The sequence below is a fragment of the Glycine soja genome, chromosome 9, assembly GCF_004193775.1.
Source record: "Glycine soja cultivar W05 chromosome 9, ASM419377v2, whole genome shotgun sequence".
Classification (NCBI taxonomy): Eukaryota; Viridiplantae; Streptophyta; class Magnoliopsida; order Fabales; family Fabaceae; genus Glycine; species Glycine soja.
In genome coordinates, this window is record NC_041010.1 from 32,153,980 (window position 1) to 32,298,158 (window position 144,179).

At 34.6% G+C, this 144,179-nt stretch overlaps 9 protein-coding genes across 19 annotated transcripts in view; 3 read left to right on the forward strand and 6 right to left on the reverse strand.

The window, feature by feature from the left end:
- Positions 1 to 7,786: 7,786 nt before the first annotated feature.
- LOC114366881 (kinesin-like protein KIN-10C) lies at positions 7,787 to 12,928 on the reverse strand. 2 transcript variants are annotated; one of them, XM_028323905.1, is made up of 16 exons: positions 12,629 to 12,928; positions 11,531 to 11,687; positions 11,184 to 11,384; positions 10,885 to 11,065; positions 10,581 to 10,786; positions 10,248 to 10,489; positions 10,114 to 10,159; positions 9,638 to 9,769; positions 9,405 to 9,521; positions 9,151 to 9,235; positions 8,769 to 9,061; positions 8,637 to 8,683; positions 8,492 to 8,513; positions 8,335 to 8,403; positions 8,170 to 8,208; positions 7,787 to 8,051 (listed from the first exon to the last, which is right to left on the reverse strand). In XM_028323905.1, exons 1-16 carry the CDS (start codon positions 12,808 to 12,810, stop codon positions 8,007 to 8,009), a joined length of 2,064 nt encoding a protein of 687 aa, XP_028179706.1. In that variant the 5' UTR covers positions 12,811 to 12,928; the 3' UTR covers positions 7,787 to 8,006. The 2 variants fall into 2 exon arrangements, with proteins under 2 accessions (XP_028179706.1, XP_028179708.1); XM_028323907.1 differs by having other exon boundaries at positions 7,817 to 8,051; positions 9,638 to 9,736.
- An 8,111-nt stretch (positions 12,929 to 21,039) lies between these two features.
- On the reverse strand, positions 21,040 to 25,065 carry LOC114367113 (probable prolyl 4-hydroxylase 12). Of its 2 annotated transcripts, none has more exons than XM_028324223.1 (7): positions 24,832 to 25,065; positions 23,736 to 23,849; positions 23,530 to 23,587; positions 23,355 to 23,429; positions 21,982 to 22,039; positions 21,711 to 21,886; positions 21,040 to 21,607 (listed from the first exon to the last, which is right to left on the reverse strand). In XM_028324223.1, the coding sequence occupies exons 1-7, from the start codon at positions 24,900 to 24,902 to the stop codon at positions 21,254 to 21,256; spliced, it is 906 nt and encodes a 301-aa protein (XP_028180024.1). In that variant the 5' UTR covers positions 24,903 to 25,065; the 3' UTR covers positions 21,040 to 21,253. The 2 variants fall into 2 exon arrangements, with proteins under 2 accessions (XP_028180024.1, XP_028180023.1); XM_028324222.1 differs by having other exon boundaries at positions 23,736 to 23,852.
- A 976-nt stretch (positions 25,066 to 26,041) lies between these two features.
- LOC114368753 lies at positions 26,042 to 31,527 on the reverse strand. Of its 2 annotated transcripts, none has more exons than XM_028326007.1 (5): positions 30,253 to 31,527; positions 28,169 to 28,251; positions 27,770 to 27,898; positions 27,418 to 27,553; positions 26,042 to 26,550 (listed from the first exon to the last, which is right to left on the reverse strand). In XM_028326007.1, exons 1-5 carry the CDS (start codon positions 30,955 to 30,957, stop codon positions 26,245 to 26,247), a joined length of 1,359 nt encoding a protein of 452 aa, XP_028181808.1. In that variant the 5' UTR covers positions 30,958 to 31,527; the 3' UTR covers positions 26,042 to 26,244. The 2 variants fall into 2 exon arrangements, with proteins under 2 accessions (XP_028181808.1, XP_028181809.1); XM_028326008.1 differs by having other exon boundaries at positions 28,169 to 28,227; positions 30,253 to 31,526.
- A 1,658-nt stretch (positions 31,528 to 33,185) lies between these two features.
- LOC114368053 lies at positions 33,186 to 40,026 on the reverse strand. 6 transcript variants are annotated; one of them, XM_028325400.1, is made up of 12 exons: positions 39,636 to 40,026; positions 38,399 to 38,485; positions 38,131 to 38,250; positions 37,682 to 37,764; positions 37,187 to 37,492; positions 36,329 to 36,417; positions 36,136 to 36,239; positions 35,948 to 36,047; positions 35,628 to 35,703; positions 35,409 to 35,523; positions 34,685 to 35,216; positions 33,203 to 34,172 (listed from the first exon to the last, which is right to left on the reverse strand). In XM_028325400.1, exons 1-12 carry the CDS (start codon positions 39,886 to 39,888, stop codon positions 33,668 to 33,670), a joined length of 2,370 nt encoding a protein of 789 aa, XP_028181201.1. In that variant the 5' UTR covers positions 39,889 to 40,026; the 3' UTR covers positions 33,203 to 33,667. The 6 variants fall into 6 exon arrangements, with proteins under 6 accessions (XP_028181196.1, XP_028181201.1, XP_028181198.1 ...); XM_028325397.1 differs by having other exon boundaries at positions 37,682 to 38,031; XM_028325398.1 differs by having other exon boundaries at positions 38,119 to 38,250.
- Positions 40,027 to 46,669: 6,643 nt separating this feature from the next.
- Positions 46,670 to 66,781, forward strand: LOC114368055 (cleavage and polyadenylation specificity factor subunit 2-like). 2 transcript variants are annotated; one of them, XM_028325401.1, is made up of 18 exons: positions 46,670 to 46,909; positions 47,366 to 47,534; positions 47,728 to 47,824; positions 49,128 to 49,254; positions 49,337 to 49,452; positions 49,680 to 49,774; positions 49,862 to 50,013; positions 50,334 to 50,391; positions 50,465 to 50,572; positions 51,704 to 51,953; positions 58,763 to 58,947; positions 62,796 to 62,888; positions 63,557 to 63,655; positions 65,118 to 65,249; positions 65,334 to 65,378; positions 65,518 to 65,685; positions 65,942 to 66,016; positions 66,138 to 66,781. In XM_028325401.1, exons 1-18 carry the CDS (start codon positions 46,761 to 46,763, stop codon positions 66,237 to 66,239), a joined length of 2,220 nt encoding a protein of 739 aa, XP_028181202.1. In that variant the 5' UTR covers positions 46,670 to 46,760; the 3' UTR covers positions 66,240 to 66,781. The 2 variants fall into 2 exon arrangements, with proteins under 2 accessions (XP_028181202.1, XP_028181203.1); XM_028325402.1 differs by lacking the exons at positions 47,366 to 47,534; positions 47,728 to 47,824 and having other exon boundaries at positions 46,678 to 46,909.
- A 586-nt stretch (positions 66,782 to 67,367) lies between these two features.
- On the reverse strand, positions 67,368 to 72,015 carry LOC114368056 (protein NLP6-like). Its single transcript, XM_028325403.1, has 5 exons — positions 71,571 to 72,015; positions 70,342 to 70,913; positions 70,051 to 70,098; positions 68,984 to 69,920; positions 67,368 to 68,704 (listed from the first exon to the last, which is right to left on the reverse strand). Exons 1-5 carry the CDS (start codon positions 71,812 to 71,814, stop codon positions 67,533 to 67,535), a joined length of 2,973 nt encoding a protein of 990 aa, XP_028181204.1. The 5' UTR covers positions 71,815 to 72,015; the 3' UTR covers positions 67,368 to 67,532.
- A 22,080-nt stretch (positions 72,016 to 94,095) lies between these two features.
- Positions 94,096 to 94,704, reverse strand: LOC114368356. Its single transcript, XM_028325661.1, has one exon. It carries the CDS (start codon positions 94,702 to 94,704, stop codon positions 94,096 to 94,098), a length of 609 nt encoding a protein of 202 aa, XP_028181462.1.
- Positions 94,705 to 108,150: 13,446 nt separating this feature from the next.
- Positions 108,151 to 112,955, forward strand: LOC114368357 (kinesin-like protein KIN-14I). Its single transcript, XM_028325663.1, has 7 exons — positions 108,151 to 108,420; positions 109,128 to 109,226; positions 109,314 to 109,496; positions 109,609 to 109,728; positions 109,978 to 110,184; positions 112,604 to 112,768; positions 112,839 to 112,955. Exons 1-7 carry the CDS (start codon positions 108,151 to 108,153, stop codon positions 112,953 to 112,955), a joined length of 1,161 nt encoding a protein of 386 aa, XP_028181464.1.
- A 28,436-nt stretch (positions 112,956 to 141,391) lies between these two features.
- The window catches only part of LOC114368059 (tripeptidyl-peptidase 2-like), a 22,273-nt gene continuing 19,485 nt past the window's right edge, over positions 141,392 to 144,179 (forward strand). The window contains exons 1-5 of one of the 2 annotated variants that reach the window (XM_028325408.1): positions 141,392 to 141,809; positions 142,823 to 142,901; positions 143,008 to 143,081; positions 143,883 to 143,992; positions 144,095 to 144,175. In XM_028325408.1, coding sequence (XP_028181209.1) covers positions 141,602 to 141,809; positions 142,823 to 142,901; positions 143,008 to 143,081; positions 143,883 to 143,992; positions 144,095 to 144,175 — 552 coding nt within the window. In that variant the 5' untranslated portion in view covers positions 141,392 to 141,601. The remainder of the gene's footprint in view (positions 141,810 to 142,822; positions 142,902 to 143,007; positions 143,082 to 143,882; positions 143,993 to 144,094; positions 144,176 to 144,179) is intronic. The other variant, XM_028325407.1, reaches the window with a different exon arrangement.

A 144,179-nucleotide genomic window follows, 5' to 3' on the forward strand; every position in this document is an offset into this window, starting at 1 on the left:
GGCATATGTGTAAGTGTAGGACCTCATCAGCACAACCTGGAGACCTACCTAGGTGTGGATCTATAGTGTCAGCACCTATTCTAAAATCTAATTAACTTACTCTTGGCCTTTTTCTATGTACTGTAATTATTACAGAATTACTATATTACATAGAAAATTACAATGCACCACCTAAGCTAAAATAATTAACCATGTGGGACTAAGATTCTTTCTGTCTATTTGCATTATAAAATTCTTAATACTGTTTGTTAGATTACTCTTAAATTGGGAAGTTAGTATAGGTTATATGTTGCAGTTAACAAGTATTTGGAATCAGTCCAAGAAGAGATTTAACTTGTTTATTTTAGAGAGTACGTTTGAGTAATTGAATATTATGGAGAAACTTGACACGCTAACAACATAACTGCAGCCATTTTAAACCATTGGCTCATTGTTTATCTCAGAAAAATAAAATAAATTTTGTTCTGTTTTGTTGCTGAGTGATCGATCTCCCCCCATTAAGCATCAAGCATGTTTAAAGCTAGTTTATAATTTAAATTTTTTGGTTTTACCTAATTTCAAATTAAGATACTTTCATGAAAGACAAAGTGTGTCATTTAGATTTCTCTTTCTTCTATTATGCCGATAAGTCAAAGACAAAAGATAATTTTAAAAAACAGCTAGAAGATATGGATCTATGATTATTTGATCTGCTAACAATCACTACTACCACAAACAATTTCTCGTTGAATAACAAGATTGGACAAGGTGGTTTTGGACCTGTATATAAGGTAATTCAATAACTGTGAACCTATTAAAAAAAGAAATGTGAACCTAACAGATAAATAACTAGAGTCCACAGTCAAATTAATGTTATAGAAAGCATCTGCTCAAATGAATGCAATTACGCAGGGAAAATTAGCAGATGGCAAAGAAATTGTTGTCAAGAGACTTTCAAGCAGTTCTGGACAAGGAATAACTGAGTTTATGACAGAAGTTAAAGTAATTGCGAAGCTTCAACATCGAAATCTTGTAAAGCTTCTTGGCTGTTGCATTAGAGGACAAGAAAAAATACTAGTATATGAATACATGGTTAATGGCAGCCTTTACTCCTTTGTTTTTGGTATGTAATGTGAAGAATGCTTTGATTAGATGCACTAGTGTTATTTTTTTTAACTTCAGTCACATTTAATTTACCAGCTTATTAATCTTGATTAACTTATTTGCTTTGACAATAAAAAACAGACCAAATAAAAGGTAAATTTCTATCCTACACATCTTTTTTTTTTTAATTTTCCAGCCCCACAACCTGGCATGGTTTCATTTTCCTGAGCACAACACAATAGTGCCCTCATTTCTCAGACAAACCAAAACAACATAAGGAGTTGGCTTTATTATTTTGAAGAAGAGACAATATAAGGAAAGGTTTCACAGAATCAACAGTGAACACCGAACAATTGAGAGACGAGGTTCAAGACAAAGCAGAAGATGACATAATAGGACAAAATAAATTAAGAGTAGTACTGTGTTGTGAAAGGAATAGGGCAAAAAAAGAAGAAAAATGCTTGGTGGTGAGAACAAACAAGTGAATGAAGCAGAAGCCAATTTGAGAAATTATTAAAACCCAATTTGGTTACAAAGAAAAAATAAATAAACCCACCAAAGCAATCAATACAAAAACAGTAGGAAAAGAGAGATAGAGAGAGAGAGCACACAACATATAACACAACTCAACACAGTGACAGAGAGTAAAAGACACCTATTTATTTTAAATAACTCATCCACATTGCTTAAAGTTTTTTACTTCTTTCTATCAAATCAAAATGTAATGGCAAGGAGGTTGTCACCAATTTTGATCCCAGCATCTATGATAGTGAGCTTAATTCTGGTAATTAGGGAATGAATTAACTTTTTTGTATTCACTAATGTTCTAATCAAAGTTTGCATTTTATTATTTCATTCACCACTCATAATTTCTTAAATGAATTATTGGATGGCAGAATCCTCAATTGGTGTAGCAGCAGATCACAATTTGGATTAAAATATTTTAAGGCTTCGACACGATAATTATTCCCATAATATTGAAAACGATGTGCCTAAATAAACAAGAAAAATAAATAGCTGTGCCCCGTGCTATCCATGAAAAGTTTCAAAAAGAAAAAGTAAAATAAAACAAAATTTAAGTCAAAAAAGCTTAGTATATCTACTTAGTTCCTATGTACATTGACATTATAATTTACAAGCAGTTAAATTCATCACAGATTAAGGTTATAATGCTCATTTAAACCAAGATGCATCATGTGACCAACACATAGCAACGAAGGAAAATCATATCCCTAGGAATAACTACTTCACAGTAGCACATACACATACACATAACAAATACATTTTAAAAAATAAGTTATACCATTCATGTATAAAAGGCTGAAATAATGGAAAAAACAAGTATGTACCTCTTATTGCCTTTGCAGTCCGAGTTTGGCAACTAACTTAGGGCGAATACGAACCAAAGTCTCCACCTTCAATCCCTAAAAGTAAGTTAGCACAAAATATGGCATATTAGAATAGAAATTCAATTTGTACCAAAAACATAAAAATAGAAAAGTAATCAACAAAAGAATAGGAAAGTTATATGTCTCTCTCTCTCTCTCTAATAGTAGTACTAATTAATTTAAAACCCTTCTATGCCGTTGGCGGAAAGGATTACCAAAGTCTCTCTCTCTCTCTCTCTCTCTCTCTCTCTCTCTTGGCTAAAACCAAAACAACAACTTTTCTACTAAGCCAAATGTGGTCCATACACAACAGAAAGTTCCATTCTGGACGTTTCACGTAGTAGTATATTCAAATTTACTTCACACTTTTGTTTTTATCTTCTTCTAGTAATATTTTAAACACAATTTAATTAAACTAATCACACCATGCATATAAACAACCAGACCAAGCAAACCACAAGTAATCTGAACAAAAATTATTTTCTACAAATTTGAAATTCATGTAGTTTATCCAGAGACCAAATGTTAGCTGAATCTCTGAAGGTTTGCTTGCTGGGCTAGCTCAATCTCTAACTTATCCAGCTGCTGCCATTGTACATTTTGCCAAATTCACAAATCTAACCTGCCAATGACATTAATTAATGGCTAGTCAAGCATCCAAACTAGCAAAAATAAAAATCTTTGTAAAATAGAATCTCAAAAATAAAAATGTTTGTAAAATAGAATCTAAGTTGTCAATGACATTAATTAATGGCTACTCACAAATCTTTGTTTCGAGTGTAATTTGGGTACCAATGGATTAACATCATTTCACATTCACAACTATTTTATAGAAGTAAGATATAAAATAGAATCTCAAATGTAGAGATATATCCAACATGCTTAACAAATAAAAATCCATCAACACTCACACACACTATCTCTAGTATACATAAATTAAAATATATACATCATTGATATTGGAGAAATGATCATCACCTGATACAAAAAAAGAGGTTGGCTTCTTATCAAACCCAACAAAACCAATGAGCACTATAGTATCTTCTTTGTCTTTACAAGATCCTCAATTGCTGCCTTCTTATCAAACCCAACAAAACCACCAACAAACAGAAGTGGAAATGAGATGCCAAACCATAACAAAAGAAGCGCAAACATTGTTTAAAATGGCACAGCTCCAGAAGACCTCTGGGTTAAATTAGAGCATTTAGCACAAACAATACAGCAAAGGCAGTGGCAGGAAATATAAAGGTTGTGCCAAATGATATTTTCTTACTATAACAACATAATCTTCACCACAAGACCTCTGAGTTTGAATGTCTCTTAAGAGCCATGAATAGATAATTAGAAGCCTAAAAACTTATAAATGAATCCTTTATTCAAAAATCTTAATGTCATATGTGATACCTCTGCTCAGTTGATTGACTATGAAATCTTAAGAGCCATGAATAGACAATATATGTCTGCTCACTTCTTGAGAAATGACTATTTTATTGATACTTTTAAGAGGTAATGTGATATGTTTTCTTGCAGGATTAACTTATAACCACACAAGTGTTATGTTCATAAATATACCAAGCATATCCAAGTTGCAATGGCATCCATTTACTGTTACTTCTAATAATAATTTGGAGCCAAAAAACCTAAGTGTTAAGTTGTTATTAAAGGTGAAGGAACTTGGAGCAAGAAGCTCTATCAACTTCTTTAAACTCCTTCCCCAATGCAAGCACAATGGCCGCCTTGATAGCATCCAAAATAACTTTCTCAAACATAAATATGTACGTATCCACAAATGTTTAAGAGAGATAAACATTACACAACATAGAGAAAATGATTCAAAACTTATAGAATATCACAAGTTTCCAATGGAATAATGAACTCACAAACCCACTCCAGGAGCTAAGACTGCGTCTAAAACCTATGAAACAACTAACTGACGAACACACCTGAACTATTAATACCAGTCAAGATACATTATTCAACATGCAAAACTTATTATTTACCTTAGGGTTGCACTGTGCCACGAACAATGACGATGATGGTGAACACCACGGTGAGCTGGTGAACACCAATGACGATGATGGCGGACACCACGGTGAGCTGGCGGACACCAATGATGACTATGGCAAACTTTAGTGGTTCGGGTTTTCGAAGAGAGCGTAGGGAAGACAAACTCACGAGAGGAGAAAGAGATTTCAACGAGCGCGGGGAGAAAACCAGGGGTTGTGTTTTTAATTTAACTCAAAATATAACATCGATTTTTCTAACAAAACCGATGTTAATATATAATTATTAACATCGATTTTATCAAAAAACCGATGTTAACCATATCTCGTTAACATCGGTTTTATAAAATCAATGTTAACTACGTCATGTTAACATCGGTTTTTTAAAAACCGATGTTAATAAATTGGTGTTTATTACAAAGTATGCAACCGCATTTGTGTTAACATCGATTTTTAAAAAAACTGATGTTAGCAGTTACATGTTAACATCGGTTTTTAAAAAAAACCGATGTTAATTAACTAATCTTAATTATAAGTATGTCACCGCCCTTCTGTTAACATCGATTTTTCCAAAAATCGATGCTAACACGACGATGTTAAATATATATTTTTTTGTAGTGCAAGAAAAAGAATAGATTGGTGCACAATTCATGCACTCGAGATGAACACCACGTCATCACCTTACATTACTATAAAATCTTTTTAACTATTTCATGTTTTTAAAAAAATAATTAGTTTAATTAATTACATTAAATATATTAATTATTTATATTATTATTTTAAAATTATTTTTTATGTCTCTATTCACATAAATTTCTCATTAGTGTTTGAATATATAATAATTTAATAAGAATATATAGAAAAAAATAATTAATACATCTAAAAATTAAAAAAAAAATTATAAAAAACAAATAAAATTGTAAAGAATCTTATAATTAAAGGGGAAAAGAGTATAAAATAACTCATTAGCCACCTTAAGTAAATATTTTAAGTACACATTGATACTGACTTGTTCAACCTCACGTATAAATGACTCATATCTATCCTAGCATAGAAGAACTAAGTATTTGGAGGTTGCACATTTTGGTAGTTATATATTTGGATGTCTATAAGTTATCTCATATATTGTGGCTTTTCATATGATCAGCATATTTGCAGTGCATTTGAAAACTTAGACCACAATATTGATCATAGTCATAAGACTTGATTGTTTCGTTTTTGTAGACACTTAGATGATTATATAAAGCGTTTTGAGAAGAAAAAGAAAATTCTCTATCACATCCCTCACATTAATTTCGACATCGCCGATAATACGCTAGCAAATAAAAAAAATTAAATAAAGTTTTTGATGGGAAGAAAAAAAATGTTTAGTGATACATGCTTTAGGGCTTGTTTGTTCTTTAAAAAAAGTAATTTTCAAAAAAACGATTTATTTTTAAAAGATTCTTATATTAATAGAAGCTAATTTGTGTTAGTTACTATTATTAAAAAAACACTTTTTTAGATAAAAGTGTTTTTTAATTTGTTTGCATATGACAATCTAAAAGTGTTTATTTTATGTACAAAATTACAATAAATCCCTCTAAAGTAACATGTTTGTTTACAAAATGCACTTTTTGTATATTAAAATTTTAAAATGGATCACAATAAAATATCCAATTATAATAAAACATTTTTATATTAAATAAATATATTTAAAAAAAAAACACTTCATAAACAACTAAACAAAATGCACAAGGAAACCTATGATATATTTTTTATCGGTAAGAATTAAATATGGTACCAAAAGATTTATAATATTTATACACTCTACTCAATCAATTGAGCTAGACCTCCTTAATAAAAACTTATTATATGCTTGCTATAAACATAAGAAATATGATAAAATACACTTAAACCTACTTGATGAAAATTAATGAAAATAGACTAAACTCATAATGGAAGTCTAACGAAAAAGGAAGGAGAAAACCGAGAATAGGAAGAAGAATGGATCAGGGTCACGTAACCCGCAAGGCAATTAAGGCAAGTGTCTTAGGCCTTCAATCTTTTTTTTTCGTGAATAGACATTGATTATGTTTATTCTTAAATAATTTTATGTCAACATATATAAAGACGTTTTGTATTATTTCAATTCAGACATCAATCAATATGCAACATGTTTATTAAAAATATCACGAATATCACTCATTAATTAATAAATAACTAAAAAAATGTGCAGTTTGTATTGGCCTATTAGTTTTTTTTTTTTAATTTATGGAAAGGCCTATTGATTGACCACATTAAATAATACAGTAATTAAAACTAATAATTGAATATGGTCTTTTAAAGATAAGTTTATCATTTTTTAAGATAATTTAATCAAAGCTAATAATAATTTTATTATTGGGATTTAATTTGAACAATTTTTACAATATGAAACTGTTTTTTTTATTTATTTTGCATCCAAAAAATCTAAAATTTTAGGTGAAGATAAATTGAAAAATATTGTGTTAATCTTAATTTACATGTAACAGTTATAACAGCCAGAAGAAAATCTTTAAAATTAGAATTACTAAAAATTTATTTAAAGTCAACAATCTTACAAAATAGATTAAATAAATTAGCAACTTATCTATTAATTATTATGAAATATTAGAATTAATTGATGATCACCTCAAATTTTTTTGTCTTAAGACCTTTTATTCTTTAGGCACGGCCCCGGAATGGATGAATGTGATGTGAGTATAACATAAGAAAGAAGGAAGGACATCGTCGTTCCAAGGTTTTTATAAGAATATTTTTGTCCAAATTTTTAGCCTGTGTTTTCCAATCTCATTTCTCTCCCCCACTGCATCTGATTATATTTTGACTAGTACTTCAATTTATTTATTTCTATTAGTAGCATCTGATAATATTTAAAGAAGTTCAAATAACTTTTATTGGGGTATTTTATCCAAACACCATTCTTTTATAAGTGATTTTTTTTCATAAGAAAATATTTTTCATGATACACTGCCCTTGTTTCCGTCAAATGCATATAATTACTAACTATTTTTCTTTTTTAATTTTATTCTATTCATTCGTATGATTCATGCAATCCCTCTTCATAACAAATTAGCAGCACTAAAGAAAAGCACAATGATTTTTTTTAACCCTAAATATCGCTCAACGGAAAATTAAAGATTAATTCTTCAAAATACTGAGACTCTTTCAAGAGTTTTACTTATAACTAAATTTTCATCCACAATATTTAAAATAGAGAACTTGTCTAAGGAGATAAAGTCTTATTCCCCTTAAAATGACAAGATGGTAAAATATCATCTGTTATAACAATATTATAACAATATTATAACAAAATATACGTTTTTTCCTTCTTCATATCATTTTCTACATCCAAATAAACATCTCATAAAATTACACAAGTCCAGGAACATCTCATAATATTACACAAGTCCAGGAACATCTCATAATATTACACATATCAAGGGCAACTTTGGGTTGCCAATACAGATTCTCCTTGGAAACTTGTATAAATCCAGCAATACATTTATAACTAACTGAAAAGCTCTCCGACTTCCTTCTTCATTATTCCTTTAATCTGTGTGAAAATTAAAACAATCATAGTTACATGTCAATGACTATTGATTTTTTTTACATTACTAATGGATAATCAAACAAAAATAAAATACTTAGAAAGAACGTGAGGAGAATGATACCTGCTTTGCTGAAAGCCCAATATCCTTCAAATCATCCAGCTGTTAATTAAAAGTTGGTTCACAATCACAAAATTTTCAGCAAATGTATAAACACATTTAACCGGTAAAAAATAATTGATAAAGGAAAAATTATAGTGTGAAAATTTACTAAGAATGGGGACATACACTCTTGAAAGGTTCTGGAGATTCTTCTCGGAGTTCAAGTATGAAGGTAGCTCTCTTCTCTCCAATTCCCTGTAGGAAAAAGTTCAATTAGTTATAATCCAAGGCACACTAGAAAAAAATATCATCTTAACATTTGAAAAGTAGAAGTATTCCTGACCTTCAATTTTTTTAATTCCTCCCTGTTCATATTTAGAACATAAAATAACAAAAGATAAACCGATGAGTTTCTCATAGTAGGCATAAAATGCTGACTCATTTAAAGGCAATAATATATTCTCTATGACAACCACATGTTTACTTACTTGTTAGCTGTATTTAAAAACCTGAGGTATTCTTGAACAAGAGAACTCTGCAGTTCAAATAAATTGCAAGTTAAAAACAATAAAGGACACACTAAAATATAATCATTTGGCAATATTTTGAATGGATCTTACCTTCATTCCAGAACCTCGCATGCTGAATGTCTCCCAGGGACTTTTGGCATTCATTGCATCCAATCTGTTAATGCTCATGTTTTGTTCAATTGTAGGAGTTTTTGGTTCAACAATATCAAGTGGAATGGGCTCCTTTTCTGGTATCTGCATGCATGATGGGGTTGAAGAATATAGCATTTTAAGACTATTAGAAAGATCCCGCAACTGAGAACTGATAGGTGGTGAACTAATAGTAGCCGATGAATGATCTCCAATTGCCCTTGAATTGTTGTTCTCCTTGTTCATGCTATGGTCTGTAAATGACAAAAAAGAAAAAATCAATGTAGTTGTGTATCATTCGATCAGTCAAGCAATCCCTCGAAAGTCATCACAATTAACGAACCTTCCTGAACTATTTTTGACAATGCTTCAGAGTAATTACTAGCATAAGGATCCTTTTGATGATCCTCTTCATCCACCAAAATGCCCTACATAAACAAACAAGCAGGTACATTATTAGGTGTCTTCTGTACTTAAGTCAAAACATTCTGGTATCGACCATGCTAACGTTTTTGTACCAAGAAGGTTTTGATAGGTTTTAAAAATGTCTAACTGAAAAAAGAAAAAAGGAAGATGTGATAGCATTGATAAAATTACTTCATCAGCAAGGGGATTAAGTTCCACTTCAATGTTAGCATTCAAAGATGAATCATCCTGTATAGAGTCATCCTGCATATGTTTCCCGTTCTCACTAGCTTTTGAAAATGAGTCATCCTGCATAAAACATTTGTCAATCTCCTATGAAACAAGATGTCTGGGGAAAAAATTGAAAACATTCTTTTTGTGAACGTTTTGTTAATGCTAGGGATTTAAGGTAAATTATTTATTACCTTTTCCATTCCAAAGTTGATTACAACATGATTTCCAGTGTTCTTTTCCACTCCAGAGTTGAGTATGACATCATTTCCAGTCTCTGACAATGAATTGTCCTGCGTTTGATACCAACTGATGCATTGAGCTTCCTAATTTGTTTGTCAACAACAGCACAAGAAAATAAAATATGAAAGATGTATCACCAATAAAGGCTTTGATGCTTGAGTAACATGAGCAATAGCAATTTCCAGCAAAAAAAACAAATCCATTAATGACACTTCACATAGTTACAAATGAATAGTTCTATACACTCCACACCTCAAAAATGTCCTAATTTATATCAATAAGAAATAAATTTCTAATCTACATACTTGTTCTTGCCAACCCCTCCTCCTTTGAGCCAAACAAAAAAAAAAATTGTTCCTTCTCATGTGTTTTAGAAAAAAATAAAAACAATATAAAATATTTAGAAAAGAAGAAAGTCTAATAATACCTTCTCAGCTTTAGTAGCAGAGTTGCTGGCTTCATCAAACAATTTCCTATAATAAGAAAAAGTCAATATCCACAATTTGATAAAAATACAAATAACAAAACCTAATAATATACGTACAGAATCCCAGTACAAACCTTCCTTTTATCGCAGACTTCTTTGCAACAACAACTTTTTTATCAAGTAATTTAGAAGAACCATATAATTTCTTTGCTGTTCCTGAAACACTTTTAGGTATCTGGTTCTTATGAGAATTCACCATTTGTTTTGCTGAACTTGCACTTATCTTGGTAGAATCTAAAGATGCCCGATGAATCCAATGACACGATCGTGATGCCAAGCTAACCATGTAAATAGTGTCTTGGCAAAATGATGGGTTCTAAATTCACAATACAGAAAAGACCAAAATCAAAGTTAAATTACTGACACACAATGAGGAAAGAAAACTTAAACTAACCAGTCATAATTACCAAGCATGAAATTAACAAAATTTTGCTAGTCCCCCTCAAGGAATCCTGCAGCATGCGTGTAATTTTGCTTTCCCGATAGGCAACACGACTTTCATTTGTACTCAAAGCATGACAAACATTCAATAAGGCATAAATTGACTTGTTAATTTTGTTAGTCTCAGCAAGGCAGGAGACATCACTACTTTTCTTTCTAGCATCTTCATAAGCTGAAAAAGTACAACACTGTTAGTCAAATTTTAAATGTCTACATGAGCCACAAAAATAAAGATTATTTAACATCTTTCACTTGAGCAAAGATTATTACATGCCAAGTCAACAAAATTCACTTTGCTGAGAAGACTTCCATTATGGGAAAAGACATGCACGATTAATCCCATGTGGCTTCTATGAACACGTTCACAGCCTCCTTTTTTGGGAGCTCCCTTCAGTGCAAAACATGCAGAGGAGTACAAATTCTGAAATTCCTCAATGGATTTCACAGGAACCTGCAGACAAAAGCACAATGCAAAGCCCCCATTTTACTTTTCTACTCTCCAACTTTGAAATCTCCATTTTCTCTAGTCTAAAAAACTGAGCAGCTGAAATAGTCAAAAGGATTTCTACCTGAGTTAGTCCTTTAAACTGAATTCTGCTACGATCTTCAAAAACCAAAATTGGTGGCTTCTCTGGATTTAATAAATCCATGGGTCGCTCCTGATGATCAACCTCATAGAAAGAAACAGCTATGGATTTCCCATTTTGCTCAGTCACTGAAAGAAACTCAGTGATAGCAAGCACTGCCAAACCTGGTCTCTCAGCAGAGCCCTTGAACAGCCAAGGAGTAATTGTTAGCATAAAAATACAATTTCACAGAAATCACCAATCAAAATTCTTCATAAACACTCCCCTGATCCCCAATCAAAAAAAAAAAGAAGAAAAGAAAACTAACATAATGACTAAGTGAGTCAAACCTGAATTATGTGCGTCTTTCCACTACCCCTAGCACCATGTGCAATAACAGTGCAGTTATGACCATCAAAAGCTGCAGACACAAGAGGCTTCACCTCCCTTGAATATATCAATTCATTATCTTCATCTTCCTTATAGCAATAGTCCACCAAATACCGACTACACAGCAAAGATCAAATCAAATGAGTGCCGATTCCACTTTCATCAAATCAAACCCACAAGAAAATTATTCATAATAATTTGAAAAGAAAGAAAGAAAATTCAACTTTCCAAACGTAAGAGACCTTAAAATTTCAAGATTATAAATGTAAATCCGTTTTTTATTTTTATTTTTTTTATATATTTCATCTAAAAAGATGTATTACTATTACTATTCATCTATATTCATGAAAACTCTAATTCTCCAAACATTACACTATTCAATAACCATAAACCTTTAGGGTATGCATTACTAATCAGCTATGGTTCACGAAAACTCTAATTCTCCAAACATTAGACAATTCAAGAACCACAAACCCTAAGATTTAGGGGATATGATATTATTCAGCTATGGCTCATGAAAACTAATTATGGAAAGTCCAAACCTTACACAATTCAAGAACCACAAACCCTCAAGATTCAGGGAAGTATCTATCCAGCTATGACTCATGAAAACTCTAATTCTCCAAACATTACACAATTCAAGAATCACAAACCCTCAAGATCTAGGGGTTGTATTACTAACTAGTAATGAAAACTCTAATTCTCCAAACCTTGGCTTACACAATTCAAGAACCACAAACCCTCAAGACTTATGGGAAGTATTACTATTCACTAGTCAGCTATGACTCGTGAAAACTCTATCCAAACCTTAAACAATTCAAGCACCACAAACCCTCAAAGACTTAGGGGAAGTACTCTATTTATCTAAACATCACACAATTCAAGAACCACAAACCCTCAAGATTTAGGGGGAACTATTACTATTCAGCTTACCCAAACATTACACTATTCAAAAACCGAAAACCCTCAAAACTCAGAATTCAATCAATTTATTTCCACTTTCAACAAAATTCACCAAGCCAAAACTGCAAAACTCAAAAGCACTACAATAACAATACCTGGAAGATTGATCTCCGAAGGAAATGGTGGCATCATCCAAATTTTCGCGGTTCACCGAAACCCACTCCACCGCTCTCGAAGCGGAAGGTTCGGAATTAGCCTCGGGACCCACCGAAAACCCGCGAATCCTGGCGACGACCCGAACCTTGCGACTCGCGCGATCGAATTGCTTTGAATCCATCGAAGAGAAAGTGAAAGAATCTAAAAATTGAGAGAGAGGAAATAAAGAGTGTTTTGATTTCGAAGAGTGAGGAGAGAACGCAGAGAAATGAAATAAAAAGAAGAAGTGGAAGCAGAATAGGAAGTAGCCGTTGGAAATTAGACAAATATTTCAAAATCTTATCTTTCTCTCTCTATATCTAACGCTCCACATATAAGGACTCTTTAGTCTTTTCCAATACTACAACATCTTCTCGGGCACGCTTTGTAGTAACTAAGCCATTAAGCTGTGCGTTTTGGTGTGGATATTAACTATGGTGTGTTTTTGTTTTGGATTTTTGTAAAAAATAAATATTTTGATTTTTATAAAATATATCATTTTCTTTGTAAGGAAGATTTTGTAACGATTAAAAGCTAAATATGCTAATGTCAGTAATGTGTATAATCCCAATGACTAGAATAACAGTTTAATTTTTTTTAACAAAGTTTATTTTTTTTATGTATTGTTAATATAAAGGTTTATCATTTGGCAACTAATAAAATTATCTCATATACAATTTATAAAATAATTATTATAAAAATTAATAAATTTATTATAGATTATAATTTTTATGATTGAATTAAATTGTTAGTGTAAAATAATTATCAACTAAGTAAAAACTATTATTAGAATGACTTTTTAAGATATGTATATATATGCTAAACTTGTATATATAATATTATCTAATTTTTTTAACTCTATCAATACGTTCTAATTAAATTCTTATAAAATTTGAGTGTTAGTTTTGCTTTTATCAAATCAAAGAATAATATATTTCAACATAGTAGTAAATATTTTTATTATCAGTTAATTAATATTTTTTATGAAATATATGTTTTCATATTAATCAATAATATCTTTATTTTTTTATAATTTATAATTTCCTGTGTTAAACGGGTTCGAGAATATCATTGAGTTATAATGTGTTTGGTATGACGACTTCTAGCATGCCACAGTTGAACAAGTCTTACACGGTGCCACAATTTTCCTGCACCATTGGATATAATACTAAAGTAATAAATGGTTAATGTTTTTTAATGGAATTTTGAAAAGCATATATTTTTTAAAAGGACTACATGTGGAAAAGAAAAATGCATTTTTTAACTTCCAAGTTCCAACCTTTTACTGCTCTAACTTTTAGATCATGTTCACAACCTCCCCAGTCCCCATTTTTTCATTTCACCGCTCAAATAGAACAAAGTGGCAACTTCATCCATGAAAATATGACACGACTACTAACGGCAACACATTAAAGCAACCTTAGCCAGATCCATAGACATAAAAACACTAGACATAATCTTTTTTAAAGGAAAACAATTACGGAGGCAAGCATTGGAGATTACCATACAACCTCGCGCAACCATTATTCTTTCCTCTTCGAGGAAATTATTGGATCAAGCCTTCTAACAAACTTTTGTTATTCTTTTGTAATTGTAATTCTGTTATTCTGTTTTCCTTTTATGTTTCTGTTCTCCTTTTATATACATGTGTAGCTGGTCATTACAAGCTAGACAGTTTTTGTAATTTTCTTGCAACTGATCAGTACATATTCTGAGATTTTTTCAGCATTTTTTTTTCTTTATTCATGTACTTTATTTTCAAGTTATTACAAGATTAATAACTTCAATATGGTATCAGATGAAAAAGAATATCTACGATCATATTCCTTATTGGGCCTGTGATCTTCCCCTTTTGTCTCTCTTCTCCTAATCACTCTCACATCAGCTTTTTGGTTTTGGATTCATGGCAGAACAAGTTAAAGATTCCAGTCAAGATCCCTCTCATCCACTGTTTCTACATCATTCGGATGGACTAGGACTCATCCTAACCTCCCAGCCTCTTGATCACAAGAACTACACCACATGGAGCCGCGCAATGATGGTAGCTCTTTCGGTGAAGAACAAGGTGGCCTTCATAGATGGTTCCCTCTCGATGCCAACCACAACCGATCCTACATATGCTGCATGGACTCGTGGTAACAATGTTGTCATTTCTTGGCTTTATAATTCTGTTTATAAAGATATCATTACTAGCATCTTGTTTGCAAAGACGGCTAAGGAAATTTGGGACGATTTGAAAACACGGTTTTCTAGAAAGAATGGTCCAAGAATTTTCCAATTGAGAAGATAGTTAATGTCATTACAACAAGCAAATGATGATGTTAGTACCTACTACACCAAATTAAAATCGGTTTGGGAAGAAATCTCAGGCTATAAACCAACCTTCTAATGCAAATGTGAAGGGTTACAAACTCTGCAAGATTAGATTACAATGAATCTGAATATGTCATGTCCTTTTTAATGGGCTTAAACAATTGTTTTGCTCAAATCCGGGGTCAGATTCTCCTCTCTGATCCTCTTCCCCCCATTGGTAATGTCTTTTCTCTTGTTATTCAAGAAGAAGCACAAAGAGAAATTGTTGTCAACCACATACCTTCTCTAAACTCTAACACTATGGCCTTTGCTGTCAATTCTACAACCAAGAACGCTACTAATGGTAAGAGTAGAAATCCCAAGAAAGAGAGACCTCAATGTGCTCATTGCAACTTGTTGGGTCATACAAAAGACAAGTGTTACAAACTTGTTGGCTATCCTCCAAATTACTTCAAGAACAAGCCTCAGCATACTGTAAATCAGGTAACTGATTATGATGAGTCCTCAAGTCAAGGTGTCACGAATAATCTGTCCATTGCTCAATGTCAATAGTTGATTAGCTTCTTGACAAATCAATTGAAAACTGAGAACAGTGTTGATACTCTTGCCACAAATGTTTCAGGTATATGCATGAATACTAGTTTTGATTTCAATGAATCTTATCATTATTGGATTATCGACTCAGGAGCAATCTCACATATATGTTGTTTGAAAGAATAATTTAATTCTTTTAAATGTTTACATGATTCTCATGTTTTATTACCTAATTCCACCAAGGTAAAGGTTGAAGGGATAGGAAGCATAAAACTAAACGATGACATCTTCCTGCACAATGTGTTGTTTATTTCAACATTTAGATTTAACTTGTTGTCCCTTGTGTCTTTGATAAATGACAATTTTTTCCAGTTTACTATGCAACCTAATAGTTTTGTTCTTCGTGACCTCTAGACATTGAGGAGGATTAGCACTGCTAGACAGCATCAAGGACTACTTCTTTTCGATTTCCCTAAGTCTTTTTTTCACAATACTAGTATACAATCATGCAATGCTGTTAAATATGAAACTTGGCAATTTGCAATAAAGTTCTTATATCCTTTATTGATTCCAAATTTCATTGTGAAGTCTGCCCCATTGCTAAACAAAATAGATTAGCTTTCACTAACCAAAACAATTTTAGTGCTGAATTGTTTGATTTAATACATGCTGACATCTGGGGACCTTTTAGGGAAGTTACCTTTGGTGGATTCAAATATTTTTTAACATTAGTAGATGATAAAAGTAGGTTCACCTGGATATACCTTCTCAAAAATAAATCTGATTGTCTCTTTATTATACCACAATTTGTATCATATGTGGAAACCAATTTAAAACCACTATCAAAAGGTTCAGATCTGACAATGCAAAAGAGCTTGCCTTTTCAAATTTCTTTTCAAAGAAAGGTGTCCTACACCAATTTTCCTGTGTAGAATGTCCACAACAAAACAGTGTTGTAGAAAGGAAACACCTTCATATTTTAAATATTGCTCATGCCTTGTTGTTTCAATCCTATGTACCATTAAAATTCTGGGGTGAATGTGTCAAAACTGCAGTTTTCTTGATGAACGGGACCCCTAGTCCTATTCTGAAAGTCAAGTCACCATTTGAGATTTTATATGCTAAACTTCCTAACTATGCTAATTTTAGGACTTTTGGAACATTATGTTATGCCTCCACTCTGATATCCAACAAACACAAATTCTCACCTAGAGCTATTGCAGTTGTGTTCCTTGGCTACTCTCAAGGATATAAAGGTTATGAGCTTCCCAACCTGTCCACTAAACAAATCTTTATATCCAGAGATGTGAAATTCTTTGAGAATATATTCCCTTTCAAAAACCAGCAATCCAACAACAGTGACAAAGAGTTGTTTGACCCCTATGTCACTCCTAATCTCATCACCTCCAATAACTCAGATGACACAGATATCACATCCATCACAAAAACACCACAACATACTCCTCAACCTGCTCAGTTAGATCTTGCTACCACTATTCAACCTGATATCCCTATTGAAGAACCCCTACGAAGGTCTACCAAGGTTTCAAACCCTCCAAGATATCTCACTGATTATCACTGCTACAATGTGTCCAGCACAAATAAAGTCACCTACCCTATACAAAATTACTTAGACTACTCAAAACTTTATGATTCCCATAAACACTACATTTGCCAAATCTCAAAAAACTATGGGTCTCAAACTTATAGCCAAGCCATCAAGCATAAACCATGGCAAGAAGCTATATCTATCGAGTTGATGGACATGGAGCTCAATAACACTTGGACCATTGTTCCTTTACCTCAAGGGAAGAAACCTATCAGTTGCAAGTGGATTTTCAAGCTGAAACTGAATTCAGATGGGACAGTGGCAAGACATAAAGCTCGGTTGGTTGCTAGAGGTTTTACACAACAATATGGGTTAGATTTTCAAGAAACTTTCTCTCCTGTGGCAAAAATAACTACCTTAAGGTTACTGATATCTCTGGTAGCATCAAATGGTTGGCATCTAGCTCGGCTAGATGTCAACAATGCCTTCCTTAATGGCACTCTTTTAGAAGAAATATTCATGAACGTTCCACAAGGCTACAAACATAGTGTCACCAAGGCACTCAATGCACCATTGGTTTGCAAGCTGAATAGATCAATATATGGACTGAAGCAGGCTTCAAGAACTTGGTTCAATGCTTTCAGCAATACTTTACTCAGAAATGGATTCAAATAATCTAAGTATGATTACTCATTGTTTACTAAAGGAGAAGAAGATAATTTTATAGCAATTTTAGTTTATGTTGATGACATTATCCTAGCTAGCCCAAGTCAAGAAATCATCTCCAAAACTAAGACTATTTTGAAAGAGCACTTCAAACTCAAAGATCTGGGAGATCTAAAATTTTTCCTAGGCCAAGAGCTATCTAGATCAAAAGAAGGCATTTTCATGTGTCAACGACATTACATGTTGTCTATCCTAGAAGATTGTGGAATGCTTGCCTGCAAACCATCTTCGATTCCTATGGAAGCAAATAACAAATTGACAGCTAACTCGGGAACTAAGCTTGTTGATCCAGGATCTTACAGACGACTCGTTGGAAGGCTTTTGTACTTAACTATATCTAGGTCAGATATATGTTATTGTGTGCACAAATTAAGTCAGTTTGTCTTCAACCCCTATACGAACCACATGCATGCTACTAACATGTTACTTCGGTACCTTAAGCACACTGTTATTCAAGGTATTCTTTTTAGGGCCAACTTAGACACAAAATTACATGCATATGTGGATGCAGATTAAGGATCATGTCCTGAAAGTAGAAGATCAACCACTGGCTTCTGTATCTTCTTAGGAAATTCCTTGGTTTCCTAGAAAGCCAAAAGACAAAAGACAGTAAGTAGGTCCTCAGCAGAAGCATAATACAGGTCCTTGGCTTTTGTTTCTAGTGAAATTACTTGGATTCGAAATTTACTTACTAATTTCAATATTAGAATTCCTTTTGCTACTATCTATTGTGATAACCAAGTAGCAATCCATATTGCTTCAAACCCCATTTTTCATGAGAGGACCAAGCACTTAGAGATTGATCTACATTTTGTCAGGGAAAAGGTTTCTCAAGGGATTTTGAAGCTCATACATGTCAGAAAGTACCACCAACTTGCAGATATTTTCACCAATGCCTTACCCCGAAATACCTTTCTTAGCATCATTTCCAAGCTAGGCAATGATAACATCTTCCTCCCATCTTGACAGGGGAGTATTGGATCAAGGCTTCTAACAAACTTTTGTTATTCTATTGTAATTCTGTTATTCTATTTTCCTTTTCTGTTTCTGCTATTTCTTTTTGTTTCTCCTTTTATATATATGTGTGTGTAGCTGGTAATTACAAGTTAGACAGTTTTTGTAATCTTCTTGCAACCGATCAATACAGATTCTGAGATTTTTTCAGCATCTTTTCTTTCTTTCTTCATGTACTTTCTTTTCAAGTTATTACAAGATTAATAACTTCAATAGAAATCGATGAATCATGCATGAGATAATGGTCATTTTATAACTACGAACCAATATTGCCAAACTAACAACAGAAAATTGGACTTTTATCATTGTTAACATTGCCATTTTTGAATTATCAAAAAATATCTTCAACAAAGTATTGAGAAATAATCTTTTAATAGATTATTTTTACTAAATGTTAAAATATAATATTTTGGTTAATTGTATGGTGATAGGAGAAATGAAAATTTAGAAAGTATTAAGACACTAGAAGATATCAATGGTGGAAATTGAAGATACAAGTTATTAAGGGTGAAGATAGAAGACCAAAGTCATCAATGGTGGAAATTGAAGATACAAATTATTAAGGGTGAAGATAGAAGACCAAAGTCATCAACGGTGAAAATCGAAGACAAAGCCATCAATGGTAGAGATCGAAGACCAAAGTCATCGACGGTGAATATTTAATGAAAGTTCGTAGCGATCAAGGATAATTATAATTTGTAATCTACAAATATATACAACTTGTATGTTGTAATAAGAGTTGGAACATGTAACACCCTCATATCATCTCAAGTTCACATGACGCTCATAAGTCCACGTGACTTAAGGATTGATGGGTTAGGACAATATTTTCAACCAACATTTCAATTTCAATTTTTATTTTTTTGAAATCCTTACTTTTTTCAATCTCCATTTCTTCTCAAAACTTTTACTATTTTAATCCCTACTTCTTATTATTATTGTATCAAAATTATTATCAAAATCTCAATTAGAATTATTATCAAAATATTATTAAAATAAATTGGAGTAAATATTATTGAAACTCATCATTCTTTTGTTTATAATTTGTTCCAATGATTAATCTTTGATATTGAAAAAGTTTAATACATAGACCCATAACGAAAGACTACCAGGAGAATAAAAGGTCCCTCAAATAAAGAATTGTCTCGAATATACCTATGAGATCATGTTTGTTAACGAAAACAAGGGTAAATTTCACATGTAACAACCATTTACCGGCAAATTCATCACCAACATCTATTTTGGTTCAATAATCGATGTTTCTTCTCTGGTGAAACCGCAAGACCAAGGATGAAGCAAAAGGGGAAAGGGGGATAAACAATGTGCAAGTGTGGATTCTAATTTTCCACATGTAATATACTTAATCAGATTACAAAGTTAAGAAATGCATTTTTCTTTTTCACGTGTAATTTTTTAAAATAACGTATGCTTTTCTAAAATTCCATAAAAAGCAGAAAGTCACAAAAAAATCACTGGTTGATCACTTTAGTATTACATCCAACGACAGAGGAAAACTATGACATGTTCGACTGTGGCACGCTAGAAGGCATATGTGTTTGGATAGCTAACAAAATCAATTTTCAGTTTTACCCCTAAAAGTATGATAAAAATTGAAAAAGTAGAAGCAACTAATACCTTTTGGAATTGATTATAGGAAAATGAAATCTAATTCATTTTGATAGCTTAGATTGTTGCAAGGGTGACAAAATATGTTTAACTTGACGGGTCAACCCGTCAACCCGCTTATTTTTTGTGGACTAGGTTAAGATTTTTAACTCTTCAACTTACTTTAACCCGCCAAGAAATAGATTGAGAGAAAAATGGGACAAACCAACCCCCCAACCCATTTTTGTTAAAAATAAATTAATTCAATATTTATTTTGATATTTTATACATATATTATTAATATCTATTTAATTTATTTTCATCTAAATAAATTATTATTCAAAATTTAATGTAATACATTCAATTTTTTAAGTATTTATTATTTAATATTTATAAAAGATAAAGTTATTGTCCTATATTTTTTAGATAATAAGTTATTAAAAATATTAACTATGTGTCAATAATATTTATCAGCTAGCTTAGCTTATTAGTTAATCTTATCAAGCATTTTCACTTAAATCAAGTAACTTATAAACTTATAATTTTTTCAACTCTTAGATTATAACTTATAAGCTTTCAAATAGTTTTACCAAACATAATTTAAATCATCATGTGTCAACACTCAATACATCTCTAAAGGATATTCAAAAAAATTACATCAAATATTGAAATCTATATCGTGTCAAGTCCTAATTTCCTATACACTATTTTCAGCACCTTTTGATGTGCAGCTCAAAAGAACTTGAGGAAATTTTTAAGAAAAGCAATTGATAATTCCACATGTATTTCTCTAGGGAGAATATTTATATAAACAGAAAGTGTTAAAAGTAAAATCAATTTGTGATCAGCATGCATTACAACTTTTCCTACATGTACCATAATAATCAGGAGATCCAATCATGAACACAGGGTTTCTTTGACATTCTCCCATGGCTGCCCAAGCGGGACAATTGTCATCCTCATCAGTGCATTCACCACCATCTGAAATGGCTGAGACTTCGCCACTACTAATTGGTTTTGCATAGAAGTATTTAATTGCAGACCACATATTACCCTCAAGGACAGGGCATCTAGCATGGAAGCTATTCTTGTCAGGAGAAGCACTCGGGTGAAGAGAGAAAAACAGAATTGCATTCCCTTTTACTGGTTGGAGAATGTTGCTGCTATTACTACAACTTGACCAGCTGCTACTCCTGGGCTGAGAATATATATTTGACAAGATTAATAAATAGTGAAGACAGATCCAGAATGAGTTGAAAAGTAAACAACAGCATACAGAAGAAAAACTCAAATGGCCTTACAACTGATTCAGGAAAGAGAATTTGACCCCCTTGAGTAGCAGCATTTGAGAGATATAGAACAATTGTTGCCATTAAAGGTCCACTTAATTCTAATTGGGTTTTGTTTGTAAAATAATCTAAGTTCCGACCATTCGGCTCAGGCCCATAATGCATGACCTGCAAAGGCTTGCTGTACTCTAGTGGAAAAAAATTATCAACAAACAAGACAATTATATGTTAGGACTGTGTGACATAAGCTGACCATATTGGCCTGAGCTGACCAAATAGATACCTTTAGGAAGGAAAGCCCAAAGTGAAAGTCTTTCTTCAATTCTTGCAAGAATATCATCCTAACACAATGTAGAACATCATCATAACAATGTCCACAATACCGTGTCAATAATAGTAATAGACTGTTCAGGTCAAGTAGCAAGCTTAAAACAACAAGCAATTGCAGTGCATTCATTCATTAATGGAAAAAAACAAGATTAAAAATGACTTCAAGCTTTCGGTTTCAGTATAATAGAAACATTGATATGTAAAAGATCATAATTCTTTTATACCAATAAGGATATTTCTATACACTATTAACCTTATAGTTACAAACAGTGAAACAGCAGAACTGTGAGCAGTTAGAACCTTGAAGTATATATGGGACATGTTTTATTTTTCTGCAATTTCAGAATAAACTCTTATAAAAGAGGGTACAGGATTTTACCCAAAGCCCATGCTGAAGCCTGGCAGTTTACTACAAAGAAAGTAAACTGATATTATTATTTTTTTTGATAAAAAAGTAAAATTGATATAGGTTATAAGTTATGATTGATTGAGTTTTGAAGGTTAAAAATTATTAAAGAAAAAATGACAAAATGTTCAAGAACAAGTAGCATGATAAATATCAGACTTGCGAACACTTGATCAACAATCTTTTGGTATTCAACTAAACAAAACTAATTTAGAAAAAAATTTAAAAAGTGAATGACTTTATTGTCTGAGGGATAGTAGTAGTAACAATAGTTAGAAACATAAAATGAGGCGCTAAAACAAAAAAAAATGCTGTCATTTTAATTTTCTGTCACTAATAGAATTAATAATTGAATTCGTCCTAAAAGATACAGAGATGGTTATATTAGTCCTCCAATGATGGAAATTAGGCTTAGTTCCCTGCATTTTTTGGGTCAAATTCCCCACATCATGTATTTCGGGGATTATTAGGTTGACTGACAAACAAATCAACCTAGAACTAAATCAACTAAAGAGTTATGCTATTAATTGCTGCAGGCTTAGGAATATATACATAAATTACAAAGGAGAAGCTAAAGCTGTTAGGTGAAAAAACCAAGAACATTTTATATCTCTAGCGAAGTGAAAAGAAACATTTATCATTCACAAACCCTTCACATTGGTCTAGTATTAACTATCCTACTATCCTGCATAAGGAATATCCAGTAAGCAGGATTTTCACAATTCCAAAAAGCCGCACATAACATTTCACCATTAGTATAACTTTGGAAACAACAAACAACATGAGAATCAACCGAAACAAAATCCTTTATACGCAAACATCTCTCAAAGCATAGTCCAAACTATAAAGCAACTATGGACAGAACCTAATTTGCTAAATTCTAGTGTGTCCAAGCAGGTACAGAAAAAGTTCAAACTCACTTCGATATCCAAGAAAGTTTCAACCCCCTCTGAAAAGCCACCATTCCCTGAGGATTTTTCTTTCACAGCATATGCCTAGGCCAAAAGATGGGGGTTAAATTAGAAAAAAAACTAGCCCAAATACTAGAAAGTAGAAACCAACTTAAAAACCATTGCAAACAGAAACACATCTTACCAAAGAAACAAGGTAGTCACACTCCTTGTCCGACAAAAACCCTTTGTACAGAAAAACCCTACAGCAAGAGGGGTAACAATAAATCAGAGTTAGAACCGGCTGGTAAATAAGCAAACAAATTAAAAGATTATAATAGAAGACTTGCATATCTTCATCAGTACCACAATAACTAATGATATATGGGAAAATTCTAGAAAGTACCTGACCTTGGTTGCCAGGAGATTTGGACAACACGTGATGGATTAATTCTGTTGGAATAATGAATTGAGTGCTCTAACATTTGTAATGCAGTTTCCTGCTTGCTCCTTAATTCCTTCCTACTGCTAATGCAAATTAACAATGAGAACAACAATATAAACAATCTGATTAGTAACTAGTAAAAAATCAAATACACAACATCAGTCATGATTCATGAATGATGGGAATTAAATCCACCCCCTTGGTTCTTTAGTTTTCAAAAACTTAGTCCTCGAGATCTAATACGTGAGAACTGAGAACTAATGTGAACAAAAACATAAAGGTCAGATCTTATGAGAAAATTTTTCTTTCATTTTCAATTTTTACAATGTGACTTAATTTTTACTGTGTTTCTTATTTAAACTACCTTTTGGGTGAAGTTGGGCAGAGACTAATCACTCAAGATAGCGAGATCAATTCAAGGAACTAATTTCTCTCAAAAGATGTTCTTCCATATACACAAACTTTTGGAATCAAATCTCTGACCACATGCTAAAGGGCATGGTTATTTTTCAACCATCCATCATCATCATCATCATTTTGGTTGATTTAAACTATTTGTATAGTGAACCTTAAACCTGAACAGTCATACTAAGGATGAATTCTGGTTGTTTGACACATAACATTGACAGTCCATAGAAATTAAACTATAAACTATTAAGATTAAAAATAGGAAACAAACAAAAACAAGACCACATTTTCTTAATTATTCACAAAAACAAAACAAAAAATGTTGCTCAAACCAGTAGTCCCTCTTGCACAAGTTTCAGCAACCGTGGGCATAATTTGTACAGTTAATTAGCCCCTACCATTCTGTCACTAACTGTTATTAATATCAGGACAAATTACACTCACATAAGATTTAATCAAATTTCACTTGGTGTCCCTCCTTTTATCAGCTTTTTCAAACTTTTTTCTTTATTTTATAACATATCAATTTAACATCGAAAAGCCTTTTTCTTTTCGTCAACCCAAATCTCTGAATTCTTATTCACATTAAACCTCAAAGCGTGCAAATTGTGACAAAAATGATGAAGAGAGAGCGAGGGCATTTCAGCAATTTACCTTTCCGTAAGAGAAGTGGCAATTAGGAAGAAGAACACGAACAGGGCGTGAAGAAGGGAGATAGAAGTCATTGAGATTGTTGAGAATACGAAGAATCGTTGGAAAACGGAATCGGAGATCAATGCAACAAAAGTTGTGTGTAATCGGAATTTTCGAATTGGCAGTGACGTGAATGTGATGTGACGCGGTTCATCATTTTGCTTCTCTTCCCTTTTCTGTTATTCGTCACCTAATTTAATTTATATCATTTCCGTTCCATTAGTCTTTTTAACTGTTCCGACTATTTCAACTGATTCAAATTCCTAACAAAAATAATTAGTCATATTAAATTTGTTAATAATTTATATTATTTTTTAAAATTATTTTTCATTTCTCTTTTTACTTAATTATTTTTTACTTAATTAATTAATGTGACTTCTTCTATTCTTCAATCCTAATTACAAAAAATGTGTACTTAATTAAGAATATTATAATAAAATTAATACACCAAATAATTAAAAAGTAGTCTTATAAACAAGACACAAACAATAAAATAAAAATGGTCTTATATAAGGATGGTAGCAGTATTTATTAGTAATAATAATTATTGCATGATTAGTTAGTAGTTTAAGGTTTTTTTCCTTCTTTAAAACAATTGTTGTTTAAAGTAGGAAGAAATAATACATCAGAGTTAGAAAAATTAAAAGCAAAGAAACAAGGCGGTCACATTTCTTGTCCTGTTCTTTTATTAATCTCCTTTTTTTACGTTTAATAAATATTTTTGTTGTTCATGGCATAGTAATAACTTTTAAAAGTGAAAGAAGAAAAACTTGTTACATTTAAAGCAAACCAACCCATGTGCAGATTGTTTTGCCAATTTGGATTGTGCATATGGAAGGTCATATTGAGTTTCATGAGGAGTCCCGCTCAACTAACGATTAGTTTGTTTAAATTTATTTTTTAAAATAAGTGATTTTTTAAAAAATAAAATTAACAATTTTATGAATTTCTGATTTAAACTGTTTTTGCTTAAAATAAATAATCTAATTCTTAAAAAAATATTTATTTAAACTGTTTTTTCTGATGTAGTTACTAATAACTTATAACTTATGTATTCGGAGTCTCATTGTTAGGTGAGAATTGTTAAGTGGAAATTCCCCCATCAACTCAATATAACCATGCTATTATATGCAACTATGATTGTCTGTTTAATACTATTAAGTAAAGTCTATAAACCCTCCATGAATTTATGTAAACTCTCAACTTTCACTATCTTAATTTTTTACATGTTTGAGTATTTATTTCATTATACACATGAATCCAGATCCCCATTAACATCTAACAAATTTATCATTCCCCAATTCAAGTTCCATCTGGGTTTACAATTAGAGACACAACAAGAATGAACGAATTCTGCAAAAACGACTTATTCTATCATTCTTTCTTCAGCACAGTGTGGCCATGTTCATCCTTATCGAAATGACGCTCAATCAACGCATCCCAGCTTTCGTCCACTGAACTTTTATTAGAAGACTCGCCTTGAGATCTTGTTGAGTTCTCCTCTCCCTCATCATTGAAAGTGCCATACTCTGATGGCGGTGTATAAGCATGTGGAACATCTAATGTTTTGGCCCTTTGTAATGCTGCTTTATATTCGTCATTGTGTCTGGTTAGGGTTTCCTGACGCTCCATCTTTTGCTTGGCAGGGGCTTCAATGGTTTCATCTTTCTCCAGCATCAACTGCAGTTGATGTAAAACATAAGAGAAAGGTTAAATTTAGTTCATTAAAAACCATGCCAAATTAGTGGAATCTATGCTTCTCTCACATCAAAGAGTGTCACTAACACACTCTTTTCAACATACTCTCTCTCCTATGAGTTGAAATCCACAAGAATATGTCGAGAAGAGAGTACTAGAGAGTGTGTTGTTAGCATTTCTTATTAGGGAGTGTGTTGTTAGCATTTCTCAAGGAGGAAAAACAATAAAAAGATGTTTGCTTAATTCTTTCTATTCCATGAGAGGGAGATATACTAGAGGTGTAGAAATTGTTATTAGTATCAAATTACAGATCCATCACAATTCATAAGCATGTCTTCCAATCATTTTCTTAAAATTTGGGCTTAGGCTTCAATCCCATAAAATTGACTTGTAAGATGAGGACTGCTGAAGCCTATAATGGACTACATAAGTCATATCTCTAGTAAATGTTAGATCTCAACATCCCCCCTCATGCTTGGGACTAGACATCTGGAGTGTAAACCAATGTGGGTGGCCCAATAACAACATCCCCTTTCACCTAGGAATAGACATCTAGAGCATAAACAAATATGGGTGACCCAATAACAGATCTAAGATAGGCTTTGATGCTCTCTTAGAATTTGAGCTTAGGGCCTAACTCAACCTCAACCAACTTATAAGGTAAGGATCGCCCTACATTGGTCATATCTCTTGTCAATGTGGAATCTCAACACATTTCAAATTTGAAGGGCATTGGATAAACAGGAACTGTAAAAGAGCACGATATTGCATTCACAACCACAGATAATTATGGAAATCACAAAAAAGAGAAACAGACTAAAACTTATCCCAATAAACAATTACACTTACATCCAGAGCCCTTTGGGCTTCTTTCTCTATCCAAATGATGGCATGATCAGATGTGGCATTACAAGAAAGGACTATATGCTCAAACCTTCCATCTACTGGCACTGCTGTCCTCACTACTGGGGGGAACCTTCCCATTCTGCATATAAGACGTTTAGAAGTTCAGGCATGGCCTAAAGAAAAGGCTGTATAAACATCCTTTTAACCTCAACCATGTTAACATATTTTATTGTGCAAGAAACAAGAGAATAAACACAGTCAGACAATTAAGAAGAAAGCAAAGAAATAATGAAACTTCCAAAACCACCGTTAGAATTCAGCATAAGGCAAGACTGTTTTGTTTTCTTAACCATACCTAAAAGGCTTCCTCTCAACAATGTGATAAAGGCGACCAGGTGCATAGAGTCTCCTTGGATCTTTCAGCATCTTCTCCTCTGGAATACATGTATCCCTCATGCACCTCAAGCACAATAGGCATGGCAAACTGCCAGCCACAGAAAAAAAGTATAAGTACAAATTATGAACACATTAAAATAACACAAATAATGGTTTCACTAATCGTTGGTATCACCTTTTTATAGCATGCCAGTTAATGATGAAGTCTTTTCCAAGCATAGAGTTTTTTCTAAAGCAGGAAGGGGGGAGAGGCGGGGGTGGGTGTAAATGATGTAAATAGACTTTAGCATGCCAAAACATCTTCCATCCTTTTATTGATAGTAAGAATACCATAATTACACAAGTCCTTAAGACATACCAGAAAAGAGACTTGAATATATCTTCCAATGGAGTGGCTGTCCTTGGTAAGAAGTCATCCTGATCAAGGTAAAGAGCGGTCAACTTCAAAATAAAAGATTCAGTGGCATCAGGTATAATGAAGCATGAAGAAAGACAAGTTTTCTAATGCAGCTTATGCTCAAAGCAACTAGGCTAAAATTCTATATTGTCAAACGCATAGAGTAAGTTTAAGCAATATACTACTTATAAGAATAAATCATCTACTAATTCATTATGTTCCATATGAAACAGTCTTTATCCAAATATTTGACCTCTATTGAGCAGACTAATACTCATGCAAGATCTCAAATTATTTCTTTCTTAACATTTAAATGTGTTCATTCATCTCTCTGACTGAAAGTTGTTACTATGGATATAATGGTTTTCAATATATAGAGACACCAACAAGCACATAACCTTCTCACATCGTCACATGTGAAGTTAGCTGAATGGTTGTTAAACTATTAAACCTGAAGGTGAGTTATCATTCAGAAAACCAGATTATTTTATGTACAGAAATCTGTAGCTCTGACTCTTGAGATAAACTGGCAAAAAAAATTTCCAAAAGAGAAAAATTAGTGCAAGTTATGGACTGTAATTAGAGGTTATTGGATTGGATTGAGACACTATGTATTCCTAGTACCCCTGGTACTCAATTAATACACTATATTATTTTTGCTGAGCAAAAAAAACAATTCTTGAATTTCTTACAACTATTTGCTGAATCTTTTTTCTATACAATTTCACTACTCTTTACTGAATCTTTTCTTTCTATAAACAAGGCAAAAACTTCATATAAACATACATCAAAAGAAGGTAAGTTAAAGCAAACTTGTTAGTCAGTTAGTTAGTATATTAGTAATTAGTTAGTTGGGATAATAAGTCCAAGAAATACAAGGGGTTATGTTAATGGGACTGCAAATAGTTACGCTCATAGGATGAGGGTTACCCTCCACTTAAATACTCTATGTTGGCATTATCTCTACCCAATGTGAGACTTGGGTTTTTCCAAATAATCTTCAAGATTCCAAACCCGGAGAGCAAGAAAACGAATGCAGAGAATAAGTTCAAGAGGAGAGCCAAGAAACAATGGAGCATGGAGTAGAAGCTGATGAATGATTATGAAAGGCAGCTAGAAAACATAACAGGATTTGAAGCTTTAGAGAGAACAGAACTAGCAGCTCAAGGGCAAGAAATGAATACAAAGATACAAAAATTGGAAGAAACCAAACAAAAGCAACTCAACAACATTATGGACAGAGAATCAGATAACAGAAGCAAAAATGAAGTTCTTGAGATCAAGAATCATAGTGGCAGAAATGATACAGATGGATCTATTTTTGGGTTGTAAAGAGAAGGCAAGCCCTACGTTTGACACAAAGGGAGAGCCAAGGACTGAACTGATGGCAACAAAGAAGGCTTGGGGTTTGGGTAATACCATCAACTCAACATAGAAGCACTGGTCTGCATGGCCACACAACTTGGTATCTCAAGTTGTCCAATCAAGAGACCGCCACCAAAACCACCAAATTCATATTCTTCCATAGAGTGCGATGGGATGATGGGTCATCATCAAAGATAGAGCTCTGGCTGTTGTGGGCTGTCGTGGCCCCCACTATTCACCCGCTAGACCAAGTTTTTTTTGCAAGGAAGACAATGGGTATCAAGGGAATAGTTGTCATATCACAACCCATGATCTGCAATCAGGTGCAGCAATACAGTTCACAAGGGAGCTAGGGGCTCTCATTACAAATATAAAAGCGGTGATGCTTTGTTCATGGCAAAAAATGCCTCAGAAAATAAAGCAATAGAGAAGAATAGATGTATTCACATATTTGTGTTTGCCTGTGGGGCTGCCACTGAATGGAGTTTGGTTTATAGACTGGATAGGATACTTGCATTGTAATCTAAAAGCTTGATAATTTGTTATTAGTAACTCGTTCCCAGTTATTTTATACATGCTTTAGGTGTTCAAGATTTGTTAAGGAATTAAATCAAGGATTTGCACAGGATTCTAAACTCATCAACAACCAAATAAATAGGAAAAAAAAAACGATAACTTGCCTGCAGCACAACGGAGTTGATGACATCTGCATATCTGACAGCCAAATTCAGCGACATGCACCTAGCAGGTGCAATGGCGTAACACCTGACCCTCTTCCTATCAATATTTCCCAATCTATCTCGATTCTGCACCACCACCATTGTCAGCATAGCTGCTACACCCGCTCCAAGGGAATGTCCAACAAAAGTCAGAGTGTAATTTGGATGCTTCGCCACCAACTCCCTCAAAACTTCACATTCCGCATCCAAAACCCATCCCGCAGCTTTCAACAACCCATTGTGAACATACCCCCCATCATACTTTTTCTTCCCCAATTTATTGTCCAACAAAACCGCATAATCACTCTCCTTTGCCAAATTAAGACCCCTGATGGCAAGAACTATGTCTTCATGCTCATGATCAAGATACAGTACATAGGGTGGCGCCCTACCACGGGTATCTTCGTACGTCTTTTTGAGAAGTAACAAATCAGGGCTAATTCCATAGCCACCAGGAGGTGCCCAAAGGGGGTGGCGAAGATCATCCTCGTACACAGCTAAAATGTAGCGACAAAGGCGAGGTATAGGCTCAAATTCTTCTGCCGTGGCAAAGCCCCAATTCTCACTGTCATGGCCTGCAGTATGAAGACATCTTTTCCAAGCCCAACGCGCACAAGCCAGACAGTACACGCATTCCACAAGAGGAAGGCCACAAAGGATTGACATTGTGCCTACAGACTATGCATGCTATAAGCTGTATAGACTGCAAAGTGCAAACCAATATATGGGTTTTGCACAAATTTCCTCTCAAGGGCAATTATGAACACAAAAAGTGGAAAATTGGCGCTTAAACTTAAAAAAGGGGTTCAATCTTTTCCTTGTACAATAAGCAGAATATCAATATACACGGTGACCAACAAAGAACCTAGTGGCAATAAACAAAAAAAACTGTAACTTCCAAGCTAGAACAGTTGAATCTTCTAGAAAAACGGAGGCATATCAAAAGGGGATAGTGGAAATTGTTACACAAAATGGAGAATCCAGTGAACTCACGAAAAATTACATGCACTGGGACTCATAAATAAATAAACATCAAAATTGTGACTGAAAGGTGATCATTGATCAAGATCACAAATTTCGCATTGGTCAAAGGACCCAGATGGAACAATGAAGGAAAAGGGGGAATGGAAAGACAGCCAGTAGCGAAAATTTGATGGGGATTAACTGATTAAGGATTAATGAAGCCTAAACTCAGAAGAAGACATTTTGATTAATGGAACAGGGTCATAGTGTGAAAATGAGACCTTCTGAGGTTTATTATTGGGTCGCCAGCTGTAATATTCTGATGGCTTAAATATGTTTTTCTTTCCGCTAAGTTATAGCATTTTTTCACTTTTGGTTGTTTAAGTTTATTTTAACTTTGTGTTTGAAATTTGTATTTTTTTAATTTTGATTTTTGTAAAAATATTTTATTTATTTTTAGTTTTTTAAGTTTATGTTTTTTAATTTTGATTCATGTAAGTCTCCATTTATGGGAATTATAAATAAAAATATAAAATCTTACAAAAATCAACATCGGAGAAATACAAACTTAGGTACATTAAAATTGCAAAATGTAAAGCTTTATGAATTAAAATTAAAAAAAATAAAAATAATAAATTAATGTGACAAAAACATATTTAAGCTTATTGTTATTGCAGAATTTTGGTTGTCGCTGTTTCGAAGCAAAGGGAAAAAAGGGGTTGCCAAAGCTGCAAGTCATTTGGAGATGGGTGATGGACTGCCATTTTCTTTTTTTAGAGTTTAACAACTTGTACGTTTTTTATCTGAAAATCTTACTTTAAATTTATTAAGTATATCATATCATCAAGGGATAAAATGATTTTTTTTTTACATATCAAAGTTGTAAAAAAAATATTATTTTATAAAAAAAAAGTTGTAATAAAATTTGGCAGTTTTTATACATAAATTAGAAAAGCTATTTTAACTAAGAGCATTTTTAAAAGTTGTTGTTTAAGGAAAATATTTTTAAATATCTTTATTTTGACAATAGTATTTTTGGAAAGTATTCTTAATATTTTATTTTTTTTATTTATCATTTCCATCTTTATTTTTAAATTATTTTTTAGTATAAAAATTTTTGGTATTTTTAAATTGAATTTTAATATTTTTAAAATATTAATAGTTAAAAAATATGATACCATAATATAAATTATTTATTATAAATTTTAATTATAATATAATTGATGTATTCAAAAGTATTTATTCATTATAAATTTAATTACATAAATAAATATTTATCTTGTATAATGCATAAGCCCAAATGCTAATAAAGCCTATAGGATAAAATAGTTAAACTTTCCATATTAATAAAAGGGAATTTGACTATTGCAATAATAATTCCATTTTCTCTCTTGAAAAAAAAGTCAAAGTTTATTACAAGCATTATTTTATTTTTTCTTATTTTATAGAAATAACACCTTTTCTTTGAATTTCTTGAAAATATTTCTAAAAATTAAGTAATTAATAAGACTAAATAAAATTTCAAGTTTATTTCCAAATCACAATCCAATATTAATATTTATATACTTGTTTATTTGTTAGTTAAACTCCATATTTTTTTACTTCATTTTGCAATACATAATTAATTTTTATATTGTTTTAAAATTTCACCTACCTTAAAATATTACTGATACATTATATAATATGAAAAATATTTAATTATTTTCAATTTAATAATAGTTAATTTTTTAAGTTGTCATAATATTGATATGAAATATCCAACGTCTTATCATCCATTAATTTATGTAAAAGAACTTAGCTAACCACCTTTCCACCTTTGATGTGTTCTCTCTAAATTATTATTTTTATTTACAAAGCTCAATTTTGAGAGTTTGACCTTGCTTAAGTAATAGAGTCCAATTCCACTCAACATTTGGATAATTCAACCACAATTTAACAATGATAATAATGAACCACAAACCAATATCTTTATCCAGGTTTTAGAAAGAAAAGAAATTAAAAAATCACTTATTATACTAACACCCTTACTGAAAATGCTCCTTATTAAGGAGGGTCTGAGAGAGTAATGATCATGACAACTTATAGTCAGCATGCTTCAAATGTAAAAAATCCATGCTGCTTATCTTTACTCTAGATGTGCTGCAGACATGGCAACATGTTGAATTACGACTGGTTATTCCTCAACTACAATTCTTACTGGTATCAATTATACAAACATTTGAAACATGGCTTCACATGAATATGTTTTGATCTTCGAAAGGCAGTTATTAGAAGTTAGTAACTGCCAATGTCCCTGGCGGTGTCTGGTGCACGTCTCTATTGAAGCACCGCAAAAAGAAAATCAAAGCAAACTACATCTCTGGCCACTCAACAGCCAATAAGCTTGAAAAAAAATGTTTGAGGGTAGAAAACATCAGGTCTTGAACTTCTGTGTGAATTTTTGGGTGATTTTCTCAACCCCTTCTCTACAATCACCAGCAACTCGCTTAGCACCTTCTTTGATTCCAGATCCAACTTCAAGGGCACTTAGCTGCAACTCACTGGCTGACTTGCCTACCTTTGAGATGGCAGCTTCTCCAAATTCTTCAGCCTGTTTTCCTGTTTTGCATGCCCATTCCCTCAATTTTGATATTAATTGGGAAACCATGTGAATGATTTTATCAAGGGTATCTCTAGACTTTCCTCTGATATCTGCAGCCATTTGTTTGAGCTTGTCCAATAAGCTCTCGGCCCTGTCAACTGTTCCTTGAACCGAGACCTGCTCTGAGGCATTAAGCCATGTCACTCCAGCCGAGGCCTCCTTGCGGAGGTCATCATCAACTACCACTTTGATTCCATGCCTCTCCCAACGATCTCTAGCCTCCTCTAAGGCTATTGCTTGCTCTCTCACTCGTTTGGCCTCATCCTCTGCCCAAGCCCTGTCCAAGAATCAGCATAACCATTTATTAAGGATGTAATAGGGTAAGAGCTATTATTTTTTGACTGGACAATATATGTGTCAAAAATGACTTTCTCTAAACTGTTTCATTTAACTAAGATAAGCAACAACCGTCAATAAGGCATTAGTCTCACAGAAGGACTAGCTATCTCAGTAGTGCTGACCACATCAGTGTCAAAAATTCAAGTAGATCTAGACACAATATGTAGTAGCACAAATACAATTGGAAGCAGTTAATACAGAAAATAACTGTTGCAAAATAAAGGAATGCAACGGCAGAAAGTAACAAATGTATGGTGATCATTTGTCTAATTAACATATCAGTGATAGGAAGTTATGTAATTAGTTTTATTTGGACTAAAATAGGACAGGAAAATATATTTGACAATGCTTCTGACCCCACATCACATCTACTTTTGCCAATTCTATGAAACCAAAATTGAAAACTGATCAAACATAATTTTGTTGCCTCTAAAAGTTTCATGATTTTACCTGGCCATGGACAGGGCTTTTCTTTCAACCTCTAGCTCATATTGTAAACGGCAAATCTCCTTGTTTTCAACTTCTGCTTGTTCCCGAAGCTTGCTAATCCTCTCTTTTTCATGTGCTATTTCTACCCTGTCATTCATTAGGCTTTGTAATTGATCCTCAACCTCATGCCTTAACTTTGAAAAAACCTCCATTTCTGAATCAATAGCAGCTCGCTCCTTAGTCAATGCAAGGTTATCTTCTTCTCTCTCAGCTCTTAACCTTTCCAACTCAAGTCTTGCCTCCTCAGCCATTCTTTCAACAGCACTGATCTTTTCCCTCTCTATGAAAAGCTCCTGCTCAAAACTTGCATTGATATCCTTCTCTACTTGAGCTACTAAAGCACTATGCGCAGCAACAGCATTTTCAGCAACAGATTCTGCTTCAATGCGTGCAAGCTCTTCACTAACTATTTCAGAAGCATCTCCAGTAGCTAGAGCCATAGCTGCTTGGGCTTTTGTTACTGGTTTATCTGGCTGGAACAATCTTGTATAACCTTGAATATCCCAATCCCACGCCCAACCCCAAAATTATAAGCATAAGTGAAAACTGAAAACCAAAATCAGATTAGAAATAGCTAGGAGAAAAGAAACAACAAAGAAATTATTATGAATACAAATGAAAATTCACTAGCAAGCACATGATTGATTAAATATTTTTTTAGAATTACAAAGAGAATATGACTTACCAAATGCAAGAGCTATTATTCCCTGCTCCCCAGAAGACAGATCGGCTACTAAGGCGGGGCATGCATTAGGATGTATCTTATCAGTGTCTATAAAACCAGAAACTTGGTACAGCACCTGCTCATCAGTCATTGGATTTGACAAACACATTCATCAGTTCAACGTGGTTGGAATAAAGAAGATAGCTTAAACATATCAGACAAAGAAATAAGTCGAGCAACCTTTCTGTTAGCTTCCGGAAGCTGTCTTTTCTCCAGGGCCATTTTCCAGCTGACAAGATCTTGACGTGATAAAGGACTGCAGAAATGAATATAGGAGAGAAGGGAGGTCACAATTGTAGCCTACACCATACAAAGTTAAAAGCACATCTCAAACAGAAGGTAGTGCAACTGTGCACTAAGTAAGAAAAAATGAGATGAAATATTAACTCTTTTATTTTAAAAAAAAGGAGAATTGCAATAATTTTAAATGATGACTGCACAGCTGTAGAGGGTAAAAAATGCAACCACAAGTTAGATATCCAAATTCAGAAAGAACATACCTTTCAGGGGAGAAGTAAAATGGGCTATCATCTTCTTCAGCAGACAACTGTATATCACGCCTTGAAAGCCTGCTTTCGATAAGTCCAGCTTCTGCCAAGCCTGAAAATCAATATTTGATATTATTTAGACAGAATGAGTAGAGGAACAAGTTGTATTGTTAAAAAAAATTATGATGTCCTGTACTGACCTTGAATGGAAGAAAAATCAGGGTCCTCGGGGATGACATCATCAAATGCAAGCTCAGTAACATTGTCTATGTACATGGCAGGATACACTTTTGAAACTGTGCTCCTAACAAGTTACCAGAAAGTCACATGTAATGCCAAATATTACATATGTAACACATTTTGTTATTCACATATGTAGAAATAAATTACTACCTTGAAAGAGCACTGCTAGCAGACACCAACCAGCGAGCATATTCACGGCGTGTACATAAATCACTAGGTTGAACATCAGGCTCAATGACCTAAGGATGTAACAATTTCCAAGTGAACAATAGCAACCTTTTCTTATGATCAGAATAAATAAATTAACAAATATCCACACTAAATCAGAGACAATGTTTATGAAGAATATGTTTTCATGTGTATCTGTCAGTAGTTCTTTAATTACATACATGTTGCTTTGCAAATAACACTTGACCTGGGAACAAACATAAAGATAGCAGAAATTATCGATTTCAGTTGCTTTCTAGTTTCTTCAACAGTAAGATAGATTGTTCCTTCTTACAAATCTCTGGAGATAAGTTAGGAGTATGGCTTAGTAACACATCACAGTGAATCAACACGGCGGAAGTTTAAGCTAGTATGCCCACTGAAAATTCAAGGATTTCAAATTTGGGTATATCTTGGTTCTTAATTATGTTTTATTAAACAAAAATAGGGATTTTGATTATATGTTGTGTAAGTATTTTTTTTTGGGGGGGGGGGGGGGGGGGGGTCTTGGTGCAACAATAGCATTGCTATCTTGTGACCTAGCTGTCATGGGTTCAAATCCTGGAAATAGACTCTCCTTTGTAGGGCTAAGATTATCTGCATCTACCCTTCCCAGATCCCATTAGGTGGGGAGCCTTGTATGCTGGGTCATCCTTTTTTTATTATGTGTAATTAAATTATTCTCAATAGATTTAAGAAACAACCAGTGTAAAAAATATATATAAAAAAAACTAGAACTAAACTATAAATATACAGAGCATTATGTCACCTTGATACATGAGAATAAGAACAAATAATTACCTTTAAAACTTGCAGTGCTGCTAGTGCTTGGCCCTGAACTTGATCAACAGCTGCAGGAACCAAAACCTTTCCAGGAAGCACTTGTACAGATGCAGAAACTACTGATGGGGCGGGAATGCCGGGAACAGAGAAAAAGGATCCAGAATTTGGAGATTTAGATTTAACTTCATCAACCTCATAATTATCATTTGTAACCTGCTCATCTACCAAAGTATTGACTGATGATGAAATAGATGATTCTTCAAACAGGTCATTTCCAGGAACGCTCCGCTCTTCAAAGGATGGCTCATTTCCCTCAGCAGAGACCTGTGGAATTTTGTTCAGGTCAAGGTTTTCATTCTTTGAAGCTGACAGAATATTCTCTTGGCCAGCTTCATTGAAAAACTTAGGATCTGAAATCATGTTATTTGACTCAGGATTGACCAAAACACTAACAATACCAGTCTCATTATCAGAACCCGAACTAGAATAGGTTTCAGAAAAACCAAAACTTACACTTCCACTTGAACTGGTTATTTCATCATGCTGCTCAGTATTAAGGTGTAGTGGCTTAGCATCATCATAGTTAGGCGCGTCTCCTGGATCAACATTGAATAGGTTTTCTTTAAGATTCGCAGTAGATTCTGCTGTATCTACATTAGGGTTGCTATCAAAATCTCTAAATCCATAAGCATTAAAAGAATCGATAGTATTTTCAGATTCAAGTGGCACTGGGCTTTCACTGGCAAAAACTAACTTGTTACCAAAAGCTAACTCATCCTGTAAATCTTCTTGAACAGATATATGTTTAGTAGCATCATCAACACCATCGGAGGGGTTTTTACTATCATATATCAACTGGGATCCTATATCAGAATCATCAACAATACTATTGTCACTGTAAAAATTACTAGACTCAGCAGAAGAATAATCCCCAGATATATCTATCTGACCTTCCATTTTACCATTTCCTTGTTCCACCATGCTGTCAACATTCCCTTGTTCAGTTATTTCATCATTATGGTCATCAGAAGACAAAAGTTCCTCCTGCTGTGTAGTCAAGGTCTTCATGTGTTGCTCAGGTCCTGAATTCAGTGACACATTACAATTTTCAATACAGAAAATTTTGAAGTTAAACAATACAGAAGACAAATCAATTCACACAAATGCAGGAAATCCGTTACATCCAACTTGATGATCAACACATGAGACAAGAAAACGAAGATTACTTACTGGAACCAGTTTGTTTGCCAAGAGATAAGGCAGCAAAAGTAAGCCCTGAAAGTAGAAGTACTCCAGCCACTCCTACTCCCACAACTCCTGAAAGCAAGCTACTTCAAAAGTGTTATTAAGTAATGCGGAATTGCTAAAACTTCACAAAGCACGACATTTTCAGTAATTCACATCCCATTATCTCAATTTCCCAACCATGTTTATCAGTACTAACATGCAATCCAAATCCAATAAGTCAATAACCCAATCAAAATCAAGTTCAATCATCAAAGAAAAAGCCAATCAAGTTTAATATGTAGCAAAAACCAGATCTAGTTTCAAAGTTTCCGCACCAACAACTTTGATTGACAGTTTAATTTCTATACACTATCAATGTAACAAAAAACGTACACGGTCAATCAATCAGAAATCATTCTTAATATGACTTATATGATAATTATTATAAAAAAAAGTCAACAAATTTACCATTCATGGTGGTCTCTCTGTGATTAAATTTTTAATTGGGTGACAATATCAAAATCCATAAAAACCTTTTATATTGTCAGTGCATACACTATCTACTCTAGTAATAACAGCTTCAACCTTTGGATACCATACAAAAGTTTAATATTGATAAACTACACGGCCAACCAAATAGAAATCATCCTAGATATGCCATAGTAATTATTACAAAATTCAATAATCTTATCATATACATGACAATTCATGACAGAAATGACACTGTACAAAACTTTTACGGCATCAGTGTATTCAAATTAAATTATATATTTATAAATATTTATAAACTATTCATATTTTATTTATTTTTACATCATTTCTTTAATTTCCTTAATATAGCAACTGTTTATATTAGTTTGCCATCATCATCATCATCGAGTTATCACTTCCACTCGTCTTTAATGTCTTGAAAAAATTATTAAGCATAATAGTAGTCAAATTCGAATACAAATGTTATATTCAAGTTATGTTAAGTTGTTAACCATCCCTTCATTATTCAAAAAGAAAAAAAAAAACTTAGATTAAGAGATTCTAACACAAAGCCGTCAAGCCATGCATATCGGTATTTGAAACATCCATGCATCACGAGCTTCAAAACAATGCATTTGACAGTACTTAAGCTATTTCACAATTTTCCTTTTTTTAATTTTGCAAAATCTAATGAAACAGAAAAATTAATTGATTTGTGAGCAATTATAATAACTAACTAGTAATTAGAATTTTGGAGAACCGCACTCACCTCCATACGAGTCCTTCTTTGGGGCGTTGTTGGGCCGCTGCTCGGCGTCGGTGTCGGACCAGCCCGAGAAGCCATCAAGTTTGGGCCCGGGCCCGGCCCACTCGGAGCTGACGCCGTCTTGCGCGGCGCGCAGAGGGCGAAGTCGGTTGAGCTTGAAGTTGCGCATTCGCACGTGCGGGGGGTGCGGGAATTTGGGGGCGGCGAAGGCCAATCGGAGCTGGAGGGAGGTGGGGGTGCACGTGAGGGACGCCATTTCGTTGCGGCGAGGGAAGAGAGAGAGAAGTGAAGGAGATAAATGGAGGAGGGTGTGGTGATTGTTGTGTAGTGTAGGGTGTAAGGGGTGAAACAGAATAAAACCCGGTGCCACTTTTGGATTCTCATCCTCTTGTTGTGTTGTTATGTCTCTTACTAGTAGTGAATGTGATGGAATTTTTTATTTCTTTAATTAATTAATTAATTTTGAGTTTTTTTTTTAATCTAGATCCATATATATTCTGATGATAATTTTGTTCGAATAACTTATTACACGACAACAAAATACTCCTTCCAGATTCAATTATAAGCCTAGAAACAATTTCAGGTCAAATAATTATCATGGTTGATGAAATTCATTTTGAGTTTGAAAAGTAATAATAACAGCTTTGAAAAAGTAAATAAATGAATTTTTTTAATGAGGGGTTTCGAGTGGCCAGTGGATCTGGCCCTAAGTAAGTGTGGTGAGACATCAAGGGGGAAAAATAAAATAGGTTAAATTTGTTTTTTAAAAAAAGTTTTATGATAAAATCATAACAGTGGAAAAAATATTGTATACTTTAATTTAGATCTTCTACAAAATGCTATTTAAAATTAAATTGGGTAAAATTAGGCATAATTACATGATTGGTCCATAAATTATATTTTAAGGTTCAATTTAGTTTATCAGTTCTTTAAAATGAAACAATTATATTCTTTCTATTAGATTTATAAATTATTTGACGAAAATCACTACTTTTTACTTGAATTACAACACAACTAATATAAAACATATTTTTAAATTGGTTACTTGAAAACCAATGTAAAAAAATGTCATCAAGCTTCCAAAGTTTTACTCAAATTGAACCTTTTACATCAATTGTCAAGCACTCAATTTAAAAAAAAATAGAACGTTTTGCATTAGTTGTGTTAATAATTGATAAAAAAAATATCAATTTCGTCAAATAATTAATGAATATGAGAATATGACTAAATGAGTATAATTTTTTCATTTCAAACAATTCAAGGACCAAATTAAACCTTCAATATGATTAAGCCACCACTTATATAGTTAAATAGTATAATTATTGTAATTTATTTTTTGCATTTAATACAGTTAAATCTATATTAAAGAATAGTTCATCGAAAAGTCTTAAATAGATATCCTATATTGTTGACACGTTACTTAAACATGGGTAATTTGGACTTTTCACCAATGCATTCCATCTTCTCCTTTCTTTTTCTTTTTTCTCTTATCTTTCTCTTTCTTCCTAAATCCTAAACTCCCCTGCCATGGCACGTGTATCCCGCTCCTTCACCCTCCGCATCCTCTACTCCCTTTGTGTTTTGTGTTGTGTGTTTTTATTCCTTTAAAAAAATCTTCTTTCTGCTCTCAATAATCTTCCTCTTCCTTTTTTTCATTTTTCTCTTTCTTCACGTGAATACCCTTTGCTTTATGTTCTATGATTAGGTTGTTGTGGCGTAAGGCTGAGAGGTAGAAGTGGAACGACGAAGATTAGTTTTGTCTTTGAAAGAGTTTCTAGTGGTGTTTGTTTGGGAGAAAGTGTGGTTTTTTTTTTTGTGGTTTTGAATGGTTGTTTTTCTCTGAGAGAAAGCTTAGTTTTTATTTCTAGATATGTTACAACGTGTTGTTTTCTTGAGGTTTGTCGTTTGTGCAATTAAACGACCAAAAAGATTTGTCGTTTGTCTCTCCTTCTTTCTTAATATTAACTTAATTATTACTCAAGTTAAGAAATGTATAAATTATGAAGAGTTAATTTTACATGAAAAGGGATATAATATATACTGAAGATTATTTTTTTTTTGTTGAGAAGCAAAGTATGAATTGAATATTCAACTGGGTTGGGAGAAGACAAAATATATACTGAAGATTTTTTTTTTTTTGTTGAGAAGCAAAGTATGAATTGAATATTCATTTCACTTTTTAGTTGGACATTTTCTCGAATAGTTTTCATTCAAGTTTTAATAAGTGTAAAATATGTTTTTTTTTGTTATAATTGAGACCAAAGGAGTACCATTTATGTCAATCATATCATTTTAATGGCAAGTTTACATTGTGTACTAAATTATTTATAGAAATATAAAGTTTTTGAGATGTGGTTAACTTCCACTTTGATTTTGATGTTTTTTTTTCTTTCTATGAATGTTCAGATGACTCATCATTTGGGGGTTCTTGGCTTTGGTTGGTTTTGCTTCATCTTTGGGGCAAGTAAGTTGATTCTGTTTAGCACAATGCATTGGTTTTTCTTTTCTTTTTTTTAAACATATTTCAATGCCTTCTTTATTGGTTTTCAATTTTTTATTACCCTTTTTTACCAAGGCCAGAAGTCGTTCCCTTAGTATATTGTTTGTTCTATGTCGTATTTGTTCCTCTCCGTTGGATATATTAATGGCATTACTATCTCCTAGTAAATGATGATATCTCAAATTTTGTATTTCAAGTTTTTTGTGGAACTATGAAACTAGAGAAATGCTAGCAAGTAGCAATGAAATCTTTAACATTCTTTTTTAAATACACTCATCATTGGTTGAAATTTATTAGAAATAGTAAATTTTGTGTGGCTCTCGCTACTCTTGCTCATGATTTGTGTTTTCTAATCAATTTTAACTTTGTTAAAGAATGTGTTAGAGAGTGAATTGCTAACACTCCTCATGAAACTGTTCTATGTTTTATGAATTTAAGTAGTGCTTCAATTCCTTGACTAATTAAAGTCATTGGAATAATGTTCTCATTATCATAAGGATATAGGTATTAGTTCCATGTGTTGTTGTAGTAGAAATCTGTGTAATGAAAACTAGGTGGTAAAGTGATTTGTTCATGCATTTTCAGGACTTTTGCCATTATGCCAATACAATCTTCTTGGTTTACCTCCTTTGTTACCCAAGCAATGAAAAGGTTTTCCTGGTTTGCTTTTCATTTGTTGAGGTAAGCATGTTATCCTTGATAATTTGATGTCTTGGTAGAAGAATGATTCATTAGCATGGCCTTTGATTGTTTGGTGATGTAGCTTATTTTTTAGTTCGGTTGACAAAATTATCAGTGTTCTTATCCATCCTTTGTCTGGTATGTTATACCTTTATTTTTCAGTAGTCCTCTTCTTTTTTACAAAATAATAAATTTTTGGAAAATCTTACTCTTCTATGATCACTATAGACTTATGCTTTTCATTATCAAATATTAGAAATATCTGTCAAATATATATATATATATATATATATATATATATATATATATATATATAGATAAATAGATAAATATACTAGGCATGTGTCTAAAATTGTTTCAATCCTTATTTTGATTTTTTTTTCTCATAGGGATTTTGCTTCTTAAATTTGAGTGGAAAATTATGGATCTTTTTGGTTGCTAGAATCTAATATAGATGGGTTCATTCTTGTGTATTAGATAGCTTATTTTAGAAACTTATTTTATAAAATAGGAATTGATGCTTAGCTTATGAACATTGTGCTCCAAATTTCATTTTCAACCTTTTTCTCTTTGTTTTTTTTTTTCACATAATAATTATTCAAGGAATACTCCAACCCAACAATAATTGCCTTTTTTTTGTCTTTTTTCAAACTCTAGTGCTTGAGGTATGAGGTTGCTTTGCTTCTTTAGAATCTCTTTCTCTTTATAGACAATGATAATGCAATAAAAAAACACATATAGGTACAAAGTTTTTAACCTAGTTTTTCTTTTTCTTTTTGTTGACAAACACAGGTAGAATAAAAATCTCAAGTTTTTTTGAAAGATAGAAGAGATAGGAGATTAATAAAAAAAAATATTTCACTATGATTGGGATGATCCTGTCCATTGAGATGTTGTGGAATGAAAGACACTAGAATTGATATGGGATTTTGGAGGAAGGAAGAAAAGAAGAATTTGATAGATTACAACATAAAAAAGTAAAATTTGATTGGTAAGTGAATAAGCCAAATATGGCAACACCAACAATGTAGGCAGTAAACACCCTAAGGAAAAAAATGACAAAACAATTGACAAGAAAAAATGGATGATACACCTTTGCATTATGTAGCAAGAGAAGGGAAGTTGGTACTGTTGAAAGACACCATTTTGGAAACGGATGAAACTGAATTGCTTTAGTTATTTGCTGAGCAGAATCAAGATGGGAAAACGTCCCTTTATATTGTTGTTGAATATGGTTAGGTTGATGCAATTGAGTAGATGATTCAATATTATGATAATATTATATTATTATCACGGGTAATTCAGCTCAATAATTTGGTTACAACTGAACTAATTCAGTTGCAACAATATTCCCTACATTGTTTCTTGTATCTTTAGAGGTACAATCATATGACATGGTTAATTCATTTAGTTTTAGAAAAAAAAGTAGACCATTTTCAAATTCTTTCTCTCAACTTTCTCTTTCTTTCCTTTTCTATTATTTTCCAGTTTTATTCATTTATTTATTTTTGCTTTTATGTGTTTCAACTATTTTTTAAAAAATATAGTTTTATTCATTTATTTAAACCAAAAATTCATTGTTTACTTATTGGTTTTCATTAATGGGATATCTTCTTCGATAAGAATGATATAAAATCCAAGCAATTAATATTTTATGAATATATGTAAAACATATTTTAATAGTAAACAAATTACTTAAGGATTGATGTGAAAGATTTAGAATTCTTTCCTTAATAAATTCATTTTCATTCCACGGCCCATACGTATGCACGGGTCTCAATTCAACTTGATCCATATAAATCATACGGATCAAGTTAATCCATATGACTCATACGGATCAAGTTCATCCGTACAAACCATACGGATCAACTTGATCCGTATGTTTAAATTATACTTATGGATTACATGATTCATATATTTTATACGGATCATGTAATCCGTAAATTTAATTTAACATACGAATCAACCACAAACTCGAGTACCTTCAGCGCAGGGTAATTTTGGAATTAACAAAAAATGTTGGGTGCACAAGCAATAAAGCTGTTGCACCTAGCAACACCCATTATTAAACCATCAGCAAGTTTGCAAGCTTAACTCTTTCTTTTTTTTTGGTTGGAGCGTGACTATTGGATCATGGTATAGAAAATGCATCTCTCGTAAAGGTAATTGTTTCTTGTACTCCACAATAAGATTAAAGGACAAAACTATCCAGTCATCTGCATCTCCTAACCTCACCTAGATGACCCTAGCTGACCTCCAACACCACCATCATAATGGATGAGCTTGGTTATAAAATAAGATCAAAGCAATCATAAAACCCTACCTCATTGAATTAAAGCTGGAGTAACTGGGAACAACCACCACGAAGAAAACTAATTCAATCGTGTGGCTAGCTTGCTTAAAGGTCCACTATATTTCTTAGCCCATATCATAACACCCACCACCTAACACAGTGAACCACCATGCACCACCCAATAGAGAGACCTACTTACGAAAGCATGATGTTTTGCACTTGGAGAGAGAAAAGAAACAATAGCACAACAAGAGAGTGAGAACAGAAAGGTAGAGACGAACAATGTTGGGTGAGAGAGAAAGGTCTCTGGGAGTAAGGGGTGACGATAATGGCAATAAGGTTCGTGAGAGACACATCGCAAACGCATAGGTTATGGAGATCAACCTCAAAGCATTAAAGGAAAATAACCAAACATACCCCCACCAAATCATATTGAATAATTATTCCAGAATATGAAATTCATGTTCCAAGATAGATTATTCAAGATTACTTATACATTTTCATCATAACTATTGTAAAATATGATTTTTCTATCCCAAAATAGGAATAAAATAATTCTATTTTTTTTTGGAATAACTATTCCTAAGATCATATGATAATAAAGGAAGGGTATATATTGGAATTTTTGAAACATGGGGGGGGGGGAGTAAAAGGTTTCTAAAATTTATTATAGTCCAAACAAATGATTTTTAATAATTTTTTTAACTTTGTAATTATTCCATATCAAAATGATTGTCGAGAAATATATGTGTAAAATAATTTATATTAAAATTCAACAAGGTGAATTAAGATTTAAAATTTAATTAAGTAAGAATTTTTTTTTACAGATAATTGAATATTAAAATGACTGACGATGAAAATTTTTATGTCACTATTTAAATAGAATTTTGTTTTGCCTTTGTTTTTTTTCCCTAAATGAATGTTTTTTTATTAAATCTACTAAATGAAAGTTTCATCAAATTAATAAATGAGATTAAAAATAATGTTAGAAAAAAAAGAATGAGAAATATAATAAGAATAAACTATAAGAATAATCATTATAAATCTAAAAAATTAGTTGAATAATATGTATTGAACTAAATACAACAATAGGATTCAAGGCGCAGAGCTGGAGTAACCCTAGTTGTTTATTAATTGTGTTAGTAAGGATAGCAACTAGAACATAATTGATAGAATCTTTATTTTTAATATTATTGATTAATAAAAATTATAATTTTAAACCTATTATTTAAACGAAAATAAAATTAGTTATTAATATTGAAGATTGAAAATTGAAATATATATATATATTTAAAATTAAATAAAATAAATAAAAACATATGTAAAATCAAGGATTATACTAAAATTAACAATTTTTTAATATATAAAAACTAAAATCACAGATAAAAAATAAACAAACCAAAATCACAGACTGAAAATAAACAGAGGAGTGAAATTATAAATTTATAATTTAGGTTATTAATTGCAATAAAATTGTTATTTTACTTGTGTTTAATTTTTATTTATTTTTATTTTTCTGTCAAACAAAAAATAAAAATTTACCCTTATTTGTCAGAAATCCATTTACATTTTCCTTTTCCCCTCCTCCCTCTTTCTCTCCATAAACCCCACTGGTTTGACGAAGAACAATTTGATTTGTGGCAGCAAAATCAAAATGGGAACATCAGTGCAAGTAACGCCACTGTGTGGAGTGTACAATGAGAACCCTCTCTCGTATTTGGTCTCCATTGATGGCTTCAACTTCCTCGTCGACTGTGGCTGGAACGACCACTTCGACCCTTCCCACCTTCAACCCCTCGCCAGGTCTCTCTCTCTCTCTCTCTCTCTCTCTTGCATTTTATGACCTACCCTTCTTAAGGGAGCAAAAAAAATTGATTTTTTTTATGTGGGTATCTTTGTTTGAAACCCCTCCCCGTTTGAGGCATTGAAACTAGAAAGAAGAAGAACAATGTTTTTTTTTTTTAGTGGGGTGGAGTTATAATTGTGAAAGACAATGGAATTGATGTTCTAGGAATGTTTCTGGTGAACTTTTTTATGTGGGTATCTTTGCTTCATAACAAAATGTGATTTTCAGCTCGAATATTGATTTCTATGAGGTCTTTTCCTTCATTCCCTGTTTGTTGTTGAGGCAGTAGAACTAGAAAGAAGAAGAAAATTATAAATTTCTTTTTGTGGAATGAAGCTTGTGTTTTAGCCTGTTAGGAATGTTTTGTTTTGTAACCTTTGATTTCATATTGAGGTTGTGTGGTTGGCATGTAGGGTAGCATCAACCATAGATGCTGTTTTGCTTTCACATGCGGATACACTTCACCTTGGTGCCCTTCCATATGCCATGAAGCGGCTTGGACTTTCTGCCCCGGTTTATTCAACGGAGCCTGTCTACAGATTGGGCCTTCTCACTATGTATGACCAGTACCTCTCAAGAAAGGTGAAATTCCATGCTGGTTTGTTTGATTTTTTGTTGTTAGGAGGAAGATTTTTTGTGCTTGTTGGTTTGTAGGATGTTGAATATCTCATCCTCTTCTGTGTGTGTGATTGCCTTTTTAATGACTAGATAGAATTTGGAAAATGTGTGTTATATAACTGGATGGTTAGGCTGAGGTATCTTGTTCTTTTTGTAGCAAGTGTCGGAGTTCGATCTGTTCACGCTCGATGATATTGATTCTGCTTTCCAGAGTGTAACGAGGCTAACATATTCTCAGAATCATCATTTCTCAGGTAGGAATTTGAACAATTGTTGTAATGTGATGCATTGAAGTGGTAGTATGCATTTTGTTTAACTCCACCCTTTCACCTCCGTATTCTCTCTTCTTTTGCCCCACTGTTATCTTTTTAGTTTTTATATAATATAGGCTAGTTTCTGAACCATAATCTCATTCAACCCTTTATTTGTTGAAATGAAATTAAAGGCCATTAGGAAATCCAAAGTTCCCTGCAAACTGAAACCCTTTAACTGAGCAGCCGCTCTCTTTGAAGCTAAGGGTATTTCTCATAGGGGAGCCAAAAATGATCAACTTTGAAGCTGTTGTTAGCCTAATTTTTTTATGTTTACCATGCTATATAGTGAAAATATGTTCTTTTGTCACCTTTCATGGTTATTTGGTAAAATAGAAAGTGCCCTGAATAATAACAACTTCACATATTTTCAGTGTCTAGTGTCTAGTGTCTAGAATTATTTGCATGAATAGAAGATTTTTGTTAATGACCAGAGAAAATTGATTCGAAAGTTTAGTTTATTTGTGAATGCACCTCAATTTCAAATATTTTGGAGCTTTGAATTGAAATAAATCTAGTATTCATGTGAATCCACTTCATAGTATCCTGTTTAAAATTTTATTTTCAGAAAATTAGTACTCATTTTTGTGGTAAAAAGTTTACTGATTTACACTATGTGAAGTATTCATCCATGTTGCAGAAGTTAGAATGATATAAATGCATACAGTGATTGATGATACGAAATTAAAGCATGCATTATCAATTCATAAAATTAAAGCTTTTGATGTGAGACAAAAAGATTTCGACACTTCTATAAAATAGGGTATTGTCACCCCAACCTCTCATGTAATCTTCTCGATCAATGCTATTTAATCTTTTAGAGTACCTCTTTGATTCTGATATGCCTTCATGTTTCACTACTGTTAGATTTCAGCTTAAAACCAATTGGATCTAAGTAAAGTTGCCCAATAGATATATAAGCTGCACCCTCTCTATCTAAGGCCAGGTAGCTTTGAGTGTGAGGGGGGATGTTGGAAAAAGCCACCTAAATTGTGGTCAACCCTAGATATAGGGTGTGTGTTGAAAGTCCCATATGACAGATAGCCGTGGGTAAAAGGGGACATGTTGAAGTCCCACATTGACTAAAGATAGTACTGAGATAACTATATAAGTGAGGCAATCCTCACATTATACATCGGTTTTGTAGGGCTGAGTTAGGCTCATAACCCATGTTCTGACAACTAATTAATATCCCCTCATTTTGGTTGTTATCTTTATTGACATTTTAATTTTTAACCACTTTTAGGCAAGGGAGAAGGGATAGTGATTGCACCTCATGTTGCTGGACATCTTCTGGGAGGTACTATTTGGAAAATTACAAAGGATGGTGAGGATGTCATATATGCTGTTGATTTTAATCATAGGAAAGAAAGGTAAATTACCCATGGTTAAGTTTTATCTTATATATCTTTAGAGAGAAAAAAGGAAGCTACTTATCAATCTAATTTTTATTAGGCATTTGAATGGAACTGTTCTAGGTTCTTTTGTGCGTCCAGCTGTTCTAATAACTGATGCTTACAATGCTTTGAACAATCAGCCTTACAGACGTCAAAATGACAAAGAATTTGGAGGTAACCATCTTTTTAATCTTGTATTGCAGCACTGTGATATGACTAAGATGGATTTTCTCAGTTTTTGCTTTCTCGAAAGCTGTTAAGAGAAAACTAAAATGTTTTATGTTTAGTACATTCACTGATGAGGCAAGCATATACTTTAATCTTAATCAAGAAATGAAAAAAAACTGTTTAGGATTTATGTGCTTTGGTTATTCTGATCATATATTTTGTTTATTATTTAGATATCTTAAAGAAGACTCTAAGGGCAGGTGGCAATGTATTACTACCTGTTGACACAGTTGGACGAGTGTTGGAACTTATTCTGATGTTGGAATTGGTCAGTATAAGACACATGCTTATACTCTCTTTCTCCCTTTTTCCCCTACAGTATATGTGACTTAATATCAGATTTTGTTTTTTGCAGTATTGGGCAGATGAAAACTTGAACTACCCTATATATTTTCTTACATATGTTGCATCCAGCACAATTGATTATGTGAAGAGTTTCCTTGAGTGGATGAGTGATACCATAGCAAAGTCTTTTGAAAAAACTCGTGAAAATATATTTCTTTTGAAGTAAGTGGTCTCATCCTTAACTTACAGTTGGAGTAAGATATTCATGTCAATTGTTTATTTATATGTTGTTTTTTGGTTCTCAGGAATGCTATTAACACCTACTTACTGTTGACATGTTAAACCTATGATTACTTTGAGTTTCTTGAGATATCTATAGTAAAGGTTTTGTCCAATAAGGAGTGAAAATTGAAAAATGGCCTTTCAAAACCTATTTGTTGTCACAGTTTAAGTTATCAAACAAATCAATAATATCTTGTTATGATTATGATTGCTAATGCTATCTTGTGTCTAAAACTAGACTGCTATGCTTGTACCTGTAGGTATGTCACCCTTCTGATTAACAAGACTGAGCTTGACAATGCTCCAGATGGCCCAAAGGTTGATTATTTTGTATGCTTATCTTTCATCAGACCAACTTCCTTACCGACTCTTTCACATGTACCTTTCATAGGTTGTTCTAGCATCCATGGCAAGTTTGGAAGCAGGCTTTTCTCATGATATATTTGTTGAGTGGGCCAACGATGTAAAAAATCTTGTCCTTTTTACCGAAAGAGGCCAGGTATATTCTTTAGAAAAATTTCTTTTTCCTTTATGTCTTTCAGTATTCATGTGAATCACTATAAATTATTGCATGTTTCTCTACGTTTATCTGCTAATTTATTAATGGCTTCTCCTTAAGTGTTGATGTCAGTTGCATTTGCATTTTGAATTTCAATATGAACATTGTTTTAGCTTTTCCTGAGGCATCAAAGATTAAATAAGTGAGGGAAAGGATGTGCTTAAGTTTGCAGTTGCTAGTTACTGCAGTGCTCTATAAAATATTCTCCTTTGCATTTACTGATAACCTACTTTGATACTGGTCCTTGTGAATATAACGTAATGTTGTTTCTAAAGTAATGTGGCATGGGCATTGATTTTTCTGTTGTGAAAATATTAGATAATTCAAACTTTTGGAATTGAGCTTCTTCTGTTGGTTATTGGATAGTGATCGAGTTTAATTCATAGCCTTACCTACTTGTAAATTATAATATACCTTGGCTTGCTCTCTCTCTCTCTCTCTCTCTCTCTTGTCTTTGCTAATATAATGCCTGTGACCAAAACATCCCTTTCTTTGTATCCATTTGGACATATCTTTTCATTGTAGCATTTGAGGTGATACAATCCTGGTTTCCTCCCTTACAATCTTCCCACCCAATAATTGTCTTGTCTTTATCTTACACAATTTTCAACCACACATAAACAGATACAAATGCTGCTAATTTTCCATCTTTTGTCTTTTGTTATTGTTGTGTTTTTTAAATTGTATCTTAGCAGGCTGTATCTTCTCTTCTATTAGCCTTACAGAATATTATTTCAAATTTATTTTCATAAAAATATGCTCTATGCTTGTGCTAATAATGTTTGATTTCTTTTCTTCATTTTTGAGCAATGAGAATGGAGAAAAGATCATTGGTCATGTAGTATTTTTTATCTGTGATGTATTTTCTTTAACAGCTTAAATTTGATGTTTGCTATTCTTAGAATGAGAGCTTGGGCCTAACTCCAAAACCCCAAAAACTAGCTCATGGAGTGAGGGTTGCACCTTAATTATATACTCTATCTTGGTCTTATCTCTAGCCAATGTGGGACTTCGGTTTTTTCCAATAGCTATCATTTGTTTCAACTGATCCTCATGTGTTTGGATACGTAGTTTGCCACACTAGCTCGTATGCTTCAAGCTGATCCACCTCCAAAAGCTGTCAAAGTCGTTGTGTCCAAGCGTGTGCCTTTGGTTGGGGAAGAGCTAATCGCCTATGAAGAAGAACAAAATCGAATTAAAAAAGAGGCTTTAAAAGCCAGTCTTATGAAAGAGGAAGAATTGAAAACATCTCATGGGGCTGATAATGATATTAGTGATCCAATGGTCATTGATTCTGGCAATAATCATGTACCACCTGAAGGTATGAGTTGTTGTATAAATTTAGTACTGTTCTGTTAAATGTAAAATGTAATTAGGTAATCAGAATTATCCATTTCAGATTCATGTAATAATTACATTTTCTCCTTAACTGTCTGATTTTGAGTTGTGTCGTGTATATTTGAAAATTTCTATGATTATAGAACTGGACTTTTTGTCTTCAACTGGTTTTGTGTCTTGATAAGTACTGGGCATTCTGAATTTTAAAATAAAAGACTACCATTTCAACCACATCAAACAACATTGAATTGTCTTTGGAATATTATTCATCTTTTTATGAACTTTCTAATGTGATATTACTATAATATAAATCATGTCATATTTACCTTAAAACATGAACTTTTTTTCTTTCAAGATATGCATATTCACAGACAAATACATACTCCTGATCTGTGAGTTTTAAAATGAAAGACTACCATTTCAACCACATCAAACAACATTGAATTGTCTTTGGAACATTATTCATCTTTTTATGAACTTTCTAATGTGACATTACTATTTAATTTTTTTTAATATAAATCATGATTTAAAACCACAACTAAGTAATAACACAAGAGAGAGAGAGATGGGCAATAGAGAGAGAAACAAGGAGAGAGAGAGAAACAGGGGGAGAGAGAGAAACAGGGGGAGAGCAAGAGAGGAAAACACAGAGAGAGAGAGAAACACGGTGGAGAGAGAGAGAGTGAGACAAACAGCTAGTTGTGTCAAGTTGAGAGAGGACAGAAATCGATCTAGAGAGAAGGAGTTAGAATCCAAGTACGGAAGAGTAGATGTAAGATGGATTCCAGAACAGCTTCACTCGGCAAATGACGATGATCACGGTGGAGTATGGCACGAAGTAAGGAGCAAGCGGAAATGGAGACCGGCAGAAAACAGGGATAGAGTGCACACGAACAGCTTCAAGCGTCAGGACAGAGCGGGGACATGGCGAAACAAACTCGACGTCACGACTTTCTACTTTTCTAGATTCCCAGCAGGAATCAAGGAGGAAGACCTCTGGAAGATTTTTCAGAAGTGGGGTAAAGTTTGGGAAGTCTTTATTCCCAAGTATAAGAACAAGGAAGGCCAGAGGTTCGGATTCGTTAGATTTAAAGACGTACAAGATGAACGGAAACTGGAGTTACAGCTTGATGCTAACATATACATCGGAAGCATGAAACTTTTTGTCAATAGGCCGAGATATGACAGGGGGAGGGTGAGTCGGAATAACAGGAATGTCAATTACCCACAGAGGGGGGAGATAGTGGGGAAGGAGATGAAGCCTTTATATTCCGTGGATAGGAAGAGATCCTATGCGGAGGTAGTCAGAGAGGAGATGGAGGATGTAGGAGGCCCTTACTGTAAAGGAGAATCTTCTCTAGGCAAGGCACGGTCAAAGCAGAGGACGGTGGTCTTGAGCTCCCATAAGGAGACCAACGAATGGCTCCAGAAAGCTTGGATTGGAAGGCTAAAAAACAGAGGTATGTTTGAGAGGCTGGAAGAAGAGCTTCAATGGATTCTAGATGGAGAGGTGAACCCATGCTACTGGGCCGACGACTGGATTTTCCTTCCCTACCTGGATGATTCCAAGGCGGAGAGAATCATTCACGAGGAGAAGATCTCGGGGTCATCTCCAGTCACCGAGCTTCAGAAATGGAGCCCGGATATTAGACCAGAACACAGGCTGACATGGGTCCTGATATGGGGTCTTCCGCCGACGGTGTGGGCGCCGGAAATCATGCAGAAGGTGGTGGAAGATATTGGGGAGATGGTAGAGGTGGACGGGTCGGTGGAGGATCGTAGGAGGATGGACGTCGCTCGAATCCTTATTCGTACGGACAAAAGGCCGCGTCTTCAAGAGGTGGTGCTGGCCACCATTGACGGTGAAACCTACCACCTGGACGTCTTGGAGGAGATGCCTGGTTATTGCGCGCCGAGGAAACAGCAATGGAGCGTAGCAGATTTCCCGCCGTCCCCGTTCTCGACACCACCAAATACTCCGATATTGGCAGGCGACAGCCCCCCAGCTACTCCAGACGGTGGTTCCGACCACCGAGATGGTGAGTCGCCCAGTCAATGGGGCAATCACCAGATGCTTTCCAGTAGCTTTGTCCAATGGATAAAGCCCAAAGGTCAGAACCAACCTGGTCGGTCCGTCATTGTCAACGCCGACGTGGACCAATCACATGAGTACCGTCACCAGAAAAGAGTAGAAGCAGACATTGGTGCAGTGAACGAACCCAATAACGTTCACTTTACCCAACAAGGCAAAGATTTAAATGTCTCTGTTGAAAGAAAAAAGAAGAATAGCATGCAAAAGGAAAAAGGGAAAGCCAAAGTCAAACAACATGGTTTAGACCAACACAGAGACCTTTCTGTGTTAATCAATGGAACCAGAGCTTTTTGCAAAGAAACGGGAAAATTGGAGGATTTTATGTCTGAGGATATGTCTTCCTGCAGAAGAGAAGATCTCGTGAAGGAGACACCTTTAGTTAACACACACAACGAGCCTTTAGAATCCAACGAGCCCGAAGTTGATTTGGGCCCCAAGGTTATGGGCCCATCTGAATCTGTAACAAAGGTTTATGTTAGAAGAAAAGTGGTGATGGCTAGTAGGGGACAGGCCCAATTTCATAAAAGTCCAACCATGAACCCAGCAACGGGCTTACAACCTGATGATATACCTTCAGATCCAGAAGAAGAAGTGGAGAAGCAACTTGCCTTGTTAAAAGACCTGGGTGTGACCCATGGGAGTGATGTTTCGAAGGTCCAACAGTTATTGGAGGACATGGACACCAGAGTTAACAGAAAGGCAGCCGAGATGGGCATTAAAAATCAGCAGTTATGATCATCCTTTCTTATAATTCAAGAGGCTTGGGGAGAGGAGTCAAGTGGACAGCCATTAGAAGGACCATTATAAAGTATAAAGTGGACATAGCTTGCTTTCAAGAAACCAAAAAAGAAAGTTTGATAAAGGGACTTGTCAGGCAATTTGGGGGGATTCATCTTCGTCCTGGGAGTATGTTCCCTCTATTCAGGCCTCGGGGGGACTGCTCTGCCTGTGGAACAATTCTGTTTTTGAGGTGGATACTAGAATAAAAGGTAGTAATTATCTATTGCTGGAAGGGAGGTGTGTGGATATCAATCAAAGGATGGTTGTGGTAAACATCTATGCCCCTTGTGATCTTGCTGGGAAGAGGCTCATGTGGGATGATCTGAAACAGATGAGGGCTTCCAAACCTCCTGGTATTTGGTGCTTCATGGGGGATTTCAATAGTATTAGAAACCAAGATGAGAGATTCAGCTTATCACAAAGTCGTGCTGATCCCCTAAGTATTTCAGAATTCAACTCTTGGATAGCTGAAATGGAATTGCAGGAAATTAAGTGTGTTGGCAGTACTTATACCTGGATAAGATCGAATGCAAGGGTCAAGAGCAGACTTGACCGTTTTTTGGTTTCAGATCAGTGGCTTCTTTCTTGGCCTGATAGCACTCATTATACCCTTCCAAGGGACTTCTCCGATCATTGCCCTATAATCTTGCAAACTAAGAAAGTGGACTGGGGCCCTAAGCCGTTTCGGGTAGCAGACTGGTGGCTCCATCAAAAAGGATACCAAAGAGTGGTTAGAGAGGCATGGAGAGCTGATCAACAACCTGGATGGGGGGGATTTCTGCTTAAAAACAAACTGAGAATGCTAAAATTGTCAATCAAACAGTGGAGTAAGGAGTTTGGTAATATCAGCTCTAAGGAGATCCACAGAATTCAGCAAAAGTTAAACGCTGTGGAAGATATAGCAGCTACCAGGCCTCTGTCAGAGGAAGAGATCAAGAATAGACATTCCCTCCAGCAGCAGTTGTGGGAAGTTTCCACTGCTTATGAATCTCTATTGCGACAAAAATCAAGATCAAGATGGCTTCAAGAGGGGGACAATAACACAGCATATTTCCATAAAGTTATAAATTCCAGGAGAAATTATAATTCTATTCAAGGAATTCTCATAGAAGGAAGGTGGGTTCAACAACCAGAAGAAGTAAAAGCTGAAGCTGTGAAATTTTTCCTGATGAGATTTTCTGAACAAAACTGTTATAGACCAACCCTTGATGGAGTACAATTTCCATCTCTTTCTCATAGTCAGAGACAGGATTTAATCCTTCCTTTCACAGATGAGGAATTAAAGGAAGCTGTGTGGAGCTGCGGTGGAGACAAATGCCCTGGGCCCGACGGTTTTAATTTTAACTTTATTAAACACTTCTGGGGAGTGATGAAACCCGAGTTTAGAAGATTTGTGGATGAGTTTCATGTTCATGGATGCTTCCCTAGAGGCAGCAATGCCTCTTTCCTAGCCTTAATCCCTAAAATAAATCACCCACAGTCCTTCAATGATTATAGACCAATCTCTTTGATTGGATGCATGTACAAGGTGATTGCTAAGCTACTAGCAAACAGGTTGAGGACTGTCCTACCTACCTTAATTGATGAAAGACAAACAGCTTTCATTAAAGATAGGCATATACTTCATGGCATCTTGGTTCTTAATGAGGTGATGGAGGAAGCTGTTAGGAGCAAAAAGCCAGCCATGATCTTCAAGGTGGATTTTGAAAAGGCTTATGACACAGTTTCATGGTCTTTCTTGGATTATATGCTACATAGAATGGGTTTTTGTCTCAAATGGAGGAATTGGATCTCAGCTTGTCTCCACTCAGCAACCATATCTATTTTGATTAATGGCAGCCCTACAAAGGAATTTTGTCCATCTAGAGGGCTGAGACAAGGGGATCCTCTAGCCCCTTTGCTTTTTAATATAGTTGGGGAAGGTATGACTGGCCTTATGCGGGAAGCAGTTCGGAAACAGCTGTACAAAAGCTACAGGATGGGGAAGCAAAAAGAACCCACAAACATTCTGCAGTATGCAGATGACACTGTTTTTGTGGGTGAAGCTAATTGGGATAATGTTGTGGTTTTGAAGGCTTTGTTGAGAGGTTTCGAAATGGTATCAGGCTTGAGGATTAATTATACCAAGAGCCAGGTTGGAGTTATAGGGGGAGATGTTAATTGGATCAATGCAGCAGCTCAAACCTTGAACTGCAGTCTTTTAGAAACCCCTTTCAGCTACTTGGGTATTCCGATAGGGGTTAAATCATCAAGCAGTATAGTCTGGGAGCCTTTAATTAAAAAATGTGAGGCTAAGCTATCTAAATGGGCCCAGAAAAACATATCCATGGGAGGGAAAATCACTCTAATCAATTCAGTTCTTAATGCGCTGCCTATATACCTCCTGTCATTCTTCAAGATCCCTCAAAAGGTAATAAACAGATTGGTGAAGCTGCAGAGGAATTTTCTGTGGGGAGGAGACCAAGATAATAAAAAAATCCCTTGGGTGAAATGGGACATTGTCTGTCTTCCCAAGTGTGAGGGGGGCCTAGGGATAAAAGACATAGCAAAATTTAATACGGCTCTGTTGGGCAAATGGATTTGGGCCCTAGCTTCTGATCACCAACAGCTTTGGGTTAGGATTATCAACTCTAAGTATGGAGGTTGGGAGGCCTTGCAGTCTACTCGGGTCTATGGAAGACAATCTGGTTGGTGGAGGGATCTAAGAAAGTTGTATCATCATGAGGGGCAGAACATTTTTCAGCAATGCATGAGATGGAAGGTGGGATGTGGGGATAAAGCTTACTTCTGGAAAGACAAGTGGACAGGGGAGGATTATACCCTCCAACAGAAATACAACCAGATGTTTCTCATCAATGAACAACAAGCTGATCTCATTTCTAAGATGGGGTCTTTTGACCAAGACAGGTGGAGTTGGAATTTCAAGTGGAGGAGGAATCTGTTTGATTATGAGAGTGTTCAAGCTGTGAATTTTATGGAGGAGGTCAATTCCATGCACATTCAGAGATCTGTCAAAGATGTTATGGTTTGGAAAGCTGATCCTAGTGGGGTGTATACCACTAAGTCTGCCTATAATCTACTGATAACTCCCTCTTCACCAGCCTTGGATAGGAGAACATCACAGCTACTTTGGAATATGAAAATTCCTCCAAAACATGCAGTTTTCACTTGGAAGCTTTTAAGAGGAAGACTTCCCACGAGAGCTAATCTCTCAAGGAGAGGGGTGAATATTCAGGATACTACTTGTCCTTTATGTGGTGATGTGCAAGAGGAGGTGGGGCATTTATTTTTCAACTGCGAGAAGATAGTAGGGCTTTGGTGGGAGTCCATGAGCTGGATTCAGGCTAAGGGACCTCTAGCAGTCTCTCCGGTGGACCATTTTCTTCAGTTTTGTGATGGTTTTGGAGCTGTGAGAAATCACAGTACTTGCTGTGGATAGTGGGTTGCATTGACAAGTACTATATGGAAGCATAGGAACTTCCTCATTTTCCAGAACAAACCTTTCGAGCCGCAGAAGGTCATGGAAGATGCTATGTTCTCAATATGGTCTTGGTTAAAGGCTAGACAAAAAGGTTACAACATCAGTTTTAACCATTGGTCTTCCAACATCTCGGATTCCTTTGGTTAAACCTGTATGGGGTAACTTTTTTAGGTGGGGTAGCTTGTGCTTTTTGGAGGGCAGCACCAATGGTGCCTTGTATTTCCTATATCCAGTACCACTTGTACTGTTTTTGCATATATTAATATATATCTAATTTTGCCTTCCAAAAAAAAAATAAAAATAAATAAATCATGATTTACCTTAAACAGATCAAGAGTATGGATTTGTCTGTGAATATGCATATCTTGATTTTTTTTCATGTTTTATTAGTTCTTACAATTTTGATAAAGTTCCTTCACTATTTGATTTGCACTTGCAGTGACTGGTCCACGAGGCGGAGGTTACCGGGACATATTTATTGATGGATTTGTTCCCCCTTCGACGAGTGTTGCTCCAATATTTCCCTGTTATGAGAATACCTCAGAGTGGGATGATTTTGGTGAGGTCATAAATCCAGATGATTATGTAATTAAGGATGAAGACATGGACCAGACAGCAATGCATGTAAGTTTCTTTTTTGAAACATCTACCTTTCTTTTTTCAAAAAATCTACGGTAGTGTTTATATCATGTTTGTATTCTGAATTAGAACTTGCAAGTTTCAATGGATGGAATATAATTAATTTACTTATTCGAAAGTATGTTCAGACTTGCCAAACATAAAGTCAATTACATTAATGGATCATAAAGCAGAAGGAAACTTTATAAAGGAAAAGCATATGATACAATAAAAGAGTGGGCAGTAGACACTCTAATTCAGAAGCTAATCTTATAGCCGAATTCAATGAGTGGCTGGCTGATATGGAGATTGATGATATCCCCTGTGTGGGGAAGCCTTTCACTTGGGTTAGGCCTAATGGCTCTTGCAAGAGTAAGCTAGATAGAGTGTTAGTTTCTGATGCGTGGCTTTCTAAGTGGCCTGATAGTTCCCAACTCAATCTTGAAAGGAACTATTCAGATCACTGCCCCATCTTATTGACCTCGAAATGCTCTGATTGGGGCCCTAAGCCTTTTAGGGTCTTCGATGCTTGGCTGTCTAACAAGGACTACAGTAAGGTGGTTAGGGATTGTTGGTCTGAAAACCAGCCTTTGGGTTGGGGAGGGTATGCTCTAAAATGCAAACTTCAGAACCTAAAACATAGACTAAAATCCTGGAGTAGAGATATCTGTAGAGATCTAGGCAGCAAGGTGAAGCAAACTCAGAAAAAGTTGAATGATCTGGAGGACTCTCTCACAGCTCACCCCTCTGAACAGGACATTCAACTAAAAAAACTCAGTCTGACCTTTGGGAACAGTCTCTCCTTCATGAATCAATCATGAGACAGAAATCTAGAAGTAAGTGGATCAAAGAGGGTGATGGCAACACCTCTTACTTCCACAGAATAATTAATTTTAGCAGAAGAAGGAATACCTTGAGGGGGCTTCATATTGATGGCAATTGGGTAGATCAACCTGCTGCGGTCAAGGCTGCAATTCTTCAGCACTTCCAATCTAGATTTGCTGAACCTTCTTTGAGCAGACCAAACCTGGATGGGGTTTTCTTTAATGTTCTGTCCAATAATCAGAGAGAAATGATGGTGGAACCTTTTAAAGAGGAGGAGATTTATAGTGCTGTGTGGTCTTGCGGGAGTGACAAAAGTCCAGGGCCCGATGGCTTCAATTTCAGGTTCCTAAAGCATTTTTGGAATGATTTGAAGCCTGAATTCCTAAGGTTTTTCTCGGAATTCTATGCAAATGCAGTTTTCCCTAAGGGCCTTAATTCATCTTTCATTTCCCTTATCCCTAAGATCAAGGATCCCCAACTTATTAGTGATTTCAGACCTATATCCCTTATTGGTTGTGTTTACAAAATTGTTGCTAAAGTCCTATCAAATAGGCTAAGCAAGGTCATGCATCACTTAATAGATGAAAGGCAACTAGCCTTTGTTAAGGGCAGACAATTGCTTCACGGGGTTTTGATTGCCAATGAGGTTGTAGAGGAGGCTAAGAGATCTAAGAAGCCTTGCCTGGTTTTTAAAGTGGATTTCGAAAAAGCATATGACTCGGTGTCTTGGCAATTCCTCTTCTACATGATGAGAAGAATGGGGTTTCATGAGAGGTGGCTTGGATGGGTAAAGGGCTGCCTTACATCAGCATCCATATCTGTTTTAGTAAATGGAAGTCCAACAGAAGAATTTAAACCCCAAAGTGGCTTGAGACAAGGAGATCCTTTGGCTCCTTTTTTGTTTGACCTGGTTGCTGAAGGTTTGACAGGTTTGATGAGGGAAGCTGTGTCCAAAAATTGCTACAACAGTTTCATGGTAGGCAAGAATAGAGTTCCAATCAACATCCTCCAATTTGCTGATGATACTATCTTCTTTGGGGAACCATCCATGGACAATGTCACAGCTATTAAAGCTATTCTTAGAAGCTTTGAGTTGGTATCTGGCCTTAGAATTAATTTTGCTAAGAGCCAATTCGGTGTGGTAGGCAAATCTCAGGATTGGTGTAGTCGTGCTGCTGATTACTTGCACTGTAGCCCTCTGCAGTTTCCTTTCTTGTACCTAGGGATGCCTATAGGTGTTAATCCTAGGAGGAAGGTGGTGTGGGAGCCTATAATCAGAAAATTTGAAGCCAAATTGAACAAGTGGAACCACAGAAGCATCTCTATGGCTGGCAGAACTACTTTAATCAATGCTGTCTTGACAACTTTGCCCTTATTTTATGTCTTTTTTCAGGATCCCTTCAGCAGTCATCAAGAGACTCACTGCTATCCAAAGACAGTTTCTTTGGGGTGGCAATTCAGAAGGGAAAAAGATAGCTTGGATCTCTTGGCAGCAAGTGTGTGCTCCTAAAGAAAAGGGAGGGCTGGGAATTAAAGATATCAAGGTGTTTAATAGAGCTCTCCTCATCAAGTGGAAATGGTTGATGTTCCAGCAACCGGATCATCTTTGGAGCAGAATTCTATATTCAAAATACAGGGGTTGGAGAGGCTTGGAAGAGGGTCCTTATAAACAGAATTTCTCCTCTTGGTGGTCTGATTTAAGATCAACTATCCAGCACAGCAGTATGACTGCTGTCAATAAGCACTTTCTTTGGAAATTGGGCAGTGGAGATCAAATCTTATTTTGGGAAGACTCTTGAGTGGGTGATGGCTCTGTTCTTAGAGAAAAATACCCAGATTTATATCAAGTATCTTCTCAAAAATTTCAGACAGTGGCAAGCATGGGGATTTTTGGAGAAAATGGCTGGGAGTGGAAATTTTCTTGGAGAAGACATCTTTTTGATAGTGAATTGGGGGAAGCCACAGCTTTTATCGACCAGACCTCAGCTATAAGTCCTATTGCAGACTTGAAGGATGCTTGGGTGTGGGGAGCTCAACCAATGGGAATCTTCTCTACAAATTCTGCTTACAACTGTCTCAGATCTGAGCAGCCTCTCCATCAGCCAATCAGTGGCTTTAGACAGCTTTGGGAAATCAAAATCCCCCCTGCAGCTTTATCCTTTGCCTGGAGATTACTCTGGGATAGGCTTCCTTCTAAGGATAATTTAATCAGTAGGCAGATTGTCCTCCAAAATGACCTTTGCCCTTTCTGCCAAAGCCAAGTGGAATCTGCTTCTCACCTTTTCTTCACTTGTTATAAAGTTATGCCATTATGGTGGGAATTCAATTCATGGGTGAAGGAAGATAGAGTTTTGCACAGCAAGCCCATGGACAATTTTCTTCAGCATTGTTCTCTGGCTGGATCGAGGACTTCTAACAGAAGGAGGAAGATTTGGTGGATTGCAGCTACCAGATCCATTTGGAGTCTTAGAAACGACATGGTTTTCAACAACCAGTCTTTTGACATATCTAAATTGATGGACAGAACTATTTTTCTCACTTGGTCTTGGTTGAGGGGTTGGGAAAAGGATTTTACTGCTCCTTTTCACCAATGGTCCTCTTATATGTCTTTGTCATTCATCTAATGTGTCATTTATAGGGATGGGTTTTGTTGATTTTTGGTGGCTGTTGGTTATTTTTCTGTGTTTTAGGGGATGTTACCCCTTGTATTTTCTGTAGTACCTCTGGTACTATGCTTCTTATATATATAATATTATCTTTGGCCGTTCAAAAAAAAAACAAAAAAAAACAATAATATTAAGCTCAGTAACTTGTTATGGTTTATTTTGCATTTGGCTTCTATGTTTTTAACTGTTCTTTCATTGACATTTGAATGACATGTAACAGATCCTGCTTCTAACTGAAATATTTTCTCACATGTCATTTAAGAGTTCTGATTTAGAGGAATGGAGAGTTTTGCTGGCATCTATACTTCAACCCTATGTTTTTAATAACAATCCTTGATTATCGTTTTTCCTATTTTCTATCAGGGTGGAAGTGATATAAATGGAAAACTAGATGAAGGTGCTGCAAGTTTGATACTTGATACAAAGCCATCAAAAGTCGTATCTGATGAAAGGACTGTAAGTAACAGTATTTATTTATTATATTTTAATGTTTCTGCTTCTTATGAATAGTAAATTTATATAATTGTGTTTGGAATTGAGACATGTTACTGTTGTATTTCAGAAATTGATTAGAGGAACCAAGGTTAATCTTTTTTATTTTTCCTTTTCCATTTTTGCACTTTGAATGTCATTAAATTTCATGATTTTCTCAAAGATTTTAAATCTATCTGTTCTTGAGATTTTACAAAAGATGATATTATGTCTGTTTTTCCTGCAGTCATAGTAATCCTGCTACTGAATTGTTCCTCAAACCTATTATTTATTCCTTAGATACTTGTATGTGTCTTTGTTCTAAGTTTGTCTCACAGGCATCTTATGTTTTTTCTGTATAATAAATCAAGCAAAATATAGATGTAATTGGTTAGAGTTGGAACCACTTTGTTATGTGCATTTTGAATTTTATCATGCTGTTCATCATTTTTGATTCACCCCTCTTAATTTGGCTGCAAAACACATCAGATAGGGAGCGTTATTGTGGGACATGGAATCTTCTTTTAATTATTGATGTACAGATGCATTTCTTGCGTTTCTAATATCTAGTGTTTATCAGTCTACTTCTATAAATCTTAAATCTGCCGAATTTACAAATGATAGTGTAAGGTGTTGACATTATTTTTGTCCAGGTGCAAGTCAGGTGTTCATTGGTTTACATGGATTTTGAAGGACGTTCAGATGGAAGATCCATTAAAAATATTCTCTCTCATGTGGCTCCCTTGAAGCTGGTATGGATCTCTTTGGTGTTTTTCAGTTAACTGAAGCACACCATTAAATCTTCTGTAAATTATATTTGGATGTTCATGATTTTTTAAATGGAACAGCTTCAATTAGGTAGTTTATCTTGCCACCTTTAAATACCATGGTATCTTGAGCAAAGCAATTCTTTGACCAGGGCTGCAATTCAATTGAGTGGTGCAAGGAGTTAGGACATTAGCTGGTTAGTGTTATGATGGATAGATAAAGGAGCTGGAAAATATATGTAAATTGTGGGCTTACTTGATGGGTTTTTGTGGGTTGGAAAGCTGAATAAACTCAAGGCTGTTGTAATGTTTGGAAGGGTAGCTATCAAAGGCAATTTCATGGTTTGAGGCGGAACAGTTTCGAGACAAGTGTGAAGAACAATAAAATTGGTGTTTATTTCCAACATAGCCCAGGTTCCATGATTGCCTTCTAAAAACCTTGAATTTGAGTCTCCCTTTTGGCCATAGATGAGTCATCCAACTCCCCTTGTTACACTTAACCTTCAGAACTTCAATCCATAGCTTTCCCCCCCTTAGATGAAATTTACCGTTAATATTATTAGTATAAATGTTAAAACTTAAAACCACTTCTTAAAATGCTTTGCGTGTTGGTGGTGTCATTTCAGACTTTCCTGTTTCTTTTTCTTTTATATAAAAACAGGGGTAAAACAGAGAAAACATAGTATATTAGGGGTTCACTTGGCTGTGTTAAACTTCAATCACTATATGGCGGTGTACTGATTAAACAGAAGAGGCATCTCCTTAAGGCATGATTGTATATTATCATCCCTTGATCATGGGAAACTCGCAGCTGTGTGAGAAAATTACATAGCTGCCTTATTTGGGAAACCCAAGTTCCACATCGGCTAGAGATAGTGCCAAGATAGAGTATATAAGTGGGGGACAACCTTCACCCTATGAACTAGCTTTTAGGTTGAGTTAGACTCAAACCCACATTCTAAGATGATATCAGAGCCTAGCCTAGATCCATTAATGGGTTACCCACCATATTATCCACGCATCAAGCTCAAAAGTGTTGGACGTGAGAGGGTGTATTGGGAAAAACCCAAGTCCCACATTGGCTAAAGATAGTGTCAAGATAGAGTAATGGGGAGCAACCCTTGTCCTATGAGCTAGCTTTTGGAATTGAGTTAGGCTCAAACCCATATTCTAAGATGCCAGAGGTTTGCCACATGACCATCTGAATGCCACAGAAGAAAACCTCACAGACAGCTGCGTGATTTTTGTGGCAGCATCATAACTTTTATGATTGCATTTTGCTAATGCCTTCACATTATTTAGCATTATAACTTTTATGGGCCAGCTGACTCTGATAAATGATACTGGTTTAAGGAACAAACTTATAAGCTATATTATTATTATATTTCATTTGCCTTTTTGTTTCTGTATCATGCATGATGATGAATACATAATGATTTTTCGAAAGGTTTTGGTGCATGGATCAGCTGAAGCTACAGAGCATCTGAAACAGCACTGCCTGAAGCATGTCTGTCCACATGTTTATGCTCCCCAAATTGAAGAGACAATTGATGTTACCTCTGATTTATGTGCTTATAAGGTACAATGATTTCAATTTTCATACATTTCTGAAACAGCTTTGCAAGATGTCAAAATTAATCATGGTATGCTTTTCTGAGTATAGGTTCAACTGTCCGAGAAGCTCATGAGTAATGTACTCTTCAAAAAGGTAAAAAATATGTCTGAATGAACTGTTCCTTTTTATACTTGCATGTTATTTATCATGTTGAATAGCAACAACAACCTAACTTATCCCACTAGGGTGGGGAATTCATAATTTTGAATAATGAATATAAATTCAACTGCAGCTGGGAGATTATGAAATAGCTTGGGTTGATGCTGTAGTAGGGAAGACAGAAAATGATCCGCTTTCGCTGCTCCCTGTTTCTGGAGCAGCTCCTCCGCATAAATCTGTTCTTGTTGGTGATTTGAAATTGGCAGATATCAAACAGTTTCTCTCCAGCAAGGGTGTTCAGGTACTTGTTCAGTTATAGTCACCGTTCTTCCTTGCTCTGATCGTCTGTTAGTACTGAAGTTTTTTCCATTTCATTTCCTAAGTAGACATGCTGATCGTTGTACTCCTTAAGGAAACTGATAATGTTGAAGCTGATGAAATTTTTTGAAAATGCTGTTGTACCTGTGTTCTTTACTCGAAACTTGAGTGGAAAAATTAGTGGAACGCTGAATTTCTACTTTATGAGAATATGTTTCATAATGTAATTAACTTTATAGGTGGAATTTGCTGGTGGGGCTTTGCGTTGTGGTGAATATGTAACTCTTCGGAAAGTTGGGGATGCAAGTCAGAAGGCAAGTGCTTCTTCTGAACATTTGTTAATTTTGCACATGAAATTGATTTTTTAATATAGCAAGACCGACCAGTTTTTGGATCAGCATTCTGATCTATTAAGATGATCTCTTTTTCTAATAGGGTGGTGGTTCTGGTGCTCAGCAAATAGTTATTGAGGGTCCTCTGTGTGAAGATTACTATAAAATTCGTGATTATCTCTATTCACAGTTTTATTTGCTTTAGATTTGGTTGGACTCGTGCAATGGCAAATCATGAACTTCTTTCCTTCTCTGCCCTGTTTTCTCTGGACCTGTTTTTCTGATAAGGTAGAGAATGCAAAATTGCTCTGGTAAATACATGGCTTTCAAGACTAAATAGGTCTGAGTAGCAGTGCTCGGGCAATTGCAAACTGGGTTAATTTGGTAGCCATTTGAACAAGATTCACAGGGTCTCACTTTGATGTTTTCGATGAAGAAATCACGTATCATCATTTTTGTCCCTCTGATTTACATCAACCACCATAGCTTCTGGTGGATGTGATCTTCAAGTGTGTTTAATCTTTGTAGAATTATAGAAAAGGAAATGTAATTTATTCCTGTGTAGGCTCCAGATTTTGAAAGGGTATTCATGTGTCTGTTGTCCTCTATCGCCACATGCAGTTTCCACACTAAAGTGAAATCAGACTGACATAAAATTAATCTGTGTAAGGATTATCCTTATTAATCTGGCTAAATATAATTGAACAGAACAATCTAGTTTAATCAAAACTGTTCTATTATTTTTAATGCCTCTACTTTTCTCCTGAACTTTGGTTTATTTGTTCAACGCCATGCTGTGTGACAAGAAAAATATACTTGTACAATGTCTAGTAGCACTATCTGAAAACATTTTTGCTCCTTTGAATTAGTTTGTAGAAATGATTTACTTACTCTAAATTTAAATAACAATCATGATGGCATTCAGCTAACTGCAAATTTGTTATGTATGATAATTTTATCTAATTGGAATTTTGTTATCGAATCTGGAATTATGTATGATAATTTTGTTAAATTTTATAATATTTATCTTGAAAGTGAATATTTTTTATGAACTTATGATATTTTTATTGGCAAACTATAAAAAAATTTCATGAATACAAACTACACTCTTTTAAAAAAGAACGGTAACGCAATGTTAAAGTAGTCCAAATGAGTTGACTTGCAAATCTCATATTGTTGTCGAAAAAATTTCACGGTTAGAAACATTCTGTTCTCAATTTGTTAAAAATTGATGCTAAATTATACATTTTGGCGGCAAAATAATATTCCTTCAACACCATCTCTACTTTTTTAAACGTCATAAACAATATAGTATAATGTTGGATGATAGTAATTATAAAACTTGGACTTTAAATCCAATAATATGTGTCTTGCAATTTGCGCATGTAAGAAACTTTTTTTCTTCTCTTTTTTTGATAAAAAGCTATTATTTTATCACAAAAAAAAAGCTATTACTTATAACTACAAGAATCTCAATAATTGAATAATACAAGCCAAACTATATACAACCTTTCCAATCTCCTGAGCTCTCACAAGAGCTTCCGAGAATGGGCAGTATATCATGCACCACAAGCCTGATTACGTTGCTGCCTGATGATCTTGAGATGTCCATGCACTCCTGCAGGTCTGCATCACAGGCTATCAAAACCCATTCATGATCATCATCCAGATACTTGATATCAAATGTTCCCGCCTCTAGTTTCAATCTTTTGGCAATTTCCTCTTTCAGTTCCACAATACCACAGTCCATAGAGACCTTAAACCTTATGATATCTTCTTTATATGTTGCCTTAATAGTCACACTCTTCACCTCTTTCCTAACTGCAAAAGGTGTCAGAGTGTTATTAAGGTTATCCATGTGTTGCATTTGAGGCAAGTCAGAACATTGAGGATTCATCTTGTAAGCTTCTGGAACCTGATCCTCCAAAACAGCATCTGCTGAAGGGCATAGATTTCTCAAGTCTTTAGAACTACCAGCACGCTCAAGTAGCTGTCCTCCAAATAGTTCTTGAGGTTCTGTCGTTTCTACAATGTGAGGCATAGGGTATGCAGTTGTGCAGTTCGGTGTACTAGTTGAGTGCAGTGTTGTTGACCCCAGTGATCCTCTTAACACAAGACATTTCTCACTGTGGCCTGTTACAAATATATCTTTAGGAGGTGAGATTTCATTTGGGGGACTACCATGGCATGAACCATGAGGAGTAGGATTTCCACTGCTTTCACTTGAGCCACTTCCAGTTCTAAACTTGTTTGTGCCTTTAGTGCCAATCTCCTGAGTGGCCACTCCTCTATCATTAATCACTTTCTCAGGACTTTGTGCCCTTGCTTCAAGTCCAAGGAATTGATCTTCCATTGCAGCCTGCCTTTTTGTTTCTGATGCTCCAGACGCATCAAAATCCTTTTCATTGATCTTAGGTTCCGATGGCCTAATGGTCAATGATGTTTGGCGGTTGAACTTGTTTGAAGTGGATGGCTCAGAAAAGGAACCGGCAGCAATGGGAAGTGAAACGGTACTTAGAGAATTCAAACCAAATGCTCGTTCAGCACCATGGACTGATTCAATAACACACTTGAGCTTGGACAGGGAACGGTTAACCTTTTTTATCTTTCGAGATGGCCAGCGTGATATCCCATGCTGCCTACAGATGCGCTTCATTGTAGTAGGGCAAACTGTATAGCAAGAATATTATGTATGAGCTGCTACTAATAAAAATGAAAGCTACTAGTAATAGACAATGGCCAATTTTGTGTTTTTTTATTGATTGATATATTCTTTGATAACTATAAGTTTCTAAGAAGTAGCAAACTTAGATATGATAATGGCAGAATTGTTGGTAGTTACTATATTTCATGAACACTTTACTGTTGTAGATCAAACTAGCACCTTGGTAGAGATAACAAAAAACATTTATTTTTAACTGTTAAATCAGAGAATGAAACATAACATACCACCAAGGCTCTTTGCAGCATCCTTAAGGCTTCCTGTGAAGTAATGTTGCAAAACATCAAGACTAATTGATTTCTCAGCTTTTCCACGTTTTCTCTCTGAGGGTTTCTTTTTGGTTTTGATCTTTAAGGAAGTGTTCTGATCAATGTGTCCACCTGCATTATCACCAAGACTCCCTCCATCATTTATACCATCAAAGTATGCCATTATTTTCTGTTCTGATGGCTCCAGTGGCAGCCCCTCCCCCACATTTGGCGAGGCATGTCTAGGTGGTGACTTAGAAGATTGAGTAATTGGAATGGACTCAAACCTCAAATTAACTCTTTCATTTCTTGCTTCTATGATTTCAATTGAAGCATTTTCCTCAAGTTCAATGCCAGAAGCAATCTTAAGACTCTGAAAATGTGGCTTCATTGTTGCCAATATGGATCCCAACAATCTTTTTTGTTCATTAAAGTCTGTGATCCCAGGAGGCAGAAAAAACTCTAGCACATAATCATCATTTCCGGTATGAGAGCTTTGTAAGCATACTGCAAAACAGCTGGTTAAACCAAACATGAGTGCATAATGTACTAAGGGATATTCAGTTTTGCAGAATTGGGCGATGTTTCCACAGAAGCACATGTTGTGGGACAAAAATGCCCTCCCAGCAACTCCTTGACCTTGTTGTAAGTGATGCTCAACACAGGCCTCATGAAAACCCCATGTATGAGCATCTATTACATAGAATGCTACCTCAGTTATAGACATGCAAACTTGCCCCATGCAACATCCATCAAAACTTGAGCAACTTTTCTTATGACCACCGCCATGTGCTAAGACACTCCGATGCTTACATGGAACCCATGTTTGTGCCAGAGGCAAACTATGAGTTTCACACACAACTGTCAGTATCTCCAAAATCTCGGCTAATGCATACTGGCGGTCTTCGTTACATATCTGGTTTAAAAGAATTGCCAGGTTATATCTGTGACAATAGAGGAGTACGATAGAAGTCACAGAACTACATATATATCTAATATTTTTGAGAAAATAAACAAGATAGGGATGCATGATAGTAGAAAACGACCTGAATGTATTGATGCTCCAAAATTTCTGAACTCCTCAACTTAACCGCCTGCATGGAAACTGACAGAAGGTAACTCAGGAATGTAAAAAATGTTTGTAATCAGATACATTTTCCAACATGTTAGTAACAAGAGTCAAATAATCTCATGGCAGTTACCTTTGTGAAGATCAATCTTTAAGGGTATATTAATATTAATAATAATACATATGATATAACCATCACATCGAACTCACCAAATATGAGCAAAGCATGCAGCTTATATTAAATAGTACAGTTCAAAAGAAATCCAACCTCAAGGGCTTTGCAGATTTTATCAACCTCAGGAGCATAGTTAATCTTCTGTGAAGTCATTATCAACTCCACTACAGCCACACATGACTGTCCTGCAAGCTCAAACACAGGCAGGGCCAAGGTTCCGCGGACATTGTAATGTTGCGCGTGATTTAGGCGCTGATACTCTTTACTAGAATAAAACTGAACATTGGGAGTCCATTCTGGAATTTTTTGCTGAAAAACTCGGCCGGGAAGTCCCATGATCTCATCATTCTCCCCATCCACAGAGAACATATACATCAGGGAAACTGTTCTATACTGATGGAGTCCATTACTATGTGGATCAAGAACAAATGGTTGGCCTGAAGTTGTAAGTGCATACCGATTTCCATTCCTCATAGGTGCCCAAACCTGAGCTAGAACATTTTGTTCAGTCAACTCTTTGAAGTGGCGAAGCGCTTGTGTCATTCTTTCCTTGATTAGACAATAAGCATCTGGATTTTCTGAAGTTGGGATGGCTACAAGGGGTGGCACAGTTTTTTTGTTGTCATAATTTTCAACTAGATTTTCAGTTGTTGTATTTGTATTACCTGAAAGCAGTAACTTCAGTCATCAAAAAATATAAAGCTCATGTTTAGCATCAGATGTCATTGGAATAAACTATGAATTATTTGTACAGTTATGTTTCAGCTCAATATCATATTATATCTAACACTTCTAAGTTTATAAACAACTACAAATGCCAAAATACATCTTATGCAGGCAATAGTCAACATCCCAAGAAAGTAGGAATTATTGACAAAGCTATTATGGCCTCTAAATATGAGATAGCTTGAAAGAAAATGAAAGGTATAAAGAAATTATTACACAAAAATGAAGCCTTATAGTTTAACTATTTAATTTATAAGATGGAGATAAAAAGAAAATTCATCTTTAATCCAAGGTGGCAGATACATGCCGCAAAGTTGATGCATTTTCATTTGCCTTATAATCAATATTCTCAACAAATTAGAGCCTCAAGAACAGTGATGGAAATAATAATAAAAAAAGGTTAAAATTCCTTCAATTTTCATAAACCTTGTTAAATTTCACAATCAACAGTGGTTACTATTCAAGTTATAGTCAACTTGAAATCAAGCAAGTCCTAAAAAGTTGAAGAAAACTCCAATATCCAATTCAACATCCAAACTGAAACAAACCAAGACATACAACAAAATAGAAAACTGTGGCAATTAACAAAGAGATACCTGCTGAAGCTGCAATCCTGATTAGCCTCTCATCTTCGGCATCAGAAAAAGCCCAGACAGGAGAACAAGGTTGGTCAGAGATAGTGGAAAAGAGAAAAGGAGACATGGGGTTAGAGACCAAAGATATATGATCCGAGGGCCATAGACTTTCCAGGCTAATGTCAAAATCCATGGCAAAACCATGTTCCTCCTGTGGCTTTGACTTGGGAGGAAGGTCAGGATTTTCATCCTTGGACTCTGACATTTTTTCACTATGATGCTTTTTCCTTGAAAATTGGTGTGTACAGAGTGATTAAGTTTGGAACTTTGTAATGATGATGGGAGTTGAGAAATGAGAACTACACAATAGAAAATAATCTGGTTGAGCAAAATTGCAGAAGGTGGAGAATATCAGAATATGCAACAAAATAAAATGTTTACTATGCATATTATGCCACTTGTTTGTTGAGACAAAAGGTGATTGAATGGTTGGATAAATAATAATAATGTTATAAAAGAAAGACAACAAATTTTCATTGATGGGAGGGACCAAATGCCAGTTGCAAAAAAAAAAAAAAGATGACCACTAGGTACTTGTCTTTTTCTTTGATATTGTTTTCAACATTTTTTACTAATGCATACGGAATGAGGGAAAACATGTTGGGGTTAAGAAAATAAAAATGATGGTATATTGTATCAGAGCTAGATATTTATCCATGTGAGGTTAGTTGAAGGTTACATGTGCCAAATTTATTATTATTTTTTGTCATGGTACAATATAATTATGTAATAGAGAAAATAACAAAAGAAAATTTATGCAAGATTATCAAAGAAGATACTGACATAAAAAAAAGTTAAGATAATCATTGAATGTTAACTTTTTATATCGACAAATATTAATTATTAATTTTTGTTAATAGAAGAGATTGAATTTAAGATCTTTTCTTTTTTTTTCTTCTTAACCGATCAATCAATCTAATATTTCCTTATCATCCTGTGTTGAGTAAGTATGTAACTGGTAATTTTTTGTCTTGTAGTTGTACTATTGTGGATGAAATAAAATACCTTTCCATCAAAATCTTCCCCTTTTTATTTTTTTTTTATGAAAAATTAAAGGAAAGTGAGATTATGCATATCCCAAATCACCATATTCTAATTCTACTAGTCCTAACAATGACTTATTGTAGTATTTATAAATGACATTTCAAGAACTACCAGGCCAAAATCAAATCAAATTTAAAACATTTGAATAAAAGAAGGGCTTTGATCTTGTCAAAGCCGAAATTGACACCTTTTTTTTCAGCTATATTGTTTCTCAGCTTTTTTTTTCTTTCAACCATGCATTATTTATTATGTGAATGCAAATTACATAGTAATATCTATAGGGTATCTTGAATCAAATTTTATTCACCCAAAAAGAAATTAAAGTCTAAATTAAATAATAAAATAAAGAGTAAGAAACTTTCTTTAGGAATCTCATTCTCCAAGGAGTGAACTTCACCTTGTTTAACTGTTGGACTAAAGATATGGAAATTAATAGTTCGACAAGATATGGATATTAAGGTGGTGATTGATGAATCAAATGTAACTATGCAGATAAAATTGACTGGGATCTTTCTTCAGCAAGAAAGGAATCCTGGTCCACAATATATAAACAGTGATACATCCTCCATTGCTTTTCTGTATGGTGGAGTGGATAACTAACTGTTCCTCTATCATTTGACAGGACATAGCTGAGTGTATGAGATTCAAAGATTGTTGCAAGTCAAAGATTAGATTCTGGTTCATGATCAATCATTTATTGGTTGGCCTATATTATAGTTTTTTTAATCGCCGTAATTAGGTTCTAGCTATATAGTGAGATCCCTACGTATTATTTTCAAGCTCACGAGATTAATTGATTATTGATTCAATACTTAATTATACTTAAAATTTCTCAACCTCGTTAAAAATGTATTTTATAAAATCTAACATAAATTTTTTCAGTGTATTATCTATTGATTTACATCTAATGTATAAAAGTTATATCATCTTTACTCATTGACATTGTTCCTCAATGTGTGCTCATTGTGTTGTGTCAAAATTAAACATAAAAAGATGCGTTTCTTTTTTTTGGAAAAGGAAAAACACAAGTTGGAACCTATTTTCTCTTATTATTCTCCACTTCAGTTTACTTTAAAAGTGTTAATCAAATATCACCGTTCAATTCTTGCAGGAAGTCGCGGATCCAGACATTTTTTCGGTCAAAACAAAAAATAGTTTAATATTTTCTCAAACAAAAAATTATATAAGTTTTACTAAAAATGGTAATAAAAAATTAAAAATAATAAAATTTAAAAAGATAAGATGAGTAAAATTAATATCAATTTATTTTTTCTTTTATTTTTTTTACCTCTATTTATATTTATTTTATTAAAAAATTATCTTGTAAGAATAAGATTTATTTTTTTATTGGGACAAAAAATATTTATTCAATATATTCAAATAAAAATATTTAATTTTTTGGAACAATGGCCCCATTAAACATGTAACTCCGCCGGTGCTTGTAGTCGTAGGTGACAGCACACAAAGAACCCATTACAAAGTTTGAATAGTTAGCATGAGTCTTTTAAGTTGAAATTTCATTGCTATTAATTATTCTACACACACAAAAATACTCCCAAAGTTAACTTTACCAATTCACTAAGACAAATTTTTATCCCTTTTTATTAATTCATATGTTTTCACTATTTTATGAACTTATATCTCAAATCAAATAAATATTTTTTAATCAAACATCCAATGAAACAAATTAATTATTTAACTATTTTAATCGATACCTTCATTTTTTCTATCAATATTGAATATAATGAAATATTTATAATTCATCATCAAAAAAGTATTTCAGTAGTTAAAATAATTTTTACGATAATTCAAAATTAACAATTTCAAACATGTTTTTTTATTATAATTTGTTTTTTTATTATTAGCAAAATATTTTTTCTTGAATATTTTAACTGGCATTTTAAAATTTTTATAGTTACTAGTAAAATATAAGTCTGATATTTTTGCCTCATAACCGTGAGTGAAATTTTGAGATGTGTTTTTTTATGCAAATTAAACCTATCACAAAATTTACTTTTAAGAATAAAAAAAATTCAGTTTATTCAATGAAATAGAAAGTCAATAAAATGCAATATATGAAGGTCATGTGATACTGAATCACACAATGCATCCAAATAATCAGAAGTTTTTGCTTAATGACGGACAATGGCTTCTTACGATGCAACCAAAGGATTATTTTATGGTTTTCACATTCAAAAGGTGAAAAGAAGAATAAAAAAAATTGATTCAGATATGGAAATGTTTGTTTGATTATCAACGTCAAAATACATTTTTTATGGTTTAATGGGTTATTAGTGACATTAGTAATTTGTTTATTCGAAAATAAGTTGCTTAATTACTTAATTTGAAATAAGCAATTACCCTCGTCACCAAATCTGTCAGAAAATATAATTTAATTAATTGACTAATTTGTTTATTAAAAAAACTGATGTCATTGCCTGTTTCAACGTCCCTCCACCACGTAAAGAAAAAATAGAGTTATCTCATATTGCATCACATCACTCAGTCCCCATTGAGGCCCCAGAAATGCAACCTTTAGCTGCACGTGTGAACATAAAGGGTAGCTGCGCTGCACTTGAGGCACAAGGATTTCCTAAACAGCCTTATGATGTTGATGTGGATCTAATGGGGTTGTTCTTAGTTGAAGATGAAAGTACTTTGCTAGTGGCCTTGGGAAAAGTGTACAACAATTCATCCACCATACACAATGTTCGTTATGCAGATGACGTTGTTAGGGTGAAGGTTGTCCAATATCACCACTCGGACGTGAGGTCCCTTATCCTACATCAGAGGTTCGATAGCTCAATCAGTTCGTTGGCACATTCATCGCATGGCCCAGACATCTTGTTAGAAAAGTAACTGATGAGGTTGTTTTTATCCCTTATGAATCCCTTGTATTTTTTGTCATGCATAATTACATGTACACTAATTGGTATTATGATAGGTGGTGTTGGTACCCAATAAGCCTCCACCGAATTCTGTTGAACAGCTTGACTAGGCCAATGTTGTGGCCATAGCTGATCCTCTCGGAGAGTTGGTTAGGAAGTTGTATGTCGTTTACCAAAAGCCAATGGAGTTGTCATGGGACAGGGCGAAATTTGGGATACCTAATTCCACAAATGGTTTTTTCATCACATATGCAGATGTAACTAAAATCATTTTAGATGACAAATGTTTAAACATATCTATACTACAACTGTGGATGATGTAAGTAAATTATATATGTTATTGTAATTCATTTTTGTCATTGTCCACTCTATATTTGGCTAACAATATTGTTTACCGTCTTTAAAAAAGGTTTATTAATGATTGGAGTACAAGCTTAGGTTTTGCTCCAGTTTATGGTTTCCTTGAGCCCTAGTCTATACGTTGCACAAAGGACACGCATCAAGAATGTGAACAGTACATAGAAACGTGGGTCAAGGAATCACATCGAGAAGTCTACTTAGGACCTTACTTGAGTCAGTAAGTCAATTGATGTGGCTGTTATCAATGTGTTTGCATTTATTTGATGGTCAATTTGATTTTGTTGACTTCAGGGCACATTGGCAACTTCTGGTGTTGTGTCCACGAGAGAATATTGTAATATGGTTTTGTTCTGTATAGAGAAAGCCTGATGTTCACATTAAGGCTACAGTTAATAGGTAGTTGGCAAGCTTATAAAATTTAGCATTGGTCATCAGTTGTAGTTTAGCAGTCATAACATCACATGTTATATAGGATTTTTGTTATTTTCAAACTTAGTGCAATGAAGAAAATATCCACTACTTTGCAAGGCAAGGAGAATGAACCTCCACCTCAATGGATTGAACCAAAGGTATGTCGTAATCCCTGTATTTATGGAAATTTGAAATCAGTATCATGTGTAACAAAGAATGACCAAGCTTAATTGGGTATTTTCATATTGCATATAAAGTCATGTACAAGCCGGAGCCTATGAGTGTGAATATTATGTGATGCATTGGATGTGGTGACGGTTTGAAGAATGAATGGATCAAGGTATGCATATGTTCGAACTCAAGGACAGTCCCGAACTTTATCGGAAAGTGTACTGAGTCGTTAAAGTAATAATAAAACGGTAAGAAACCGAGTATCGAACTCAGGGAACTTGTTTCATTTGGTGAAGTTTCATTCAACGAGCAGACATTGATATAAAGCCATGTAAACATAATTAAATCAAAGATGTATGTGTTGTAAATCTAAAAGAACTACAAATACGGTTGTCAAAACGGGAGAGAAAATAGATGATTAAAATGTTGGGTTCTTCTACTGAATGTTTGATGTAATTAAAATATTTTTCTCTATTTAATCTTATTTATGTGTTCTATGCTGAGGACTAAAATACCAAGCACCGATTCCTCGCGTGAATGGATTGATTCTAATTAAACCTCGTTCGCAGATGTCTCATTGAACTTAGCCTAATCGAACAACATTACAATCACAACATATCAAAAACTAAAACCCTGCACTCTATGTCTAGCAATGCAGTTATCTAGCCCTGCTCTATCTAGTTCTAAGGATTAATACATTTTCCAATGCTAAAAATCCTAACTTTACACACCAATGGGTGATCATACCAAAAGCATGCAATAATTAAGTGCAGATAAAAGCAATGAACACATAAAACAACTTTAAATAGATAGTTAAGAATTTACATCAAGTTCCATCAGAATTTCCCAACAAAGATACTTAGCCTTCCATCACAAGGCAACACCTTTCAGTTACAAGATGAGGGTTTAAGAAGAGAATAACAAATTACACAGTAGTGGGGATGTCTCCTCCACCTCTAGGAACCTAGAAATTACTCATAAACCTAAGATCCTCTTGAAAGCTAAGGTTTTTGGATTCCTTGCTCTGTTTTGCGCCTCTGTTATGCTCTCTACGTTCCAATCCACGCTCTATCAAACCAATCCTTGATTTTTCCAACTTCAGCCTTAAAAAGGGCTTTCTGTCCTCGAAGGCTTGCTTAGCGCCATTTTTGTGCTTAGCGCGAGTTAGTGAATATTCGTTGAGCGAGCTAGGCGCGCTTAGCGCAGGAAGAGACAAATGTCTCGCTGAGCGATGGTGATGATGCGCTGAGCGCGCAGATGCTTCTCAGATTCTCCTCCAGATTCTCCCAACTCGCTAAGCGGGTTGAGTGCCTCGCTTAGCGCATGATTCTCGCTAAGCGCACAAGCCTCGCTTAGCGAGACACCAATTGCTAGCCTTCACAAATTTCATCCTTTTTACCTAAAATTGAAGTTGAAACACATTAAATTCACAATGTTGGGCATTTCTACTGAACAAAATTAAACTAAACCTAAAAATATGTACAAACCTACAAAAAGAACCATAAATTGGGGGAGAAGACAAACATTTTATAAAACTTTTCTATACAAAAGTTAGTCGTAAATGACGACTAACAAACTTCCCCAAATTTACAGTTTTGTTTGTCCTCAAGCAAAGAAAGAACAATTCACTTGTCCTCAAGTGACAAAATCATAGTGGTTATTCAAAATTGTGTTTGTTTCCAAGCATTCAATAACATGACACAAGTGGCATACAATGCTTCAATCAACAGCTTTTCACAAGATATGCAGCTTTTCAAAGATATGAACATGATAATTAGGCACACAATTGAAATAAGCTAGCAAGCAAGACAAATATCAAGGAAGATTCAACAAGCCAATGCCTCACGGTCACTGTTTCTCTCAAGCACAAGTGTTTAAGGCTATTTCTCAATCAACAACCAACACAACTCTCAATCTTTGCAATTCATCTCATGCCATACAGTCAGAAACACACAAATTGAATCTAAAAGACTTTTCTTGGCTTGTAATGAGGCTGGGCTATAAACAAAATATGGTTTTTCTAGGATGCAAAAATCTTAAGTTCTAGGAGAGCATTCATCCTTAAATCAACCTTTTCTCTTTTATTCCAGTTCTATTACTTTCCTTTCAATATTTACAGCACTTAGCTTTGATAACAGCACACACTTAGCTTTTATTTTTGGAATTTCTTTCTTCTTCTTTTTTTTTTTCTTGTTTTGTTTTAGCAGCTTTTACTTGCTGCTTATTGATTTTGCTGTGTGTGCTGTCATCTTACCACAATTGTTGTCACCCAATAAACTCCCCCAAATTTAGGACAAATTTTCCTTGAACTAAGATGCTCTCCTACAACCTAAGACAAGGTAGATAGAGATTACAATTTATAGGCTCAGGGTTCAAGTCAATCAATCAAACTTTTAGCTCAACATGGGTGCAAGGGATTATTCATTCATGCACAAGGTAAGCTTTTTGGCCAAGTAGCTGTTTCAGTCAATCATGGCCTTCATTATCTTGAAACTCATGCATTCATTCAGTAATCAGAGATTCATGCAAAAATCAATACCCAATGTTAGTCGTTCTCTCACATTTAAAGATCACACACTCACCGGGTTGTGGCTAGTAATTACCTTCACAATCAATCTGTCAAACCAACTAAAATTTTCAACCATGTATCTAATCCATGTTCTTTCTTTTCTAATTACTGAATACTTATTCAAAGCATATGATCTATCCATTACAATTCACTCAATTCATGCCATTGATCAATCCAATTCATTCAACAAACATAAGATTTTCAAATCAAATCAAACCACTGCAATAATAATCAAAATGCAAACTGTTTAACAAGCTTTCGAAATTTTCTAACTAAATAACTAAACATAAAAACTGTACTAAAAACATAAACTGAAAATAAAATGTATCTAAAGCAGAAAAATAAATGAAAATCCTATTAACAATCATCTTGAACAACAGTGGGCTTGTCCTGAGCTGGTGCAGGCTCGCCATGAGGTGAAGAAGGAGTATCCTGGGCTGGCTGAGGTGTCTCCTGTGCTGTTGTAGGCCAGGGATCCCAGGTACTCTGCGCCGCCTGTAGATCTGCTGCATAGTCAGTGTCCTCGACGCCTTCTTCACCCTCAGAGACCTCCACAACAGCTGAAATAGCATGTGAAACCTGTGGAGTCGCCTCTAGAGTGGCCTTATGAGCAACCTCTGGCTTTGGCTGAGGCTCCTAGGCTACGGAAACCTCACCTCCCCCTAAAGGAGAAGGCTGGACTCTTGGCCAGGCCACCTGTGCCATGAACTCCTCCATGCTGATAAAAGGCCGATGCTGAGCTGAGTCATGCATATTCTGCATCACCAGGCATAAGCCATGGTGGATGCTCTGCAATATAGGAATGGTGACCTTAGAGCATCGGCATTGGCATGATGATGATGGAGTAGAGGGAGCTGGTAAATGAGAATGAGCAGGAGGAAGTGGTGGTGTTGAAGTAGAAGGGGATGGAGCTGGAGAAGGAGTAGGTGCAGAGGAAGCAGGAGCTGCTGAAGATTGACCCTCAGATCCTCGAGCTCGTGCCTTGTGGGTCCCTAGAAATTCGATTGTGGGATCCTCCAGGTTCCAGTAGTTCTTCTTTATGAATGCCAAATTAATGGTAGGGCTGAGGGACTTGAAGGTCAGAGAATCTGAGACTACTCCTTGGGCCACGCAAAGTGCGGAGATGAAAGCTAGAAAGCCGAGCCTCAAGGAGTTGGACTGGGCCATTTGAGAAATCTGATGTGAAATGAGGAAGCCCACGTCCATGTCTATCTTCATCACAAGTCCATAAACTAACCTCTCCTGATCCATGTTCATATCAGAGGTATGAGAAGTGGGGGTGAGGTTAGGACGCTTCAGGTCTAGGCCAGCATTGTCAGATCCTTCCTTAGGAGCTTTTAGGGCGCTCCATCAGCATTAAGAACAAATTCGTGCCCTGGAATACAAAGCTTGGAGGCAAGCTCCTGAGGATCCATGCGCGACTTGCAAAAAATAGAGTATGAGGGGTACTGTTCCCCTGGCTGGATCACTGGTGGCGTCTCCAGGAAGGCATTCAGTGATGCCGCATTAAATTTAATCAGCTGCCCTTTGACTCAAACTTGTTTTGGTGATTTGTCTTCAGGGTCATACAAGTTCAAGTAAAACTCCTTGACCAGGGCCATATCAATGTGCCTGTCCATGAACTGGGTCAAGGCCTTGTGCCAGTTCCGCCTGATCAGCTCCTGGCAGAATTCGTCGTACTTAGTGACAAAGAGATTAACATTCCTCTCCGGAAGGATGTTCCGGGAGTGAATATTATGTGAATAACGTTCCCAGGCCCCCTCAAAAGTGAATCTAGTGGTATCATAGGGTTCCTAGGGCCGGGATGCTGTGGCTTTCCTCTTCTTGGAGGCCATCTGCATAAAAAATGAGCATAAGAATCAAGTTAGATAGGTTTTTATTTCAACTGAAAACAAAAAAATAAAATTGAAAAACAGTCTAGGCACTTAGCGAGATTGACTCGCTGAGCGTGACAACACAAAAACAAAGACTCTAGCTAAGTGAGACACACTCGCTTAGCTGAAACTACATAGTGGCTAAGCAAGCAAGGCTCGTTAAGCCTTATTCTCTAACAGAGAGCTAATTGCACTTAGCGAGATAGGCTCGCTTAGCGCGACGCACTAAACAGGCTTAGCGCTTGCAGGCGCTTAGCCCAAACACGCCTCTAGAACATAATTAGCTCAATTCCAAAATAAAATAAAACAAAGAAGAAATGACGCTTGGCAAGCAGGGCTCGCTTAGTGCATGAACAAAATTACCAAAAAACACAAATGCCTTGGGCTTAGCGAGATTGACTCGCTTAGCCCAGGCTTATTCAGCCAATAGTGGCTGAGTGGCTTAGCGAGAGGACTCGCTTAGCCAACAACAGAAGACAAAAAGACTTTAAGAGTCTGTCCTAACAAACTATCTCGCTAAGCGCGACATGCCGGCTAAGCAAGTTCATACCAACTGAAAATAAAAAACTGGAAATTTAAATACTTGCTAAGCCTAAGTGCAGTGGCTTAGCGAGTTCATACAAACATTCAAATATATGTACAAAAATGATGAACACGCTTAATGGGACAGGGCTGGCTTAGCGAGTTCATCCAAAAACCTAGAAAACCAATAGAAATTGATGAACTCGCTTAGCGAGATCATCAAAAAATCCAGAAAAACTTGGGGCTTTAAAGCCCCTCAACATAGGGCCCTATTAGGCCTCAGAACCTAATCAAAACACAATAAAATTACATACATTGTGCACGAAACAAAACCCCTAACATCATGCTTCTAAAGACTAACCTAACAGTAAGATTGCAAAGAACAAAATCAAAGCTTTAAACTAGCTACAGTAGTCTTTTATCCTAAGGTTCAAAGCAAAAATAAAAGTGAAGAGTTGAGAACACTTACTTGGATTGCAGAGAAGATTGGGCACGAGGAAGCGCAGAGAATAGAAGATGAGCACAGTGCAAATGATGCAAAAATGCCAAAAATGCTGAGAGTGAGGTGTTTTAATTTGTACAAAAGAAAACTGCCTAAGGCAGTTAAGCCTTATTTTTGGCAGTTTCGACTGCCTCGCTTAGCGCAGGTCACTCGCTAAGCGAGCACTCAATGACTTTTGAGTTTTCAGAATTCAAACTCACGTGCTTAGCGGGCAAACTCGCTCAACCCAATTCAAAAATATGACATTCCAGAGAAGAAATTGGGCTTAGCGCGAAAAATCGCGCTTAGCGAGTTCTGCAGCTCTGATTGGTCTACAACTCTGGCTTAGAGGGCCATGGGCCGGTTTAGCAAATAAAATGCTTCCTAATGCAGTAGTGGGCTCATGGGCCACTTTGGGATAGACAAAACCCTTGTCTTACTCAAAGAAAAGTTTTATTGGCCCCATATGAAGAAAGATGTCCATAAGCATTGCACTAGGTGTGTGGCTTGTTTACCAGCCAAGTCTAGGGTGATGCCTCACGGGCTATACACACCCTTACCCATCCCATTTGCACCTTGGGTAGACATTAGTATGGACTTTGTCTTTGGGCTTCCTAGAACCCAAAGAGGTGTAGACTCTATCTTTGTGGTGGTGGATAGGTTTAGCAAGAGGGCACACTTTATACCATGCCACAAGGTGGATGATGCTTCCCACATCTCAAAACTTTTTTTCAGGGAAGTTGTGCGACTCCATGGTTTGCCTAGGACCATTGTGTCAGATAGAGATGCTAAGTTCCTTAGCCACTTATGGAAAACCTTATGAGCTAAGCTAGGAACCAAACTTCTTTTCTCTACCACTTGTCATCCATAAACTGATGAGCAAACAGAGGTAGTGAATAGGTCTTTATCCACCCTTTTAAGGGCTTTTCTGAAAGACAACCATAAGTCTTGGGATGAGTATCTTCCTCATGTAGAATTTGCCTACAATAGGGGGGTTCATAAAACCACCAAGCAATCCCCTTTTGAGGTTGTTTATAGGTTCAATCCCCTAACACCCTTAGACCTCATTCCCCTCCCACTTGACAGTTCTTTTATACATAAAGAAGGGAAATCTAGGTCAGAGTTTGTAAAGAAGTTGCATGAGAGGGTTAAGAACCAAATAGAGAACCAAAAAAAGGTGTATTCAACTAAAGGAAATAGAGGAAGAAATGAGCTAGTTCTTAATGAGGGTGATTGAGTTTGGCTCCATCTTAGGAAGGATAGATTCCCTACTAAAAGGAAATCCAAGCTTAGCCCTAGAGGGGATGGACCTTTTCAGGTCTTAGAGAGGATCAATAATAATGCCTATAGGTTGGACCTCCCAGAAGAGTATGGAGTTAGTACCACTTTTAATATTTCTGATTTAATTCCTTTTGTAGGCGGAGCTGATATTGAGGAGAAGGAACCGACAGATTTGAGGTCAAATCCTCTTCAAGGGGGAGGGGATGATGCAATCCTCCCTAGGAAGGGACCACTTACCAGGGCCATGAGCAAGAGGCTCCAAGAGGATTGGAATAGAGCTGTTGAAGAAGGCCCGAGAGTTCTCATGAACCTCAGGGTAGATTTTTGAGCCCATGGGCTAAGGTTAGGTCCACTTATCTTTGTACATATTAGATCAGGATTTCATTATTTTTTTCTTTGTATTTAGGGCTTCATAATGTAGGTAGGGTATCCTAGAAATATAGGATTTTTCAACCCTTGTATTTTAGGGCACCTAGACTAGTTTTTGTATTAGGGGTAGTTTTGTAATTTCACATGTACTAAGTGAATATTTGATGTGTGTGTTGGGAAATAAATTTAATTGAATTGGTAGAAGCCCCATCCAATTAAATTTTAGAGGGGGGGGGGGTGAGCATTTGCTTACTACACCCTGTTGCCACATCATATAGTCACACTTTGTACATGTCCTTCATGCTTTACATGTCTCATAACACCTAAGCACACTTAGTGGAGAATCTTGGAATTGATCTTGGATTAGTGGGATGAACCATAACTGAAATTCACTAATTATAATTAGTGAAATTTTAGCTCCAAAATTTGGCCCCACAAATTCAATTTCAAATTCAAGTGAAATTTGAATTGAAATTCAAATTTCTCTCCAATTTTGCGTGACACTTAAGCTATAAATAGAGGTCATGCGTGTACATTTTTTCAACTTTGATCATTTGAAAATTAAATTTCAAAGTTCAGACTTCTTTAGAGGCACTAAATTTCATCCTCTTCTCTTTCTCTCCCTTCATTCATCTTCTTCTATCTTCAAGCTCTTATCCATGACTTCCTATGGTGGTGAGCATCTTCTAGACTCATCTTCTACTTGAAGTGGCATCTCCATTCATCTTTCTTCTTCTCCATTCCTCTACAATCAAACCTCAAGAAGCAAAGGAATCCATTGATGAAGAAGATCCAAGGCCAACAAGCTCCATATGGAGCTACATGATGTGGTATCAGAGCATCTTCATCTAGGTGATGTTCTTTTTCTTCCTTTACCTTTTTGTTCGGTCAATTCACTTTAATTCCTTGGTATTCATCTTATTCTCCATGTATATCCTCCATTGTCTTGTGGTTTGGTGCTGTTTAGAGTAGATTCAAAAAAAAAATCGATTAAATCATAGATCTACACTTGTTCTTGCATTTCTATGGTTTAAATTTTATAGATCTACTCTTGAATCATGTTTTTGTGTTGATTTTTGGTTCTATCATTTTTCAGTCATAATCTTCTTGTGATGAACCCTTAGATCTAAATTTTCTTCCAAAATATTGATTAGAAAAAAAACACAAAAATCTAAGTGTAAATCACTTAATCCTTATTGTCTTAGAGTCATGTTTAGTCATAATAATTGTCACATTATGTTCTAAGTTTGTGTTGAATTTTTACTTTGTTGATTGAATTCTAGATACATTTGTTCATGTATTCTTATCATTCTTAGCCTATCTTTTGAATTTTGAGTCTAATTCATGCATGTTATTTAGTTCATAACATGTTCTAAATTAATTCCTAGAAGTAGTCTTGTTGTTGAACCTTTTTTTTTATTTTTTTATTTTTTGAGTTTCCTACATGATGCCTATGATGAAGTTGAGTTGTGGTGCTGAGTTGTGGCTGGATTTGTGAATCAAAATAAGTCTTAAGCTCTCTTTAATTGTGTTATTCAAGATAATTGAGCATAAGCAAACACAAATTGTAACTATCCAAGCCTTAAGCAACATAAACATTACTCTTGATTTCTAGGTTGAAATCGCTGGTGCTGACAGCTTGAACATACGAACTTGTATAAATTTATGGGAATTGGTCACTACGAGTTTTGAGCTGAAAGTTTACTAAATTTTCTAGACATCTGGACCAAAATAATAATAAAATAATCAAGCTATTTGGATAAAAGGAAAAAATAAGAAAAATCACACAAGGTGGTAGAAAAATCAGTGTCCAGGAAAAAAAAGTGAAAGGGAAGTGTGCTTGTTATTTTGGCTCCAAATTTGTTCTATAATTGGTGCCTATTTTATACCAATCTTAGTTCTGAAATTTGAATTGAAAATTACTGTGAAAACAAGTTCCAAAATTAGAGGTTTCTTGAGTCTTTGTTTTTAGTTTATTTACTCTACTCTAGAGCCATTCTAAGTTTCTCTTTGAGTCCTAGTTTGCTTTTATGTGCTTTTCATTGCTTTAATTGTTGAATAATCCGTGAAATTTTGTCTTGTTAAAACTCTATTGGTTTAGCTTTCATTTCATTTTTTTGGTCTTTGGTTATTGCTTTTCTCTTTGTTTCCTTGTTTGTGAGTTGCCATATATGGAATTAGAAAGGAGGATTGGTGTCATCCCTTGAAAGAATTTGAGTCAAGAAGCAAGGGGAAAACCACCTTAAGAGCTATTTGACTACGAAACACTCCAAATTAAGTGAATCACCAAAGAGAGAACAACCACCAAAATTGAGAACCTTGTTGTAATTTTGTAATTGACAATTTACTTACTTTCATTGCTTTCAAATTTTGTAAGAAAAAGGCCTTTCATTGGAAGTAAGTTGGGAGCCTCCAATAGGTCACCCTACTTCCATTTGTGTGTAATAATTTTAGGCAATTTTCCCTTAGGATTGTGAGTGTTTTGTTGGGAACCTTAAATGTGGTCATCCAAACACTTTTAGGATTCACCTAGTTTACATTTCTTGCTTACTTTCATATCTTATTTCCTTTACCGTCCATTGTCAAGCCACCTAAATAGTTTGCCTTTTACCAATTAGTTTTTACCTTATCTTTCACACCTCTTTTAGTGTTTATTTTGGCTAGTTTCAACCATAGTTTCTTTTACCTTTTGTTTTCAAACCCCCAACAAGAAAGAACCATAACTTAGGAACCAACATGAGTCTTCATTCTTCATCTAGTGTTAATGGTGAGGGTTCTACTCCTAAGGACTCCTTGTATAAGATAAAAGATGAGTTGAGATCCCTTAAGTTGTGGAAAGAAAAACAAGAGAGAAAAGAATAAGGTAAAAAAAGAATGGAAGAAATAAGTCAAGATGAAAGAGAGAAAATAAGAGAGGAAGAAAGAAGAAAAATTATGAAAGAAATGAAAAGAGAAAAACATGCCTCCTATAGTAGTCATGACTCTTGCAAGAGTTTAAGTGAAGAACTTAACGACTATTATAGAGGGCGCCATAGTTCACATACTAAACATCACTCCCAAAGAAGAGAAAATGATAATGTTGAGTATGTTCACATACTACTATAGAAGGCCCCAAAAGGTTAACATTAGCCTCCCATATTTCCATGGAAAAGATAATGTTGAGGCCTACTTAGATTGGAAAATGAAGGTTGAGCAACTCTTTGCTTGCCATCATATCAGCGAAGAGAGAAAAGTTCCATTGTCTACCCTTAGCTTTCAAGGGTGTGCCCTCTATTGGTGGACTTCCCTTGGGAATCCTCCAGTAGAGTATTGGATTGATCTTAAGAGTGCCCTTAGGAAGAGGCACATTCCCTCCTACTATGGAAGGGAGCTTATGGACAAGCTCCAAAGGCTTAGACAAGGGAGTATGAGTATTGAAGAATATAGACAACAAATGGAACTACTCTTTTTAAGAGCTGGACTTAGGGAGGAGGAAAGAACAAGCATAGCTAGGTTCCTTAGTTGGCTTAATATGGAAGTGAGGGACAAGGTTGAACTCCTTCCATATAGGGAGCTAGATGAGCTAGTCCAACTTTGTATAAGAGTGGAGCAACAACTTAAAAGAAAGTCTTCTTCAAAATCTTATGGCTCTCACTCTTTTCCAAGGAAGGACCAAGCCCATGGAATTTTGGGGGCTGCACCTTCAAAACCCAAGGAAGATAAGGCTAAGACCATAGAGAAATACACCCCTAAGACTAATTCCCAAGAAAGGACTAGCAACATTAAATGCTTCAAATGTCTTGGGAGAGGTCACATTGCCTCTTAATGCCCCACAAAGAAAACTATGATCATGAGGGGTCAAGATATTTATAGTAGTCAAGAGGAGACTACTTCTTGCCTTTCCTCTAGTGGAAGTGAAGATAAAGTAATGGGTGAAGAGTCTAGTGAGGAAGTCTAGCCCCATGAAGAAGGTGACCTCTTAATGGTTAGAAGGCTCCTTGGAGGTCAATCTTGTGATCTATCTCAATCCCAAAGAGAGAACATCTTTCATACAAGATGCAAAATTTTAGATAAAACTTGTTCTCTCATTGTGGATAGTGGATCTTGTTGCAATTGTTGTAGCACAAGATTAGTTTCCAAATTGAACCTCACTATCATTCCCCACCCAAAACCTTATAAACTTAAATGGCTCAATAAGCAAGGGGAAATGATAGTTAACCAACAAGTGAAGGTACCTTTCTCCATTGGGACATATAAGGATGGAGTTAATTGTGATATAGTTCCCATGGAGGCAGGACATATTCTTTTAGGAAGGCCGTGGAAATTTGATAGGAAGATCATTTACAATGACCTAACTAATGAGATTACCCTCACCCATCTTGGCACTAAATTTGTGTTGCATCCTCAAACACCTTCACAGGTGGCCAACGGTCAACTAACTATGAAAGATAAGAGGGATGAGGAAGAAAAACTAGAAAAACAAAAGAAAAAGAAGGATAGTAAGGTCTTGTCTTCAAAGGCCAAGGGGAAGGAAAAAGAGGAAAAGGATTCCTCCAAGAATATTGTTAAGAAGGAAAATCATTTTGCAACAAAAGGTGATATTAAAATAGCACTCCTTCTTAAACAATTTTTCTACCTTCTCCTATCAAGGGAAGCATCCCTTAGCACTGCCATAATTCCTACATTTGAGACCTTACCCTGAATGGTCCAAGAACTCTTACATGAATTTGGTGATATATTTCCCAAAGAGATACCCCTTGAGCTACCTCCTTTAAGGGGAATAGAACACCAAATAGATTTACCCCAATTGAAATTACTTGTGAAAGAGAGCCATGAAGGTGGGCTCATGGACCACTTTGGGATAGACAAGACCCTTGTCTTACTCAAAGAAAAGTTTTATTGGCACCATATGAAGAAAGATGTCCAAGTGGACCCTGAGAAAATCAAGGCCATCCAAGAATGGCCCACCCCAAAAAGTGTGGGAGATATTAGGAGCTTCCATGGGTTAGCAGGCTTCTATAGAAGGTTCGTTCATAATTTCTCTACAATTGCATCACCTCTCAATGAGCTGGTGAAGAAGAATGTGGCATTTACCTGGGGTGAAAAACAAGAGCAAGCCTTTGCTTTTCTCAAAGAAAAGCTTACTAAGGCACCCGCTTTAGCTCTTCCTGACTTTTCTAAAACTTTTGAGCTAGAATGTGATGCTTCTGGAGTGGGAGTTGGAGCTGTATTGTTTCAAGGTGGGCACCTTATTGCTTATTTTAGTGAAAAACTTCATAGTGCCACCCTCAACTACCCCACCTATGATAAAGAGCTTTATACCTTAATAAAAGCCCTCTAAACTTGGGAACATTACCTAGTTTCCAAGGAATTTGTCATTCATAGTGATCATCAATCACTTAAGTACATTAGAGGGCAAAGCAAGTTAAACAAAAGGCATGCAAAATGGGTAGAGTACCAAGAGCAATTTCCATATGTTATCAAATACAAAAAGGTAAAAACAAATGTGGTAGCTGATGCTCTCTCTAGGAGACACACATTGTTTTTCTCTCTAGGAGCTCAAATTTTAGGATTTGATAACATTAGGGACTTGTATGCTTTAGATGAATATTTCTCTTCCATTTACGAGAGTTGTGGGAAAAAGGCCCAAGATGGATTCTATTTGGCTGAGGGGTATTTGTTCAAAGAGGGAAAACTTTGCATACCCCAAGGATCCATTAGGAAATTACTTGTGAAAGAGAGCCATGGAGGTGGGCTCATGGGCCACTTTGGGATAGACAAGACCCTTGTCTTACTCAAAGAAAAGTTTTATTGGCCCCATATGAAGAAAGATGTCCATAAGCATTGCACTAGGTGTGTGGCTTATTTACAAGCCAAGTCTAGGGTGATGCCTCATGGGCTATACACACCCTTACCCAACCCATCTACACCTTGGGAAGACATTAGTATGGACTTTGCCCTTGGGCTTCATAGAACCCAAAGAGGTGTAGACTCTATCTTTGTGGTGGTGGATAGGTTTAGCAAGATGGCACACTTTATACCATGCCACAAGGTGGATGATGCTTCCCACATCTCAAAACTTTTTTTCAAGGAAGTTGTGCGACTCCATGGTTTGCCTAGGACTATTGTGTCAAATAGAGATGCTAAGTTCCTTAGCCACTTCTGGAAAACCTTATGGGCTAAGCTAGGAACCAAACTTCTTTTCTCTACCACTTGTCATCCACAAATTGATGGACAAACAGAGGTAGTGAATAGGTCTCTATCCACCCTTTTAAGGGCTCTTGTGAAAGACAACCATAAGTCTTGGGATGAGTATCTTCCTTATGTAGAATTTGCCTACAATAGGGGGGTTCATAAAACCACCAAGCAATCCCCTTTTGAGGTTGTCTATGGGTTCAATCCCCTAACACCCTTAGACCTCATTCCCCTCCCACTTGACAGTTCTTTTATACATAAAGAAGGGGAATCTAGGTCAGAGTTTGTAAAGAAGTTGCATGAGAGGGTTAAGAACCAAATAGAGAACCAAACAAAGGTGTATTCAACTAAAGGAAATAGAGGAAGAAATGAGCTAGTTCTTAATGAGGGGGATTGGGTATGGTTCCATCTTTGGAAGGATAGATTCCCTACTAAAAGGAAATCCAAACTTAGCCCTTTAGGGGATGGACCTTTTGATGTCTTGGAGAGGATCAATAACAACGCCTATAGGTTGGACCTCCGAGAAGAGTATGAAGTTAGTACCACTTTTAATATTTCTGATTTAATTCCTTTTGCAGGTGGAGCTGATATTGAGGAGAAGGAACCGACAGATTTGAGGTCAAATCCTCTTCAAGGGGGAGGGGATGATGCAATCCTCCCTAGGAAGGGACCACTTACCAGGGCCATGAGCAACATGATTGTGCTAGAGCTGTTGAAGAAGGCCCAAGGGTTCTCATGAACCTCAGGGTAGATTTTTGAGCCCATGGGCTAAGGTTGGGTCCACTTATCTTTATACATATTAGATTAGGATTTCATTATTTTTTTGTCTTTGTATTTAGGGCTCCATAATGTAGGTAGGGTACCCTAGAAATATAGGATTTTTCAGCCCTTACATTTTATGGCACCTAGACTAGTTTTTGTATTAGGGGTAGTTTTGTAATTTCACATGCACTAAGTGAATATTTGATGTGTGTGTTGGGGAATAAATTTAATTTAATTGGTAGAAGCCCAATCCAATTAAATTTTTGAGGGGGAGGTGAACATTGGCTTACTATACCCCGTTACCACATCATGTAGTCACACTTTGTGCATGTCCTTCATGCTTTACATGCCTCATGACACCTAAGCACACTTAGTGGAGAATCTTGTAATTGATCTTGGATTAGTGGGCTGAACCATAATTGAAATTCACTAATCATAATTAGTGAAATTTTGGCTCCACAAATTCAACTTCAAATTCAAGTGAAATTTGAATTAAAATTCAAATTTCCCTCCAATTTTGTGTGACACTTAGGCTATAAATAGAGGTCATGTATGTGCATTTTTTCAACTTTGATCATTTGAGAATTAAAGTTCAAAGTTCAAACTTCTTTAGAGGCACTAAATTTCGTGCTCTTCTCTTTCTCTCCCTTTATTCATCTTCTTCTACGTTCAAGCTCTTATCCATGGCTTCCTATGGTGGTGAGCTTCTTCTAGACTCATCTTCTACTTGAAGTGGCGTCTCCATTCATCTTTCTCCTTCTCCATTCCTCTACAATCAGACCTCAAGAAGCAAAGGAATCCATTGATGAAGAAGATCTAAGGCCTACAATCTCCACATGGAGCTACTTCAGGGTTGCCTCCCAGCAAGCGCTCGTTTAACGTCATTAGCTTGAGGCAACTTACTTTATGAATTCTGCAAGTGTAGAACTGTGGTTGACCTTTCGATGTCTCCACCACGGTACCGCTTTAACCTCTGACCATTACCCAGGTTCTGTCTGGAGTCTTTGATTGAGGATCACACAACTCTACTACTCCATATGGTCTGACTTCCTTGATGGTAAATGGTCCATACCATTTAGATTTGAGCTTACCAGGAAATAGTTTTAGTCATGAATTAAATAGCAACACCTGTTGTCCTGGTTGGAAGTCCTTCTTTAGCAGCATTTTATTAGATAAGCTTTGACTTTCTCTTTATACAGCCTTGAAGATTCATATGCAGTCAGTCTCATTTCATCCAACTCTAAGAGTTTTAGCTTCCTTTGCTCCCTTGATGCAACTTCATCAAAGTTTAGGAATTTTAAGGCCCAATATGCCTTATGCTCCATTTCCATTGGTAAGTGACAAGATTTGCTGTAAACCAATTGGAATGGGGATAGGCCTATAGGAGTCTTAAATGTCGTTCTGTATGCCCACAATGCATAATCCAGCTCGAGTGACCAATCCTTCCGAGTTGAAGCCACAGTCTTTTATAAGATTTTCTTCAATTCCCTATTAGACACTTCCGCTTGGCCATTAGTTTGAGGATGGTAAGGTGATGCTACTTTATGTGTTACATTGTAATGCCTTAACACCTTCTGTAGTTGATTATTGCAAAAATGAGTGTCTTCATCACTGATTAAGATCCTAGGCACCCTAAATCGAGCAAAGATGATTTTTGTTAAGAACTTTACTACAGTCTTAGCATCATTCTTTGGGGCAGCCACTGCTTCAACCCATTTAGACACATAATCCACAACTACTAAGATGTATTCATTGCCAAAGGATGAAGGAAAAGGACCTACAAAGTCAATTCCCCAACAATTAAAGACTTCAACCTCCATAATATTCTGCAGAGGCATTTCATATCTTCTAGAAATCCCTCCCATCCTCTGACATTGATCACATTGCAAAACGTGCTAGTGAGCATCCTTGAAAAGTGTCGGCCAAAAGAACCCAGATTGTAGGACCTTAGCTGCTGTTTTGTCTCCACCATAATGGCCCCCATATGGTGAATTGTGACAATGCCATAGTATATTCTTGGCCTCCTCTTTTGTTACACATCTTCTGAGAAGATTATCAACCCCTATCTTGAACAAGTGTGGATCATCCCATATGTAAAATCGAGCATCATGGAGGAATTTCTTCCTTTACTGCCAAGTCAGGTCCTTAGGAATGATTCCAGCTGCTTTAAAGTTGGCCAAGTCAGCAAACCAAGGTTTTTCATTAATCATAAACAAGGATTCATCAGGGAATTCATCTCTTATTTCTGCTTCCTTTGAAGTGACTTCCTCATTAACTAGTCTTGATAAGTGATCTGCTACAACATTTTCAGACCTTTTTTTTATCCCAAATAACTATATCGAATTCTTGAAGCAACATAATCCATCTCATCAGTCGAGGTTTAGAATCAACCTTGTTGAGCAAGTATTTGATTGCTGCATGATTAGTGTAAATTATGACTTTTGATCCCACCAAGTAAGATCTGAACTTCTTAAGTGCATAAATAATTGGCAACATTTCTTTCTCAATGGTAGCATAATTAATTTATGCATCATTCAAGATTTTGCTGGCATAATAGATAGCATGGAAAATTTTGCCTTTTCTCTACCCAAGCACAACACCTACAACATAATAACTAGCATCACACATTAATTTAAACTCTTGCCCCCAATTTGGTGCTATGATGACAGGGGCTGACACTAGCCTGGTCTTGAGAACATTTAATTCTTCCAAGAAGTCTTCATTAAATGCAAACACAACATCCTTGTTCAGCAAGTTGTTGAGTGGTTTGGTAATTTTTGAAAAGTCTTTTATGAATCTCCTGTAAAACCCAGCATGTCTTAGAAAGCTTCTTACTCCATTGACATTCATCGAAGGGGGAAGTTTTTCAATGACATCAATTTTTGCTTTATCTACTTCAATCCGCCTCACAAATATTTTATGACCCATCACAATGCCTTCTTGTACCATAAAATGACATTTCTCCCAGTTAAGCACCAAATTGGACTCTTCACACCTTTTCAACACTCTCTCCAAATTCGATAGACAATAATCAAAAGAGGAGCAAAAGACAGAGAAATCATCCATAAAAGCTTCAATACACTTCTCCACCATATCAGCAAAAATCGCCATCATACACCTCTGAAAAGCAGGAGCATTGCATAGACCAAAAGGTATATGCCTATAGGCAAACACGCCAAATGGGCAAGTGAAAGTTGTCTTCTCTTGATCTTTAGGATCCACTGCAATCTGATTATAGCCAAAATATCCATCTAAAAAGCAATAAAATGATTGCCCTGCGAGTCTTTCAAGCATTTGATCCATGAAGGGAAGTGGGTAATGGTCTTTTCTAGTGGTATCATTCAGTTTCCTGTAATCTATGCACATCCTCCAAGAATACATACTTTAAATGTGCAGGCAGGGTCTTCAACTCTATTTTGGGTTTTTCTATTGGCCTATTGTTCTTCAATTCTTTAAATACCACATGACCAATAGATTTCTCTTCTACACCATCTGATTCTTCAATACAAGCCTGCACTTCTTTTTCCTCTTCCTTGGTCAGACACTCTACATTGTTATTCATGGTCTTTTCCAAAGGAGACTACAGTACCATGGCTGTGGCTACTAAGTCTATCTCATGTTCCACCTTTTCTATATCGAAACATGCCTTATGATCATTTGAGTGCTTCATTGCTTCAAATAAGTCAAATGAAATTTTTTGATCCTCCACACTCAATTCCAGTTTACCTTTCCCCATATCCACTACACAACTAGCGGTTGACATGAAGGGACGTCCCAAGATTAAGGGAATTTTAGCATCCTCTTCTATATCCATAAGAATAAAATCTGCAGGAAAAGTAATATGCTTAACTCTTACCAAAGCATCCTCAACAGCTCCATACGGCTTGGTAACAAAATGATCTGGTAATTGAAGTATCATCTTGGTTGGCATAATTTCCAACTCTCCTAACCTCCTGCACATAGAGATTGACATTAAATTTATACTAGCTCCCAAGTCAATGAGAGCTTTGCCAACAGACACAACACCAATAGAGCATGGTATAGTGACACTTCTAGGATCTTTGTGCTTTGGTGGAAGGATCCATTGAATCACTGCACTACAATTTCCCTCCATAACAATGGTATCACTATGTATGTACTTGCTCTTTTTGGTTAGCAAATCTTTCAGGAACTTTGAGTAGAGTGGCATCTACTGTAGGGCCTCTCCAAAGGGCATGGTAATCTCCAATTTCTTGAAGATATCAAGGAATTGAGCTAGGTGCCACTCCTTGTCTTTCTTTGAGGGTACCAAGGGGTATGGTACCACTTTCCCTTCAGTTGGAGCTGCCTCCTTTTTCTTTTCACGAGCCAACTCACTCCTAGTTTTTCTCCTTTCCTCTTTCTCTTTCTCTTTTTCATTTTTTCTTTTTCTTTTTCTTTTTCTTTTTCTTTTTGTTTTTCTTTTCCCTCTTTTTCTTCTATATTTATTTTTTTCTCATTCACAATTATTGGTGTCTCTCCCAGCTGGTCATCTTTTTCTTCTTCCTCTTCCTCTCCAAGTTCACACACTGGTTCCTGGTTCTCCTTAACTGTTCTCTCCTCATCCTCAATCATGGTGGCCATCCTACCTCTAGTCATCATAGCCTTTCACTCTTCTTTTGGATTATGCTCAGTGTTCGCTCCAAAAGTACTAGAAGATTTTTCTGCAATCGGTTTGGCCAGCTGCCCCACCTGGATTTCAAGGTTTTTGATGGCTGACTTTGTGCTCTTGTGGTTGGACATTGAAACTTTCATAAACTGAGCAAGGGTATCCTCCAGCTTTTTGGTTCTCTCATATAGGCTAGGCCCCTGTTGTTGAGGCCTATTAGATGGTCCACCTTGCTCTTTGCTGAATGGATTGCCAGGGTGGGCTCTCCATTGCCCTTGCTGCTGATTAAAATTTGAACCATGCTGAAAACCTGAATATCCGCCTGCATTATAACCTTGCCTGGACTGATTCCCTCCTATGTAGTTCACTTCTTGTGCAGAATCATCAATGGGAATGCAACGGCTAAAGTCGTGAGCTCCACCACAAATGCTGCAACCTTCTACCTGCAAAATAGCAGAATAGGAAGGTTGATTAACATTAAATTGGTTTGGCAACTTACTTAAGGTTTCGGTCAATGTCTCAAGCTGCTTGGACATCAACTTGTTCTGTGCCAAAAGTGCATCCTGGGATGAAAGCTCTAGCAGAATTTTTTTGGTAGGGATATGAGTCCTATCATGCAGTATTGCGTGATCACTTGCAGCCATATTCTCAATTAATTCCATGGCTTCTTCAGGGGTCGTCAATTTTATTTTGCTCCCTACAGAAGTGTCTAATAGCTGCTTCGATTGTGTCTAAGAGCTATCATGCAGTATTGCGTGATCACTTGCAGCCATATTCTCAATTAATTCCATGCCTTCTTCAGGGGTCGTCAATTTTATTTTGCTTCCTACAGAAGTGTCTAAGAGCTGCTTCGATTGTGGCCTCAACCCATCAATGAATATGTTGAACTGTATCGGTTCTGAAAATCCGTGAGTAGGGGTCTTCCGCAGCAAGCTACAGAATCTTTCCAAGGCCTCACTTAAGGATTCATCTAGAAACTGGTGGAAGGAAGAGATGACAGCCTTTCCTTCTGCAGTCTTGGACTTCGGGAAATATTTCTTCAAGAATTTTTCAACCACTTCGTCCCAAGTCTTTAGACTGTTGCCTTTAAATGAATGAAGCCATCTTTTCGCCTCTCCAGACAATGAAAATGAAAACAAGCTCAACCTAACAGCACCTTCCGGCACACCAGCAATTCTGACTATATTACAAAATTTCAATGTAAGTGGCTAGATGTGCTTACGAGTCTTCATTGGGCAAACCATGGAATAGGTTGCCCTGTATCAGCTGGATTAATGAATAAGGATAGGTAATATTCTGCGCTTGAACCTCTGGCCATGCAATGCTAGTGAAAAACTGCGGCACAATAGAACTTGAGTAGTCTTCAAGGGTTACTCTTCTCGGTTTCTCTTCATCCATTATGTCAACTTCAGGTACTGCAGTTTCGGATTCCCTTGTTTCTGGAAAACTGGAAGATGACTCAGAAGATCGAGGTTCCTCTACAACTGGTACTGCCCTTTCTTGCAAAAAATTTCTCCACCTTTTTGCGTTGTTTCTTCTGCAATTAGCTTCAATCTCCAAGTCCAAATCAGCCAAATCACCTACAAAAGATCTACGGCGCATACAAAGCACTAGCAAGAAGAGTGGTTAACCAATTCAAAAGAAAAAAACAAATTTCCAAACTAACTAAATATTCACAAAAACACATAATTAAAGAATAAATAATTAATTCCTACAACAGAACTAGACTTCCCAATTGGAAAGAAGTTCCTCGACAACAGCGCCAAAAACTTTGTTCGAACTCTAGGACGTCCCGAACTTTATCAAAAAGTGTACCGAGTCGTTAAAGTAATAATAAAACAGTAAGAAACCGAGTATCGAACTCAGGTAACTTGTTTCATTTGGTGAGCTTTCATTCAACGAGCAAACATTGATATAAAGCCATGCAAACAGACTTAAATCAAAGATGTATATTGTTATACAAGCGGCCTCAGATATCTTAAGAAGGGGGGGGGTTGAATTAAGATATTCCAAACTACTTGCCCTAATTAAAAAACTATTTCACTTTTTATTCAAGTTATGAATTCCCTTAATGACAATCTTCTTAAATATTAATTCAAATAACACAATTTGAATATGAATATAAAGCAATAATAAATAAAGGAGATTAAGGGAAGAGAAAATGCAAACTCAGTTTTATACTGGTTCGGCCACACCCTTGTGCCTACGTCCAGTCCCCAAGCAACCCGCTTGAGAGTTCCACTATCTTGTAAATTCCTTTTACAAGTTCTAAACACACAAGGACAATCCTTCCTTTGTGTTTAGAATTCCTTTACAACAAGAGACCCACAGTCTCTTAATTCCTTAGAGAATGAGTAGAAGAAGAAGAATGAATCTCTCTAGAAAGAGATAGATTTTTACAGATTGAGCGCTCAAATAATTCCTTAATGAATTGCAATTGAATTGGCCAAGGAATTCTTAAGAGGATAAAATGAATTTGTTCTCTGAGAGGATAAACACTTTTTGTTCTGAAAAACTCTATCAAAATCGTGTCTCAAGTCACACATATATAGGCCTATGAAAGCCATTCAATAACCACATGAAAGGATGTGACTGATGAGAATATTTTCTGAAAAACTCCTCTGGTAATCGATTACAATAAGTGTGTAATCGATTACACTCTTTAAAATTTGAATTAAAACGTTCAGAAACTGCTGGTAATTGATTACCATATATGTGTAATCGATTACACAGTGCAAATTTTGAATTCAAATTTTAATAGCTGTTGTAAATCAGTTTTGGCCACTGGTAATCGATTACATCATCTGGTAATCGATTACCAGAGAGTAAATTTGTTGAAAAACACTTTTTAGCTTAAAATTCTTGGCCAAACCTTTTGCTAATCCAATTGGAATTCCCTTCCATTTTAATATCCTTTCTAAGACTCTATAGACTGTCTTGATCATCCATCTTGATTAACTCTAATTGCTTTGTCTTGAGTAAATCTTTGAGAAGCATATGATTCATGTAATCCTTTGGCATCATCAAAACTTTCAGCTTGATCCTTTGTCTACAATCTCCCCCTTTTTGATGATGACAACACCTGAAATCAAGACAAGCTATATACAAGATGATAGCACGTTCACACAACCCTTACTCCCCCTATCTTTTGGCATGTATGCCTAACTTTTCTTAACGATAAATTTCTAAATTTCTAATTGATTTCTAACCCATGTTCTCTCCCAAGTTCTCTCCCCCTTTGGCAACATCAAAAAGAACTAGAGCAAGGCAATCAATAGCCAAACATTAACACAATAAATATCCAAACAAAGCCAACCATTAAACCAAAATAAAACCATACATTTGCATAATCAACAAAGGCAATGTCTAGAAATATAATTATAGTGCAAGACTACGATAACTAGAGCAATAAAAAGCCAAATACACGGCGTTAAAACGGAGTACTAATAATACTTAACCACTAATAATACTTAGTCTTAATAATAATAACATATAAGCTAAGAGGATGATGGAGGCGGTGGTGGTGGATCAAAGCAAGTACGGATGAAGGAGACATCTTCTTCAACTTTGGTGATCCTTGATTCCATGGCATCAAACCGCATGTCGACTTGCAATTCCATATTATCAAACTTGTCACCAACAAAAGTTTGAAGACCATCGAACTTTTCCAAAAGCTTTCGAAGAAGAGAGGAATTATCTTCAACTGGTTGGTTGCCTTCATCATCAGCGGGTGGAACACCCTTTTTGACCCAAGAGCCATCATGCTCTTTGCGGTAACCAAAAGAAGCAATCACAGAAGCACCAATTAAAAAAGGATCTCTTGATTGGAACGTAAGGTTCAGAATCAAGAGGAATTTGAAAATGGCGGAAAAAGAGAGTGACAAGCTGTGGATATGGTAATGGAGCATTTCATCGCAATGCCTTATGCATGCGATATCTGACTAAGTGCGCCCAGTCAAGTTGACGCCCTGTATGAAAGGCCCACATGGTAATTAGATCTTCCTCAGAAACCTGGGCAAGGTTGGAAGACCGTGGAAGCAAAATACGCACAATTAAATAGTGAAGGATGCGGCTTTCAAAAGCCAATGACCCGGCAAGAAGACGTCCGGTCATATCCGCATTGTTGGTGCAAACCAACTGGCGGGCATCATGGGCAGAGAAATCAAATTTCCAGTCGTCATTCAGTGTACCTTCAAATGGTACACCGTCACTGGGTAATTTGGTTAAGTCATGGAAAAGGGACTGGTCAATGACCATTTTTATCCCAAAAATTTCAGAAGTCAGAGTGCTGTCCTGAATTTCAAGATTACAATAAAAAGCTTTAACCAATTCAGGATAAATAGTAAATTGTAATGACATAAAAGGTAGAAGACCTAAGTTCTGAAAGGCTTGAATGCAATCAAAGGTTTCAGCAGAAAAGAATTCCATATCAATAAACTTAGGGTCGATAATGGAACGAGATGAGAAAAGATTGGAGTATCGTTTCTACTGTTCGTCGGAAGAAAACACTGGGGAAGAGGACAATGATGGTGGAATTGGTGTTGTGGATGCGCTAGTGGCTTCGGAACGATGAGCTCTTGAAGTCGAAGCGGAGGCGGAAGAACCCTTTCGTTTCTTTGATGATTCTGCCATTTGAAGGAGTTTTTTTGTAGATTTTAATCGGTGAAATCAAAAGAGAAATGAAAAAGAAGAAGATCGCAATTTACGGGAGTTGATTTGATGGAGAAACGTCGTGAGAGAAAAGGGGCTGCACAGGGATTTCTGGAAAATGTGATATTTATAGAGCAGGACGCGTGGTAATCGATTACAAGTAATGGTAATCGATTACAGGAGGAGGCAGCCTACTGGTAATTGATTACATGAATACTGTAATCGATTACAGGCTATCTGTTCTAGTGTAATCGATTACAGTATTCATGTAATTGATTACCAGAACAAAGAATAGCCTTTTTCTAAAAGAAAAACTTATTTCTAAGTCTAAAAACTTATACTATCTTAATAATTAATTATACTAACAAAAAGTAAATTAAATTAAACAACACAAGCGTTATACTCAATCAAAACACAATCAATCATTCATAAAAACAAGAATTCAAACAAGATCAAACAAACAAAATAATCTATAAACAATAAATAAGAGTAAATAAACCAATCAATCAATCAATCATCCAATCAATTCCTATTTTTCTAAATCTCTTACGTCTAAGAGACCTAACTCTCTTCTAATAGAGAAGAACACTTCCTTGGGGAGAGGTTTTGTGAAAATATCAGCAAGTTGATTCTTAGTATCAACAAACTCTAATACACAATCTCCCTTTAGGACATGATCTCGAAGAAAGTGGTGTCTAATCTCTATATGTTTAGTTCTAGAGTGTTGAACTGGGTTTTTGGATAGATTTATGGCACTAGTATTATCACACTTAATAGGTATACGATCAATAATGATGCCATAGTCAGATAATTGTTGCTTCATCCATAAAATCTGTGCACAACAACTACCGGCAGAGATATACTCCGCTTCAGCGGTAGATAAAGCAACACTGTTTTGTTTCTTACTATGCCATAAGACAAGAGCCGATCCAATGAATTGACAAGTTCCACTTGTACTTTTTCTATCAGTTTTAGATCCAGCAAAATCAGAATCAGAATATCCTATTAAGTTACATGTTGAATTCTTAGGATACCATAATCCTAAATTGATTGTTCCTAATAGATATCTCATGATTCTCTTTACTGCACTTAAATGTGATTGTTTGGGGTTGGATTGAAACCTAGCGCACATACATACACTAAACATAATATCAGGTCTACTAGCAGATAAATAAAGAAGAGATCCGATCATACCTCGATATTGTTTTATGTCTATAGACTGACCAGATTCATCTTTATCTAAGTAACAGTTAGTGCTCATCGGTGTAGACATGTGTTTTGCACTATCCATCCCAAATCTTTTGATCAATTCCTTGCAGTACTTGGATTGATTGATGAATATACCTTCTTGAGTTTGCTTGATTTGTAATCCCAGAAAGTACTTTAGTTCTCCCATCATTGACATTTCAAATTCACTTTGCATATCAAGGGAAAACTCCTTGCACAATGAGTCGTTAGTGGATCCAAAAATTATATCATCAACATATATTTGAACCAATAAAATATCATTATGCTTTCTCTTTATGAACAATGTGGTATCCACTTTACCTCTGGAGAAATCTTTTTCTAGAAGAAAATTGCTTAAGCGTTCATACCATGCCCTAGGGGCTTGTTTCAAACCATAAAGAGCCTTTTGTAATTTATAAACATGGTTTGGTTTATCAGGAATTTCAAAACCAGGGGGTTGTTCAACATATACCTCTTCTTGAATTAAGCCATTTAGAAAGGCACTCTTAACATCCATTTGATAAAGTTTAAAATCCATTATGGATGCATACGCCAATAGCATTCTAATGGCTTCTAATCTTGCAACAGGAGCATATGTTTCTTCATAGTCTATTCCTTCTTCTTGATTATATCCTTTTGCTACTAACCTGGCTTTATTTCTAATAATTATACCATGTTCATCTAATTTATTTCTAAAAACCCATTTTGTTCCTATGATAGGATAATTTTCAGGTTTTTCTACTAATTTCCACACATTATTTCTTTCAAATTGGTTTAGTTCTTCTTGCATGGCAATGATCCAGTTATCATCTACTATGGCTTCTTTTATATTTTTAGGTTCAATCATAGATACAAAAGCCATATTATTGCATAAATCTTTAAGAGAATGTCTAGTTGTTACCCCTTTTGAGATATCACCAATAATGTTGTCGAGGGGATGATCTCTTGAAGCTTTCCATTCTCTTGGGAGTTCATCATTGGATTTGACTTCTTCTGGAGGATCTTCATTGTTTCCTTTGTCATTTCCTTTGGAATCTTGTTCATGAATGTTCATATGTTCTAAAGAATCTGCAATTTCATCTAGCATATTCTTTCTTGACAATATAGCATTAGATTCATCAAAGGTAACATGAATGGATTCCTCTATATTCATAGTTCTTTTATTATATATCCTATATGCTTTGCTTTGTAATGAATATCCAAGAAAAATACCTTCATCAGATTTTGCATCAAATTTTCCTAGATTATCTTTACCATTATTAAGCACAAAGCACTTGCAACCAAAAACATGTAGATGAGAAATATTAGGTTTTCTACCATTATACAACTCATATGGGGTTTTCTTTAAAATGGGTCTTATCAAGGCCCTATTCATGATGTAACATGCAGTATTGACAGCTTCAGCCCAAAAATACTTTGGAAGAGAAGTATCATTTAATAAAGTTCTTGCAATTTCTTCCAATGACCTATTTTTCCTTTCAACAACTCCATTTTGTTGAGGGGTTCTAGGTGCAGAAAAATTGTGTTCAATACCATGTTCATCACAAAATAATTCAAAATCTTTATTTTCAAATTCACCCCCATGATCACTTCTAATGGATGCAATCTTAAGATTTTTCTTGTTTTGTATGACTTTAGCTAGTTTTCTAAATACTTGGAATGAATCACTTTTATGTGTAATAAATAATGTCCAAGTATATCTAGAGAAATCATCAACTATAACTAAAGCATAGTAATTTCCTCCAAAACTCATGATTCTAGATGGACCAAATAAATCCATATGCAATAATTGTAAGGGTTGAGTGGTTGAAACAACAATTTTAGGTTTGAATGAGACTCTTGTTTGTTTGCCCTTTTGACATGCATCACATAGTTTATCTTTTTCAAATTTCAATTTAGGCAAACCAACTACTAAATCTTTTGAAATTAATTTATTTAAGTGATCCATGTTTATGTGAGCAATTCTTTTATGCCATAACCATGGATCTTCATCTTTACTAAGAAAGCAATGATTGTTTTCATGTTTTATGCTTAAGTCTATCATGTAAACATTATTGACTCTACGTCCTATATGTTTTATATTAATGTCATGCTTATGTTCTATAAGACATTTCTGAGAATCAAATGATACTAGATAGTCTTTGTCGCATAGTTGACTAACGCTAAGCAGGCTATGCTTAAGTCCTTCAACAAGTAGAACATTTTCAATGGAGTTTGAAGAATTTGTACCTATTTTACCCACTCCAAGGATTCTACCTTTATTGTTGTCACCATATGTTACATGCCCGCTTTTCTTTGGAGAGATATGTGTAAAATTTGATGCATCTCCAGTCATATGTTTTGAGCATCCGCTATCTATGTACCACTTCTTTCTCAAAGATACCTGCATAATTAAGTTTTTGACTTAGGTACCCAAATTTTATTGGGTCCTTGCATGTTAGTATAAACTGAGGATCCTTTTGGGACCCATATCATTTTAATGTTATTGTAATTTTTCTTGAAGTAGCAAGTTGATATGCCATGTCCTCTTCTTCCACAGTAAAAACAAGTGATAGAATTAGAATTACATTTTTGTGTGGAAGTGGAAAAGTTTTTATGAAACTTTTGTTGTTTATCAGATTTATACCCTAGTCCATTTTTATTAGACACATATCTTTGTTTACTTAATATAACATCTAAATTATTTTTACTATATGAAAATTTTGAAAGTGAATTCTTCAACTCTTTAATTTCTTTTACATATTTATCACAACAACTACAAGAATCTGATATTTTCTTGTCAGAAATAGTGGAGATATTAACTTTTTCATTTGTTTTAGAAATTGAGACTTCATTTCTAAGAAGATCTAATTCTTTGTTTAATTTAGAAATCTCATTTTCTAAATTTGAAATTGTTTTCTTTGAAGATGAAACTAATTTTGCAAGTTTAATTGACTCTTTATGCAGATCAGCAAATGCATCTTGCAATTCATCAAAAGAAATAGATAAGTTATTCGAAGATGTTACCTCTTCATCACTTTCGTAACTTTTAGCCATAAGGCAGAGATTTATCTCTTCATTTTCAGAATCTTCAGAGGATTCCATATCATTTTCATCCCATGTAATGTATGCTTTCTTCAATTTCTTTTCACTATGATTTTTCTTTTCAGATTTTTCCATCTTTTTCTTGAAGATGGGACAATCAACCCTCAGATGTCCAGGTTGATTGCATTCAAAACATTTTAGAGTAGAGGATGAATTTTCTGTCCTTCTCTTTGATTTAAAATTTGGTCGCCTCTGATTTCCTCTTACTTTAAGAAACTTGTTGAATCTTCTTACAAAAAGACTTAGATCATCATCATCATCTGGATCATTATCCTGATCACTTTCTTCTTGAATTGAGGATGATGCTTTAAGAGCAATTCCTTTCTTTTTCTTGTCATTTTCTTCATTTTGGTGCAATCTCAATAGTTCCATCTCGTGTTCCTGCAACTTTCCAAATAAAGTGGCAAGAGACATGTTAGACAAATCTCTTGATTCAGAAATGGCCGTTACTTTGGGTTGCCATTCTCTACTTAAACATCTTAGCACCTTGTTTATAAGATCCTCATTTTGAAATTCTTTGCCTAAGGCTGCTAGATGATTTACTATATGTGTAAATCTCTTTTGCATACTTTGAATATTTTCATTTGCATTCATTCTAAATAATTCATACTCATGAGTTAGTGCATTTATCCTAGATCTTTTAACATCTGTAGTTCCTTCATGTGTTAATCGAAGAGTGTCCCACATTTCCTTGGCACTCTTACAATTTGAAACCCTGAAATATTCATCCATTCCTAGGGCAGATGTTATTATGTTTTTGGCTTTTAAGTTGTATTGTACTCGTTTTCTATCCTCTTCAGACCATCTATCTCTAGGTTTTTCTATGGTTATGCTTTCACTTGATGAACTACCATCTATTGAAACTCTTTCTACTGTGGTGGGTATATAAGGCCCTATTTCTATGGCTTCCCAGATATTTAGATCTATTGCCTCGATAAAAATTTGCATTCGGGTTTTCCAGTAGTGGTAACCCTCTCCATTAAAGATTGGAGGTCTATTGATAGAGTTCCCTTCTAGAAATAAGGAATTTGCTGAGGCCATCTTTTTCTTGAAGCTTCTAAACTTTATACAAGAATGAAGCTCTGATACTACTTGTTATACAAGCGACCTCAGATATCTTAAGAAGGGGGGGGGGGGTTGAATTAAGATATTCCAAACTACTTGCCCTAATTAAAAAACTATTTCACTTTTTATTCAAGTTATGAATTCCCTTAATGACAATCTTCTTAAATATTAATTCAAATAATACAATTTGAATATGAATATAAAGCAATAATAAATAAAGGAGATTAAGGGAAGAGAAAATGCAAACTCAGTTTTATACTAGTTCGGCCACACCCTTGTGCCTACGTCCAGTCCCCAAGCAACCCGCTTGAGAGTTCCACTATCTTGTAAATTCCTTTTACAAGTTCTAAACACACAAGGACAATCCTTCCTTTGTGTTTAGAATTCCTTTACAACAAGAGACCCACAGTCTCTTAATTCCTTAGAGAATAAGTAGAAGAAGAAGAATGAATCTCTCTAGAAAGAGATAGATTTTTACAGATTGAGCGCTCAAATAATTCCTTAATGAATTGCAATTGAATTGGCCAAGGATTTCTTAAGAGGATAAAATGAATTTGTTCTATGAGAGGATAAACACTTTTTGTTCTGAAAAACTCTATCAAAATCGTGTCTCAAGTCACACATATATAGGCCTATGAAAGCCATTCAATAACCACATGAAAGGATGTGACTGATGAGAATATTTTCTGAAAAACTCCTCTGGTAATCGATTACAATAAGTGTGTAATCGATTACACTCTTTAAAATTTGAATTAAAACGTTCAGAAACTACTGGTAATCGATTACCATATATGTGTAATCGATTACACAGTGCAAATTTTGAATTCAAATTTTAATAGCTGTTGTAAATCAGTTTTGGCCACTGGTAATCGATTACATCATCTGGTAATCGATTACCAGAGAGTAAATTTGTTGAAAAACACTTTTTAGCTTAAAATTCTTGGCCAAACCTTTTGCTAATCCAATTGGAATTCCCTTCCATTTTAATATCCTTTCTAAGACTCTATAGACTGTCTTGATCATCCATCTTGATTAACTCTAATTGCTTTGTCTTGAGTAAATCTTTGAGAAGCATATGATTCATGTAATCCTTTGGCATAATCAAAACTTTCAGCTTGATCCTTTGTCTACATATATGCTGTAAATCTTAAAAGAACTACAAATACACTTATCAAAACGGGAGAGAAAACAGATGATTAAAACGTTGGGTCCTTCTACTGAATGTTTAATGTAATTAAAATATTTTTCTCTATTTAATGTTATTTATGTGTTCTATGCTGAGGACTAAAATACCAAGCACTGATTCCTCACATGAATGGACTAATTCTAATTAAACCTCATTCTCGGATGTCTCATCGAACTTAGCCTAATCGAACAACATTGCAATCATAGGATATTAAAAACTAAAACCCTGCACTTTATGTCTAGCAATGCTGTTATCTAGCCATGCTCTATCCAGTTCTAAGGATTAATACATTTTCCAATGCTAAAAATCCTAACTTTACACACCAATGGGTGATCAGACCAAAAGCATGCAATAATTAAGTGCAGATAGAAGCAATAAACACACAAAACAACTTTAAATAGATAGTTAAGAATTTACATCAAGTTCCAGCAGAATTTCCCAACAAAGATACTTAACCTTCCATCACAAGGCAACACCTTTCAGTTACAAGATGAGGGTTTAAGAAGAAAATAACAAATTACACAGTAGTGGGGATGTCTCCTCCACCTCTAGGAACCTAGAAATTACTCATAAACCAAAGATCCTCTTGAAAGCTGAGGTTTTTGGCTTCCTTGCTCTGTTTTGTGCCTCTGTTCTACTCTCTACGTTCCAATCCACGCTCTATCATACCAATCCTTGAGTTTTCCAACTTCAGCCTTAAAAAGGGCTTTCTGTCCTCGAAGGCTTGCTTAGCGCCATTTTCACGCTTAGCGCGAGTTAGTGAATATCCGTTGAGCGAGCTGGGCGCGCTTAGCGTAGGAAGAGACAAACGTCTCGCTGAGCGATGATGATGACATGTTAATCATGCAGATGCTTCTCAAATTCTCCTCCAGATTCTCCAAACTCGCTAAGCGGGCTGAGTGCCTCGCTTAGCGCATGATTCTCGCTAAGCGCACAAGCCTCGCTTAGTGAGACACCAACTGCTAGCCTTCACAAATTTCATCCTTTTTACCTGAAATTGAAGTTGAAACACATTAAATTCACAATGTTGGACATTTCTACTGAACAAAATTAATCTGAACCTAAAAATATATACAAACCTATAAAAAGAACCATAAATTGGGGAGAAGAAAAACATTTTATAATGAAATTACACTGACTAATAAAATTGTGGAGTATGAAATCGTACTAGAATGCTTCATGTACTAACCTTATATAATTTTTTCAAATTTGTAGTGCTTTTCTGATGGAACACCATTAGACAGTGACATCACGACGATACTACGCAAGAAATGGGCAACCTATTTTCTACAAGTTGGAAAGATGGATGTAAATTAGACAAATTTACATGACATAGGAACATTATTGTTTGTAACGTAAAATTTGCATTGTTTAAGTTTCATGATTATTTGTGGTCATGACTTTTAATTCGACATCGTTATATAAATCTCTCTAAATTTGAGTTCTTTACGTTATTCATTGTGCATTACTTTGGGGTTGCGTTTTGTATTGGTCCCCATATAGGATCAGTGTTTTTGTTGTGTAACACTAATTGTATGCAAGTCAGCGTTAGCCGCACTATATATGGTCGTCCCTTTCACAAATTGTCTAACAAAAAGACAATAAGGTATGTCATATACCACCCTTTAATAGAGCAAAATTTATCTAATATACAACCAATCTTTCTTATCCAATAGACATAAAATTATTTAAGTTTAATTAGATATGTCAAATTTAAATTTTGGCTATACAGTAGTACAAAACACTTTTGTCTATACAACCATTCTTTCATATGCAGGTTAGGTGACACTCGTACAATGGAACTAATGATTACAACAAGAAAAATAGTTCCAACGTTACAGGTAGAACATGGATTGGCTGATTCTGACATCCAAGTCCTTGCATTAAATACATTAAATGCTTTAAAGCATTCTGTCAAGGCTGGTCCCAGACATATAATTCCTGGGCATGAGGAGATTGAAGCTCTGTTGACTAGGAGAAAGCTTACAACAATAGTGTTCTTCCTAGATGAAACATTTGAAGAAATTACATATGACATGTCAACCACAGTTGTCGATGTTGTTCAGGTTCTTGAATCCCTTATATACTTCTCTTTGCATTTGCATGCTTTCCTAACTCATGTATGGTATGTTTGTTGACTTTTGAAATAATAATCTTAAAAGTGATAGTAATGGTTATTTATGATTGGTTGAGATTGTAAATGTTTTGACACTAACAGTGCATAGCCATTAAACTAAACAGGCGGAAGCTCTAATCACTAATCAGTTATGTTAACTCGGTGCCTGGTGTTGACTAATTGGGAAATATATTGTTCATTGGGCAAGGGTTTCATTTCGTGAATTTTACTTTAGATTCTATCAATAAGAAGAAAATTGTTATCTGCATTATTCATTTATGATGTCACCTTAAAGTGTTTTTCATGGATATGCTCTGTTTTTTCACATCATTTTACTGCTTTGTTGACTTTGTTGTATAGACAACTCACTTTTCTAACATAATCTCATTATCTGTATTTTTGTTTCTTCTACTTGATGTGTCCTTTTGATTGCATTACATATTTGGTAGCTGCTAAATTGCAGCATTCTGTTCTTAAACTTGTTTGATAAACAGAACAATGTATTTGGTTAATTAAGTTAACTTCTTAAAAGGATGCTATATAGTGTTTATTTGTTTACTTCTTTTGAAGTTCTTGATACCCCAAACACTTGTGTTTGTGCTTTATACCATGAAGTTTATATCCTTTTATTCCTCACTCAACATATATTTACTCCAGCAACTTGCAGGGCTCATTAAGTTGTCATCATATTCCAACTTTAGTCTATTTGAATGTTGTAAAGTTGTTACTGGCTCCAAAGCACCTGATCTTGGGAATAACATGTCTTTTTTCCTCTCCTTGTTTTTGTTATACTATAATCAAAGCTGAAGTTAATAGTCTGACAACTTCTTTTATTGTTACTCAGAGGAGTACATTGGGTTAGATGAAAACAAATATATTGGGGATCTCCTGGTGGAATTCAAAGCTGCAAAGGATCCAAGTAAAGGAGAAATGTTGCACTATAAACTCATATTCAAGAAAAAGTTATTTCGTGAGACAGATGAAGCTGTGATAGAGCCTATGTTTGTGCAATTATCTTATGTACAAGTATGCCTTTTCATTATGAAACCTTACCTGATGAGAAGTATATCTAGTTTATGTACAAAGCTGCAATTACCTTCAAGTTATAGATTTGCTAATACTGGATGTGTTGTTACAGATGCAACATGATTATATTTTGGGAAATTACCCTATTGGAAGGGATGATGCTGCTCAACTCTCTGCATTACAAATTTTGGCTGAGATTGGATTTCTTAACACACCAGAATCATGCTCGTTAGTGATTTTTAGTGTTCAATTGTTATTAACTACTTCATAATAGTGTTTAGTGCCATTTAAATTTTATCCTAGTGAGTGAACTTGTTAATTTCTATTTTCTATATCCTTGTGACATTGATGGAGATGCTGGATTTCTCAGTCACTGGAATTCACTTCTGGAGTGTTTCTTGCCTACACCAATTTGAATCACACGAACCCTTGTTTCTTTGGAATTATTTTACCTTACTAATATTTTATGTATTTGTTGTAGGGAGAAGAAATTTGTGTAGCTCTTCAGACACATATAAATGATGTAATGTTGCGCCGTTATTCGAAAGCACGATCAGTTGCTGCTAGTGGTGGTTCTCTGAACGGAGACATTTCTAGTAATTCTAAACCTCCTAATATGGAATTATACGAGAAGCATGTTCAAGAATTATCAAAACTTATTGAAGAATTTCAAAAAAATGTTGATCAAGTAAGTCTTAACTTCTAGTTTATAATATACTGTTGGTCTTTACGATTAAATCTATCTACTCATTTATAAAATAATGGTGAGACGAATGTCCAGTTAATAATATTGAATTTTTGAGTGATGGGTTGAATCCTTGTATTAATTGTCAGTGATAAACTTGTAACATCTAGACATGAGAATTTATTACATGATAGAAATCAAATAAATTCTTCAATTATAACTCCATTAATTTCTTCATCTATATGGATCCGGATAGGCTGTAAGTAACGTAAAAGTAATCCCTGTGCCCCAGCCATGGCTGCACCATTTTTCTCAACGCCCTTTCAGCCTTATGTTTATCAGGTACTTGCATCAATTCTCACCCTTAATAGCATTTTCTTTTTCTTCATTTTTTGAGCTTGTCTTGGCTCCAACCAATTGTTTTCTGTTAATCTTGATCCTAGAATATGTTAGATGCATCGATGGCTTCTCAGCTAGGATTGTAATTTGTGAAATTGAAGTACTCCAGAAGATCAATTTGTGTTTCTTTTAAATATTGCTAAGTTTTTGCAATTGAAGTTGTTTTGTTGATTTCAATGATTTGACAGGATGGCTTCATTGTATGATTGACAAAATTTACTTGAGTTCAGGATCATGATAATTTCCTCCTTTGTCCCATGCCTTCATGAAACTTACATATCTCCTCTGGAATGTGCAAAGTGATATTGTGTAATAAAAAAACTTGTTTTTTTTTATGTTTGGTGCAGTTTTAAGAAATGTTAAAATTGATAATTTGGTATGCTTTTATTATCATGATTCATGCATACTGTTCTTGGTAAAATAGCTCGGTAAAATAACTGTCAATCTTGATGGGAGGGGGGGTAACTAGATAAGAGGTAAGGAGAAGTTAACCTCACAAAAAGCCTGCATGACAGATGCTAGAAAATGGAAAAAGTTGACTAGATATCCTAACACACAAATTTCAGAAAAAGGAAAGTATCTCACTGTGTTTGTTCATATCTTTGCTTGTAAGCATTATTTATCAACTATCAAGGGTGTTTCAATGCCCCTCAACTTATTATGGAGTAGTATTTCTATCATAAAAGGAAATGCCTAACATTATACCTATTATCCTTATAATCTTTTAGTGATTTTTTATGTTATGTTGTTTAGAGTCCGCAAGATGCAATTATACCTTTTCAGATTTTAGGGGGTGAAGCTTAACTAGTTCAGGTATGTGTGATCATCTTAAGTTTAAAATGTCAATTTTTTTGTAACTTTTTCTTTTATATTGTCTCTATGACCGTAATATCATTCTTCATTTGGTTCTTGCGACAAAGATAATGTTGAAGCCACAAGAAAATATCATCGCAAAGCCTGGTAAGTTGTTGTGCACTTTTTAATTCATGGTTCTTGAATTTTTTTCCTTGATGATCTTTCTTCACAAAGTTTCAAATGAAAATTTTGTGCTTTCATTTTGAATTTTAAATATCAACTGCATGCTTGAATATGAAACTGATCCAAAAATATTTTATAGATAATAGTGAACATTGCCAAGGAGGGTAAGCCTTGGCGCAATAGTAAGGTTGATGCCTTGTGACTTGGAGGTCATGGATTCAAATCCTGGAAACAACCTCTTTGATTGTGGGGATAAGGCTTCTTATATTTATCCCCACCCCATTGGTCATTAAATAAGGTGTGAAACCCAAATTTTTTGTTATTTCCAATAAATTCCAGTGGATAGAAGAGAGTATGCTGTTAGCATTTCTCTAAAATAGTTTGAGAAGTACCTGATATGAAGAGAATACATAATGAGTAATGAGTAAGTACTGAAAACTACAAAATCACAAGTGACACCCGCACAATTTTGTAAGCTCGAAAAGTGTATATAAAAATGGATAATGAGTCCCTAGTTCTTAAATTGATTTATGACCTGTTGGTTGCCGAAAAGCATGTTTGTGACTTTTTTATCTCTCCATAATTCTTAAATGGGGAAGTATCATCAAGTATGAGTTACCAGGAAGTAAATTTTAGTTGGAGTGGAGCTGTACTGATAATTTATTTTCTTTTCCTAGTAGTCCTCATTATGATATCTTTTGATGTATATTGATACCAATAAATTCACCCACATTTGTTCTATGCATACATAACTTGTACAAGTTGGTATTTTTTAATCACACCTATCAATATTTTAATGGAATCTGGTTGTACAACAAACATCAAACTTAGGATAGTTTCTAGTTTCTTAGTAAATCAAACCTAACACTTATTTTCTTCCCTTTGTCTAGTCAAATGAGAGGATTGATACTAGTTGCATTTCAGTAAAAACAAAGAGGCTTGCATCTGACTAAAGTTATTAATACACACTTTATGTTCATAACTTGGTTGGATGTCTAATACATGCTTTACAGTTAATAGTTATATTCTAAATGATATTGAACAGTTGCTTGAAGAATTATGTGTGAAGAAAAAACAAGAAGAGAAAATGCAAGAAGAATTGGATGATTTGAAAGAATCCTTAAAAGCAGATAAGCAAAATCTGGATGCAGTTACAAGTGACTGTAATAAACTTTTATCATTATGCAATGAAAAAGATAAGGAACTACAGGTAATGATCAATGGGTCTTTTATCTCTGCATTATTGATCAATTAGTCTTACTGATTGTACAATCTAACAGGCTGCTATTCTAAACAAAAGGAATATGGAATCTAGGATGTCCAAGTTAAATATTGCAGTGATAGAGAACACTGCCAAAAAGGATTTTATTTTCGATGAAACTGTTATTTATGCATAGACTATTATCGTGTTGATCAATTAGTCTTACTGATTTTATTTTCGATGTATAAACTATGGACTTTGTATGGTACCAATAGGTGACTCAAAAGCTTGAAGATGAGCTAAAAATTTGCAAATATGAGCTGCTATCACCCAATGAAACTATCAAAATCTTGAAAAGTGAAAAATTGGTTTTGGAAAAGAAGTTATTTGCACTTTAAAATATATAGGATTTCATTTGAATAATTCATAAGGTCGATACATATATAGGAATTCATTTTACTTTTCAAAGTGCTTCATTTAAAATATATAGGAATTCATTTGAATAATCCATATTGATTGCATAAAATTTATTTAATTTCATATTGTCATGTGTAATATTGTAGGTATTTGAACGTTTGAAGTATGTGAATACCTAAAAAAATAGCTTCAGTAAACAAAATAACAAAAAAAAAGCATTATGCATTGGTTCTCCGAAGACCGATGTAGAATAATACCCCATTCTAAGACAGTCACGTGTGGAGGACCGTCGTAGAATGCTTCTAATTCAACATCGGTCTCTGCCCATTGATCATTGTAGAATGCACACTGTTCTACATCGGTCTATGATGCGTAGGACCGTTGTAGATTGGGTACCATTCTACATTGGTCTTGGCCTCATGACCGTCGTAGATTGGATACCATTCTACATCGGTCCTTGCCTTATGACTGTCGTAGAATGCGTACCATTCTAAGACGGTCCCCCACAAGTGACCGTCTTAGAAATGTACTCATTCTAAGACGGTCTTTGCGACCATCGTAGAATACCTAGCACCTTTTAACGATGTCGTCTACGACGACGGTCGTTAATCGATGTAGAAAGGGCCCATTAACTGATGTAGAATGTCTTATTTCTAGCCGTGTTTGAGTCAAATTCGAATAGGGAAAATTGAATTTTAGGTTCTAGAAGCCTAGCAAAGTGGTGCTTTAGAGAAATCAAAGAACCAAAAGTGGAAAGACTGAGAGGGTTTGGTGTTTGTTTCCTCAAATTTGAAGCATGTTTTTTTTATATATACAATTTTGTTGTTCCTTGTTTGTCTATTGATGATAAGGTTTTGGGATTCAAAGCATGGGTTTTGATTCATGTTTGTTGAGCCAGTTGGTGTTTACCATAAAGAACAATTAAAAAAACACTTTGTTTAGAACACTTTTGTTCTTAAACCATCTAGAAAAATTAAATTTAATTAAATAATAACAAAACTGACTTCACATCATCACCTAACATTAGGAATTAACTACAAGACTAAGACTAAAAACATTGACAGATCAAAACATGAGAGACTACGACCAATTAATTTTTTATTTAGGAACCAAAAATGACAAATAAAAAAGTTTAGAGATTACAAATATATTTAAACCTGATTAACAAATTATACGAGACATGTTTTCTATCAATGGGAATGTGTTGTGCAATTGAGGAGGATAAACACAGGGGGGATTACACCAATTGACCATGAACAATCATATTTCAATCAATGGGAAGGTGTTGTGCAATCGAGGGGGGTAAACAATGAGGAGATTTATACCAATTGACTATGAGCAATCATATAAGTAAACTTGACAACACAACTTAACTAAAAAATTTAAGACTTTGATTTATGGGTCTATCATTCACTTATATGGTCTTCAACCTTCTCATTTTTACAAGATGTAGGACTTCACCTCATATTTGTACTCCAACAATCTCCTTCTCAAATGTGAGTCTCTTCCACATGGTAGTGTCCCCATCGAGTGGAAGCCATTTTTAATTCATGAGTATCCAATGGTTTTCCTTAGAGCTTAATCATGGCTACCATGACCATTGTTTTCAACAAGCTCTAGTACCTTGCACTGTCACAACACTTGGGGGATCTGCTGCATGGCCTCTATGCATGGACTAATCTACCAAGAAGACTTTTGATACAAGGAATCACCATGCCGATGAATTCGTCATTGTCATCTTATTCGTTCGAGTTAGCCACCAAGTTGAACTATCGGCTTTGATACCAATTGTTGGGAAATTGAGGCAGGTAAACACCGAAAAAATTTACACCAATACACCATGAGCAACCATATAAGTAAACTTGACACCACACCTTAACCCAAAACCTTAAGGCTCAGGTTTATAGGTTCATCCCTCACTTATATGGTGTTCAACCTTCTCATTCTTATACGATGTGAGACTTTACCTTACATTTATACTCTAACAGATTGAGACATGGTGACAGAAGTTATTGTCTGTGTTTATCCATTTCACTGTCATCTCTAAGCAATTGTGTTTTCCCATTAATTCTACATCATTGTTAAAGGATATAAGGAGATAGAAGTATAGTTTTATGGTAATTAAAGGAGGAAGGAAAAGAGAGATAAGTTGTGAGTTTGAATCTTCACACTAATAAAAGAATTAATAAATTAATCATTAATATTTGTTGATAAAAAATTGTTGAAGGAAAAGGCAACAGAAGAATGAAAATGTAAAAAAAAAAAAAAAAAAACATGGTTATTTTACTAAGAGTTATGGTGTTAGTTTGTTAGAGTACTACTAGGTTAACTATGTTAACGAAAAAGATGAAGAAGCTAGGATTAACGTAGAATAAGTGAATGGCCAAATTTAAGAAAGAAAAGATGAACGACTAAAATGGAATTTTAAATAAATATAAGGGACGGAAGCATATAAATTTATTAATTTTCAAAATAGATGTCATGATTCGCACGGATTTGTAAAAGTAGAATGAAAAATGAAATTTTAAATTTAATAAATTTTACCTCCATTGTTTTTTACTTGTTTATTTTAGAAACATTTTTTTATTTATCTATTTTTCTAAATTAAGACAATTTTATTTATTTTTAAATTATGTTTTGTTTTATTTCTATTTAATTTATATATATATATATATATATATATATATATATATATATATATATATATATATATATATATATATATATATATATATATATATATAATGATAATGTTAGGCGGTCTAATATAATTTTAATATAAATGAAGATATTAATCTTATTTTTTTAGCTTATATTTTATATTCTAAAATCAACATATAAAAAATAACATAAGTAATAATAAGTTAGCTAAAATATTTTTTGTTTTCTCTTTTTATATATAATTTGTTTAATGTGGTTCCTTTATTATTAAAAGCAATTATAATTTTTAATGAATAAAAATAGCAATTATAATTTTTACAATTGAATCAATTTTGTGCTTTTTGTACAGTTGCAATTGTTAGTAAAGTTAGGCACATGCTCATTTCGCAAATTCTAGTGATTAAGAGTATTATTATCAATTGCGTTGAAATGACAACATTTACTCAATTTTAAAAATTAAAAAATCAAATTACACATTTTAATAATAAATGAACTAAATCCAACAAATTAAATATAAAAAATCTTTAAAATGTGTTTGGATGAGATAATTTAAAATTTTTAAGAATTTTAAATTCTAAGAATTTCAAATGCTTCAATTGAAATTCTTTCATTTACAAAATTCTATGTTTGGATAAAGAAATTAATTTTTTTCAATTTCAAAATTTTGTGTTTGGATGAACAAATTAAATTTCTTTCATTTTCCAAATTTCATTACACTCAACACAAGTACACCACACCTCACCTCACACATTAGTTAGTGCTTCTTCCCATTTCCTCTGTCGCCGCCACCACCACCACCGATGGCGGATCCGAAAACCTACTGGTGCCACTAGTGCGACATGAGCGTGTCCCTTATGCTCCCACCCTCCCTTCTCCTTTGCCCGCATTGCCACACCCACTTCCTCGAGCTCATGGACTCCCCAACCCTCTCCCAAAACGACACTGAATCCTCCCTCTTCGACGTCGTTTTCCAAGATGCTCTTTTACTCCTCAACCCCCCTTCCTCAAAACCCCGCCCCCTCCCTCCTCTCCTCCCTCGACCCCAGCGGGTCGTTCGTTGTGCCGTCTGCAAAGACCAAATTACCCCCCTCGTTGAAGCCAAACAATTACCTTGCAAACACTTATACCACTCCGATTGGATCATGTCGATGGCTTGAACTCCACGCCTCGTGTCTGCTATGTAGTTTTCGGTTGGAAGAGGAGGAGGAAGAAGGCGGTGACGACGTTATGACGAAGATCAGGATGGAAATTATTGCTAGGCTAACAAAAGAGGATTTCTACGGGCTGAGGATCGCGCTCAACCACATTTCCTCGTGCCACACGCTCATCGAAGAGAACTAGAATCATGGCCCCCAGATTAGGGAAACTCCAGGTGAGAGTCGCATGTGTGTGTGAGAGAGAGGTTCGCCTCCATGAAAGCGAATAGGAATTTTAGAATTCTCTTTCTTTTAGACAGGATTTACAATTCCAAAATTTTAGTTAATTATGAATTATCTATTAAAATACTAAAATTTCAAATTCCTTTCAACAAGACATCCAAACAGAAAATTTTAGGCTTAGAAATTTTAAATCCTCTAAAAAATTACTTTTCTTATTTTAAATACTCCCTCCAAACAAACTCTAAGAGTAATTTAATCTAATAAATTAATTGTACGCAATAAAAATTTACTAAATGCGAGATAATTCTAATAATAAATTACCTTACTATAATAACTTACATTACTATCTATAACCAATTAATGTTGAGCTAGTATTAAACATATTTAGATTAATAGCTAACATTAAACTAAACTCATCCAAGTACGGTTACATGCAAGATAATTAGGGATGTTCAAGATTACAAGTCATTCACATATCCAAATTGACTTAAATAAATTCGAATAGTTTGAATTGAGTCATTTATGTATTTGGATCAAGATCGAACTGAACTGGTCATATTTGGATTGAGTAACAGGTTTAGATTTATAGATTTAATCAAAACCGATCAAAATTTTTAGCGTTATTTGATTTAGCTTTAAATACTGTTAATATTAATATTGAGATTTCAAGTATTGAGACTACTAATGTTGAAACTTATTAAAATATTACTTTTAAGTACATTAATATTTGTTTCACTTTTTTTTTCATATTTATTTTTTCTGTCATATTTATAATATTAATTGATCATATTTTGTTCATTTGTTTCAGTAAATCTGGTTGTAGCAAAACTTATGACAAAAAATTAGTTTGTATGAAATCGTTATGATTTAGACTATTATAGTAAATTTCATTGAATAATATTTTGTTTTAATTTGTATTAATCTATTTTACAATATTATGTTAATGATATTGAATGAATCAATTTTACTACTTTCAGACATTTGATAATATTATATTAATTTTATTGGATATTTAAATAAATCATGATATAAAATAATAGTTTTAAGAAGAAAAAAAAGATCAAATTTAAATGGGTAATTCATTGGTCTGAATCAAACCAAATCATTCATAAATGTGTTGGGTTGGATTTCAAAAAAAAATGTGAAAATCGAATCAAATCAAACCAATTAAATTTGATTGAGTTAGATCTTGAATTTGATCAAAATCGATTCAAATCGGCCAGAAATATCCCTAAAGACAATGATGGTTTTCTGATAATGGAAATGAGTACTACGCAAATTGTTAGCGACAAAGCAAATTTTGATTGATTAGAAAAAAATCTAAACATTAAATCAAATTTAACCAAATATAAATTAGTTGGTCTGTAAATATGTCTAGAGACTGAATATTTTAAAATTTGCATACCAATCCGACAGCGAGACTTTGTCTGTCTTGAGGCCAACATCATATTTCAGAATTTTCTTTTCTTTTCTTTTTACGTAATAAGATAGTGCAAAATTAAGATTAAGAGGCATAGATATTATTGTAAGGTGACAGCGACGAGCATTAATAGTCAAATTCTACAGATCCACACTCTAGTGATAATGTACATCATCATTGTGAAATAATTATTGTCATTTAGTCTTTTCAATAATAAATTAGAGGCTAATTAAGATGTCAACTGTAGTTTGTGGTGTAGTATAAGTTGTCCCCTTTTAAGATTTATTAACCACTGGGGTTGGCTAAATGATAGTAAAAAATTAGGATAATTTAATTTGTATTAGATTCTAAATTTAAATTTCATTGTTATATCTTTTTACTAAAAGAATACTGTATATAAGTTTAACAATATATTTTCACCAAAAAAAAAAAAGTTTAACAATTGTCGCAACGTGTCCTTTTGTGGGTGAGCGAAGCGAGACTCACGGGTGCGTTTTCCAAAGGAGGAAAGATGCGCGGAGTCGTCACCAACGTTTATTTGTGGAAAACGTCGGAAAAACCGAAGGAAACCGGTCAAAACGAAAATTCTAAGTTCGGGAGTTGTATTTACGTTTGAGGAAGGTATTAACACCTCTCACGTTTGTCTCAAAGGACAACAGTCTCATTTTTTAGAATTGTGGAAATTATGTTACCTTTACTTTTACTTCTTTTTATTTTTTGTGGTCGACAAAAGTGGGGCTCTTGCTCCTACGTATCCTCCATCAAAGAGGAAATCAGACTTACGTAATTCTTTTTTAAGAGTGAATCAAACGATTCTTTTCACTTGAAAGGTGATCATTCTAAGGCGTTGGATCTTAAAAATGATCTATTTACTTGATAAGGAAAACTGAGATGATAAACTTTCAAACCCTTTTTAGTGACTTTTTTTGTGGACGAGCTTGACTAGGCGGGTTGATTTTAGCCTTAGTTTCACTTTAGTTATTAGTCAATTCAATTAAGAATGAGAAATCCCAAAGAGAAAACGTCCGATTGATTTTTTCGCTTCATTTTACTAAAATGTATTTTTTTTATTATTATATTATTATTTTACCTCTTTTTTGATTTCCAACGTGATTACGGCACGACCGAACAATCGGAATTTATTTTAACAGAAATTAACGGATGATACAATTTAAATGATCGGTGGAAATTTATTTTATTTTTTGATTAGGCGAGAAATGACTTAAATAAATGACTGAAGCACGTCAAAAGGGGGTACGGAAAGTAAATGAAAACGAGAATAAAAATACATGAAACAAAATGTGGACCACCACGGGTACATAGAATAAATTGAAAAGCTCGGTTTGGGGTACTTACAAGTTGAAGACCGAAGAAAACGAAGAACGAACGATGGATGTCGAAGAACGGTTGAAAACCTTCGCGTAATTACTCACGGAAACGTTACGGAAGCGCCTCGGCTTGGATTTTCTTCACGGAAACAATTTTCCTCAGCAAATTTAAGAGAATACGAAGTGCCAAGAAGGCTGAACCCTTTCCCCCTTCATTCCTCCCCCTATTTATAGCAAAATAGGGGAGGAGCTTGCCACCCAGCTCGCCCAGGCGAGCAAGGTTGCTTCCTCTAGAAGCAATCGCCTTCTGGAGGAAGAAACTAGAAGGCCCAAGTGGGTCTGATTGTTATTTGTACCCCCCTTTTTACTAAATACACCCCCTTACTTTTTTTGGTAATTCTTTTTCCGTAACGTTACGAAACTTTACGAATTTCGTAACGATACTTATTTTCCTTCCGCAAGGTTACGAATCCTTACGGATTATGTATTTACTCTTTTTTAGCTTTCGAAGAAGTTACAGAAACTCACGGATTGCGTAAAAACACCTCCTTTTGATTTCCGTCACATTACGGAATTTCACGGATCGCGTAAGCCTGTTTCCTTTTGATTTCTGGCACGTCTCGGGACTTCACATATTGTGCAACAAAGGGTGCCAAGTATCTCGAATCGGCCAATCAAAGGTTGCATATCATCAAATAATAATCCCCGGACGAAATTAGGGTATGACAACAATATATGAGAATGTTACTTAAAGTGACTTATTGATTTTTATCAATATGATTTAACTATGCCAGTTACATCCATACATAGTTACGCACACGCGAAACAGTAAAATTTAATTTTGAGAGAACGAAACAGTCAATTAAAGCATTTGAAAAAAATTCATTTCAAAATGATTGATATTTAAGATTAATACATATGAATTAAGAATATTTAATAAATATAAAATATTACTATATTTAGTTCAAGACACTCTTATTTAATATAAAATGTAAATGTGTTTTACTTTAAATTTTTCTTTAAAAGTTTCTTGAAAATAGTTTTTTGAAATACACTACTATAAAAAAAAATGTTTTTGACTTCACTGTTTTACATTAGTTGTTCCTGTAATCCAATGTAGTGTGTGAGTAGATGATAATTTTTGTAATATTTAGATGAACATTCTATGCATTAATTGTCAAATCGATCTAGAAAATACTATTGTTTTTCTAAAAAGGTAAACAAATACCTATAATATCTATACTACAAATCAATGTAAAAACTACTTTCTAGATCAGTATAAGACAACTGATGTCATATGTGATTCTTTGTGCAACTTTTGAAATTTTGACTGTCCGATCTAGAAAACACTTTTGTTTTTTATTTTGAAAAGGTAAACAAACACCTATAATATCTGTATTACAAATGAATGTAAAAGCTACTTTCTAGATCAGTATAAGATAACTGATGTCATATATGATTCTTTTTGCAACTTTTGAAATTTTGAGAGTCTGATCAGTTCTTTGTGCATTCATTATAGAATATTGACACCTATCTAACGTTTTAAACTTTTAGAATATTGACACCTTCTAACGTTTTAAACTCTTAGCGAGACTTTTTTCATTGATTATGTATACTAAGAACTAATTTTAGAAAATAACTTTCTACATCAATTTTTAGTAGATCTAAAAAATTCATGAAAATGTTTTTTGATTTCAGTAGTGCGCTTAAATTTTCAGTTAGTTTTCTTATCAAATGAAATTTTCAGTTAGTTTTCTTATCAAATGATAATTTGTAAAGATAAATCTTTTCAGTACATAGGAACATGATTATCAGACTTGTAAAATAATTTGTTAATTTTTATGAGTTTATAAGTTTATTTATCTTCTGTGAACTGAATAGTGTGTAATTTTTTTTTAATAGACTTAATAGATTCTATACAAATTCAGTAAACTCTCGAGTTTATTATCAAATTAATAAATTAATAAATCAAAAAAATTTAGAAACTAAAATGACCTATATAATAATTGCAAGAACGTAAAATGATACTTTTATAATTTTAGAAACTAAATTAACTAATATAACTAATATGTAATTTGAAAAACTAATTAGAGTGGCACTTTTAAATGCTAGTATGTACTAACAATACATTAATTAAATGTAATTAAATGTTATTGTTTATAGCCAATTGCCCATATATATGATTGCAAAACCTTGAAATTGGTATAACCAGCAGTACCTTACAAATACACAATATAGTTTAGTATAGTATATAGTATACATATATAAATTAAAACACCGGCGGTACCTTACAAGTACATATATAAAATAGTTGGCTACATAGAAGTCTCACGCATATAATTAACTGACTAATATAGTGATGTAATCCTAGCTTTATATATACTATATTGGTATTATATTTTTTACTTGTTTTTGTAAATATGTCACGTAGTTGTTAGACACTTCTAGCAAATGTCGTGGAAAGCCACACTTGCCCAATCATTGGATAAATCTTAGAACTAACCAAGGGTAGATATGATGTAATCCTACCCCGCAAGGGTATTGGATAGAAGACTCCAATAAGATTGAGTCAGAGATGCAAGAGAAGACTTTAGGGTTCTCATGAGTCTTAGGGTAGATTTCGGGTCCATGGGCTAAGTATTAGTCCGCTTATCTTTGTACATATTAGATTAAAGTTTCATTATTTTTGGGCCTTGTATTTAGGGCTCCATAATATAGGTAAGGTACCCTAGAAATGTAGGATTTTTTAGTCCTTGTATTTTAGGCCACCTAGACTAGTTTTTGTATTAGGGATAGTTTTGTAATTTCACATGCATTAAGTGAATATTTGATGTGTGTGGTTGGAAATAAATTTAATTGAATTGGGAGAAGCCCAATCCAATTAAATTTTAGAGGGGGAGGTGAGCATTTGCTTACTACACCCCATTGCCACATCATATAGTCACGCTTTGTGCATGTCCTTCATGATTTACATGTTTCATGACATCTAAGCACACTTAGTGGAGAATCTTGGACTTGATCTTGGATTAGTGGGCTGAATCATAACTAAAATTCACTAATCATAATTAGTGAAATTTTGGCTCCAAAATTTGGCTCCACAAATTCAATTTCAAATTTCCCTCCAATTTTGTATGACACTTAGGCTATAAATAGAGGTCATGTGTGTGCATTTTTTCAACATTGATCTTTTGAAAATTAAACTTCAAATTTTAGAGCTCATTTAGAGCACAAAATTTTGTGTTCTTCTCTTCCTCTCCCTTCATTCATCTCCTTCTTCCTCCAAGCTCTTATCCATGGCCTCCTATGGTGGTGAGCTTCTTCTAGACTCATCCTCTCCTTGAAGTGGCATCTCCTCTCTCTCTTCCTTCTCCATTCCGATACCATTCATCTTCCAAGAAGCAAAGGAATCCATTGATGAAGATGATCCTAGGCCTACAAGCTCCAATGGAGCTTACATCATATGGTATCAGAGCATCTTCATCTAGGTGATGTTCTTTTGCTTCCTCTATCTTTTTGTTCGGTAAATTCTCTTTAATTCCTTGTTCTTCATCTTATTCTCCATGTATATCCTCCATTGTCTTGTGGTTTGGTGCTGTTTAGAGTAGATTAAAAAAAAATAAACCGATTAAATATTAGATCTACACTTGTTCTTGCATTTCTATGGTTCAAATTTTGTAGATTTACTCTTGAATCATGTTTTTGTGTTGATTTTACGTTCTATCATTTTTCATTCATAATATTCTTGTGTTGAACCTTAGATCTAAATTTTCTTCCAAAATATTGATTAGAAAAAAAACACAAAAATCTAAGTGTAAATCACTTTATCCATGTTGTCTTAGAGTCATGTTTAGTCATAGTAATTGTCACATTATGTTCTAAGTTTGTGTTGAATTTTTTATTTTGTTGATTGAATTCTAGATACATTTGTTCATGTATTCTTGTCATTCTTAGCCTATCTTTTGAATTTTGAGTCTAATTCATGCTTTTTATTTAGTTCATAACTTGTTCTAAATCAATTCCTAGAAGTAGTCTTGTTGAACTTTTTTTTTTGTTTTCTAAGTTTCCTACATGATGTCTATGATGAAGTTGAGTTGTGGTGCTAAGTTGTGGCTGGATTTGTGAATCAAAATAAGTCTTAAGCTCTCTTGAATTGTGTTATTCAAGATAATTGAGTATAAGCAAACACACACTACTCTTGATTTCTAGGTTGAAATCACTGGTGTTGGCAGCTTGAACATAGAAATTGTATAAATTACTAGGAATTGGTCACTACGTGTTTTGAGTTGAAATTTTTACCGAATTTTCTAGACATCTGGACTAAAATTATGAAAAAATAACCAAGCGATTTGGATTAAAGGAAAAAATAAGAAAAATCACACAATTTGGCAGAAAAATTAGTGTTCAGGAAAAAAAGTGAAAGGGAAGTGTGCTTGTTGTTTTAGCTCCAAATTTGTTCTATAATTGGTGCCTATTTTATACCAATCCTAGTTTTGAAATTTCAATTGAATATTAGTGTGAAAAAAAAAGTTCCAAAACTAATGGTTTCTTAAGTCTTTTTATTTTAGTTTTTTTACTCTACTCTAAACTCATTCTAAGTTTCTCTTTGAGTCCCAGCTTGAAGAAAGGAGGATTGGTGCCATCCCTTGAAGAATTTGAGTCAAGAAGCAAGGAGAAAACCACCTTAAGAGCTATTCGACTAAGAAGGACTCCAAATTGAGTGAATCACCAAAGAGAGAAAAACCACCAAAATTGAGGACCTTGTTGTAATCTTGTAATTGACAATTTACTTACTTTCATTGTTTCCAAATTTTGTAACAAAAAGGCATTTCATTGGAAGTAAGTTGGGAGCCTCCAATAGGTCACCCTACTTCCATTTGTGTGTAATAATTTTAAGCAATTTCCCTTAGGATTGTGAGTGTTTTATTGGAAACCTTAAATGTGGTCATCCAAACACTCTTAGGATTCACCTAGTTTACATTTCTTGCTTACTTTCATAGCTTATTTCCTTTACCTTCCATTGTCAAACTGTCTAGATAGCTTGTCTTTTACCAATTAGTTTTTACCTTATCTTTCACACCTCTTTTAGTGTTTATTTTGGGTAGTTTCAACCATAGTTTCTTTTACCTTTAGTTTTTTAAACCCCCAACAAGAAAGACCCACAACTTAGGAACCAACATGAGTCATCATTCATCTAGTGTTAATGGCGAGGGTACTAGTCATAAATACCCTTTATCTAGAATCTTAGATGAGTTGAGTTCCCTCAAGTTATGGAAAGAAAAACTAGAAAGAAAATAAAAAGGAAAAGAGAGGGTAAAAATAAATCAAGATGAGAGGGAACAAATAAGGGAAGAAGAAAGAAGGAAAATACTAAAAGAATTAAGAAAAGAAAAACATGTCTCCTACAGTATTCATAACTCTTGCAAGAGCCTAAGTGAAGAACTTTGTGACTATTATGAAGGAAGGCATAGGTCACATCTTAGACCTCACTCCCATATGAGAGAAAAGGAAATAAAGCCTTAAGAGGCTATTAACCTCTCATACTTCCATGGGAAGGACAATGTAGAGGCTAACTTAGATTGGGAAATAAGGGTAGAGCAACAACTTAAAAGGAAGTCTACTTCAAAATCTTATGGCTCTCACTCTTATCCAAAGAAAGACCAAGGTCAAGGCATCTTAGGGGTGACACCTTCTAAGCCCAAAGATGATAAGGGAAAGACAATAGAAAGGCAACCCCTTAAGGCTAGTATGCAAGAGAAGACTAGATTTATAAAGTGTTTTAAATGTCTTGAAAGAGGACACATTACTTCTCAATGCCCCACCAAGAAAACCATGATTATGAGGGGCCAAGACATTTATAGTAGCCAAGATGAGGCTACTACTTTTCCTTCCTCTAGTGAAAGTGAAGAAGCAAAAGGGGAAGAATCTAGTGAAGAGATCTACCCACAAGAAGAAGGACAACCTTTAATGGTTAAGAAGGAGTGTAAGGAGGCAAGTGTCTCCTCCAAGAGGCTAGTTAAGAAGGAAAGACATTTTGAAATAAAGACAAATATTAAAGTTATTTCCCCTCTTAGACAACCTCCACATTTTCTCCTTTGTGAAAAGACACTTGTTAGCATTGTCACACCTCTTAGGCTTGAGTTTATTCCTCAAGTAAATGAGTTGTTGGATGAGGGTTTGGTTCGCAAGAGCTTAAATCCTTGTGCTTTTTTTGTGCCCAAAATAGGTATTATTAGGCATCAAATCCCTAAAATAGGTGGTATGATGAATGTTTTGAGTGGTGCAACCCTCTTTTGTAAAATCACTCATGCACCCAACATCTTCATGATTTGTGTACATAGGGATTCATTAGGTAGCTTTGTTCTTATTTTTAGTTTGAATACAAACTTAGGTACTTATATGGGACACCTTAGGTTTGTCATACTTTTTGGTAGGAATAATCAACATGAAAATACAGAAAATGGTATGTTTTATTGCATTACTTTTTTTAATTTTTTAAATAGTGATCAAGGGGTTACCATGAACCATAAGAGAATAAAGGTCATTCATGAGTGGCCCACTCCACCAAGTATAAGAAAAATTTGGGACTTCCATGACTTAACAAACTTTTACAAAAGGTTTGTCCCATATTTTTCTATACTTGTAGCACTACTCATTGAGTTGGTGAGGAACCATGTTCCTTCATGGGAAGATGCCCAGGAAATGGGTTTTCAGACCTTACCTTACTTCAACATACCAAACACCATTAATACATATGTTTTTGTTCTTTTTACAGGTGTTGAGGAAAAAAATCCAGAGTTTCAAAAACCTCGGGATTTGAGGTTAAATCCTTTTCAAGGGGGAGGGGATAATGCAATCCTACCCCGCAAGGGCATTGGATAGAAGACTCCAAGAAGATTGGGCCAGAGATGCAAGAGAATGTCTTAGGGTTCTCATGAGCCTTAGGGTAGATTTCGAGCTCATGGGCTAAATATGAGTCCGCTTATCTTTGTACATATTAGATTAAGGTTTCATTATTTTTGGGTCTTGTATTTAGGGCTCCATAATATAGGTAAGGTACCCTAGAAATGTAGGATTTTTCAGCCCTTGTATTTTAGGGCACCTAGACTAGTTTTTGTATTAGGGGTAGTTTTGTAATTTCAGATGCATTAAGTGAATATGTGATGTGTGTGGTTGGAAATAAATTTAATTGAATTGGGAGAAGCCCAATCCAATTAAATTTTAGAGGGGGAGGTGAACATTTGCTTGCTACGCCCCATTGCCACATCATATAGTCACACTTTGTGCATGTCCTTCATGCTTTACATGCCTCATGACACCTAAGCATACTTAGTGGAGAATCTTGGACTTGATCTTGGATTAGTGGGTTGAATCATAGCTAAAATTTACTAATCATAATTAGTGAAATTTTGGCTCCAAAATTTGGCTCCACAAATTCAATTTCAAATTCAAGTGAAATTTGAATAGAAATTCAAATTTTTTTCCAATTTTGTGTGACACTTAGGCTATAAATAAAGGCCATGTGTGTGCATTTTTTCAACTTTGATCATTTGAAAATTAAACTTCAGATTTCAGAGCTCTTTTAGAGCACAAAATTTCGTGCTCTTCTCTTCCTCTCCCTTCATTCATCTCCTTCTTCCTCCAAGCTCTTATCCATGGCCTTGGTGAACTTCTTCTAGACTCATCTTCTCCTTGAAGTGGCGTCTCCTCTCTCTCTTCCTTCTCCATTTCGCTTCCATTCATCTTCCAAGGAGCAAAGAAATCCATTAATGAAGAAGATCCTAGGTCTACAAGCTCCAATGGGGTTGGATTACATCATTGGATAAATCCTAGAACTAACCAAGGGTAGGATGTTTGCCGGAAGAATCCAAAATCATATGAATAAAAATTAAACAACTTGTATTCTAGAAAATATCTTCAACTTAGATGAGTGATGATAGAATGGAAGATTTGATTTTTAGATTTGGTCACAATAGTTTTGGAATTATTTTAGATATAATTAAATCTTAAAGATCCAATCTCAAATTATTTCGGGATTATTTTTTCTCTTTACAAAAAATGATGTGTTGTAGACCATAACATAGGGAAAAAAGAAGTTTGCAATGGTGATGGTAGTAGAAAATCAATTAAGTTTCCAAAACAAGCAATGCACACAATTATCTAAGATATAAAAAAACTAATATTAAAATGAAGTTTTTTTTCTTATCTTGCACTAAGTTGAATGTTTTTTGTAACATCCCAATTTTCATAAACTAGATTAAAAAAGATTGTTATTTATAAATAAATAGAATTTTAAAAATAATGATGAGATTTTATAAATAAATAAATAAATAAGGAGATATAATTATTAATTAAAATAATGATTTGAGAGAAAATAAAAAGGATATTTTATTTATTTGTTTGATAGAGAATAAAATAAAGTTTGTTTTTATAAAATAATAAATAATAAATAAATAAATAAATAGAGTAAATAATAGGTCGAAAATGACCCTAGCTATAAATAGCAACATGATAGGTCAGTTTTCAGACTGACTCCTCAGCCTCTTCTGGCCCACAATTTCGTTTTTTTCTCTCTTCTCCCAAAATCCTCTCTTTTTCTTGTAGACCACCTAACCTGTCTCAGAAAAATGACGATCTCGGATTCATTCACCGTTGGATCGTTGTGAAATTTGCGCAACACGTTCGCAACCTAATTACGAGAATTCTCACCGTTGGGAATTTCGATATTATGTCTGAGCTAAGAGAAATACCCCTCGCATTGTAGCATTTTCCTTTCCCGCAGAAACCCAGAGCTGTCTCGGTAAAACTACAATCCCGGTTTCGTTAGCCGTTGGATTTTTATAAAATTTGTATATGTTTCTCAAAATTCAATTTCGCACGCTTTCACCGCTGGGATTTACGAGATAAGATTTGTAGAGTGAGAAAAATAAATCGCATGATGATAGTACGAGTGGAGACTTCAATCCCTTCTTTGTCTCTTTGACGTTTGGGAACTCTATCGGAGCAGTTAGAGAAAAAAAATTGGAAGAATCTCAGGGAACCGCTAGAGATACTGCTATCTGAAGACACGTGAGCCCGCTTAGAGGTAAGGGATGAGTTATTCACAATTGGGAATTAGTGAGAACATGTGTAGGGATCCTTAGAGATATCAATTGGAATGGGTTTTGGGGTGTTTTTGCAATTTTCATTTTATCCTTATAATTATTACAGTGAATTATATATGTTTGACAGATCAATTGTTGTGAAATTGATATGCTATTGTGTTGAGCGTGAACCCTATAAATTGAGTACTTTTTCTAATTAATATGAATTGATGAAATAAAGTAAGGAGAAATTTAGAGAGATATTGATTTTGTATTTTCTCTTTTCTTGCTGTTTAGGTTTTTATATATAATTTAAAAAATTAATATCATAATTGAAACTGACCAAAGTGTTCATATAATTATTTAGAATTTGTGCATTGAAAGCTTACTTTGAAATTTGTGATTTAATATGATGTATGCTAGTTTATATATATAGAGGTAGTTATTTATATTAATAATTTATGTAAATAATATTGTAGAGTGTTATAGTATGATTTCAAAAATTATTAAGTGTTGGAATTTGAGAATATTATGGTTAAATTTCATGAACATGTGTATGTTGTACCTTATGAATATCATTGGGAATGTTATGAGATGGTTGATGTAATGTTATGAGATGTTAAAGTGTGGACATGATATTCGATTGTGAATAAGTGGATGTGTTTAACACTTGATGTTACATTAATTATATCGTGAGCAATGAATTATACAATAACCCGACCAGTGTTTATGCGCAGTGTTAAAGAGAAAGTGTAGGTTCCTAGTTAGGAACCAATGTTAAATTGTAGCACAATTGTGTTAAACATGTTTGAAACATGAGTGTGAGGTCGTGGTATTGTATAATTCATGAGCAGTGCTTATAAATGAAATATGTGATGAATTGTGGAATAATATGTTGCCTTGAGATTATAATATTGTTATTGAGATTGAGTAAAAGTGTAAAGTAAAACAGGTGTTGAATTGTGAGATACGTGAAAACATGTGATGGTGGATTGTGACATTATGAGATGTGAAATTGTGAATGAGTTTTGGTTGTGAATAAGTGTGTGATTAACTCTTGATGTGACATTATTTGTGTAAGCTGTGAATTGTACAATAACCCGATCAGTGTTATCTTGAGAAAAGTGTAAATGCGCAGTGTTAAAGAGAAAGTGTAGGTTCCTATTTAGGAACCAGTGTTAAATTGTAGCGCAATATGTTGTACGTGTTTAAGACACGAGTGTGAGGTTGTGGGTATTGTATAATTCACTAGCAGTGTCTGTGTGCTAAAATGATTTTAGGGGTTGGACCTGAATCAGGAGGGAGAGGCCCTGACGGACTCTTCGGAGTGTAGGCCTTGGGGGTCACCGGGTTTGAGTGCTCCTTTTAGCCTATGCTGATCCCATATGGTTGGAGCATTCTTGCAAAACATCGTGACCCTGACTGGTGATGAGAATCATTAAACTGGCCAAATACAGGCTAAAGGCCCAAGTGGAGAAGGACAAAGCCCCCGAGTGAAGAAGGATGAAGGACCAAGTGGAGAAGGATGAAGGCCCAGAGGCAGAGACACTATCAAGACTATTAATTGTTGTTGAAGACCCAAACTAATTTGAAGGCCCAAGTTAAATATGTTTTTTAGTTATAATTTTTATTTATTGTAATTTTGACTCAAACTATTTAGAAGGCCTATGTCTATTTTTATCTTTTTGTTCAGATACACTATATGTATTGGTTTTTGTTTTGAATAAAAAAAACTTTTGGCATTTTCATAAAATTTGGTGAGAGTTTCTCTCTGGGTTCCTTGTTGAACCAATTATCAGACTTATCAAGGTAATCCTTGTGGCGTCTATCCTGACTTATCTTCCTTCACCGGAAGTGGCGTCTATCCTAACTTATCTTCCTTCACCGGAAGTGGCGTCTACCCTGACTTATCTTCCTTCACCGGAAGTGGCGTCATCCAAACCTTTGTAGCCTGTATCAAACGATCTGCCCCGTAAGATTCACATCATCTAGTATCAGATCCAGGTTTGGATGATGTGAATCTTACGGGGCGGATCGTTTGATACAGGCTACGAAGTTTTGGATGACGCCACTTCCGGTGAAGGAAGATAAGTCAGGGTAGACGCCACTTTCGGTGAAGGAAGATAAGTCAGGGTAGACCCCACTTCTAATGAAGGAAGATAAGTCAGGGTAGACGCCACTTCCGGTGAAGGAAGATAAGTCAGGGTAGACCTACATGAAACAGAAACATACTTAATCATTAATGATAATGATCTAGTTTGGTTATCACAAGCTGCAAGCTGTGATGATTCTGAGAAGTGGTTAAATACCATGAAAGAAGAGATAAATTCCATGGAACATAATGATATTTGGGACCTTGTAGAATTACCAAAGGGTTATAAGAGAGTTAGTTGAAAGTGGGTCTTCAAGACTAAACATGACTCTCATGGCAACCTTGAACATTACAATGCTAGACTTGTTACTAAGGGATTTTACTCAAAAAGATGACATTGATTATTAAGAGACATTTTCACCGTTCTCATGAAAGGATTCTTTCAGGATTATCATGACATTAATAGCCCATTATGACTTGGAGCTACATTAGATGGATGTGAAAACTGTCTTTCTTAATGGAGATTTTGAGGAGAATGTTTATATGAACCAACCAATGGGGTTCTCAGTTTAAGGAAAGGAACACATGGTGTGCAAATTAAAGAAACCAATATACGGTCTTAAGCAAGCTTCCCGCCAATGGTATTTAAAGTTTGATGATACCATTGCTTCCTTTAGATTTAAGGAAAATACTATTGATCGGTGTATATCTCTGAAGGTCAATGGGATAAGCTTATTTTTCCAATTCTGTATGTTGATGATATCTTGCTTTCAATTAATGATCTTGGTCTTTTTCATGAGACTAAGAAATTTCTCTCTAGCAACTTTGAAGTGAAAGATATGAGTGAGGTTAGCTATGTGATAGGGATAGAAATATTTTGTAATAGATCACACGGATTGTTAGGTTTATCTCAGAAAACATATATCAATAAAGTACTAGAGAGATTCAGGATGGAAAGGTGTTCAACATCACCTGTTCTAATTTAGAAAAGAGATAAATTTAGTCTCGCACAATGTCCTAGAAATGATATGGAGCGGAATCAAATGGAAGCAATTCTGTATGCATCAGTTGTCGTTGCATCTACCCTGAAAGCTGAATTTGTAGCATGTTTTAAGGCTACAATTTAGACTAATTGGCTGCGAAACTTTATTTCAGGGCTTGGAATTGTCGACAATATTGCTAGGCCACTGAAATTTTTTTGTGATAACTCCACATCAATATTTTTCTAAGAATGACAAGTACTCTAAGGGTGCTAAGCATATGGAATTGAAGTAATTTGTCGTGAAGGAAGAAGTTCATAAACAAAGAGTGTCAATAGAACATATTAGCACAAACTTTATGATAGTTGATCCTTTGACAAAGGGATTATCACCCAAAGCATTTATAGAACATGTTGAAAGTATGAGCATTATTGTTATTGATGATCATTAAATGTAATTTACCTTATGCATTTTAGTGACACTCTGAGCTCATTTATGATATGTTTCTAATTACCCGTTCTCTATGTTTGCATGCATATTTGTATTAGAGTAATGTTAACAGGCTTTATCTTGAATAGAGACATTATGTTGGACCAATTATGTACTCCTAACTAATGGTCATATTAAGGAGAAGACTAATTTGTAGTACATGGAAGGGACTATATCGATTGAGTAATGTACAACCGCCATGACTCGAATTAGTTTCTATTCTTAATCATGAAATTATGATGTACCCAATGTATAGAACAATTTAGTCATTTTAATGTGCATTATGTTAGTTTAGTCTATTTATTTATTTAGTCCATAATGTTTAGTAATGTTACATGAGCCAAGTGGGAGAATGTTAGAATTAATGTCTCATGTGAGAGACATGTGACTTATGTAGGGACTAATAAATAAATAATTAATAATTAAGAACTAAATTGTAATTGGATTAAATAGGAGAAGTTTCTAAAGAAACCTGCTACATGATGGGACTAAATTGTTAGACAAGTGGCCTCAGATATCTTAAGAAGGGGGGTTGAATTAAGATACACAAGATATCCCCCAATTAAAATTTAACTCTCTTTTTGATTAACAATGCAACCCTTATTATGAATTACTCTAAGAACAATTCAAAAACAAACTTTTAAAGCAAAATATAAACAATAATAAATAAAAGAAGTTTAAGGGAAGAGAGAATGCAAACTCAATTTTATACTAGTTCGGCCACGCCTTGTGCCTACGTCTAGTCCCCAAGCAACTCACTTGAGATTTTCACTATCTTGTAAAATGCTTTTTACAAAGTCTGAACCACACAGGGACAACCTTTCCCTTGCGTTCAGAAATCCTTACAAAGAGACTCTCGATCCCTTAATCAATCTCTTTGAATAAGAAGAAGAAGAAGAATTCTCTCTTTAAGAGAAAAATATTACAATTGAAGATCACTCAAGATTCCTTATTAAATTTGCAAGTGTTTTGACCAAGGAATTCTTTTTGAGAGTTATAAGACAATTTGGTATTGAGAGGATAAGACAATTTGTTCAGGAAAATTCTCTTTTTCAAAATTTCATGTCCCAAGTCACCTATTTATAGACCTTTGATAGCCATTCAAAAACTTCTTGAACAGTTGTGACTCTTGGGAGTTATTTTCGAAAATTCCTTACTGGTAATTGATTACATAATTGTTGTAATCGATTACACAGTTAGTTTCTGAAGAGTTGTGACTCTTCAGATTTGAAATTTGAATTTTCATGTCTGGTAATCGATTACACACAAGTTGTAATTGATTGCAAGCTTTAAAATTTAAATTCAAATTTCTAAAGGATGTTATAAAAAGTTTAAAAAACTTCTGGTAATCGATTATAAGCCTTGCGTAATCGATTACAAGCTTAAAATTTAAATTCAAATTTTGTAAAAACATTTCAGAAATTATTTTGGTCACTGGTAATCGATTATAGCCTCTGGTAATCGATTACCAGAGAGTAAATATCATATTTAAGAAATCTCAGAAAAACTTTTGGAAAATATCCTTTGGCCAAACCTGTGCATCATCAATTAAGAAACTCTTCCTTAGATTCTAGGGACGAAGTTCATCAATTATCTTGAATTTCTAGATTCTTGACTTGGATCAAACGTGAGAAGCGCTTATCTTTGGCATCATCAAAATTTCATAAAACTTCATATAATATTTGCTTCTACATAAATTATGATGTACCCATATGTCGTCTTCAAGATAATTGGAAGAGAAGGATTGGATACGTTGCATAAGTCTGAGCAAGAGATCCGACTCCCATACAAATAAAGCATGTCTCCACCTATCCACTTCACTGACACTCTCCCTTTTATTTAAGGAAATGGAATATAATCTAGGAAATTTCTCTTTTAGTGGTTCCTCCTCTACCCAACAATGTTCCCAGAATAAGGTTGTCTCCCCATTCCCCACTTGTTTAACCATGTTAGTTGAAAACAAACTATCACCCCCTTCCCCTATGCATAGTTTCTTGACATCTCTCCACCATATAGATTCTAGCCTATGTTGACAGCTTTGGGGTTGCTCAAGAATTACCCATGCTTAGTAAAAGGGTATTCCAACTTGATTTTGCTAAAGAAAGAAGGAAATGAATGAATAGTGCAAGTTCTTCAGGGAAACATTCCAAGAAATCTTCAAGAAGCTCATTAGCACTCTCAATTCTTTTTGCATATTCACTAATAATCTAGATCATCAATGCCTATCCACAAAGGAAACAGAAAAAAAAAATAAGCATGCATGCATGCTAATGCAAAATGACTATTAAAAGGCACACATAAACTCATACCCTGGCTTCAAGCTCGTCTAGGGTCTAACTTCTCACAAAGTGTTGCATTATGAACTTGTACCTACAAAAACGAAACATGTTCAAATAAATTTTGAATACGATAATGAATGCTAACTTTGCAGTTTGCATCTTTGTCCATCACCCCTTTCCAAAATGGTAAAATTCCTATTCCGGAATGCTAAAAAATAATCAGTATTCCAAAAAAGGTTTTTTGGAAGGTTGTTGTGTTTTGCACCTTTTTTGTGTCCCTAATGCCATGCGTGACTTCTTTCTTGCACCACAGTGGTCAACGGTGGTGTTTGGTGGTGGTTTTTGTGTGTAGCAACCGTGTTGGGTGATTACGTGGAGGTAGCACACAGTGGTGTTGGGTGGTTGGATGAAGAGGCATTGTTGTCTGTTTGGGTTTATCGAGATGCATGAAGCAAAAAAATGGGTGCAAGAAGCAATTGCCAAAAAGGGAAGGATGTAGGTTGGGGAAGATGCCATGGAATTGAGCTACAACCAAACACTAATGGCCTAAGCCTTAAGCTTATATGCAAGCAATAGAGTTGGAGCAGTTGTTATGTCCATTATCATTTTTTTAGTACTTCCCTCTTTCCTATTTTAATTTAGTTAAGACTTAAATGACTTCATTTTTTTAAACCTTATTTTTTGTCTCACATCTTCGCACACTCCCTCCCCTGTGATAATACATACACTCCTTCTGAGGCGATGAACACTCCCCCTCTCTTTCATTAGAATTGCTCCTCTCTTTCACTTCCTTTATGACCTCCGATTCAATATCAATAGCATGCTTCGATTTTCCTTACTTGTTTGGTCTCTTTGTCTAACATTAGTGTTTTTTCATCAAGGGCTCAAACACAATATGTTTGTGCTCTTATTTTGTGATTTATGCATAATTAAAATAAATAAAGTTGTGAAGGAAATAAAATTAAAAGTTAAATTTAATCTAGATATTTTTTGAGATGCGTTTATTTTTTAATTCTAGAAAGTATTTTTCAGATTATTGTTTCAAATTTTGTATTCTAGAAAGTACTTTCCGAAAATGGTAAAAACTAAAATAGAATTTTGAAAACTACTTTCCAGAATAATGATAAAAGGGTATTTTAGGTATAAAGAGTATTTATGATAGAAAGTTTTGAAATAAAATAAAAGGGGAGTGTACTAAGAAAGAAAGGATGCGTATAACTTTTTCATAGGGATAGTTGGGATCATGTATGTACTACACATTATAGGGGATTTCTATTGGCAGTACCACTTTTGCTATTGGCACTACCCACATGGTTGGGTTTTTCACATTACTCTGAAATTACCCTTCCCATGGAAACACAATTCCATTGCACACTTGTACAACAAATTGGTGTTTCCGTTGCACACATGAGGGTGAAAAAATAAAAACAACAAAAATACTATTTCGTTGTACATGAAATCGTATTTATGTTGCTTTTGTTTTTTTCATCCCCTCATGTGTGAAACAAAAATATGATTTTGTTGTACGCTATAGAACAACAGAATCGCATTTTCGTTGTTGGCTCGACCATCAAAATCTCGCCAAAAATGACCTTCCTTGACCACCACAAACACTTAAAAATCCAGCCAACACCACAAACACACAAAAATTTAGCCAACATTGCATGTGTGACCTTCTCGACCATTTGGATTTGCTCGTGACCTTCCCCACTGTTGTTGTCACAGGCAAATCTAGGTAGTGGTGTTTAGGTCATTGTTATTGTGAATCTGGGTGATGGTGTTTGGGTTACATGTGAATCTGGGTTATGGAGGTGCTAGTGGAGACATGTCGATAGTGGCACTACTTGAGACTCGACGCTAGGGTGAAGTGGGGCGATGAAACTTGGATTTTGATGGGTGGGGTGACACAAGGAAGTCGTAGGGGAAGGGGTGGAGATTTGGTGATGGTACAAAAGAAGGATTTCACCAAGTTTGGTAGTGTCAATAACACTATTCATAGTGGGAATAGTAGTTCCCCACAATATATTCAAACCAAACCCGATAGTTTTAACGTGTCAAACTATTTTTATGACTCGATTTACCTGTTAACTGTTCAAACCCACCCAAAATATAATTTTTCCCCAATTTTAGATCACTTGTACTTGTTTGCTCACTCTTACAAGTAATATGCATATGGTCATGCTTTTTTACTTTAGTGCGATCATTGTATAAAAAATAATTGAAAAAACTATAAAAAGAAGTGCATGTTCAATAAATTTAAAAAGAAAACATACAAGAAATAAAATCCATTTCACAACCTCACCTGTGACCATAATTATTAGCAAATCGATCATCGACTCTATCAAATACTGGGTCAGGGGTTGACTTAGTGAGTCATTAGTTGACTTGTACAACCCAGTCATTATTAAAAAAATATAAATAATTTCATAACCTATAAACTTATTTACTTAAGATTTAAACTTTAACAATATTCAACATATTTAGAAACATAATTATGAACCTATTTAAAATCTTGAGCATGCAACATAATTTTTTGAATTTAATATAGAAGACCTTAAGTTAAGTTAGAATTAAAAATATATTAGTATCTATATATTAAAACTGTTAGGCATAATCTAATATGCATATGTATATATACACACACAGATAAATTAGCCAAGAGAAAATAAAAAATGACAATAACGTAATCATCTCAAATTCTAAGATGTGGTTATGTTTGATAAAAAAAAAGCTAATCTATAAACAACACAAATATAAAGTATAAATTGAATTTTCTGACGAGTGAATTTTTTCAAGTATAAAAAAAACTAAAAAATGCTCGACTCGCCCAGTCACTAATTCAAAGCCGATTCGAACAAAATTGCATCGGATTGTATCATGTCATTTGCATTTATGATCTAATTGGTGTCTTAAACCAATGTCTATTTATCAGGCCAAAAAATTGATTTGATCGGTTTGAGTCGAGTCTGATAACTATGTCTGTAACTATCAAGGGAGTTTAAATTTGTGGGTAAATAGACACTTTTGTCCCTCAATGTGTAATTCGTTGACAAATGCGTTCTTGAAAGAAGAAAATACAAAATTTAGTCCCTGAAAGTGTTAAAAGAGCGACAAATATATCCGGCCATTAACTTTCGCCCGTCACCGTTAATAAAATAGACTATGTGGCACGAAGGGACAAATTTGTCACTGAAATTGTGGAAGCAATGTCTTCCAAGATTATTTTGATGATGCCAAAGAATCAAGAGTCAAACAAGTTTCAAGAATCAAGATCAAGATTCAAGATTCAAGTAAAGAATCAAGAATCAAGACTCAAGATTCAAGAATCAAGAGAAGACTCAATCAAGATAAGTATTAAAAGAGTTTTTCAAAACATTGAATAGCATAAGAATTTTTCAAAAAGAAAAATCTTTTACCAAAGAGTTTTACTCTCTGGTAATCGATTACCAGAAGGTAGTAATCGATTACCAGTAGCCAACATTCTTTTCAAAACTGATTTACAAAGCTGTAATCGATTACCATAATCATGTAATCGTTTACCAATGTTTTAAAACGTTAGATTTCAAATTTCAAGAGTCACAACTTGTGATAAAACTTTTTCAAATCATTTCAAACTTGTGTAATCGATTACACAATACTTGTATAATTGATTACCAGTGTTTCTAAACATTTTGATTTTTAAATTTAAACATGAAGAGTTACATCTGTTTATGTGTAATCGATTACACTATGATGGTAATCGATTACCAGTAACTGATTTCGAAAAATAAATTACCAAAAGTCACAATTCTTAAAGTGACTTGTTTCTGAAGAGTTTTTCAAAAGTCACAACTTTTAAAGTGACTAGTTTTCAAAAGAATCACAACTTTTAAAAAGTGACTAGTTTTAAAGAAATTGCCAAGAGTCACAAACTTTAACTTGAGTCATCAAATGATTATAAATATGTGACCATGACACAAATTTAAAAAAACAGATTTCCTTTTATGCATAACAGATTTCCTTCATCTTTCTAAAATTTTTTGTTCAATACTTTCTCTTTCAAGAAAAGTTCATTGACCAAAAACTTGTGCTATTTTTTTTCTTTATTCCTTCTCTCTTGTCAAAAGATTCAAAGGACTAACCGCCTGAGAATTCTTTTGTTTCTTCCCTTCTCCCTCTTGACAAAAGATTTCAAAGGACTAACCGCCTGAGATATCTTTTTCCCTTTCCCTTTAAACAAAAGATTTCAAAGGACTAACCGTCTGAGATATCTTTTGTTTCCCCTTAAAAAGATTCAAGGGACTAACCGCCTAAGAATTCTTTGTCTTAACACATTGGAGCGTACATCCTTTGTGGTACAAGTAGAGCGTACATCTACTTGGGTTGTGATACTGAGAACAAGAGAGGGTACATCTCTTGTGGATCAGTTCAAGTGGAGCGTACATCCACTTGATTGTTCAAAGAGAACAAGGGAGGGTACATCCCTTGTGGATCTTTGCTTGTAAAGGATTTTACAAGGTTATTGGAAATCTCAAGAACCGGTGGTTGCTTGGGGACTGGATGTAGGCATGGGTTGTGGCCGAACCAGTATAAATCTTGTGTTTGTCTTATTCTTCCCTACACTCTTTAATTTCCGCTGTGTATTTTTTATTTCCTCTTTACTTTTGTCTAAGTTATTGTTTCTCTTCTTTACTTTCACATAACTTAGTAGTAAAGCCTAATTGAATCTAGTTATATTAAGAAGGATAAATTTTATTTAGTCAAGACACGTTCATAATTAATTCAACCCCCCTTCTTAATTATTCCGAGGTCACTTGATCCAACAAAAATGATTGCCAACGTGGATTGCTAGCATATGGGCATATTTGTCATAATATTTTTTTGACTTTTCGTCTTTTCACTCCGCTAACAAATGCGTCCGCGAAAGATGAAAATGCAAAATTTAGTCCCTGAAAGTATAAAAAGTACGACAAATATATCTGAACGTTAATAATGAATTGTATAGGAGAGAAGTTAGGGAAAAAGGGATTAAAATCAGTAAAATACAGCTTAAGATTTGAACTTTTATACTTTGATTATCTATCTATTTATCCATCTATCAAATTGTTAATTAGTTTTTTAATTAATCAATATAACTACTTGTTTTCCAATATAAAATAAATTTCTTTAGTTTTATGATATAAAAAAATTGAGTTACCATTTGAAAAAATGAAAGCCTTTTATTTCTTGATTTTTTTGTTTCTTTAATTAATTATTAATTTTTATTACGTACTTTGTCTGTCAAATGGAATGCAAGGTCGCTGTAGCTCTTAAATCAGCGAAAGATACAACTCTACGTCCCAAAGGTAAAGAATAAACCTCTGTAATAATATTTTTTTTTGTTTGAAGTTAACTTTTGTATTAGTTTGAACATTATTGTATTTTTTATTTAAATTTATTTGAGTTCTTTATTTGTTAGTAACGATTTTCATTTAATTCATATTATGTATAATAAGTATTGTCTCGAGTGAAAACACCTAAGGTTTATCCAAGTGCTTCTTTCATATTTGAGGTATATATATATATATATTATTGATTAAGGAAAAAGACTTATAATTCCACTTTAGCTTTATTTAGTTTAAATTTTGTGAGACTTTTTTTTATAAAATAGTTGATTAAATTATTTTTTTAAAATAAATAAATAAATAAATAAATTTGGTCCCACGCCCGATTGTGTTTTTTCTACTCAAGACTCTTGACATATTATTTTCAATTTAAATATAAGGATACTTAAATTGAAATTGAGATATGGAATAATTTTAAAGATTAAAGGTCAAAAATTTAGTAGAAATTTTGATAAAATTATAAGATATAAGATAAAGTTTTTTTTAATACCAAAGATTAAGGTTTGACAAGAAAATCAAAATAATAAAAATATATATTTTAAAAGGAAATTTAAAAAAGATATTGCATAAGTACTAAACAAACAAAGCATTAAATTACAAAACATAATAATAATAATAATAATAATAATAATAATAATAATAATAATAATAATAATAATAATAATAATAATAATAATAATAATAATAATAATTAGTCACAATCTATTATTAACGTCCGAATATATTTGTCGTACTTTTTATACTTTCAGGGATTAAATTTTGTATTTTTATTTTTCTGAAATTTGTTAACATAGTGGAAAGACAAAAGTAGGCTATTTTATTGTGATAAATATGTCTCTATATAAACAAGTGAAAGTACTACGACAAATATATTTCTATACTGTCAATTTAATTTGACAATCATTTCCGTAACAAATTTGTACTCCGTGCGTAGGTTATCTTATTAGCGACAACAATGAACTTTAATAATTGAATATATATTTGTCATATTACTAACTTTTGTATTTTAATCTTGAATGTATTTTAATCTTGAAGTTGAAGAAGAAAAGTGACTATTTATCTTATATTTCCTGAATAAGATCCTTGAGTTAGTATAAATTCTAGATCCAAAATGTCATTGCCACGTCGGCTCCTCCTCCCGAGATGACCAAAACACCCTCTTTTCACTCACCTCTACGCAGCATAACCAAAACCCGACAGGCAACTGCAACACTCACGTTCCCCTCTCCCATCACATCATCATTGTTTTCATCACTCCCAACCCAAGGGTCTCACACACGCAAAACAATTAAACAAAGAGCTTCCACCGTCGACTTGCATCTCTTCAAAACGCCACCGTACTGCTCACAAGCCAATGCCTTGCTCTTCCATCACTTCCACCGCCGATGACAGCAGCAGCAACAACAACAACAAGAAGAAGGATGGTTCTTCTCTCCATGACTTCAAGCTGAACGAATCGACCTTCTTAGCTTCGCTCATGCCTAAGAAAGAGATTGGCGTCAATCGCTTCTTCGACGCTCATCCCGAATACGACGGTCGCGGCGCTCTCATTGCTATCTTCGGTACTCCTAGCTATACCGTTGACTCTCCTACTTTCCCTTCAATTTCCTCTTTTTTTTTTCTTTATTTTTTAAGATTTTTAGGTTGTGGAAACGTTCTCAAGCGATAAATTGGAAATGATCTCGAGTTGAGGATTGTGTTCGAGTTAATTTGTTGTATGATTAAGCTGTATTATGTAATAGTAAGAATTTAAGAGTGGAAATGATCGAAATTAAGACGCGTTTATCTCTTTGTTTTTCAGGTTAATTGTGTGTTTGCTTTGCATGTGTTAAATCAGTGGACTGTGTGGAGTTTTGTGAGTGGAATTAATCAAAATTAAGATGCGTTTTATTGTCTCTTTGTTTTCGGATTAGTTGTGTGCTTGCTTTGCATGTGTGAATTTAGTGGAGTGAGTGGAGATAAATTGTGAATTTGATGAAAAGAAATTGAAGAAGTGCTGAAATTATTTGAGTTCATAGTTGTTGTAATGGAAAGTGATTTAGTGATGTCCATTTGTGTGGTTTGGATTTTGATGTGAACGAATGAGAGATGGAATTAACAAGAGAGAACCTGTTGTAGTGACATTGTTGGATTGGCAGCGCTAAAGAAGTGTTTTTTATTGCTTTAGGAAACATTTTGTAAGGAGTGTTGGCGATTAAGATTTCGTGTTGTGTCTGTATTCACATGTTACGGATTTATTGTTTTTTGAATTTTTAGATGTTTTTTTCTGTTTCAATTTAGTGATGAAGATACTTGTGTGCTGTGTTCGTTATTAGCTATGTTTGCATTTTTAGGCTTCTGTTTTTAATCCGAATCACTTTTACTAGTACGTTCTCACTAGAACCTAGAGTAATGATTGTAACCTTCACTCTTCTCTTGCATTGGCTATGTGCCAATTTAATTTGCTGCTACTAAAATGTCTTTTAATGATTATGTTGCTTGTATTCTTAAGTATGTTTTTGTTATACTGTCTGATTGTATTTGTTAATAGTTCATATGACAAATTTGTTAAATCGTTAGATCTGCATGTTTACAGATTCTGGTGTAGACCCAGCTGCTGATGGATTACAGATTACCTCAGATGGGAAACCAAAAGTTCTTGATGTCATTGATTGGTAAATAAATTGAAAGTACTTCATTTTGGATATTTAGTTTAGCTGATATTTCTTTTGAGTGTTTATTGGTTTCCCAATTAATATATGGCACTTTTTCTTTCCTCAGCACAGGGAGTGGTGATATTGATACCTCAAAGGTGGTGAAGGCCGATTCTGATGGTCGTATTTGTGGGGCATCAGGTTAGTGCTAGGAATGGTATATAGCCTGTTGATACAAATAATTATGTTTAGACGTTTTTCAGTATATTGTAGTAATTGCTTGTAACTCAGGAGGTATTTGCAAAAGAATACTACATGCAAATTATGGTGAGTTGGTGACCTCGTTTAGGGATGAAACTAGACAATTATTACAGTGAGTAGGGCAGTTTGTAAACAAATTGATACTCCTGATCACATATACATTAAAGACGTGATTTTTAATATACCCTAATTAAGTGAAAATTAAGAATACAAGGGACTGATTTGTTTTGATTTTATTTTGTTGTTGTAAAAATCAAATTTCTGTAAAATATAATTCAAAAACAGTTTTGAAGAACAAAAATAATAAAAATATGCTTAGATAATTTGTTCCCATAGTAGTTCCAAAATCAACTTGTTCTTTAAATTACAACCCTTCTGTTGATGAGGCAGTGTTTCAATTTTTTATTATTTACAGAATAATAAATTTAAAAGTATATTTGAACTGTTTTTGTTTTCTTGGTTTTAAAACTCCTACCTTGTTGTATTGTTTTGAAAAATTAAGATAAGGAAACACTCTTAAACAAGGTTTCATTAATTCTTTATTATTAAAAACCAAAAGCTCTTACTGAAAACAGAAACCAAACAGGCTCTTAAAATATTCTCCTCCAACAAGTCTGACAAAGTATTTATTTTTCTTATTTTTATTTATGTTTTCTGTCTATTAGAGTAATGTATAGGAAATGGAAATTGAATTATTAAGCTCTTGTTGTTGCCTTGGTCTTCCTGAAAAATATTGTACAGGGGCATCATTGGTTATCAATACTTCATGGAAAAATCCTTCTGGTGAATGGCGTGTGGGTTATAAATTAGTTTATGAGCTATTCACGGAAGATGTGATTTCTCGTTTGAAGGTGGTAATACAGTTTTTTGAAATATTTTAGCTTCTCTAGGCTTCATACCTCTGGCTATTAGATGTAATTTTTGTTTTCTCCTCTTGAAATGCTCATTGGCAGAAAGAAAGAAAGAAAAAGTGGGATGAGAAAAACCAGGAGGAAATTGCTAAGGCTGTAAAACAACTTGCTGACTTTGATCAGGTTC

Coding starts and splice junctions, on each gene's coding strand:
- LOC114368753 (XM_028326007.1), bottom strand. CDS start 30,957: ATGTCAATCCTTTGTGGCCTTCCTCTTGTGGAATGCGTGTACTGTCTG. Junction 27,899..28,168: donor ATATTCAAGTCTCTTTTCTG/GTATGTCTTAAG, acceptor TGTGGCTGGCAG/TTTGCCATGCCTATTGTGCT. Junction 27,554..27,769: donor GTTGAGAGGAAGCCTTTTAG/GTATGGTTAAGA, acceptor TCTTATATGCAG/AATGGGAAGGTTCCCCCCAG.
- LOC114368056 (XM_028325403.1), bottom strand. CDS start 71,814: ATGTCAGAGTCCAAGGATGAAAATCCTGACCTTCCTCCCAAGTCAAAG. Junction 70,914..71,570: donor CAGGATTGCAGCTTCAGCAG/GTATCTCTTTGT, acceptor TACTGCTTTCAG/GTAATACAAATACAACAACT. Junction 68,705..68,983: donor TGCTGCAAAGAGCCTTGGTG/GTATGTTATGTT, acceptor CTTGCTATACAG/TTTGCCCTACTACAATGAAG.
- LOC114367113 (XM_028324222.1), bottom strand. CDS start 24,902: ATGACTTCTATCTCCCTTCTTCACGCCCTGTTCGTGTTCTTCTTCCTA. Junction 23,853..24,831: donor GCCACTTCTCTTACGGAAAG/GTAAATTGCTGA, acceptor AATTTGCATTAG/CAGTAGGAAGGAATTAAGGA. Junction 23,588..23,735: donor CAAATCTCCTGGCAACCAAG/GTCAGGTACTTT, acceptor CTCTTGCTGTAG/GGTTTTTCTGTACAAAGGGT.
- LOC114368053 (XM_028325395.1), bottom strand. CDS start 39,888: ATGGCGTCCCTCACGTGCACCCCCACCTCCCTCCAGCTCCGATTGGCC. Junction 36,418..37,186: donor CAGCACTGCAAGTTTTAAAG/GTAATTATTTGT, acceptor TTACATCCTTAG/GTCATTGAGCCTGATGTTCA. Junction 35,704..35,947: donor TTTTACTTCTCCCCTGAAAG/GTATGTTCTTTC, acceptor TCATTTCTGCAG/TCCTTTATCACGTCAAGATC.
- LOC114368357 (XM_028325663.1), top strand. CDS start 108,151: ATGGAACTAATGATTACAACAAGAAAAATAGTTCCAACGTTACAGGTA. Junction 110,185..112,603: donor TTCAAAAAAATGTTGATCAA/GTAAGTCTTAAC, acceptor GATATTGAACAG/TTGCTTGAAGAATTATGTGT. Junction 112,769..112,838: donor AAAAAGATAAGGAACTACAG/GTAATGATCAAT, acceptor ACAATCTAACAG/GCTGCTATTCTAAACAAAAG.
- LOC114366881 (XM_028323905.1), bottom strand. CDS start 12,810: ATGGATTCAAAGCAATTCGATCGCGCGAGTCGCAAGGTTCGGGTCGTC. Junction 8,514..8,636: donor TTTTTAAATACAGCTAACAA/GTAAGTAAACAT, acceptor AAATATGAACAG/GGAGGAATTAAAAAAATTGA. Junction 8,052..8,169: donor TTGGGCTTTCAGCAAAGCAG/GTATCATTCTCC, acceptor ATTTTCACACAG/ATTAAAGGAATAATGAAGAA.
- LOC114368055 (XM_028325401.1), top strand. CDS start 46,761: ATGGGAACATCAGTGCAAGTAACGCCACTGTGTGGAGTGTACAATGAG. Junction 47,535..47,727: donor ACCAGTACCTCTCAAGAAAG/GTGAAATTCCAT, acceptor TTCTTTTTGTAG/CAAGTGTCGGAGTTCGATCT. Junction 49,775..49,861: donor TTATTCTGATGTTGGAATTG/GTCAGTATAAGA, acceptor TGTTTTTTGCAG/TATTGGGCAGATGAAAACTT.
- LOC114368356 (XM_028325661.1), bottom strand. CDS start 94,704: ATGCCACTCTACTCAAAGTTCCTGAAAGATTTGCTAACCAAAAAGAGC.